The 136,129-nt window shown below is 43.1% G+C and overlaps 8 protein-coding genes across 13 annotated transcripts in view; 2 read left to right on the top strand and 6 right to left on the bottom strand.

The window, feature by feature from the left end:
- The window catches only part of YBX1 (Y-box binding protein 1), a 9,398-nt gene extending 9,060 nt beyond the window's left edge, over positions 1–338 (bottom strand). For all 3 annotated transcript variants that reach the window (XM_057382154.1, XM_057382155.1, XM_057382157.1), the window contains exon 1: positions 24–338. In XM_057382154.1, coding sequence (XP_057238137.1) covers positions 24–180 — 157 coding nt within the window. In that variant the 5' untranslated portion in view covers positions 181–338. The remainder of the gene's footprint in view (positions 1–23) is intronic.
- Positions 339–3,349: 3,011 nt separating this feature from the next.
- On the bottom strand, positions 3,350–13,086 carry PPIH (peptidylprolyl isomerase H). 2 transcript variants are annotated; one of them, XM_057382161.1, is made up of 10 exons: positions 12,979–13,086; positions 12,557–12,621; positions 11,929–11,952; positions 11,396–11,440; positions 10,926–10,968; positions 8,876–8,968; positions 7,271–7,358; positions 6,380–6,420; positions 5,097–5,185; positions 3,350–3,546 (listed from the first exon to the last, which is right to left on the bottom strand). In XM_057382161.1, the coding sequence occupies exons 1-9, from the start codon at positions 13,042–13,044 to the stop codon at positions 5,117–5,119; spliced, it is 534 nt and encodes a 177-aa protein (XP_057238144.1). In that variant the 5' UTR covers positions 13,045–13,086; the 3' UTR covers positions 3,350–3,546; positions 5,097–5,116. The 2 variants fall into 2 exon arrangements, with proteins under 2 accessions (XP_057238144.1, XP_057238145.1); XM_057382162.1 differs by lacking the exon at positions 3,350–3,546 and adding an exon at positions 3,706–3,894.
- A 1,458-nt stretch (positions 13,087–14,544) lies between these two features.
- Positions 14,545–17,862, bottom strand: HIPK4 (homeodomain interacting protein kinase 4). Its single transcript, XM_057382149.1, has 3 exons — positions 16,300–17,862; positions 15,340–15,395; positions 14,545–14,686 (listed from the first exon to the last, which is right to left on the bottom strand). Exons 1-3 carry the CDS (start codon positions 17,860–17,862, stop codon positions 14,545–14,547), a joined length of 1,761 nt encoding a protein of 586 aa, XP_057238132.1.
- Positions 17,863–29,903: 12,041 nt separating this feature from the next.
- SRM (spermidine synthase) lies at positions 29,904–36,201 on the bottom strand. Its single transcript, XM_057382158.1, has 8 exons — positions 35,982–36,201; positions 35,723–35,843; positions 35,378–35,470; positions 34,071–34,224; positions 33,250–33,333; positions 32,801–32,946; positions 31,891–32,013; positions 29,904–31,337 (listed from the first exon to the last, which is right to left on the bottom strand). Exons 1-8 carry the CDS (start codon positions 36,125–36,127, stop codon positions 31,320–31,322), a joined length of 885 nt encoding a protein of 294 aa, XP_057238141.1. The 5' UTR covers positions 36,128–36,201; the 3' UTR covers positions 29,904–31,319.
- A 2,159-nt stretch (positions 36,202–38,360) lies between these two features.
- On the bottom strand, positions 38,361–53,445 carry EXOSC10 (exosome component 10). Its single transcript, XM_057382159.1, has 25 exons — positions 53,287–53,445; positions 52,202–52,338; positions 50,934–51,057; positions 50,347–50,451; positions 49,803–49,968; positions 48,955–49,066; positions 48,615–48,690; positions 48,368–48,478; positions 47,824–47,967; positions 47,324–47,514; positions 46,464–46,620; positions 45,726–45,874; positions 45,413–45,463; positions 44,565–44,676; positions 43,870–43,920; positions 43,273–43,351; positions 42,990–43,111; positions 42,579–42,674; positions 41,888–41,962; positions 41,384–41,471; positions 41,088–41,161; positions 40,338–40,518; positions 39,817–39,878; positions 39,079–39,152; positions 38,361–38,549 (listed from the first exon to the last, which is right to left on the bottom strand). Exons 1-25 carry the CDS (start codon positions 53,413–53,415, stop codon positions 38,519–38,521), a joined length of 2,697 nt encoding a protein of 898 aa, XP_057238142.1. The 5' UTR covers positions 53,416–53,445; the 3' UTR covers positions 38,361–38,518.
- Positions 53,446–54,572: 1,127 nt separating this feature from the next.
- Positions 54,573–118,311, bottom strand: MTOR (mechanistic target of rapamycin kinase). Of its 2 annotated transcripts, XM_057382177.1 has the most exons (59): positions 118,250–118,311; positions 117,024–117,186; positions 116,521–116,629; positions 115,000–115,232; positions 114,442–114,642; positions 113,577–113,711; positions 112,878–113,153; positions 112,441–112,549; positions 111,451–111,637; positions 111,139–111,267; positions 110,078–110,322; positions 109,696–109,911; positions 108,824–109,029; positions 108,229–108,351; positions 107,816–107,905; positions 107,636–107,728; positions 107,022–107,156; positions 106,556–106,685; positions 106,114–106,364; positions 105,217–105,258; positions 104,040–104,126; positions 103,309–103,476; positions 102,399–102,511; positions 101,810–101,972; positions 101,466–101,558; positions 100,663–100,809; positions 99,727–99,869; positions 98,975–99,137; positions 98,706–98,851; positions 83,245–83,320; positions 81,240–81,379; positions 78,771–78,871; positions 77,922–78,037; positions 76,525–76,602; positions 76,031–76,138; positions 73,820–73,945; positions 72,033–72,164; positions 68,714–68,829; positions 67,350–67,467; positions 66,376–66,582; positions 65,771–65,871; positions 65,356–65,452; positions 64,665–64,763; positions 63,951–64,073; positions 63,321–63,503; positions 62,608–62,742; positions 62,163–62,337; positions 61,803–61,938; positions 60,966–61,113; positions 60,189–60,311; positions 59,680–59,762; positions 58,664–58,736; positions 58,094–58,168; positions 57,476–57,611; positions 57,102–57,167; positions 56,931–57,011; positions 56,559–56,639; positions 56,045–56,150; positions 54,573–55,553 (listed from the first exon to the last, which is right to left on the bottom strand). In XM_057382177.1, exons 2-59 carry the CDS (start codon positions 117,141–117,143, stop codon positions 55,538–55,540), a joined length of 7,608 nt encoding a protein of 2,535 aa, XP_057238160.1. In that variant the 5' UTR covers positions 117,144–117,186; positions 118,250–118,311; the 3' UTR covers positions 54,573–55,537. The 2 variants fall into 2 exon arrangements, with proteins under 2 accessions (XP_057238160.1, XP_057238163.1); XM_057382180.1 differs by lacking the exon at positions 105,217–105,258.
- On the top strand, positions 91,742–97,802 carry ANGPTL7 (angiopoietin like 7). Of its 2 annotated transcripts, none has more exons than XM_057382182.1 (5): positions 91,742–92,278; positions 93,857–93,957; positions 94,287–94,481; positions 95,276–95,474; positions 96,374–97,802. In XM_057382182.1, the coding sequence occupies exons 1-5, from the start codon at positions 91,900–91,902 to the stop codon at positions 96,541–96,543; spliced, it is 1,044 nt and encodes a 347-aa protein (XP_057238165.1). In that variant the 5' UTR covers positions 91,742–91,899; the 3' UTR covers positions 96,544–97,802. The 2 variants fall into 2 exon arrangements, with proteins under 2 accessions (XP_057238165.1, XP_057238164.1); XM_057382181.1 differs by having other exon boundaries at positions 93,854–93,957.
- A 2,033-nt stretch (positions 118,312–120,344) lies between the features above and the next one.
- Positions 120,345–126,089, top strand: UBIAD1 (UbiA prenyltransferase domain containing 1). The gene is made up of 2 exons (XM_057382160.1): positions 120,345–121,025; positions 121,906–126,089. Exons 1-2 carry the CDS (start codon positions 120,503–120,505, stop codon positions 122,391–122,393), a joined length of 1,011 nt encoding a protein of 336 aa, XP_057238143.1. The 5' UTR covers positions 120,345–120,502; the 3' UTR covers positions 122,394–126,089.
- Positions 126,090–136,129: the final 10,040 nt, after the last annotated feature.

The following is a 136,129-nucleotide window of genomic DNA, read 5'->3' as shown; positions in this document are numbered from 1 at the left end:
CAGGGACCCCCGCCCGCCCTCACCGATGACCTTCTTGTCCCCGCCAGCGGGAGGCGCCGCCGAGGCCAGGCCGCTGCCCCCGTTCCCGGTGCCGCCGTTTGGCTTGGAGTCGGCGGGGGCGGCGGGGGCCGCCGCGGGGACGGGGGCGGCGGGCGGCTGGGTCTCGGCCTCGCTGCTCATGGCGGCGGCTGTTCGGTGCGGACGGTGGTGTTGACTGCTGTTTGCGCCGCCTCCCGCGGTGTGATGGTGACTGAGGCCGGCCGTGGGGGGGCTGCTCCCTGCTCCGGGCTCGCTGAGCTCCGCTCTCCGCTCCCGATACCGATCGAACTGGCCACAATGGCGGCGCGCACCGGCTAGCCACTCCGCGCGCCCCGCCCGCGCGCGCCGCGATTYGCCACCCGGCCCGCCCGTTAAACGGAGAGCGATCCCATTGGCTGCTCCGCAACCCGCCCCCGCCCCCCCGCCCACAGCCTATTGGCCGCCACAGCTGCCTTTCCTCGAGAGCGCGCTCCCATTGGCCGCTCCGCCTGCGGCTGCCAGGCCAGCTTCTCTCACCGGCCGGCCCGGAGCGCCCCCCCGCGCTCTGATTGGCTGTGGCGCCGCCGCTCCCGCCCCCAACGCGCACGATCGGGGAAGTGCGCGCGACCATGTGGCAGCGGCTCCTGTCCCGTCCCGCCTCCGGCCGCGCTTCCGCTCGCTCCGAGACCCGAGCACTGCGAGCCTGCGGGCGGCTCCGCTCACAGCGCTCCACCAGCGCCCACTCCCATTAGTGACAGGCACACAGGGCCCGGGAGTGTTAATTACACGCGGGAAATGACGGGTGTGGAGCTGTGTCAGGGCTCCCTAACCCACGTACGGACGTGCAGCCACAGCACTGAGCTGACCCGAGGCGAATTAGCCTTTCTCTAAGCATCCCATCCTTCCCTTTCCGGAGGGGTGGGGTCAGCTCCTCATCYTGAGCCCTTCTACCCACCCAGGGTGTGGGGCAAGCATCGCTGCTGGTCCTTTACCCTGCTGCTAGAGCCGTTGTCCAACCATCACCTCTCAGCTCCTCTGTCTCCTACCCCTATGTCTTCATCTTACAGTGGCCTGGAGATATCCAACATCTCTTGCTGGATTTCCCAGAGGGAAGGTCCAGAGGAAAACTCTGTCCTTGTCCAACATGTCGTTTTCCTTAGGTACTTGAAAAATGTGGCTGCTGGCCACAGATTCSCAGCCTTGCCTTGGCTATGTCATTTGTCTGACATAAAAGGAGGGAAAGGTCATCAGCAACCACCTAGAAAGTCTCTGGGAGATGACTCAACACTCTACCATCTTTGCAACCAACAAATATGCCCTTAGGATCAGCCCTTTCACCATTGCACACAAATCACTGTCCAGTTCACCATCCCAGTTCACCACATTCCACCATGGACAGGTGAGGGACTCCAGTGAGGTCAAGCTCAACCCACCACATCAATCCATTAGGAGCACTGGTCTTATCCAGCTCTCTTGGGAATTCTTCCACCTGATCTTCAAATCAGTTAATGAAGGGAAGGGCTTGAAAACAGTAACATGATCCCACAAGGATCTCCATCAAGATGATGACTTGGATAAAGAAGCTAGAATGATGTCAAAATTGGATGCTGCTTAGTGAGTCACCTGAAAAATAATCTTACAATAGAGTGGGAATTAGGGAATACACAAGGCAGCAACCCAAGAGGGAGAAAATGGTGGAGAAAACTCCAGCTCTGGGAGGAAATCTGTGGGGATGTCAGGGCCATGCACCTAAAGTTGAAATTGTGGGCCCCAACAATGTCTTTGGGGGTYAACACTGTGGGCAACTCAGACCCTTAGGGAAATGCACAAGCCATCAAAAACACCATCTCCACCWGCAGCTGGAGGAAGATGGTGGAGCTGAGAGGAGCTCCATTATCTGCTCTCCAGGAGGAGATTCCAGGATTTCCTACAACACAAGTGTGATATCATCATGGGGGAATTTAACCCAAAAATGAAGTCTTTGAGAAAACTTTCAGCCAACAGCTAAGCTGGAGCCCTGTGCATTCCAYGTTGAAGAGAAATGTAATGGGATGCAATTAGTCACTGGAACAACAAAGAGGTACTAATGGATTTGCCACTGTTAATTAATCTGGGGAAGCTCTGTGACCCCTGTATACAGGAAGTCAGACCRGCTAAAGGCAGTGATATAAACACATCAGGCTGAAAAAGTGCTGCTAAGCCTGGACGAGAAATTCACTGAAAAAGTGGTGAATTTGGGTWCCAGCAGCCAGAAGTGCAAACCTCAGCACTGCACTGGCAGGCAGAGCTCCCTGAGGTACCTGAGGCAGCCTGTTGAGAATCTTCAATCCTTCTCTCACAGAGCAGCCCCCTGCAAAGCATTTGTGGGGCTGGGGAAGAAAGGACTTCTTTTATCACCTGATGTTCTGCAGGTACAAAGTGACAYGCCTCAGGCCAGACAGAAGTGAGTGTCCTCAGCTGCTGTGCAATCCCAGGAATGAGGACATAGGAATCCTGACAGCCAGAGCCTGCTGCCAGGATTTCAAAAAGCCATGAGAGAAAAGAGCACAACCAAGCCTGTGGGAGCTTCCTCCAGCATRTCAGTGCTCTGCAAGGCCCAGCTCWGGCAGAYAGTGCACCCTACATCTGCTGCCCAAGGAGGGATGGGACCTCTTTGCATAGGATGAAGCACCTGTATGTGACAGAACAGACTCTATTCTAACTCCTTTACCTTTGAATGGCTGGATGAGAAGCTCCTGCTGGAACCYAGGCCTGTGCAGGGTGCTGGCTTGTCCCCTGCCAGGTGGGTGAGCTCCCAGCCCTGTTCTAGGTGAAAGGCAGCCTCAGCTGCRCTCTCTGAACCACACAGGACAAGCAGCCCTGATTTCATTTCATAGCATCACCATTTTGTGCTTCCCAGATGAGAGGCCTCCTCCAACACCTGTGACATTTACCAGCTCAATGGCCTGGTGCTATGATGTGCTAGGGGAGGGCTGGTAGACACTTGTTTACATCAGAACTCTACCCAGAGCCCAGCACTCATGGAGATGGAATCTGCTATACCAATTCCTTGTGCCTCAGCAAGGCTGAAAACACAAAATTCCTGGAGAGTCCCAAGATGCCAAGAACCTTACTGCCAGTCAGGCAGTTGGAGTTACCTGCTGAGTGAAAGAGCTGRTGCAGCACTGCTCTGCCAAGCTCTTTTCATCCCTTTTTCTCTCAATACCATGCAGTAAATATTCCTGACTGAACCAACCAGGGATAATGCATGTTACTGAAGACGTTACAGATCTTCTCATCTGGAGAAGAATCCATTCCCACAAATGTTAACTGATGTGCACTGCACATGTTAAAAAATTCTTTATTTACATTTCAAAATGTAAAAAACAAACAAAAAAAAAACCCAACCATATATGCCCATATTAAGCCATTTCAGCAGAATCTCAAGAGTGTGGATCTGGCTTGTGGTGAAGTCTGGGGCAGTGGGTGAGCTGGCTGGAATTAGAATTGCATGGAGCCAGCACAGGTCTAATCACCAGTAAAGGAACACTGAAAGGAAGAAAAAAGAGGTCTGAAATGCTGGACAGCCATTCCCAACCCATCCTAAAACAGCCAGGCTGTGCAGTGGGGACACAGAGCCATTTTAAGTGTATGCAAGTTGCTGCACACACCAGCTCCCATCATCTAGAGAGATCAGGAGTTCTTCTGGGTCTGCCTGCCAGGCAACTGCATCTACTCCTGACGTTAAAACCAACAGTGCCTTTTCTCCCAGCTGATATTCAAGCATCTTGACAAGTAGCTGATCTGGCTGTGTGATRTCAGGGAATGCAAAAGCTGTTCTCATCCCCAGGCAGCTGAGAGACATCAGGGTGCAGCAAGGCTGTTCCTAAGACCTGGCTGGGAAATAAGCAACATGGCACCAGCTTTGTACCTATGAAAAAAAGCTTCCAGGCTCAAGCTGGACAATAGCCAGAGATCCTGTACTCCAAACTAAAATGATAAATAAGTCTAAAGGGGACCCAACTCTTAAGCATAGCTTTGCAAGAAGGGACAGCCTTGCTAGCAGGCTTTTTTTTAGAAGTCTGCAAATGCCACTGGAAGTACCATGGGAATGGAAGAATGAATCCATTCCCTGCTGTCACTTCATCAATTAGCAAGAGGTCCTGAGAGTCTGAAGTGCTGCAGATCTCTTAAGACTTTATTATGAAAGAGGGAGCATTGTGGGCAACTTCAGGTGCCTTTGAATATTGTTTAATGGAAGGCCAAAAATAATGGGTATTTGCTTTTGTCAGAGCGGCCTCCTGAAATYTGGAAAAAATAAGGAACCAAAAGGCTAATACAGCAGATTTTTGACAAGCAGCAGCCCAACRCACTGAAATCTAGACAGATTTGGTTAAATACATGTGTTTTTTATAGTAAAGTGAGCAGAAAAATGGAAACAGAATACATTATGTTAGCCTGAGACTGTTGGTTTAACCGAAATGAAACCTGGATAATAGTAAATGGTGCAAATATCTTCCTTCAGATAAGGATAGTGGTACTCTTTTCAAATTCAGGTAAAAGTATGTAAAATGGTAATACTTTGGCCCTCCAGTGTGGTGGTCCTACAGTTGTACTGAGYAAGGAGGCTCAAGTCCTCCCTTTCTCCCCTCTTTTTCTTCATCCCTGCCTGTGCCACCCATGGATACTCTGCTTTTTGTAGCTGTTGGAAAGTTCTCCAACCTGCAGGTCAAAATGAGGCCTCCCACCAACTAGACTGTCTGGGTAATGCCAGACAGATTACTGCTGCAATTCCCCTTCATCCACTTTCTAGAGTCAAGGCTTCAAGGCATCCTAACTCAATCCAAGAGAAAGTTCCCACAAACCCATCTTCCCCTCCACTGCAGCTGCAAAATCTTATTCCTGTTGTGCTGCCTCTAGAGTTTGTGCAGCTTGGAGGCAAGCCAGTTCAGGGACTTGAGAAGGCAATAAACGAATCTGGTGTTTCACTGAACTGAGACAGCTCTCTGCAGGTGCAAAGGAATGTGAAAGTAAGTCAAAAGTAAGAAGCAGAGCAGTCCAGAGTTCATGGCACTGTGCCTGTGAAGACAGAGACTTACCACATTGCTCTTTCATTGCATCACATTTCCCCACATTGAGAGATCACAACYGGCAGCTTGGGTTTGTTATTGGGACCCGTAGGCACATTCTGGAGACAAACAAATACAGAACATTAAAATTTATAAAAGCATAGCAAACCCAGGCAGTGACAGGCATTGGAAGACTGGCTAAGAGATATCTCTGTAACATGAGGAACAGGGAAATCCAGACACAGCTCTAAGGAACAGAAAAGCACCATTGCACATTTGGCAGCAGGCCCAACCATAAGCTAGCGAATTCTCTCTGTGAGCAGAGGTTTGGGACACAGACCAGAGGCTGGTCCTTTGAACTGGAGGGAAGGAACAGAGCAAAAACTGGAGACCTTTTTATGAGATACTTGAGGCTGCTCTGGCTTTGATACTAAAAGCATCTACCACAAGCAAAACAAGCTTGTATCCATACAGAAAGGAAAGAGACACTGACACAGCAACCCTTCATTCTGAACCTCTTGATGTGCTGGACTCAGTTGTTCTTCTCCAAATCTCTGGTTTTCTTTACTTTGGCCTCAACCCACTGATACCCAAAGCAGGCTCACCACAACCCTCCAGTCAGTTATACCAYGCTGTCCAGCTCCTTCCATGTGATCTTTTCTCAAAACCCAACACTCTGTGTTTGCCCCACTTTTTAGATTAGAGTCCCTTATGCACATTATCCCATGTGTGTCATGGAGTCAATGCTGGCTGTCTCCAAGAACTTGCTGYTATTTGTTAAATCTACTCATTATCCTGCCATGACACCAAGGTCTAATGCTGGCAGCAATCACCACCCGGACAGTATTCATTTTCARCTCCTGGAAGCCCATCAGGAGATTAGTTTAATTTTTCTTATTAAACATGCTGATCATGGATCAGCAGAACTGATGATTTTGCATCCACTGAATAATCCCAGGCAATGGCACAGAAGTGAGATGCTTTACGCTCTTGTTTGAGCTGCTGATGGAACAACTTTTTAATTCAGTCTCCTGAACAAATGCAAAGCAAATAAAGCCAAGAACGCAATCCCTGCTCAAAAACTATCAGAGCCACAAGAGCCTATTTCCAAAGCCAACTCATATGACAGCCTGTGCTTCAACAGATTTCCTGCTACATTAYAATGATGACAACCAATAATGCCAGTTACCAACACCAGTATTCCCTGGTATGCTGTAAACAGACAGCAGGAGAGAACAGGACAACTCTACTTAATCCTGTAAATGACTTTCCAATGTGGACATTCACAGGGAGGTAGCCATATTCAAACTTACTTCAATTTTTCTCATGACCAACAGCCCATCGACAATTTTACCTAGAATGAGAAAATGTATCCACTTCAATATGGCCATTTTTTACCTTTGTCCCCCCCATCACAGGTAGATGCATTTTATCCCTCCTGAAAAGCCCTGTGCAGTGTGTAGCTATTGGGCACTTCAAGGTTTGTTACTGATCTCTAAACTCATAAAGGGAACAATCCCTTTTCAAACACTCTCCACATTCAGCACAGATTAAGTGTCTTTTTCCATCACAGGGGTGGTGTGTGTAGAAATGTGGTGTTTGAGATCACCAGTTTAAGACTGGCTCGGAATTACAGTTCAAACAGCAGTAAATGCAAGTTAGGAGATGTGATTTCATGGAATTACTGTCCAAAAACTCTGCTAAAAGCTCAACCCTCTCTGATAGTGGAAAAGAAAGGGATCCCTACACTCATCTGTGACTCCTGCACCAGCACAAGGATTTGTGCAGAAACACAGTACACTGAACAGTGAACTGATCTGGATTAAAATGTGAAATTAAATGTGAAAAAAATTATTCATTTCAATAGTGATCCATCACAGTATCAGGTTGCACACATCCCTCAGATAACACAAACGGGGAGGGAAGAATGAGCACTTCATACCCAGAGGGTGGTGGGGCATTGATCAGGMTCCCCAGGGAATGGTCACAGCCCCAAGGCTGCCAGAACTCCAGAATTTTGACAATATCCTCAGGCATAGAGTGGAATTGTTGGGATGTCCTGTGCAGGGTCAGAAGYTTGACTTGATGATCCCTAMGGGTCCCTTCCAGTTCAGGAGATTCTGATTCTCACCATTTATTTTAACAGCTGCCCTGCAGGCATGTCCGTGAGCTGGCACTCCAGGACTTTTACTGCAGGTACTCACCAAACACAACATGTTTCCCATCCAACCAGTCACACTTGGAGCATGTGATGAAGAACTGGCAGCCATTGGTACTYGGACCACTGTTTGCCTGGGGGTTAAGAATGGCAAAATACAATGACTGCAGACTGGCCAAAACTGAAGRCAGACACCTAAGAAAGAACTGTTGCTCAAGACCATCTTATTTTTAGCTTATTGCTAGACAAACCAGTGGAAACAAGATACACATGTGCAGGAGAGCACCCTGTACTGGGATGTAGCATGTCACCACCTCTGGTCACACTAGAGTATGTAAGAGCCACATTACCAACTATTTACTATATTTCTACAAAGGCACATTCAGCACAAAACAGTGCTGAAGTCCAGGCTCCAGAGGACAGACCTGAAAAAAGGCTGAACTTTTTGGTGACAATAACTTATTGGCTGCAGCATCCTCCTGGAAAAAAACTGAAAGCCAGAAACCAGGGCAAGAAAATAAAGCAGCTGATTTTTGGGGCTTGGGAGGTTTCCTCAGAAAAAAAAAAAACCAAAATTAAAAAAAAATGTATTCTGATGATCATGATGAGAAAAGTAACAATTGTATTGGCACAGGGCTCACAGGAKAAGTGAGATGCAGATGTGAAATTTTATTCACACCAGGTACAAAAACCAGAGCATTTGCACTCTGCTAAGAAAACATCTCTACAACACTGAAGGCCATTTGCGATATTGACAACCAGGAGCCACTAAAGCAAATTTCTGTCCTGAAGAGTGAATTGGGCAGCTGCAGGACTGTACAGGACAGGGTCATTTTGGCTTTCTAGTTAATGCTAGCCAGCTGCAAAAAGATCCAACTGGGATCCATGGTTTGACCCAGTATAACAACTTCAGAGCCATGCCACTTTAACACAAAGGTGGCAATGCTGGAGTGAATCCCTTCTCTCATACCACACTACACTAGCTGCTTAGATGTGCCACAACCCCTCCTTTTGGGCCRTGTTTTCAACATGGATGAATAACTAACCCAAATGTCCTAAGCAAGTGGTTTTAAGGGCAGAGCAGCTGAAAGAGCTAGGGGAGAAGCAGTTGTAACACTGAAGCACTGGGTTGATTCGCTTTCTGTTCCAAAAGTCAGGGTATTGTTCCTACCAGACAATGTGCAACGGTTGCAGTTTCCCCTACTACGTTGAACAGCAAAGTCTGTTTTAAAAGATACTATGGTAACACTGTTGTGGCTTTGGAACTCCCAAATATCTGAGTTTCACCCTTCTGAGGCAGTGTTTGATAACAGTATCAGGAAAGAAGAAACCACCACCAACTCACCAGCGTACAAAAACTGTAAGAATTAAGGTCTTCTGAAAGATACAAAGCCAAGCCTGTCCCAGTGCTCCAACAGGCAACAAAAAAAAAAGGATAATGTAGGACCAGGACTGCTGTGTTACTCCACATATTAACCCATAAGTAGTTGYTTAACTAGTAGTTATAAAGCACATCTTGTACCAAAGATGTCAGAGATTCTGTTGTCCAGCAAATAATGTATCATACATCATCTGTATGATGACTTCAGAAAAGGGCACAAAGAAAGTACCAAAAACTTTTTAGTTTATAATGTCATTATTACATACTCACCATAGAAAGCAGGCCGGGAGCAGAGTGTTTCAGCTTGAAGTTTTCATCTGCAAAAGGACCCCTATATATACTGGCTACTCCAGTGCCATCTCCCTGCACGAGAGAGGTACCCAGTCAGCCATAGCATTTGTTCTATAGCAATTGCCATAGAACAATTCAACTTAAAAAATTAAATTTAAAACCTCCAAGCAAGAGGAAAGGGCAAAATTGATGTTGTATCGCAATTTATAAACACTAGCAATGAACACATTCAGTGTTTCATTTCTGAACAAGAACAACTGGTTTCTAACTACACAGCTCATTGTTTGCCATTCATATTTTGTCAGAAACCTATGGGGATGGTWAGGGTTAAGTCCAAGCCTCCCAGAGTGAAGTGGAGGCTACAGATTGCTTGGTACAGACCCATCAGGATTGTAAAGGAAAAGGAAGGAGAAAGAGAAGAATGGGCTGGTGTGACAAAGAATGCAGAAGTGGTTGCATGACAAACATTGTCTTACAGTGGGTTTATGTTATTTCACCTTATTTTCTGTGACTTTACTGGAAACAGRAAGGCAACCTCTCTATTCTGCAAAGACAGTTTCTAAAATAAAGATTTTCTGGTTTGTGCTGTACTTTCTACTAAGTCCAAACATCTTGTGCTTAACTACAAGCTGAAGTACTCAGGTCTCAGGACACATATGAAAGCAGCATGTGACAGCTAATAGGTTGCAGACTCTGACAGCCCACATTCAGAATTCTGCAGAAGCCTGATGTCAGACACACTGACTTGAGGGACTGCTGAAAGGCCACGCAGCCCACGGGTCTAGCTGCGCAGAGACATTCCTGTATGATGACAAAAGGACTGAGCTGGGATCCTTCAACAGGGTCCTCAAAGATGCTGCAGTGAGGAACCCTCCAAGGAAAGCTGTAGAAGCAACGCAAATGGGCATCTTTGGTATGGYCACTTTAATTACTATCCTGACAGTTGATTCCATTTCTGTGTTGAGCTTCCCTTTCTGTGTCACCTCAGACCCATTTTTTCTGCCTTGTTGCAACTTGTCTCCATTGCCTGTCTGCTTAACACACATGAACTTTATTAGACCAAACTTTATAGGCCAATAAAGTATCAGTAACATACCACATGTAGCTCCACATCTTTTGCTCTACTTGCCCAGCCCTTGTCTCTTTTCCTCCTGCTCTCTGTAGTTGACTTAAACTGTTGGCTCTGAGACAGGAACTTGCATCCTGTCTCAGAGGTCAGTGTGACTGTGCTTGCCCTCAAGTGGCTTTGCAATAAATGTACATAAAAATACCAAATACTGGAGCAATCTGTAAAGCTTGTTGAGCTGCAGTTGAAGTAATAAAGTGCACTGGGACATCTGAGCAGTGTCACAATTTGCACTACCCCAGAATCTAGGTGGCTGAACAGCCTGCTGTCTGGTCATTTCTCTCAGAAATTTTCATACAACCAAGTTTCATATTAAAAAAGCTTTTTCGCTCCCCTCGTATTTTGAAACACTTCCAAAAATACAATACTTTTACTGGGTCCTAGGACAGCAAAGAAATTCTGTGGCCCTTCAGCCTTACCCCTACATTCAGCTTATCCCCACATCAAGCATGACCACCATTTGGGCGCAAAGTCTTTTCTCTTTTGAGACAATTTAGTAACAAAAGGTTCATTTTGATCTAAATACATTAGACAGTGGGTTCTGTACTTGGGGTCTCTACAAAGCAAATAGAAATTTGGAGGTTTTTGTCTAGGGGGAGACAACAGAAGGGGGAAGGAAAACAGGGCAAAAAAAAGTTTGCAAGTTTTGAAAGCTTCCAGGGTATTGTCAGGCTATTGTAGAGAGGAAATATTTTGAGAAGAATTTGTGTTCACCCAAACTCCAGGTTTGTTTTCAAGTGTTTTATTATCTGTTAGAGTAAGATGGCAGCAATGCTATGAGGACACCTCCAGTGGAAGATACCTCAAAAATGAAAGAGAWCTTGCAAATCAGCACAGACCCTTGGAAAGAGGAGCATGTTAGACCACAGAGGAAAAGGATGAAAAGAATACAGGAGTACATACATTTACGAAGTCACCTCCTTGGATCATGAAATCCTTTATTACCCTAAAGAAGTAAAACAACACTTAGTTCTCAGTGGCCAAAGGCCCCAAGAAGGTCAGTGTAACGTGAAAATGGCTTCTTCTTTGCTGTGCAACAAAAGTTAATAGAATCTGTGATACTGTAGTCTAAAAGCTACAAATATTATTAATTAGTGGTTGATATGAGGTCATTTAGGGGTCATTGCTTTTGACCAGGGATAGTGATTAGGTGATAGATGCCATATCTCTGATGTGGCACACCAGGAACCGGGGATTCCTCCCAGTGACCCCAGCATACACACCTGACAGCATCCCCAGGTCCCCCAAAGTCACAGAATTACATTAGCCATGRCCCACAAATGTCTCCAACACCACCAATATGCCAAGCCAGGACACAAACCCCACCTGGCTCAGCCTGCTACTTAGTGTCTAAACAACAGTAGATGAATTACCTGTGGAAAGTGCTTCCTTTATAACCTATAGGGACACCATCTTTCCTGTAAGGAAGTAAAAAGGAAAATTATTGCAATTTACCAGATATCCCAACACAAAACCCTTCCAGAAATTCAGASTCCCAAAGGGTTGCCCTATACATTAGCAGCTGCCTTGAAATACAACCAAGTGCTACAGCTTCTCCGCTGCTGCTGTTGGAGGCAAAAAGAAGCCTCAAGTGGGCTCTGCACATGAAACTACAGTTCCCTGCAACACCCACACCATTATCTTCACAAGATCCCATTGCAATGAGCAGCATGAGCAGGTCTGCTTTGCATTCAGGGCTCTTTAGAGCCACCTGGGCACAAAAAAAGTCACATCAAAGGGGAAACCTGCCACCTCTGTGAGTCCCCAAGGCCCTCTTCAGAGCAGATTTCTATAACTCATCCATTTTATACTGGTACAATATGAAAAGGTTCAAGACAAACGCTTTGCAACTCACTCGGCCCTGTTTCTTCAGTGGGCCACTTAAATGACATTATAACCCACTTACCTGAATTCACCTGTACAAAACTGCCTGGCAAATAAAAAAAAAAGAGAGCAGAGTGTTAGGTGCAGGTGAACTCTGAGAACTACACCACTACAACTGGTGCACAGGACTTTCTTTATTGTGCTGGGGATGTCCCCAGCAAAACAGGAGCAGGAAATGGCAATGCCTTCCCCCTGCTATTTCAAAACATTTTCTGTGCTCTTTGTGGTCAGGAGGTCAGAGATTTAACACCAAGGTTGTAAGAGACAGACTGTGGGGCAGGCACCATGTTTGACAGAGATCAGGATATGTCCATCCCTCAAATAGAAGTGGGATTTCACATGGTRCATCCCTCAGTTGAGAATTGGGTGGCCAGGAGACCTCCACCATGGCACAAGGCCTGTTCTAAATGCACAGAACAGACCAGGAGGATYCACAGAGGAAGCAGAGGAGGACTGGACCCATTCCAGCCAGCCAGGGTCCCCTGAGAGACCAGGATGCCACACAGCATCTCTGAGAACAGAGAGACACAAAGCAGGTGAAGGAGTTCGGGTTGCATGTCAGCTAATCACTTCGCAATCAAAATATATTCCTGCACCAGAAAGCCCTTGCAGTTCCAGGCTGAGCTGTAGGAACACTAGCTTCACCTTACCTGAAGTTTTCTGCTGTTTTGGGTACAACATCAGCAAACAGCTCTATCTTCATGCGGCCGACCTCCTGAGGAAACGGGGGCCGGGTGAGTCTTCCAGGTCCCCTCATACACACACACACACACACATAGACCTGCACTCCCACAAATCCCGTCTCTTCGTTCACCTTCACCCCTTACACAGACAGCCCTGCTCCTCTGCCGTGCAAGCCCTACCGGACGGGTTCTATGAGCCCACAGCCCCGCTGTCCGTCTCCTGGCACTGCCCTTCCAGCGCTTCCAGCTGCGGCCCCTCAGGCCGCACGAAGAACCGCCGGCACCCYCACAACACCTCGGCACCCCCACAACACCCCGACTTATCACCCCCAATTATCCCCGCAGTCCCTCCCCCGGCACGGCTGCTCCTCGTCCCGGGACACTCGCACCTGTCCGCCGATGGTTACATCGAAGAAAACCACGGGGTTGTTGGGATTCGCCGCCAGCGCCGACATCGCGGCGGCCACAGCAGAAAGCGGAAACGGCGGAGGAAGCGGAAACGGTGAGGGGAGGAGAGATGGGGCGGGCGGGACACGGGGCGGGGATGGTGTGAGGGGTTTCTGTGAGGTGTTAGGGGTGATGGTGTGAGGGGTTTGTGCGAGGAGTGAGGGGTGATGGTGTGAGGGATTTCTGTGAGGTGTGAGGGGTGATGGTGTCCGGGATGTCTGTGAGGAGTGAGGGGTGATGGTGTGCGGGATTTCTGCGGGGTGTGAGGGGTGATGGTGTGAGGGATGTCTGTGAGGAGTGAGGGGTGATGGTGTCCGGGATATCTGCAAGGTGTGAGGGGTGATGGTGTGCGGGATCGTGCGAGGTGTGGGCAGTGATGGTGTCTGCGAGGTGTGAGGGCTGATGGTGTCCGGGATGTGTGTGAGGTGTGAGGGGTGATGGTGTGCGGGATTTCTGCGGGGTGTGAGGGGTGATGGTGTGCGGGATTTCTGTGAGCTGTGAGGTGTGAGGGGTGATGGTGTCCGGGATATCTGCAAGGTGTGAGGGGTGATGGTGTCCGGGATTGTGCGAGCTGTGAGGGGTGATGGTGTCCGGGATATCTGCAAGGTGTGAGGGTTGATGGTGTCCGGGATTGTGCGAGCTGTGGAAGGTGTGGCGGGTGTCCGGTTTGTGTCTGGGGTGTCCGTCTGGAGCTCCATCCTGCACGGACACCTCGGGGTCCGCACAGCAGAGCGCTGCTCGGCTGGGGAGCCCTGCCCATTCTYCTCTCTGCCCCCTGGGCACACACATGCCGGCTGAACATGAGCCCGATTGTGCCCAGATGGGCGAGGAGGCCAATGGTACGTGGGCTGTATCAGCCACAGTGTGGTGAGTGGTGCCAGGACAGTGACCATCCACCGGTGCTTCCACTCCTGGGTCAGTTTGGGTGCTTCACTACAAGAAAAACATTGCGGGGCTGGAGCATGTCCAGAGAAGAGAATGGAACTGGGGAGGGTCTGGAGCACAAGGAGCAGCAAAGGGAGCTGGGAAAGGGACTCAGCCTGGAGAAAAGGAGGCTCAGCTCCCCTGTGTGTGGTTCATGTTCTCCCAAGGGCAACATCCAGTGCAAGTGAGAACAAGGAAACCAAGCGACTGCAACTATGGACACTGACAGTCCCCATCAGCAGGGCTGTCTGGTTAAGCAGGTGGGTTTCTACTCTTTTCACTCGTTTTGCTGAAGAAATTTGGTTCCTGGCAGACTTGTGCAATGGAGTTTGATTTAAAAAGACAACATTCCACCTTGAAGATGATTCTGTAATGTCACACAAGCTGCAGTTTATATACCTTCTGGCCTATTTCTGAGCCATCCCAGACCTGAAATCAGTTTCTGAGGCAAAACCAAGACAAATGTTTAGGCATTTCTTCTCACAGAAAGTATAAAGCACTCATTTCCAAAGCCTGCTGTGAAACTCACTCCAAAATGAGGGAAGCATCCTCTTTGATATCCAGTGCCAGTGCTGCTGTGCCTGCTAGAAACCAAGTCCAGTGAGAAAGATGTTGGGAGTGGGGGATGTGAGCAGAAACAGGGTCCAGATGAGCACCCAAGTGCTGGGACTTTTCTTGACARCAATCATGTTCTGGTGACCTATGTAAAGACACTTCTTCACCAGCCTAGGAGAAAGGGAAGGATGATATCATATAAAACTCCCAGGAGAAATTATTTTATTTATTTAGCTATATGTATTGCATCTGCACAAACCAGTTCTTTGTGTCTTGTCTTCTTACCTTCTCAGGCACATATGACATAAAAAAAAACCATTTGCAAATCATGTAAAACTCACAGCAAAAGCCAGGCTACTGCTCTTCCCAATCATCTGGTCAACCAACAGTGTCTCTCTCCAGGACCTGCACACCGTGAGTGGCCTCAGTGTCCATATTCCATCTTTTTCATCTYCTKCTRTGTCTTCTCYTGTTTCCCTGGGCTCTSCTCTCTGCTGGGCACTCTTCTCAGTCACTCTCAATGCTCTTCACTGTAATTGTGCTTCTGGCAGATGTTACYCTAAAAGCACTGTCCTAGCCCAGTGATCTGCACCTATTCCTGTTCCCCTCGCTGCTGTTTGATGCATTTTTTGATCTTGCGGGCCGTTGGCTCCCTCCTGCTGTTAAACCCTGTTCCTGCAAGGGAAGTGACAGTGTCTCCTCCATGGTGCCTTACCTGCATCTCCCTGACCTGAACAGCTGGTGGGAACCATCGCAGCCCCTCCTGCTACAGGCTTGTCTCTGGGTGTGGAAGATGGTTCCTGAAGGAGAAGAGCAAAACTCACAGTAATGCCTTGGCAATGTTCTTCTGGTAGAGCTGATGGGAAGGCAGCACTCCAGGCTGCCAGCAAGGCAAGTTGGCAGCAAGTCCCAAGGCTAGTCCAGAGATRCTTTTGGGTAAAAGTGACATTTTCTCAGCTCCACAGCTTCTCTGGGCAACCCATGACAGTGCTTCACCACTCTCAGAGGGAAGAKTTTCTTYCCAGTGTCCCATCTAACCCTGCCCTGCATCAGTATGGTGCCATCCCCCTTTTCTTGTCACACCAGCTTGCTCCAAGTCCCTTTCCAACTCTTGGAGCCCCTTTAGGCACTGGAAGGGGCTCKTAGATCTTCCCAGAGCCTTCTCCAGGCTGGACATGCCCAGCTCTTTAGCTTGTCTCMAGAGCAGAGCTGCTCCAACCCTCAGAGCAGTTCCATGGCCTCTGGACAACAGGTCCATGTTCTTCCCATGCTGCAATGGTGAAAAGTGCCCGGCCTTTGCCAAGTGCTGTGCCAGCCCCGAGTGAGAAGCTGGGACACTCCTCAAGTCCTGGCAGTACCAAACTCCCCTGGCAAAGAATCAGCAGAAACACTCAGTTTTTGGCCAAACTATTTATTAGGGGATCAATGTGAGAAACAGAACCGGTAGTATCTGGCACAGTATGTCCTGTTGCAGCTCTGGCTGTGGTCTCCACCAGCAAGGCGCTGGGTTTTGGCAGCTGGGGTGCCTGAGGGTGAGGAAGAAGAAGGTCTCTTGCAAGCTCTGGGCTGCTGAAKTGTATGCAAGGGTTGTTGTGGGGTCTGAGTGGTGCTGGGGGTGCCACTGGCTCTGTGATAGGAGGAGCATGCTGAGTACTGCAGAGGCATCCCAGCCCAGCCTCCGGAGCCCATTCTCCACATCCCTGAAGGCTTGGGGTCGTGCCACATCACCAGAGCTCTCTGTGGTGAGAACAGGGAGGAAAGCATGGGCAGGGGGTGAGTGTTACCTCCTTTGTGGGGACCTCAGGCACCCAGGGAGATGGGGCACCAGGGACCCCAAGTATGTAAGGGACCTCAAGCCCCCTTTGTCCCAGAATCTCTGGGACCCTACAGCTCACCTTGGCACAGGATGAGCTGTAACATCTTTCAGGCAGGTTCTGTTCCATGATGCCACCAATGGCTGGGCTGCTATTGTGGTGGCTGTACTGCTTCACTCTGCTGGGTGACCCCAGCACAGTCAAGTGACCATCAGTGGGCTCTGTTTGTGGACACCAGTGATGCTGATRGTACTGGCTTCTACAGTGAGTGGGGCTGGGGGCTTGGCAGGTGACCTGCTGGTGCTTGTCACCAGTGTCCCTACCCGGCTCAGCCAGGCTGAGCCCATCCATCTGAGCAGTAGCCTTCTGGATGCCTCCCTGGCTGGCAGGGATGAAGGCACCTTTCTCTGTGCTGGGGAAAATCTCGGCTAAGCTGGAATCCTTACAGGATGCCCTCAGGTTTTCCTGGCTGAGCTGGTAGTACCGGGTGGCCCCAAAGCTGGCCTTCACCTCCTGCATGGAGATGAAGGGATGCTGAAGGGCAGCACTGGGTGTGATCCGCTCGTGTGAGTCCCAAGTGAGCATCCTCTTGACCAGCTCCACCATCTTGTACACATCACAGCGCTTGGCCAGCTCCTCCTCATCAGGATCAGACATCGGGCAGACATTCACCACTGCCAACTGATCCAGTGAGGAAAAGATATGCTCCCTCCTCTCCATCGGCTTTGCCATCAGCTTCCCTGGTGGTTTGAGCTGCCAGGTGCCAGCAGAACGTGGCACACGTTGGAAGAAGGATCGTGTCTTCTGGGCAGCGCAGAGCAGCTCACCCCGGGGTAGCCCCAAGGTGGAGCAGATGTAGCATACCTGGTCATATTCATCATTGCCAGGGTAGAGAGGCCAACCCAAGTGAAGCTCGGCCATCACGCATCCCAAAGACCAAACATCCACCTTCTCACAGAAGGGCAACCCCAGCAAGATCTCTGGWGCCCGGTAGAAGCGGGTTTGGATGTAGGGCTCCTGGACATGGCAGACCTCAGGGAGGAGGATRGCCGAGCCAAAGTCAACAAGCTTGATGCGGAACGGATAGCGTGGGTGATCTACCAACATGATGTTCTCTGGCTTAAGGTCAGCATGGATGATGGAGAGCTCCTTCAGCTTGACCAGCGCTACCAGCACCTGTGCTGTGATGGTACGGATGTGCTGGACAGGCAGTGGTGAGAAGTTGTTCTGCTTTTGGAAGTCAAAGAGGTTTTGCTGCAGCAGCTCAAAGACCAGGTAGGTCCAGACTGTGTCACTGAAAGACTCGAGGAAATGGATGATATGAGAGTCCTTCGTGTCCCCCTCCCGCAAGGCCTGCAGCAGCCTCAGTTCATTCTTCACTATTTGGCCATCGTGATCACAGTTCTTCAAGATCTTGATGGCCACCATCTCCCCAGTGCTCCTGCACTGCCCCTGGATCACCTGTCCAAAGGTCCCCTTCCCCACCATGGCCATTATGTCATAGCACTCAGCACCTACCACCAGTGTCACCATGGTGGGTTGGCTCCTCACTAGGGGCTCGAGATCCTCCAGTTCAGCACCCAGTGGGGACTGGAGACACCTCAGCCCAGCCTCACAACACTGCAGGTTCCAACATCACCATGACAACACATGCACAACAGAGGCAGCCKGGGTGGAAGAACCCCTTGAAACCCAACACTGGCCCCCCGGAATCCAGCCATGCTCTCCTCAAATCCATCCACAAATGCAAGAACACATACCTGGTCCCCCCAAAATGTATACCAACCCCCCTGAGAACTCATTTTCAGCCCCCTAACCCCTTTCCCTGGTCCACCAAAACCCATCCAARTCTTCCATGATGCATACACAGCCACACAAAAGCAATTTCTAGTCCTATAAACCCACTCTTTTTTCCCCGGAACCCATTCAAGCACCCAAGATCTATCCCCAATTCCTCAAAACCCATCCAAGATCCCCAAAACCTCTCCCTAGTCTCCCAAACCTATCTCAGCTCCTCATGATATACCCCCCAGTCCCAAATCTCCACCCAAATCAYCCATCCCAGGCCCCTCAAACCCAGGCCCAGCCCCTTTGAAATCCACCTGTTTCCCTAAAATACAGCCTAACTCCTTCCCCCACCTCAKTGCCAGCCCCAGAAAACCTGTCCTTGGCCCCCAAACCCCATGCCCCGACCTCACAGACTTTCTCATGACTTTTTTTGAGGAGTTAACATTTATTTCTGCCAAGCCAAGTGCAAGGAGCTATTAAGCACCTCCCCTGCTTGATAGCAAGACATGGAAAGTATGCACAAAATCTTTGAGCATACCCCAAAAAAAGATGGATATTTGGGGAGTAAGGGAGCCAAAGAGAGTTTGGGAGAGTAAGCGATGCTCCATCACTCCATCACCATTTTAGAGCATCACTAAAGATCTGCATGCTTGGCAATGGTGTTCATTGCTCACTGCAGAGCTGGGGGCAGKGCCAGCTTACACAGCTGGAATTTARGGRTCCCCTCACCCCTGAATCCACCGGGTGACTTCCATCATCACTGGCTGCTGGTTGAACTGGGGGCCCCTGGGGAAGAGCTCAACATTGGGTAACAGCATCTTCTTTCCCTTGTGTTGGGTGATGGGGGCTCCAGTGGGGACCTCCCCAAACAAGAAACCCACTCTGGGCATCCACTGCCAACACTGGACAATTCACTCTGCAGCCCTGTTGATGTTGGGCTGGGAGTTCTCCACCTTCCTTTTTTTCTCTTTCTCCTCCAGTTTCACCACTGCCACTGTCTTTGCACTGCCCACCCTCATCCTTCCCTTACCATCCAATCCACTCCCAACCAAAACGGCACCAATTTTTTGCAATTTGATTCTCGACCAGCATCCCAGAACYGTATCCTTCTTGGTGTTCTCCTCCATCATTCCATCGATCCCCAGTGGTGCAAATTCAGTACTGGTACCTTCAACATCTGCTTGTTGGTGGGTTTTGGCATCCTCTGGCTGCCTGGATCTTCTGTTYGTTGCACTGAGATGGTGGAGATGGTGAACCAGTGGGTTAATGGCTTCACCAGCTCATCTCCCATTATTGCCCTGGTTTTCAGGCTTCTTCCTTCCTGCTGTGCCAGTGATGGGGATGGGTAATTAAGGCATTACAAGGTGATGGAGTTGTAAGAAGGGCAAGGGAAAGACAGGTGTAAGGCAACGCAAGGCTAGAGTTTGAAAGACAAGGCAAGGGAAGGAAGGGCATGGGTGTGCAAGATGATGCAAAGCAAGGCAGGCAGGCAGGGCAGAGCAAGGCAAGAGCTGTATTTGTGATACAAAGGATTGGAGTGATGCACAGAAGGGCAAGGCAAGGGAATTGCAGGCACTTCAAGGCAAGGAAAGGGTAGGCAAGGGAAGACAGGGGTATGCAAGTGTGCGGGTTTGGGATAATTTAATGGGTGGGCGAACACTCCCAAGTTCCAGCAAGCCCCCCTGCCCCATCCGGGTCCTGGAAACAAATTTTCCACAGAGAAGAAAGAGAAAGAAAAGAACGTATTAATTTAACAAAACAGAATGATATGCCCACAAGGCATGAAAAAAAAAAAAAAAAAAAACCAAAAAAAAACCGGTGGAAACAGCTGTTGGATCTTAAAGTCTCCTTTTTCTCGGGAATGGCTGCCCCCTCCGAGGGGTCCCAGAGAGCTGGATGGAGTCAATTCAGTGGTTCACTGGAGGATTTTCTCACCTACCACCTCACGGGAATCTTCTGATTCTCAGATGAGAAAAGCAAGTTGAAAAAAAGGGTCCAAAGAAGAAGACAGAAAAGATACAATCCTGGAGAAAAAAAGCAGCTTCCTCACTGCCACCGAGCAGTTCACAGCCACCTGTGGAATGTGCGTAACTTGAACCTCCCCAGCACTATCCTTGAAGGGAGGAACTAAACAAACTGAGCCAGAGCAGCCTCAGCTAAAGTACAGTTACAGGAGGGTTATTTACCTTTCTCTGGGCATAAGCAGGCAATGGGAACACTCAGTTACCTGGGAGAGCAAGGAAGATAAGTGGAAGTGGAGGCATGCAAGGCAAGGCCAGAAAAAAAGGGAAAGGAAAAGTCAAGGTGAGGGATGGGTATGAAACATCATTCAAGTACGGGAGGTATAGGAAGGGACAGGCATGGTGGGAGTTTGGTTGGTAAGGAAATTGTAGGTTGGGGCAGGTAAGGCAAGTCCAAGGCATGGCAGGCAAGGCAAGAAAGTTGTAGTAAAGCCTTGATGAGGGATAGGTAGCCAAGGTACAAGTGGGCAATGCAAAGGAAGAAATGAAGAAGGTAAAGCAAGGCAGGACACTGGGGTGGTGGGGGAGTAAGGAAAGGCCACACCAAACTTCCACAAAGCAGAAATTTTCTATACATTTCCCTGAAAATGYGTGGTATTTCTCTYGTGAGYAGGGATGCCAGTTTGGTGGTCACTSCTGCAGATGTTAAGTAAAATAAAACYGTGTACTTTYATYATCATTTTGGTGGTAAGTTACATTTGATTTCTAATCAATAYTATTTATTTTRCTAGCTTTAATATAGGCMCCTTKATATTGTGYAGTGTTSTATGTTATGCTGTAATCTACTAGTAGCCCTTTTTMGTTTTATATTGTGYARTAACTCTGATTAAGAYCTCACATYTGTTATCTGTTTAATTAATAATTAATTGTGTAAGTAGACCTGATCTGCTATCCTTAGAACTTGAGGGCCATGGTGATTTCTAAAATGTAGATTGTTGCCTAAATTAAGACTAAGGCAGAGCTTGTCTGAAACTCCTACTTGTCCTGTGACATTACTCAAAGGCAAGATGGCAAATGATTTTAGGAAACAGAAAAAAAAAAAGAGGCACACCTACAAAGGCACAGTATTCATATTGAAACTTATGCCTCAGCCAAACATGTTGATGGTATATTAAAGTTGCTCTTGAAACAAAGAAAATCACTCAACAGCCATGAAATATCACTGTGAAGCAGGCATTCTTTATTTACAGGGCTGGGGTCRCACCATGAGTACTCCCAACCACTGGATSAATTAATGCAATTTATATTTACAAGGCTGTTACATATTCATTASACAGGAAAAGAAATCAGTAACAAACCACGCCTATTTAAAAAAAAAATTATTGTATGAACAGGAATTCACTATTTCAGAGTTTTTGCTGCCATCTACTGTCCTTTTGTAAGAACACAGTCCCTCTGCTGGTGTTCGGTGGTCATTCCAGTCTTCATCATTCATCCTTTAATTGAACTTTCTCAATTGGAGCATGYTCAGTCTCTGTTACCTTGTTTTCAAACTACAAAACTGTTTTTTTTTCTTGTTGTTATTTCTTTATCATCCTACATGGCTTACTTCTCAGCCTTGAAGGTTTGTGGTTGATTGGCTGCTTGTTTATTTTAAGAAAATATTTATCCTCTCTACTTACAAAGACATTACCTATTTGGTTATGTTTTTCCTGATTATTTGTTAGTTCCTAGTTAAATATAATCTACAGATCCGGTTTTGAAACCTTTCTGCCTTTATCTTTGTTATTCAGAAGGGCAAAAGGTCTTTTAAAAGCATTTTGTTAATTAGAGATTTAGCCACATACTGTGAGAACTCAGCAACTATCTTTCACTCTTAACAGTGAAACAGGAGTGGAACATTGGAACAGGAGTGGAAGTAGCAGAAAGAAAGAATAGGAAATACAATACACTGGTGGGAGAGCTGGAAGCTGTGTTGCTGTCAGTTAAGAAAGTGAGGGTGGTGTGTGTTGATTCTTGTGCAGTCTGTGCCACACTGTTTGTGTGCATTTGATTGGCAAGTGAAGGGAAAAGAGGTTTGACTCATTGGTTTCCCTGCAAATGTATGGGACCAGCTTGGCCATTACTCCTGTGGAGATYAAGTGAAAGGACACTGTGTACTTTATCATTGTTTTGGATGTAAGTTACATTTGATTTCTAATTGATACTATTTATTTTGCTGGCTTTGATATAGGTGTCTTGATATTGTGCACTGTTTCATGTTAAACTGTAATCTACTAGTATTTTTTTTAACTTAGTACTAGATAGTAAGTAACCCTGATTATCAAACATCTTTCATCTTTTATCGCCTGTCTGTTTAATTAATAATTAATTGTATTACTAAACCTGATCTGCCATCCTTAAAACTTGAGCCAGAGTGATTTCTAAAATGTTGATTGTTGCCAAAATCTAAGGTTAAGGCAGGGCTTGTCTGAAGCTCCAACTCATTCYATGACATGGGTCTGGCTGTTCTTGGCCTTCTGGGGACCCCCTCTCAGCTGACACTGACACACGGGGGCCTCGGGTGTTCTTTTCTGTATAAAAAAATCGTCTTTAACAGTTAAAAAAAATGCAAATGTGTGAGGATTGCTCCCAAAAGAAAGCTACCAGAACCAAGGGTCTGGCTGGCCTTAGATTCGCAGGGACCACCTCTTATCTACATTTGAGAMACATTTCCTTCCTGTGGACAAGCACCATCCTTCACAGCATGCACCCATGGAGGGAAGTGGGATTCTGCTTCCTAAAACTGTGAACATCCGAGGATTGTTCCCAGATGAAAGCTACCAGGGCTGGTGGGTCAGGATGGCCTTGGCCTCTCGCACACACTGAAATGCCAAACTTTCCTTCCTGTGGAAATGAAATATCCTGTGTGGCCAGGAACTTGTGGCCAAAAATTGGATAGTGCCTCCTAAAACTGCAGACATCTGAGGATTGCTCCTAGTGAAAAACTGCCAAAATTGACAGGTCTGGCTGGCACTGGCCTCCCCTTAGCTGCCTCGCAGCTGTCCTAAGGCACTGGTGCACATGGCTCTTCTTTCTTTGGAAAAGCGTGGTCATTTTTGGCCATGTGCCCAGTGCACAAAGGGGGATTCCACCTCCTAAAATTGCGAATGTCCAAGGACTTCTCCCAGAAAAAAACCTACCAGGACCAGCAGTTCTGGCTGGCCTTGTCTTCCCAGGGCCACCCCTCAGCTCCCCCTGAGAAACTGGAGCATGGGGCTTTTGTTCCTGCAGAAAAAAGCTGTCCTTCATGGCAGGCACCTATGGAGGCAAGCAGGATTCCACCTCTTCAAACTGCGAGTGTCTGAGGATTGCTCCCAGACTAAAGCTGCCAGGACCCACATGTCTGGTGGGCCTCCATCTCCTGGGGACTGCCTCTCAGCTGCCCAAAACACTGAAGTGTTTTGGCAAAGTGCAAAGCTTTCCTTCCTGTGGAAAAGAGCCTCTTGTGCAGCCAGGCACCCCAGGTCATAAGGGGGCTTGCACCTCCTAAAATGCCAAATGTCCAAGRATTGATTGCTCCGAGATGAAAACTTCCAGGACCAATGGGTCTGGTTGGTGTTGGCCTCCTGGGTTCCACCTCAGCTGCGCTCAACACACTGGGGTCAAGACAGAGCTTTCCTTCCTGTTGAAAAGAGCCTTCCATTGCCCATGGCCTAAAGTGGGATCYGCTTCCAAAATTCTGTACATCCCAAAATGGTTCCCAGAAAAAAAGCTGCCAGGACTAATGCATCTAGCTGGCTTTGGCCTCCTGGGGGGGGCACCTCTTAGCTGCCTCTGTGACATTGTGGTGCCAGGAATAATTTCCTGTGGAAAAGAGCCATTCTTCTTGTCCAGATGCCCATGGCCAAAACTGGGATGCCAGGATGGAGTGCACTGTGAGATGCAGAGACTGAGATCCCATCTCATCACCAGCCCTTTCTCCAGAAGCACTCAGTCTATGGTGAGTCCTTCCCTGATCCTAATAACAAATGAGAGTCAAAAGGTAAATTGTTATCCTAATTTAGCACAAAAAAAAAAAAAATCCCCACAGAGAGGCGGATGTGGCCAGGGGATGCCGTGGCAGAGCTAACTAGGAACAGAAGGCAGAAAAACCTGTTTGTCAGTTCTACCTCTTACCAGCATTACAGCTCCTGGAAACAGCATAATGGAAATTTGCCTGCAAATAATCCAGCTCCTGTCACCAGTTATAACACCCCGGATGCTCTTGAGGGAAAAGACACTATCATTTCCATGCATACTGTAAAAGAAATGCTAGAATCTGTCGCTGGAAGACAGAAAAAACCTTTTCTGAGTCAGAGTCTTGTGGGGACAAATAACATTCTAGCAATTTCTAGATAGGAATTTACCTTAGAAAACTTGGCAAACCTCCTTGTTTCTTCCCCTCTCCATGTGAGAGATGAATTCCATGCACCATATCCAGATGAAACATTAGCTGTTTCCTTTTAAACTGACCATGCTGGTTTATCAGGATCACTGTGTGAGCCCTGTGTAATGGATTCTGTCAAACACTTCCCAGTCCAGGGTTAAGAAGGAGCAGTGAAGCACCAGGCTCCAGTGAGTACACAAATGACAGGGATGTCCCAAATGACCCACAGGCAATTTGCTTCAGGAGAGGCAGGAGTGGGAGAAGAGCAAATGGAGAAATTACACCTGGTTGCTCAGAGGAAGGAAGGGCAGGTGCCCAGGAGTGTGAGGTGTTCCTGGGCTGACAGGCACTGGGTGAGTCCCAYACTGGGGTTGTGGGACAGGACTAACCTTCGTGGGCCCACTGGCCTCAAAGCCAGGCAGATCTCCATGCTGGGGCCATTTGTTCCACCCCAAACTGCTTGTTCCAACAAACACACCATTGTCAGCTGCTTGCTGTCGGAATGAGCTGCTTTCTATCACACTCCATTGAGCCAACAGGGCCACAAGTGTGACAATGCTTCCACCAAAATGGGGAGGATGTGTTGAGCCAGAGGTCAGATTTTAAGAAGACCCAGGGAGACCAGGCTGCTGTGAATCTGTCCTGGAATTWAAGGGCAGTAATAAAATAACTGTTMCCTTGTGAGCAGGRGTGGCTTTGGAGAGAGTTTCTGCTCAGATACACCAGCACAAGGCCTGTGGCCCTGCTGACAAGCAAAACAGCCAAAATCTGTGCATCTGTCCTGGGCAAGGCTGAATGTCTGTTCCCAGCTGGGAGGGAGTGAACAGGGYCACATCAAAGCACTTACATTCCAGTGCCCACAGTAGGAATGGATCTCTAAATCCAAAGATGTTCCCCCTGAGTTCTGCTACCGCTTCCCTCAATATCAGGCACCTCTTCCCCACATTCCTACATATACCCCAGTGTCCTTCCCTTTCCTCACATTCCCTCTGCTGCTTCCCCTATGATAGTCTGTCCTCCAGCAGATGCTGCTGACCACTTCCTCACTACAAGATACAGCACCACCTCCTTCTCCAAAACAAGGAAAATAATTCTTGGGTGATAAAACTTGCTCTTTTCTGTAATCAGATAAGAGTTCAACATAGCATCAGGAGTRTTCTTCATTGCTACTGTTCCCATTCCATGTCCATTTGCTGTCTGACCTTTAAGAAGGCCTTGATTTTTTTGTTTTATCCTAACCCTAAAATGCTTATGACTCTGTAGAGAAAATGGTAAAGGTCTTCCCTTGGAACAATAAACATTTCAGATTATTCTTTCCTCTTACCACCTTCTCTGTTATCTGACTCACCCCTTTGGAAGTTGTGTTCCTTGATGCTCTCCTGCCCTCAGCTGCACATGGCCTGAGTGATTTCTGGCACTTCACAGTGAGGGCAGATCTCTCTGAAATCAGTGAACCTGTGAACACAACCACGGGAACCCGGGGTGGGCAAGCTCCAGAAGGAATTTCCATGTACAGGAACTAGAAAAGACCTGCCTCTCCAAGGATTTTGTCTCACAGTTGGCGTAGCTCCAGCAGAGATGCAGAGGTACAGAAGTGGGTTCAGTTCTGGGTTCAGAAGTACAGAACACGTTTCCACCAACACTCGAGAGAAATTCCATCTTTTTATGTTGAAGGCTGCACATACAACATGCAGTGSGAGAGGTTTTATCATTCAAGAGGCCCCTGACATTTCCTCAGTGTGTCAGAGCAGCAGCAAAGCACTGCAGGAACACAAGAGCTGTCATTCTGCCTGGCACCAAATGCCATATTAAGGAATGAGGTAATTCCTCAATTGCTCTCCTCTATGGCCTGAATTTTTGCTGTCTTTTGCCCTGGGTTCAGGTCACCATGTCTTGAAGCATGTAGCAGAATTACACCAGGCTTCCAGAAGTTTCTAGTTCTCAAAGATAAGGCACTCACCTGCAGCTGAAGGAAGAATTAAAACACCTTCCTGTCACTGGAACCCTTGCTCTCTGCCCTCAAGTTACAAAGGCAAATGCAATAAATAAAGCAATAGTTAGCTGACAGTTGTGAGACTTCCTGGAAGGGGAAACGAATTTGTTCATAGGCTTGAAATTACAGCTCATTTCAGGTTTGCAGTTTTGCCCAGTGCAGTGCCCTGGAGGAGTATGCAGGTGGCTGTTTCAGCCATGGTTTTTCACTGGCACTAATCCAACAAACCCAGGGAATTGATGGCAGGATGCTCCTCTCCCAGCACACATCTACAAGCTGTCATGGCTCTCTGGGGAGGGGGAGTTGTGTGACTGTCTCTGCCAACCCAAAGGGACTGCAGGAGGATGAGGGAAGGGAAGCAAAATGCTTCAGTGGTATGCTCAAAGCCTTCTGTTGACTGCATGCGAAGTTTCAACATTTCAGTCATTCCACCAAAAATCTTCCTCAAAAATAACTACTCGCTATGGAACACTTCTATTTTAAAATCCGTGTTTTCCAGTGGAACATTTTGCCTGGCTCCAAGCAGCAGGCATTTCAGGCTGTGCCTGGGGTTATTATCTACTACCATGCACTGACCTCTGTTACACCAGACTTGTGCCAAGGGGCAAGATTGGCTGAACAAGAGTTGGGCAGAAATGTTCCTTTACCACTTGGATTACTTTTGCACTAAATGTTGTGGGAATTCCAAGAGCTCACCAGGGGCATTAACACCTRAGCCTGTGCACTGTCAGCACTACAGACAGAAGGCACTGCTCGGGTGGGATAGCCTTACTCAGGAACTGCAGATACTGTGGGGTTCTGGTTATTCCTTTCYTACAGCTTCAGGAACAAATGCAGGGGCATCACATACATCATCTTGTTCTGAACCCTGGCACACAGAATTAGCTTTGTTTAGTAAATTCCTTGCTGGAGATGCTCAGCTGTGGGTTGCTGCAGCAGCCCTTAAGTACCAAGGAGAGGCCTCCTGTGAGGTGTCTGCAGAGTCCCTGCTTTGGCAGCACTTCACACTTGAAACCCCATGAGCCATGGAGCTGTTATCCTTGGAAGGCCTGCACTGAGATCCCTAACATTTGTATGAACACCCCCATATTTATCTGCTTCACACATCACTGTGTTGTAACTCTAATTCTCTGGCTTCACTTCCCCACCTCTTGCATATTTTAAAAGCACTAAACTCCATCCTGCACATGACTAGGAAAGACCATTCCCCAGCCTCCTCAGAATTTAACTTGGTCAGATTTCTCATCTGAKTTTGTAACAGCATTTTGACTGCTCSTCTGCTACACCCGAGCTGTTGTTTTATGTTGTTTACAGTTTTCCCTCTTCTTCCCCCATCATTTTAACAAGGGAACTTACCTCTCCCTGAACCTGGTGGCACTTTTTAATCTTTTTTTTGACTGCTTGCTTACTGAGACTGCTGTTCTTATAAAAGATGTCATTTTTCAGCAGCTCCAGCCAAGCTCCATCACCAATTCAGCCAGGCCTCTACAACTTTAGCTGTGGGTGAATATGACACTCATGCCAATTAACTGACTAAAAGCACTCAAGAGACACAGGCAAGAGGTTTCTCTAAGTTTTTTGAAACTATTTTCTGAACTTCTAAAAACTGAGTTAGTTCAATGAGTAAAGCTCAGAGCAATTTGACACARCTCAAAAGGCACAAGAGACTTCAGCAGCGGATGTGCTGAAGCCCATCAGGCTCCATTCCCTTGCTTGTCTCCACCTGCTCTGACTGACATTACATTGTACATTACCTGGGACAAAACCTACCCCTGTTCATATGCTCCTGGCTTAATGAACAAAAACTACCCCTGTTCATGTGCTCCTGGCTTAATGAGATGCTGGAACATGACTGCAGCATGCCTCGACAAACATCTTTGTGACTCTTTGCTTACCAGCAGCCTTGTTTAACTAGCCTTAGGCAAAAAGCAGCTAAAACTTTGAAAATGTTTACTCAGGTATTTTAGCTGCCCACCTAGAGACACTGCAAAAGTCACTTTCAAGTGGTTGGTGCTCAATTCTACATGAGATCCTGCAGTTTCCTCTTGCTGAGCATTACCCAAATTTCCTGTTGCTTCAACCCTCAGTGCCCTTGGCCACCACAGCCTGCAGTGTTAACAGCTCAGACACAAATTTGTGGAAGGGATGATGGAYCTGTAGACACTGTGCAGAAGCCAAACACCATCCCAGCAGCTCACAGGGCACAGAGCCATGGCAGTGCTCAGCACAGGGGTGATTTGTGAGCCTGGAACTCAGAGCTGCTCAGGTGGAACCAGCCACAGCTGCACAAGCCCCTGCTCCCTCTCCTGCTGCAGTCATTTAATGAGTGCTTGATTCAGGCACTGATCTCTGACTTCTCACACTGAAGGCACTGAAATATTTGGAACTGTCTGTGGAGAATAGTGACTTAAAATCACTCAGAAATTATATATACAGGGCCCAGTGGACAGAGTATGCATGACTTGGATGGGAAGCAGCCTTGTCTTCCTGCTCTCATCACTGGCCACTTGCTGAACTCACACATTTGGAGACAGCTCAAAGATCTAGAAGAAATGATTAGCTGTGTGGAGGCCAACAACAGGTCTGAGGAAGCTCCTTTGCTCCTGGGCATTGTTGTACTCAGCAAGGGTGGGTGAAAGGCTTGAACTTGTTACTAGTTGGCTGCTGCTCTAAGGCCTTCCCAGACTACAATCCTGSTCTTGATTCCCATTCCAGGGGAAAGTGCCAGAGCTAGTTTTCTGTCAAGGATGAAGGGCTGAGTGAGGTTCAGGTGCCACAGGAATTTAAACAGGAGGAGCTAGAACCAACCTCCAGTATTGGTCTGCTCCTTATAAAAATACAAGAGTTGAGCAATGAAAATGCCTCATTAGCCCAAACTAATTGGTAGCTGTGTGAGAAAGAAGACAGTCACCCAGACAATTAAGAGAAAATTAGGTGTTATCTTCTCAAGACAAGAACAGAGGAGATAGAGGAGATCTAAACTCAGCTCTGCAGCTCAGCAATGCTCTGCAAACCCTTGAGACCACAAAGAAACCATCCTGATACTGGTGACAGAAGGGAACACTGGGAAGGAAGTGCTAAGTCTCATCAGAAATAGGAGAAAGCAGCAGAGTACTGACCTCACAAATCCTCTGCAGTGAGTGCACAGTGGATGGACCAGCTACACTGTTTGTTGGATCACTATCACAGCAAAGCTCAACCACARCCTTTGCTGAAATCAGCTTCCTCTAGTTCTCTCTTACCAAGCTGAGAAGCCTCTCAGAAGGAGCATTTCTGTCTTCTCCTGATGCCATCTAGTGCCCTTCCCCAGCCTGCTCAGAGCCCCTGAGCCACTGCCATTTCTGCAGAGGAAAGGAAGGTGCAACTCAGGGAGGCCAAGACTGGCAGAACCATCTGATRGCAGCAGGGAGACAGAAAACTATASCAGAGGCAGCATTTGGMMTGGAGAATAGCAGCATTTGGACATGGATAGCAGGTACTGAGTCTGCAGCAGAGGGGCTGACAGAAGATGGAGGAGCTATGGTGCAGCTGTGCTACAATACAAAACATGCAGCATGATCACTCTTCAGAGCTTACTTTTCATAACTTGTCATCCCTAAAGATGAGAGAGCAGGTCAGACCAACTAGAGAGTGCACCTGGAAGCACAACAAACCTTCTGGATCTCCATTTTCCTCTGCCACTSTCTCCCAAAAGAACACTGACCCACAATGATGTCACCTTAACCAGAGCCGAGTGTTTAATCGAGTGCAGGAAGTGACAGTGGCACAGTGGTGGTGCTGGAGGGTGATTCCCACTGTGCTGGGGTGTGGAGTCTTCAGAGAGGAAAGAAATGGAGGCAGTTCCATCTTGCAGAGTACAACGAGAAACAACTTATGCATCTGGGGACAGCATTAGAAATAATGATGCCTCCTAAGAACTTGCAAATACCCAGGCCTGAGGCATCTCAGCGTGACTGAGATGAGAGATTTGTCAGCACAATTGACTCCCCAACATCAGTACTGAACAGCAGCTAAGGTTTATTTTTTATACATATATATATATATAAATATATAAAGCGCCAATCACCGTATCGATAAAACATTCTTTGGAACCCCTCTGAGGGCAGAGGTGAGAACAGGAGTCAGCCTGGTACCTCAGCACTTCTGTTTCTAACCAATTTTAAAAATTAACGATTAAAAGAAAAAAGCCACACGACTGCTGCCAGCCTGCCTGGCTGGTGTTTAATACTGCTACTCCATCAGGGCTGGAGTGAGACTTATTGTGAATGGCAACAGTTTGCACTGTGACTTCTCCAGCTGAGCTGCAGAGCAGTGCAGGAGTCACAGCAGGGCAGGGGGACACCAAGGTTCAGACCTGTTACCAGTCAAAATGTCTCAGCAGCAGAGAGCTCCCACGAGGAGAGAGCGAGCTAACTGTGCACAAAGCTCTCTCTCTCTCTCTYTCTGTGTTTAAGGCTGAGTCAGGGACCCTTTGGACTCTTCCCAGACCACCAGACAGAAATATGTGTCAGTTATAAATACATCACGTTGGTTGGGGGGGAGGGGGATGTGGGATGAAATTTAGAATTGGTGAGGGGAGGAGAGAAAGGAAAAAGACATCTTACGTTTCCAGCACTGGAAAGAACAGTTTTGACCTCACGCACTAAGTCACTGGACCTTTCCAATAGTCTTATCTGGCTTATGCCCCATCATCTTTAACACATCAAAGGGAATGTTGGCTGGCCAAGGGTTAAACAATCCCACACAGTGAAGAGCAAATCCACAGTCTGCTGAGAAGGTCCCAACCATATCACCGACAATCTCAGGGTCCAACTTGAAGGAAGGAAGCAGCTTCTTGGTCTCACACATCACTCAGGGCCTGCAGAGAACCRAAGTGTCAGAATGGACCTGCCACAGCTCTACCAGTACTCAGCAGAAATATGATCACCACCTCTGCAACACAGTTATGGATTTGCTTTCATACCTACAGCACTCTAAGGAGTTTTTTCTGGAACCTGCAGTTGCAGCCCAGTGGGGAGACAATGGAATAATGCAGAAATACAGACTATCTTTCAAGAAGCCAGATTGAACTATGCTGGAGCATCCCCTCTCTACCCTCTGCTTTGCGCTAGAAACCACAATCAAGTTTTATCCAAGACTTTTGGAGATTTCCAGTGGGAAACACCAGTTCTGCAGGCTCTTGGACCTGGTTTTGGTAGGTGATGTAGGASTGGTATGTCATACAGCATGGGACATCAGCCCAAAGAACGGCTCCTAAATTAAATCCAGCCTTCCCTGACTGACTCATACTCTGCTCTGTCCTGCTCTGACTTGCCCACAAAAACCTTTGGGACTGCAAGAAATTCTCAGTCCTGTCTAATCCCAATCCTGCTTCATCCTTGAGGGAGGAATTGTGGCACAGCCTCACTTACCTTCCGTGCAAACTCTGGCAGAATGAATGCTGCCCGGTGAATATCAGAGTTGTAGTATTTCAGACTCCTCTCCTCCACTTGCTGCTGTGAGAGCTGCTGCACAGGCTCTCGGAAGTTTGTGTTCTGCAAAAACAAAGCCAGGTAGCTCTGACTGTTTGCATAAGGAGCCAAGGGCTGTGTGACAAGCAACCCTGATACATGGCAGAGAACTGAGAGGACTCAAAATAAAAGAAATCATTTTCTGTTCTAGTACGAGGTCAAAGGTTCTGCACAGCCACAGTCCCAAGGGCTGGGGTTTATTCTCTTTAATTCCTGTGACCAGCCYGTATGCACAGATGTCAGACTGCACGAGCCACGTGCCAGATGAAACCCTGAGAAAACCTGAGCATCCCAGAAGCAGGACTTTGCTCTTCAAAGGAGAATCCACGTTTGCATTAAGTTTGGCACAGTGCATGGTACCAGTACCCCAGATTAATCAAGTACAGCAGCACAATGCTAGCACCTTAAACCCATCTGACAGTCACATTCAGACTGGAAAAAGAATAAACTTCAGGGGTCTGACAGTTGCCAGCCCACCTCCTAACACACACAGGCTGATTCTTAGCAGGTGCCCTCTTTGTAACAGCATTAATAAACCAAAGCCCTAAAACGCTCTTGAAATTGGTAATGGCTTCCTCCCTTCCAAGCTTGTTGTACTAGACAGAAAATTGTGACAATTTCTAAAGCAACTGGTCAATTCTGCACTTCACTGAGCACGGAGCAGGCTGTACTGCAGCCCTGGGGCTSGGGGCTGGCAGAGCCAGGAACCATCACCAAGCTCAAAGCCCCACAGCTCAAACTCTACAAGGGACAGCCTCAGGCAGGCACTTCCAGGGAATGGAAAAGGGCACCCGARGTGCCTGAAACTCACCGGGTTCTTGCTGCAGAGCATGAAGCCGATCTGCCCACTGGGATATGTGGGGATGGTGCAATAGGCGTATTCCACAACTGGGAACAGAGACTTGCAGAACTGACGCATCTCTTTAATGAGATCCAGGTGCAGCCACTGGCACTCACCTACAGCGAGGAAGGAAATCCAAGATTCAAGATGAGAGCTGCCCCTCTTCTCTGCACAGAACTGTGCCAGGCTGACGGTGGTTCCAAGTCTCAACCTGTATATCTCACGCAGTTTCAAAGACAAGACCCTGATGCCAGTTTTGCTAAGCCCAGTCCAGCAATCAATGAGATGACAGAGGTGAAAACCACTGCTCTACCTGGGAAGAKGACATGCATCACATCTCCCCAAGCAGAGTCCCCTCTGTGCCTCAYTTGGTATGTAAAGGTCTGGCATCAACCTCTGCCCAGGGACAGCCTCCTCACCTTGGCAGCAGAGAATCCCATCTTCTCGCAGGGCTGTCTTCATCAGCTGGTAATAAGATTCTTTGAACAAACTTTCTGCAGGACCTGGGAGAAAGGTGAATAAAGAAAAGTTTTGGCCCTGGCTGAACCCCAGCCTGCACCTAGAAGGGCAAACCAGCAATGATTTAAATAAGCTTTGCTAAGTGGCAAACCCAGATCCTCCACCAGACAAATTCCTAGCAGCTGCCTCTTGCTTCACAGGACATTTTTAAGCATTTTTAAACTCCTGCTTCAAATTGCCTTTTAGATATGCCTCTCTACGTGCTGACTAGAGCAAGACTGAAGGCGACTCTGGCACTGATTACTGGGYTCCTAAAATGAGGTGCCATATCTACATTTGGTCCCTCTCTACCTCAGTTTCCCCCTTCAGAAACACAGCAGCCTCAGCACAGCCATCTTCAGGGTAGGTGCTGCACCAACAATGTGTGAGCCACTGCTTCATCAGCAGGCACATGTGCAAAGCTGCCCTTCCCAGCATGGAGCTGCATCCCCCATGGGATTGCTGGACTCAGGGAACAACTCTGCCAGAAGAAATAGTTGTTGGAGATGAATTTTGAGGAGAGAAACGTAACAGCTGGCTTGAAGACCTGCTAATACTATTTTATGGTTTCCATCCTTCCCTTTCCCAACTACAAGAACCAAGTCAGGAAACAGTCTTTTCAAGAACCAAGTCAGCTTGAAAGGATCCTGAACAGGCTGGCATAGCTCTCAAGAGGTAGGCAAAGAAAAAAAACAGAGGTGGTGTGTGGAAAGCAGTGCCCTTTTATGGCTAGAATTCTTACCCATGGGGTCAGATGAGTCCGTGATAATCACATCAAAGGCTTCTTGATTTTGTTTCATGAACTCAAAACCATCTCCCACATGCAAGGTCAGCTTTGCACTGGAATACCCCACTGCCATCCCTGGGAGGTACTTTTTAGATACCTGGATCACATCCTGTAACACAGAGAGCACAAGTGGATCAGAGGGGGCTTAGAGGAAGCTGCTCCTCAGACTGCTGTGCARTTGTGGCTGGCAGAACAGCATAATGAGGAATTTCCTTCCATACCTTCAGCACAAATCTGACTCGACAGTGAAATCCWCAAGAGCTGCCAGAATCTTCAGCCAGCAAGCTACACTCAGCCCTTTCCTACAGCCTCAGGGTYCAGTGACACTGTTGGTCTGTCCATGCCAAACTCAACAAAAATTGGAGCTTCAAAAGCTCCCTRAGGAACCCAGCAAATAYGGTTACAGGTCAGACTGCTCTGTGSTCCTTTTTCCTACAGKACATCACTTCCATAGGTGATCACAGCTAAATCCATTTCTTTTTCTAAGTAAAACCATGCCAGCAGGTTTCTGGATGCAAGACACATCTCTGTATGGTAACCATTATATCAATCCCCCTTTAAGATACAGTTTTCTCTCTAAATTTGTTAGACAGCTGCTGCCCTGGGCCCAGCAATTGTACTGAACACTACCAGTTCCTCACAGCTGGCAGAAATAAAAAGATATGCTAGTGCCAGGCAGTCTTGTTCAAAACCAGGCACATTTGCCTACTTAGCTGGCACAGAGCACACACTCTCACTTCTCGTTCTTAATAGAGCTTTGCYCTGAGCAAAACTTTCTGAGAAAGTAAAATATCAGAACAAACTGGCTGAGAGGAGGAGGACTAGCCCATCTACCACAGAAACAAATCCTGCTGCTTATTTCCTGCTTTTGGCTGCAAGAGATTGCTCAACAAGGMAACCACCCTCCTTGGCCAGGAGCATTGCTGTGTTCAGCAGCGAGGGAGAGGSAAAAGCAGCACCTCCACAAAGCCARGGCACTCCTCCAGATCCCGTGCTTGGCCCATGTCTGCCTGGAAGGGCCTTAATCGTATGTGTGTCAAAGAAATCACATGCAAGAGGCAGCCAGCTGCCACGTAGATGACTTGTAAGGCAAAGAGGTGGCGCTGTCATTGTCACGCCAGCAGAACCGGCAGCAAACACGCCCGGTGCTGACGAGAGCCAGCAGGTGAAGCCGCAGCTCCCGTGGATGCTGTTYGCCGGGCAGCACAAGCTGGTTTTGCCCGCCCGAAGCTCGAGGCCCCCGSGGCTCCTGCCCAACGCACCTCATCGATCTCGCACTGCACCACGGACTCCACGGTSGGGTGTTTGACCACCTCCCGCAGCACTCCCCCATCGCCGCCGCCGATGATCAGCACCTGGCAGAGGAGAGGGCAGAACACGGGCTGTCACAGGGCTCGGCTCGGGGGAACTTTGGCTGTACGGCCGAAGGAAAGCAGCGCGGAAGCCCTGCGGACCCGTGGCTGTCCGGCGGCCGGAGATGAACCGCGGGGCCCACGAGGCTGCCGGCCCCGCTCGCCCCGGTGGCCACGGCAGGCCCGGCCGAGACAGCGCTGCAGGGGCCGGGCTGGGTCTGCAGATCCCGGCTGGGGAGACCGGGAACCACTCACCTTGCGGGGGTCGGGGTGGCTGCAGAGGGGCAGGTTGGCGATCATTTCCTGGTAGGAGAACTCATCCCGCTCCGTGCACTGGATCACCCCGTCCAGGACCAGGACGTTGCCGTACGTGGTGCTGGGCAGAGCGGGGGAAGCGGGGTTGGAGCCGGCCTGGGGCCGCGCTCCCCCGYCCCCTCTCCGCGCCGCCAGGCCCCACCGCATGGCGCTGACCGGCCCCGCCACCCACCCACCGCCCCGGGCCGCCCTCCCGCACCTGCGGAAAACGAGGATCTCCTGGTAGCGGGAGCGCTGGTGGTGCAGGAGCTCCTCCACCTGCAGCGACATGGCCTGGCCGGGCCACAGCCGGCACGTCTCGCGGAACCAGCCCTCGCGGATCAGCGCCGCCGCGCCGCGCTCCATCCCGCACCGGAGCGGAGCAGCCGCTCCCGGGCCGCCTACGCCGCGCTCCCGCCGCCGCCGCCGCCGCCGCTGCCAAACCCCGCCGGCGCGGGAGCCGCGCGCAGTCCCGCGCAGCCCCGCCCCCGCCCGAGCGCGCCGCCATTGGCCCGGCACGGCCGTGACGCAGCAGCCACGTGGGCCCGGAGCGGAGCCGCCACGGGGAAAGGGCGCGCCCGGCCCGCACCGGCACAGCCCCTGCTCCGCGGGCAGCGAGCGCTCGGAACGGCCCTGCCCCGCCCCGCCCCGCCCGCGGAACCGCGCGACATCGGTTGGCAGGAAAACGAAAAGTCTTAATTTGAGTATTTGAAGGGTTGGATTTCATGAGGATGATTGGGGGGAGCATCTCTCAAGAAGAAAGGCTTGAGGCAGTTGGGCCTGTTCAGCCTCGAGGAGAGACGGGTAATGTGTGTCAGTATTAAAGGAGGAATGCCAAGAAGAGGGAACCAGGCTCTGCTTAGTGGTRCCAACCACTGGGACACAAGGCAATGGGCAGAAACTGATGCACRTGAAGTTCCACCTGGACATTAGGTAGAACTCTCCTGTGCAGGTGACTGAGGAYTGGAACAGATKGCCCAGAGAGGGTGTGGAGTSTTTTTCACTGGACATATTCGAGACCCATCTGGACATAGTCCTGTGCCATGTGCTCTAGGATGGCCCTGTTTGAGCAGAGRTTGGACCAGATGACCCACTGTGGTCCCCAGCAACCTCACCCAGCCTGTGATTCTGTGCATGTCACAAAAGTAGATTCAGTTCTAGTGCTAGTGAGCCCAGCCAAGGGCTCAGCAGCGTTACAGAATGTGGTGTGTACTGTCCCAAAGCAGACTTTGGGATAAATGAACCCATTTGTTCTGGGYTGTACTGAGAGTAGTTCTCCAGTCAGGTTACACACAGGTCTCCAACAAACTGCTGCACAACAGTAAAACAACCTGACAGTAGGGGACTCCAGTGCTACTTCACAGGCACARCCAAGTGAACAAAACATGTATGTAGTTGCTAGTCACTYCAACGAAACACRTTTTTTAAAACCTGTGGCAACTYRTAAAGGGAAAAYAGAAAAGGACTAAAATTAGGATCAYCCTTGAAATGTCACTTTGCTTGGAATTTTAAGTAGAGGATTTAAGCCAGAGCTTTTAGTATCTCCAGGGCCAATAGGGCTTTTGCTAACACCTACTTGTTCTTCAAGTTAAAGAAATAACAACTGTTAAAGCTGACAAGGAAGGAATTGGCAACCCCTGCAAATGCACTTGGTGACAATTCCTATTTAACTACCTCTTTACAAAAACATTTTCTAATATTGAACCATGCAAACAGATTTATAAGCAGACTCTTCTACCACTACAATGCTGTTTTAGTCAGCGTTGTTCACACTAAGATACCTAAGGAGGAAAATTCTTCCTCTGTTCCTTCCACCCCCTATATCCCAGAAACAGGGAAAAAGACTGAAAACAAATTAAATCTCAAGCATCCTCTCAGTCTTTGTAAAATAAAGCCCTGTTAAAATGTCCTGTTCCCTACCTCTCCACAGCAGCATTACCAGCTGTCAGAGTCTGCATTAGAATAAGCTCTGTCACTGACCCATCAAATACTGATACTGTTTCTGGTACTYTTTCTACAAAGACTTAAGGATAACTCACTGTGTGTGTTTAAAACTTGGGAGATGTTAGTTTTGTTACAGAGAATCAGCTGCAGCACAGAACCCTCTGCCTTCCCCATGACAACACTGCCAACCCATGTTTTCCCTTCTGCCTAAGGCTATTCCTTTCACTCTGTAACGTTATGGTGAAACTATTGGTCTCCTATACCTTTTTTCCCTTAAAATACACAAACATTGCATGATAAACACGCTCTTTTTCTGTATTACCTTGCTGTATAAGAGATGAGCAGTGCAATTCAATTTGTAAGCAAGGTCTATCACAAGACACTCTGGCCTCATTTCTTCCTCTGAACTGCTGCAATTTGAGTCACATTTACTGCATCTCTGTATTATTTCTCTGTTGCCTTTAGAGATGCTAAGAGGTTCCTCCCATACTCCATTGACATGCTGGTTCTGCACTTCAGGCAGGTCCTACAATTGACAAGTTTAGCCTAATTGTGTTTTGAGGACACAGGATAAACTTTCAAAATTATAAACAARCMAACATTGTGAGTATAATTAGAAAAAAAAGCAATATGAATATAACAAAAGTSACACCAAACAAGATGTTTTTCCTTTTGGAAAAAGCGGATTTTAATGGTTTTAAAAACTTTTCTGTACAAAAACTGATCAATGGCACGTATTTACTTTCCCATGGTGACAACATTACTAACTTTTGTTTCATTCAGCAGAAGCTCCCACAGGTCCTGTAAAAAATATTATCTCTTTGGCCAGTGGTGTGTTGAGCCCCTGCAAAAGAGTTAAACAAATGCTTTATCTCTCACTCTAAATTCACTCAAGATTGAAAACTGACAATGTTACAATGATTCTGCTAGGAAAGGGTCGTTAGGCAGACAGAACCCTTCTCCCTCCAATGCTGCCCTTAGGTAGTGTTCCTCTTTTACACATGAATCAAATCCATTAAGTATCTATTCAGAACAAAAATGTTCATACTTGTTATTCATCCCAAGCTAGGCAGATGTTCTCTCCACTTCCACTTATCTCTGATCAAAGAAAGCAACTCCCACACCCTTTAACACAAACTTTTATCTCAGCATTTCAAACCTTCCACCCAGACTTGTCTTTGATTGCATTAATCCTAAATCGTTGGGAATTCTTTTTGTCCTTTAAACTGATGTCAGGCTGTGATGCAATCTCTTCCAGTAAACATATGCTAAAGCTCCTACAGCAGTTGAGGACAATAGCTAAGTTCTGCCCTTGGCTCTGGGGCAGAGGGGTGCAAACACTCCAGCTGGATGAAAATAGGCTGACAACACACCTTTCAGCTTTCCCCGACAGGTAGGACATGCTCTGGTTTCCAGACTGTTGCAGTTTGTTAGCTCCAGCAAATTTCTGCACAAACAAACAAATTAAACACGACCACAGTGAGATTCCTGCCAAGTGTATTCCATGTGATTCATGTACTGCCAGATCTTTCCAACCTCACAGAAATCTGCTCATCAACTTCCCTGTGCTGGTCACAGATCTCCCAAAGCATGCATTAAAAAGGCAGCACAAAAAATTGTGTCTGTTCATGGTTTGATTGTTCATGGATTTTTTTCTTCTTCTTTTCAATCTCAATTAGCAGTAAGTTAAAAAATCTGAGCTGAGACTGTTCCTAGTAACAGTACTTGGAACAGAACATGAGSAACATGACATGTCCTGGAACCACTGGAATGCCTGTGACTTTTGAGAATTGAATTGGTACTGGGAATTTGTGGTGGCTTGTGTGGTCCAAGTGTCATATTTGTGATGTACAGAGGCGTAGGTGTGAGCAATGTATGAATAGGTGGGAAACAACAAGAGAGTCTGAGGGGCTCCAAGGAAGCTCCTCCTGATTGGGAAGAGGTAATAATACCTCTTCAAAACATGAACTTGTGATTGAAAGCTGCATCTCAGCAGACATTAGGAAACATTCTGCAGATGCAGCAAATCCCAAGTGCCCTCCCAGAGAGCCCCCAGCACGGTACATACTGTCACTCACACTTGTGTTCCTTCTTTCATGATAAGCCCATACCTTGCCTGTGTAAGCTTGCTTGGCAGGATCAAATTGTGGCGACTCCTTTGATTTGCTGCTTCCTAACCAAGAGAGGAAAGAAGCTGTCATTAAAATTTTTTATGAAGAACAATGCATTCCATAGTATTCCTCTGATAACAGGGGAGGTTTCACTATTTTCCCATATGGTGAAATCTGGAACAATCTTTTAAGGGCAGGAGATGTTTCTGAAAAGGTGCTTTATGACAAAGGAGTCAGATCTCTTTGTTTCCTAGCTCCTGGGTCCAATTAAACAGAGAAAAGAAACAAAATCAAATCCACAACCCACTCAACCAGTGGTTTCAGGATTTTGTTTCCCAGACAGAAAAGGGATACCAAAGTGTACATTCCTCAAGTCAATTTATTCAACCATTTCCCCACTGTAAGGTAAGCCCATAGTAACAGTTTGTACTGTACTGACACCCACATTAATGCAGCCTTCTCAAGGCTCAACTGGCAACATTTTCCAGTGTGCAGCACTCTGGCAAGGGATTAGATCTTACCTGCAAACACTTTRAAGTTGGAATTGCTGTAATCAAAGGGGGTTAACTGCCTCGGTCCTTCCAGCTCCTCTGKTTGCTGGGGGATTTTTTGCCGTTTCTTTTCTTGTGTTGGCAACTCTGCTACCGTTTCTGCTCCCTTTTCACTTGCCTCTCTCTCCCTCTTCCTATTAGCTTGTTCCTGCTGTGAAAGCAACCCACAGAACAGAAAAACAGGTAAGYTGAAGAAAGGAGAATGAAACATCTCTGAGGAGGCACCAATTTGCAGATTAACTGCCCAGTGGAGCCAGGCCCCAGTGACTGCTCTTGCCTTTGGCAGTAATAACATGTGGAGAAAGCTCTGTGCTCTTCCTAGAGCCTAAACTGCTTTTTTTTTTTTTTCTCCTTACAGTAGGCACTTTTATGAAAAGCCAAGTTGTCATTTCACAGGATATGGGAGGCTGAAATCTGCTGTAGCCCCACTGGCATATTTGGGGGGAACCTATGCAGAACAACTGAGGAACCTTAAAGGAAGTGAGGAGCAGAAGTGCATCAGTGGAAAACATTCCCTRCTGAACACATGGAGGGATGTGATGATGTGCACAGCACAATTAGCAGGGGGCTGTTGTTACAACCAGGACAGCATCACAGAAAGACCACTGTCAAAACACTGTCCTTCAGGTATTTCAGTTACAGGGCTCAAGAGTTTCATTCTGAACTATGTTGTAACAGTCAAGATGAGCAATGGCTGGAAGGAGGAATTCTATGACATACCATRGCTTGCTGACGAACAGATACAATGCTTTGTGCTGCCTTTTTATGCAACTTCTGTGTCTGGACATGGGCAACTATGGAGACAAACAAGCATTACTGTAAAAAGCAGGAGTAAGTTAGCCAGGAGCTTAGAAAAAGCAAACAAAACAGCTTCTATCAATTCTCAAACTAAACAGRGTACAAATGTTAACAAATAATGTCATTCATCAAGAAATCCATCATCTATAGGAAACAACCTGTGTGCCTTGGGAAAAGCATGCTGGCAGACACACTGAGAAAGGGAATAATGGCTGTACCTGACTGCTGGGTTGCTTTCTKATTCGTTTCATTCTTGGACTTCTTCTGTACTGGTGCCTGATTCATCAACTTCCATCGATTGCTGATCTGCAACRAAAAAATATTACCTGTCAAGTATCATGACAAGAGACTGTTTATACACTTGCTAACACATGCTGATGTTCAWCAAGAGAACAAAAGATCAAACTGGGCTGTAAAAGAGATTAAGATCTTCTGCACCAGGTGAAGTAAAATCAAATGCTTTAAAAGTTCTGAGCTATAAGCAAGCCTTGAGAACAAATGCAGATACTTCAGTAGAGCTTTGACAGACAGGGACTATACAGCAGAATGTCTCCAATCCCTGGTTCTTCAAAGGATATGAATGCCACWGAAACATGTTAAGTTTCTCAAGAAGTATCCAAGGAGAAAAAAAAAATCTGAATTGCTGAGGCTTCCAAGGGAAAATAAACTACTTATTTGTTTCTTTTGTACTAGTTGGCAGGAAATTTTAGTACCAGTCTTACCTCATAAATTTTTGATGATGGGTCAAACTTTGCAGATTGTGAGACATAGGCAGAATTCTCCTCTGGAGGTAGATACTGTAGAGAGGAAAAAAAAATTCCTTTAAACACAGCACATGACATTTAGCTCATTGCTAAAATGCTACTTGTAAATCAGTAAATTCATTTGAAGATGTATTCTACAGATAGTACACCTTGTAGATGTAAAGAAGTTACCAYAGCTATTGCCAAGAGAAGTATTGAGGAAAAAACACCTGAAAMCCCCTCCCCACAAAACCAAAATATCCTGAACAGACCAACCATCAACCATACATTGTTTTCTAGTCATTTACCACACCAAATGTATAACAGTTTTCAATTAATCTTCTGATTCATTACAAGAGTAAAGTCAGCTCACTAATCCTAGCCATAAAGTACAGATGAAAATGTGATGCAAATCTGAAAAACCTAAAACTAGCTTAAAAAAACCTAGTGAAGGGCATGTTTATTATGTAGATAGACTTATATCCAAGAGGTATTTRAATGTGTTTTGAAAACAAGTCCACATGTCTCTTTCCAAGAAGGACAATCCCTWGATTCCAGTCAGAGAGCAGCAGCTGATGCTCTATCAAGCTCTTCTGGTATGCCAGAAAAATCAGCTCAGAGCATCCTCTGCACTGTGTAGTTTATGAGACTCACTAYTGGGAGCTTTTACCATTTTAAATGGATTTTCAAAGGACTCCATTATTAGCTGAGCTTTCCGCTGTGCACTGGTTAAAATCCTCTTATTTCCTTCGTTTTCATCACATTCCTTAAAAGAAAGAAAGAAAAAAAAGAAGCAATATTAACACAAATACTCTTTTGATTTGRCTACTGCCATTTCCTGCCATGCTGCTTCTCACTCTGAAGTCCCACTGATGGCAGTGACCCTCCAGAGACATGGAATTAACCTGCTGGCCTCCTAACCCAGTTGTCTTTATCAGGCCTTATGCCTCACAAAAGTCAGAACCATTGCCATGCATTCCCACCTTATTATCTCTTTCAACACTTCCACAGAGTTTTACCAGATTATTAAGTCTGTTTTCTAATATTTCAATGCTGACACTGTCACAAACATCCTGCTTACATTGAATATGCTGACAGTGGCAGTAGCAACAAGACATGTTGACTCTGGCTGRCTATCTTGAATATCCATTGTCCTCTCACTGTCTGAAAAGAGACAAGCATCTTCCAAAACTGGTGCAGGGTCTGCATGAAAAGGAGACAATTTTTAAATTAGATTATTGTATATTTTACTGCTCTTTTATGTAATGAGATTTCCCTGAAAGTTTTTTCAGGACCTCTTATTTCCCCCATGTCAGTCCCATCAMTGCATTATTAGCATAGCATTTAGATTAACTCTAAATTACCCAAGGCAGAGTTATTTTGATAATGATCCATAGGAATCCGTGAACTGTCATGTGGTCCAAAGAGGGCATTCTCCAGCTTCTGCAGAGAGATTCAAATTACAAACACCATTAATAAATTATGAACCTACTATTTTCACATACTGCAGAGACACTAATGAAAATTCAAAAAAAGGGATGGAATACAGAGATGGAATATTCTTAGTGTAGCTCATGTGCCACAGCACATTGCACTTGGCATCAAAAGGCTTCGTGCACAGACACCCATGGACTAATGAGATGCTTTATTTCACATATGAGAATGAATCAGCCTTAGAAACTCATCTGAAAACTCTCTTCTTACAGCTCAGTCAATATATTCTAACACACATGAAACTGTCCAGCAGCAGTTTGCTGATGAAACCTTAAGTGCTGCTTTATGGTGGTTTGTAAAATACCAATTTACAGTTGGTATTATGGGTCTAGCACAGAAAAGTACCATTAAGCTGAAGCAGAGAGACTTGTAAAATGGATAGCAATTYACTACCAAGTTGAATTTTGCTACATTTGTTTCCAAGTTTAAGGCTTAAGACACATGTAAAAATATTATGCGAACAGTACCTCAGGGTTGGGTAGAGGTGCTCTCTTCTTGACTGCCAAAATAACCTCCGACTAGAATGAGAGAGAAAGGTGAGTCACTTAAAAGCCCCGTTTCTTCTAGGCTGGTTACCTTATAAATGTTTTCAGCACATTTATTACAAGCTAGCAGGTTAATCAAATTACTTTCTTCTTCTCCTTCGATGTTTGCACTTGGCTGTATATTTAAACACTTCACACAGAAAGGGCACGTTCTTGCTCGCAAATTTTTTTTTTCACTACAGGAGTAAGGCTTTAATAATACCAGCATGCTGATGATATATTTTAACTAATGCATTTCTTACACCTAGGTTGCTGGKTTTTTTTGCCTCACCACAGCTGTAAAACATTTATGAGTCCATTTACATGGCCAGCAAATTCCACAAGGTGCAGTTGTTCCTCACAAATGTGATGTGCAGTATAAGACAGACAACTGCATTCTGTTCAAGCAGTGTCTGTTCGTTTACTGCTCCAGTTTTCCAAGTGGCTTACACTATGTGTAAAACACTACACAGCACACAGGCAAGAAGTGGCAACAAATCTTTCTGCCCTATTACAGAACACTACTTTCAGTGTTCAAAAAGCAAACTTCAGCATACACATCATCACAGGTCACCATTCAGCTCCAGGGTCTGGCTTAAAGGAATGCCAGTCTCCTGTGTGGTATGAGCTATTCCTACCTTKACAAGAGGCATCTCTCGGGCCTGCTTAATGAGCATGTGCAATTCATTAATCTGCTGACGAACAAGTGGTGGGACAGGGTTGCAGCATGCAATGATACCCTGGGATTCTCTAAAGAGAGAGAAGGGAAATTCAGTGTGCCGTATTTACAGCCAATATAATGAGCATTTGCATTCAAAGGATGTGCAACTGGATATAACCATGGTCCTGACTGTGACAGAGCAAGACAAGTCAGATTAATCTCTGTGATCAAATTCTGCATTAGGTTTGTGCAGATGAGGAGAAGCCATGAAGTCAGCTCTCCTCTCACTTAACTTTTCTGTGGTCTGTCTGTTCTCATAATTTCATTCAGTATTCACCAATGAAAGCTGAGCCCAGCAGTGGGCCTACTTTTAAAGATGCATTTTGATTATTCTCAAGTATGGATGCTAGATGGTGAGTGCCAAATGTTTGAGGAAAATGTTGTATGAATTTGGTGTTTTAAGGGATCTGTCCCTTGCTCTCCCCACCCCTTCAGGAACTGCAAAAAGAATTCGAATAAATTTTGGGGGAACTCACCCCTCTCTTGCTCTGTAAAAGTGAAGGAATCTCAGGGGGAACATGTGACATAGAGCAATGCAAAGGAATGTGGTTTATTAGTGCAATAAAATTCAAGTGATGTATCCCAGAAGTCTGGAGCCCTCTGAAGCAATACTGCTACTAATGTYTTTTCCAAACTATAGAGAAAAGCAGTACTGACAGCTGAAAGGAAGGGAMGAACTGCAGMAATAACTACACACTAGGAAGGGACYTGTTTGATATTAAAATCAAGGAAGATTTTCACTCCTTTAGGGTGAACAGAACTTACTTGGGCAGCTCCTCTGCGATCTTCAACAGCATATGATTTGGTAGCACATATCTACAACACAAGAGATGTGGTGTTAATTAACAAAATGTTAAAAACACTCAAAATCACCATCGAARTACACAACTCTGACTCAATTACAAGGTCTGAGAAGGTGAAATCAGTTGAAAAGAAAAGAAGAATAACAGGACTCCTGTGTAACAAGCAGCCTGAGGTGGTAAATTCTACAGGTAACAAAGCAGTCCCATCTCACAGGGTGTAATCGAAGAGATTTATTGAAATATTAAGCCAGTGTCCACAACAAAAGATTTCCTACCCTGTGCTCTCATCCTCTTGACGTGCTATTTTGTCTCTCCATGCAAAAAGCAGCCTAAATGCTGTCAGCTGCTGGGTGTCAAGGTGTTTTTTCTGCCTCCTGTAGAGATCAAGGTAGGATTCATCTGTAAAGAGGGGCTTGATGTATTTCTGGACAGGAAAAAAAGAAGCACTCATGAGCTTTCTGTTTTGCCTCTCTCAGACACAGAATCTCACATGAACATCAAGAGACTGAATACACTCTTGATACAATGTGTCTGAGCTTTTTATCCTCTACTATTGGTAGGAGCCTATTTCTGAAAAACGTACATCTCATCCATTGTTAGGGGAAATCCATCCTCATCAAATCTAAGAGCAGCTTTACTATCTTCAAGCTTTACTACATTAGATAAAGCCTACTTTCATAGACAGTATTTGCCATAGGCACAATATAGTTGTCTCAGAATGCARCTCCAGTGAGGCTCTGAACTTCTAAGAACATCCAGCAGAACTAGAAATGAAACATCTCTGTTAGAAAAGACACACCTCAATGCATTGTGAGGCCAAGGAATACTAGCATTCAAAAAAGAGCAGGAAGGCATCTGAATCCAAGGACCTCAGCTATTGAAACAAGGAACTGCACATGACTGAGTCAAGAGCTTACACAGCTATTTTCAGACACATAAAAAGGAGAAGATGTAGAATAGTCAAAGATCTTCTTTCCTAACCCTATACTCTGATAAACCAGGTGAAGCTTTACCTTCAGGCAGATGTCCCTGCTGCGCTGCCACACAACCTGCAGCTGTGTGGGTTGCTCGTTCCCTCTCTCCCACAGYGACTCCCTCACTTTATCATAGATGTAGAGCAAGTAGTGAGTGTCATCACGAGCATACCGGATCATTTCTTCTGGCAAAGGGCTAGAAAAAGAGCCACAATTACATTAACACATTTCAGTTGTCCAGCCAAACTGTCACTCTTCTCTTGAAAGGCATATTAGGGCAAACTGCACATGAGACAGGCCAAGAACTAACATGGAAATTCTTCTGTTTTCTTATTGAATGATTGGTTGGGCAACAGCAGCAAAATGCTGTGCACTCTCCAATTCAGGTTCTTGTTCATGTGCCAGAGAGCAGGACTGCCATGTAGCTAAGTCACAGAACTGCTTGCTATGGTAYTTGTCATAGCTCTCTTCTCTCTGCAGAGACTACAAAAGTAGACTTGGGATCTCTCTGGTGTGTAGGGTGCACCTGCATAGCCAGCTCACTGCTCCAACTCCATCTGCTATACCTTGCACAGGTGATTAAATGTTTTTGTGGAGGCACTAGAGGAGCAAATACTGTCTCCRTAACACTGCAGTGGTTAAGAACTGTTCCTAAGAAGTGGGCTTGCAGGAGATTTTTCATTACTTCATCTTTTCATATCTTTCCAAAAAGAACTMATTTTCTAAAAAACATGGGAAGATGTAACACTCAAAAACTTCAGGCAYAGCCAGGTAAACACTGTGCCCATTAACTCTGAGAGTAACCTATAACTATGGGTCCTGCAAGTAGAAGCTCTAGCAATACAAACAAGGAGAAGTGCTGCCTTGCAGCTCCAGCCCATTCAGGGGTCARTTTTTACCGTATCCTCCAGTCAGCCAGCTGGTACTTCTTGTCAGCATCTACACTGCAATACAGCTTTAACAAGTGGTCCAARGAATGTCTGCCAAGATTGAGGAGACGAGCAGCTTGGTGAGTATCAAACACATTCACCAAGTASAGACCAAAGTCTCTCTGCAGCCATTCCACATCTGAATCAGCACCATGAAGTACCTTCAAAAAGCATAAAAATTTGGGAATTATATGAAGAATATTTCTACTCCCAGATGGTAGTGCTGTACTTTCCTATTCACGCGTCTATGACCAGATTTCTCTGGTTTTTTTTACTGTTAAGTATAGAACCTCTAAATGAGTGCATCTGGCAAGCAATTCATCACTAATATCAAGGAAACAGGGTTCCTGAACAAATTATAGTGAAAGCAGAATCAAGTAACCAAAACAGAGCACACAGTGTGATAATAAAGCTTAAGCTAAAACAATAATATGGTTTTTTAAAAAAATGTGGTGAATTTGGCAGCTGACCTTCACAATTGCAGGGTCTGTGAAGGTCTCATTGAGGATGTTCATGTTACTGCGCAGTTCCAATGTATCAATAATGAAGTCTTCTGTTCGGGTGGAAATCTGCATCAGACATGTCAAGCCAAGGAAACTCCTGTAGGAATGGTGCTGGAAACAGGGAAGAGAGATGTAAGCTAGCATTCACACAGGAACAATACTATAAAACAAACAGCATCCCACATTAGGGAAGAAAGAACTAGGACTGGATGAGCAAACTTTCTCTTTGCAGTCACTAAGATGACAAAAAAAAACCCACAGGATTAATTGAAAGAAGATAAAATTCACTAAGAATTGTGCAGCCAGTCCTGCCATTGGAAAACTTTTAATACTGACACAGTTTAATTCAACCTTATACATAATATCTGATGGGGGGGTCAGGAACTGTCTTTTCATGTCAGGGAGTACAAAAACCAGGAAAAAACCACAAACTCCCCCTAGAAGAACATAATGGTCTCCTAGCTTCTAAAAGTACATGTGTATATTTAAACAGAAAAAGCAATTTGATTACCTCTAAGTCCAAGGCAAATTCTTTACAAGTCATAAGCTTTTCATTTAGTTCTACCAACTCRTCCAGTGTGGTGATAAAATGACAGGGTGTTTCCTCAATGGGCCTGTACATCTGGCAGAGTAAGTGAATTAAGCATGGTATGTTCACTGTCAACTCCCACCCCAACCTCCACCCTCAAACTCTAAATTTGTCAAGTATGGCTGTAAATGTACTGCATCTGTAGTTTTAAATTAAAGTCACTACCAACCTGGAGTTCAGGCTTCTTGAGAACTTCATCTGGTGGAGAAAAATGCTCTAGTTCATACTGGTAAGGGTGAGCAAACCTGTGGAAATTATGAAGAGACAAGCACAGACTAAATTCCAGAGAACASAGCACAGACGCTTTGAGAGCCACGGCAGTTTCCCTATTCTCAGTCTCTTTTAAAGCAGAGGTTTAATGTAACTGCACAGGTCTAAAGCAAATCACACAACGTAATGTGGACACAAACACATGCAGAACTATTATACATGGTGAGCATCAGCACAATCCGACCACACAGGTTCACCCAGGGGACTCCAAGCACCCTGCTGTCAGGTTAGTTTCTTACATGTCTTGCTCAGTTTTCTGCGTCCTCTGYTGATGTATGAAGTCTGCCAAAGCAGCTGGCACATCCAAGTCCTCAGGGCGCTCCTTTCGCTCCCGTCCACTTTTTGTGAGGGCTGAACAACCAATATGGAATAACTGGACTGGGTCCCCCATGTAACATGTTCTCAGCCTACTACTATCTCCCTCTCCACCCACCACAAGATTCTACGRAGTATCAAAAATCTTCACAATTTAGTGTTGCTGCTTTTGCTGTCATTTTGTACCTCAAAGAACAACTCAGTTACTTGGCTGTTGCTAYGCAAGACACAAGATGGTTTTGCTCAAAAGCTTGGATGGAGATTGAAAAATCTTCAGAAAAAAATTTCAATCATTCCCAGTTACTGGAAGTACAACTGCATCAGWGCAAAATACAGACAAACTGGCAGCAGCAGATGTGTTACTGAGAYAGGGTGTTACCAGCAGCTTTGATAAAGCACCAAAACCAAAGGTAGGCCTCCCCACACACTTGGTGCAGCTCACTCACCTGAAAGAATATCTGTACAGACAACCTGACTAGTCAAGACTTCTCATGCAAAAKTAACTCTCATGTATGTTCAAGGTGGTAAAAAGAAGCAGCAGATTATCTGTTTGGAACAGATTATTTGCTGTATACCATCAAGAAGATAGTGTATGTTGACCTACCCTGGCATCACACATATGGAAACAACAGTGTCACCAAGATCACTACACCCAAATGCTCAGTATCTCCTGCTATTTGTTTTTACAGTYAGTGATTTCTCCTCTAGACTGTGAGGACAGGTTTGTGTCAAATACTTGCAACAAATTACCCAACAAAAATAAATCCCTTACCTTCAGGCAAAGGCTTCAAAGCATTTGGCTTGATAAAAATTTTAGGTACAAAGGGCGTGTTGGAATTGTCAACCTTTTCACGAAACTTAAGCTGTGGTCGAGAAATATTCTTGGCATGAAGCAATCGGAACGTTTCAGATTGAGCTCTCTTGTGGAATTCTCCTGCCTACTTAAAAAACCACAGGTAAAACCGAMATGACTTATCAGACATTCAGAGTTTCTTTTACCCAGAGGAAGAGATATACCCCACACTTAAAACTGAGTCACATTTTTTCAGTGAGGAATGAAASTGTTTGGACTCAAGATCCTGAATTCATAAGCACAAGAAAGGCTGTTGAGCATGTGAAACTGAAATGGCAATWGAAAGCATAGAGATTTCAGGATCAAGTTTGAATGAATAGGAAAAAGAAAAAAAGAGAAAGGTACTTAGAATGCAGGAAAAAACATAAGAACATTTAACAACTCAACTGCACTGGAGTACTGGCAGTGTRATGGCTGGGAGAACAGCTGACCTAACACAGCAAATTGAGCACAGGGGCCTCACCTTACGGTTCCAGCTGGAAACGATCATCTGTGGGGGCTGTAACCCAGCTGGCAGGACTGGCTGCTGGTTTCTGTTCACTCCTGATGCTTCATCCAATAAAATACTCTAAAATACAGAAAAATTGTGTGAAACAGCTGTTAAATTACCACACTCAAGACACTCTAGTCATACTGAGTAAATAAAGTCATACAGGTAGGTACCTCCAYAGCCATCTCCCCCAAATTCTGTGCAACACAACACAAACACGGGAAGAGTATATTGAACACCAGGAGTGGGAAGAGTTTCTTCAGAGAAGCTCTCTAAAATGTACAGACAAGTTCTCAGGCTGTGAGGATTTTATGGCAAATTGTATTTAGCTTCCTCACACATCACATATTACCTTCCCTCTCTTTGGCCCACCTACATTAACTGCTGGGACCTCTGGCCTGGTGTATGGAAGGGTTTTTTAAAATAAAAAAGGAATACATCAGATTGAGGAAAGAGTGACTAATTATGAAAGCACTACCACTAAAGTTCTTGCAATCAGAAAGAAAACTAGTGACAACTGAACTCTTTATAAGAAATGCATCCAGAAATAATTTGCTTACCACTCTTTCAAGAATGATGTCATTGGAGTCAACCAGCATATCAAATTTATCTTCCAGCCCTGTCACTTTGTTGGAATCCTTCATGAGGCTCCGGCAGCCATGGTACTGCATCACCTGGCTCATGCTTGCAAGAGAACAGCACAGTTGTCAGCAATCTGAAAGGAGGCAATCTGAACACTAAAATAGCTACTTCTCTTTCACTTTCTATACTTCAAAGTCTGAAAATAAACCAAAATATMGACATCACCACATAAGCAGTGAATAAAAAAAGCACCTATACAATATTAAGTGTTAGAGTAAGTTTCTCACAAACATGACTTTTAAAATGGACAGCCTAATGTGTTCAGTATCAGGTACTCCTCTCTCCAAAGCAATCATTATGGAAGGCCCTCTTTAAGCTTCTCATTTCAGCTGCCAAGCACTAGAAAAGCAACTAAAATTAGATACGTGAAATAAACCACTTTTTTACCTATGGCAATCTTGGAGCTGCCAAAGAAAGGAGCAACCTTCTGGTTTGGATTGTGATACCTATGGTTTATGTCAAAGTGACAAGGTGCTTATGAGGCCTATGACTGAAAACTTTCTATAAACTTTTTTTATATTATTAATATACAATGTAATAGCTTTCAATATACTATCAATAATAGCCTTTTCATATATTGTTATAAGTTTTTATATAGGGTATTAGCAACATACRGTGTACCAGCTGGATGTAAATGAACCAGCTGGATTAGTACAATCACCAAGCATAAATCAGAAAAAGTTCTGAAGAAAGTAGACAAGGTAGATGCTATAACAAGACATAGTAGAGAGCACTAATGAGAACTTGGCAGAGGCACAGGACAGCCAACAAAGTAATGGAAAATGAAAACTTGGAGGACTAGAAAAAACCATGAACATCACAACTGTGTATGCCCTGAAGACAAAGGTGAAAAGTCCACCATGATGAAGAGGATGGTATCTCATTAGAGGGAGACCCTCGCGACCACTGAACTGAGGATGACACATGTGCACTTGTAAAACTGTGATATCATGTATTTCCGTGCCCAGTGACAACGACAGTGTTACACTATGCTTACTGTATAAATATGTGCYAATTTGAAGCAAAGGCAGGTGGGTTAGGAGGAGAGATCCCCCTCACCTCCAGAGCTACAACAAACAAATACCTGCTCTATAGACACCAGTCTATGGGGTTTTATTTCTAGGCTTTTTTCAGGCATCAATTGAGAGCTATTAGTGACAGTCCAGAGATGCACAAGGGCCCTTACCAGTGGAGCAGGCGGTCGCCCTGCGTGTTGCAGTATGCGCGGAAGCCGGGGAAGCTGCAGTAGAAATCATACTCATCACCAGGCTGGGGGAGCCCGTTAGATGCCTTTGTTGCAGCCACCACTGTGCCGAGAGCATACTGTGCAAGAACATTTCATTATTAGCATTTTGTCAGTATTTTGTTCCTGTTTACCTAAGATACTCATTGATAGCAATGCACTTTGCCTGGGTGGCTGGAACTGTATAGTTCCAATATRTGGTACTGGGGGGTTTTTCACCAGGAGTAACTTCACACAGTTCATTTAGATAGCTTTAAATTATCTAAGTCTAAAACCTACATTTATAACTTAGTCTACAAGTATAGATTTGACCTGAAGTTGTGTTASGGGAGGTTTATGTTGCAYATCAGKAAAAGRTTCTTGCCMCAAAGGGTGGTCGGGCACKKAACAGGCTCCCCAGRGAATGGCCATGGCCCCAAGGCTGCCAGAGCTCCAGGAGCATTTGACAGGCACAAGGTAGGATAGTTGGGATGTCTATCCAGTACCAAGAGCTGAACTGGATGACCCTTGTGGAAGCCTTCCCATTCAGAATATTCTACAATTCTAAATCAGCAGGAACATAGATAATTACTTTATTACTGTAAAAAAAATACCCCAAATCCCTGCAACGCTTCCCACTTGCGATGTGGCAGCCATTTCTTCTCTAGAAGCAGCAACGTGCATAGGTAAAACACACGGGGGCCGACTTTGCGATTTATTCGGGGCAATTCTCATCGCGACAGGGCCTCCGAGGGTCCCGATTCCCTGGCATTCCCAAGAATCCCTGGTAGCCGACAGGGCCAGGGCCCAACCCAAGCCGGTAACAGGCCCCAGGCCCCGAGAAGCCTCTCTGGCTCCCATACCCACCGGCCCGGCTCATACCCTCCCTCCCGCATTGGGGGACACCCTACGGGTACCACCCGCTCGGACTGGGGTCCCCACGCAGCCCCCGCGGGGTAGAACTACAGCTCCCGGCATGGCCTGAGCGCACACGGCACGCCGGGAGCGGTAGTGCCCGCCCCGTTCCCCCTGCCCCTCTCCGACTGCACCTTGACGAAGGCGTCCGGGCTATCGAATCCGGGCAGCGTCGACATCGCGCTGCTTGTCCCAGCGTCCACGGGCGTGCCGGAGCTGCCCGCCCGCCCTGCCGGGCTCCCCTCACGGCCGGCAGCCGCCATGTTGATGCGCGGTGTTCTCGCGAGAATCGGGCGCTGGCGCGAGAGCGCAGCACTGGCGGCGGGAGGCGGGAAGACAACAGGGCGGAGCGCGGGCGCCCCCAGCGGCAGGACCGGGCAGGACRGGGCGGGACGGGGYRGGACGAGCCCTGTGTGGGATGGGAGGCTCTGAGGGACACGCGGCAGGGCTCCATTGCGGCAGAGCCGGCCTTTCCCCTCACAAACATGTCCTACTGGGACCCACAGAACCACAGAAAGAGCCTGAGGGGGAAGGGACCCAGAGGTGCCACCGAGTCCCGCTCTTGGCCCTGCACAGACACCCCAACAATCSTACCTTGCTCCTGGAGCTCTGGCAGCTTTGAGCAGTTACCATTAATTTCCTGGGGACCCTGTTCACTATCCAACCATCTTCTGGGGAAAGAACCTTTTATTGATATCCAGCCTAAAACTCGGCTGACAGCTCCAGCCTGGGATCCTGTCTCTGGTCACCACAGAGCAGAGATYAATGCCTGCCTGTYCTCTTCCTATCACATGGAAGTTGTAGACTGCAGTTTCCCCTCAGTATCCTACAAGGCTGAATAAACCAAGTGCCCTAAGCAGCTCCTCTTCCCCTCCAAGCTCTTCTCCACCTCTGTGTCCCACCTTTGGACACATTCTAGCAGTTTAGTAATCTTCCGTACATTGTGGTGCCCGGACCCCTTGATGGCCACACCACTGCCCAGAAAAGGTGAAGGCCAATACCCAAATTCATAACAGTCACCATCCCATTTTCATTTTTGGAGTGCAACAGCTACACAAGCAGCTGGGAAAGCCCAGGGAATTGTGTCAGATACTCCATGCTGTGCCTGGAGGTGCCTCTGTGACCCTGAGCCCAAGGAACTTGATGTTTTTATCACACAGATGACATCCCAAATGAAACAAAAATTTAGGGTTTTTTTAACAAAAAATTTTTAAACAAAAATTTACGGTCATTTTTTTTTCCCTACAACTGACAGACTTCATTCAGCTCTCACAGTAACAAAATTAAGCCAACCACCTAAACTCATGCACAAAAAGACAAATCAATGGCAACACGAACCTTAAAAAAATTGCAATCTGCTTCCCTATCTCTGCCTAACAATGATTTAAGAAAAAACAGAAACACAGCCAAAGTGTTTACATTTTGATGTAATTTATTGGCACAAATATATTCAAATACAACATGGCATCTAAACATGGCTACTCTGTTGTATTTTGTGCATTGTTTTTAATGTTTTAAATTCATTTAAATTCATTTAAACTTTATCTTCAACCTCATGTTTAACAACCATTATTTTCTGTTTCAAGTTACAACCAGTTCTCCCCCTAGTCTGCCTCCTGTGCTGAACCCTAACTTTCCCTAGTTACTTCMCAACACTGCTTTTTAACCCAGACACTGCAAGCAGCTCCCAAGTGGTATTTATTTGTACCCTGCACCCAGTTTGCCATCCATCACTGCACAGAGGCACCCTAACTTTGCTCAGCTCAAGGTCTTCAAATCTTGGATGTGCTCAAAGCCCTGATCTAGTCAGAAACACAAATCCTGAACTAGTGTAATGAGCAGATAGACAATTTCCAATTTTGAGGCAAGAATCAAGTTTGAAAACAAGGTGCAGGAGAAAATAATGGTAAAACTCTTACTTCTTTTTCTTTCCAGTTATGCAGCTCCCCCCRAAACTAAATGAAGCCTCCTGCACAAGCGCATTGAGCTCACTGCACCCACATCAACAGGAATGACCAGGGCAATAATTAATCTGCATGTTACTTAGTTACTTTGCAAAGTAAGTGCAAACCCGTATGGTTATTTTCAATGGATCTCCAGTTCCCCAAAGACCAAGTGGAACCATAGTTTTTTGTGGTACAATCAGTCTTCGCTGTCCTGGAAACCCAAATCAAGTGTTGTGTTTCAGACAGCTTGGTTTTCCAACAGCAGCTATACATTGGCTTACACCAACTTTTAATATACAATAACTCTTTTCATGTACATTTAAAAATATTTGACAAAGGCTGAATTTCAGTCCAACGTTCAGTTTGTGTTTGTAGAAGAGCAAGTTTGGAGTGAAAAAGCCTCCAGAATAAAAGACTGTGCATACTCTGGAATCTTCTGTTACCAGAAAGGACACCTAAGGAAAATAAAGATMCTGTGTTATTGTTGACTTGCATGTAGTTTCACAAAGGCAACACTGAGGACTGAGATTCCATACAGACTAAACACCATTTTAGCACAGRAAAAGTTGCCTGGAGATCCCCATGCTTCTCTGTAATTTTTAAACATTAGCAGGAAAGAGATCTATTTCCTTAAGCATAGTTCCAAGATAGCTAACTCTCAAAACGACACTAAATCAYCTTTGGTTCTTCACTGTAACTGAAAGCAGTGACCACCACACTCCTTTTAAACACTAAAACGTAAAACCCCTGTCACTACTTATAACAGCAACTTTCCTAGAGGACTGTCTATGGCATCACCACGGGCTTGCAAAATCTACCAGAGAAGATGCAGTATGTGGTAAGGCTCCCACAAATAACTAGCTACACAACTGAGGTTCTCTTTAGCAGTTCCCTGCTCAGACTATTCCAGAAGAGTTTTGCCAGGTTAGCTRWGTGACAAACTCACCATCCAATGTARCACTGGCACAGGTTCTCATGAGAAGTTGCTTGTTTAATGAGCAGTTCTACTTGTGTGGGTACATCGAGAGTTTCATCATGAGAGAAGTCTCGACCTTTGAAATAAAGGATGAAAAAAACCATGAAAGGAGTCACAAATCCTGCTCCTAATTCCTTCAAGTACATTATCTGTCAGGTGGGGAGTAGTTTTCAAAGTGTAAAATTTTGCAACTAAATGCTGCAAAYTATGAGGCCAGGACAGCAGAAGTTCAACTTCCACTAACAAGCTAAGACATGCAAAATGTTAAATCTTTGTAGTTACCAACACCTCTGGACTTGTCAAATCAGACTCATTTGTATCTAAATACAGGCACAGTACTTAGGTTTTGAACAAAACCAGGAAAATGGCCTCATTCACTTAATCAGAATATGTTAAATTAAAGGATTAACAAAAATACAAGCATTGATAGTGCAGATCCATCAGATTTTATGTTTCTTTTATATAAACATAACTACATGCTCACCAGTGAGCTTATCTCGAACCCTGTTGATGATCTGAATTGCCTTCTTATTTAGAGCTTCTGGTTTCACCAGACCATCTCCTACTAAAAGACAGAAATAGGACACATTATTAGGACTTCATCTGAACAATAAAAGCATTTGTACTGCTGTTAGATGTGCTCTTTCCAAATATCATTTTGAGAGCAAACCTAGATGCACCTTCTATAAATACAACTCTTTTTGCTGGCATTGAGAACACAAGTAATTATATTCCTCATTTATGCTGACAAGAGACTGTATCTGTCCCATCTCATATAATTGCATTTGGATCATGATAAAATTTTCTGATCTAAGAACCGTTTCTGGATCAGTATAGAAACMACAATGAAACTTACTGAAGGAATGGATGGATTCAGGCACTGTGGTCCCAGTTTTTTTATGGGCTGTCTCACCCAATTCCACACTGTCCAACATTTCTATTGGAAAAACCATGAAAACATTAGCACAACCGTTAATCAGCTCATTTGAAAAGTATATTTGTGGCATCTACCATATTTTCTACTCACCTACTGAYTGACTGGCTGAGTAGGAGTCTGTTCTTGTTCGTGAGCGCTTATTGCCCTTTGTATTTGCTGCAAGAAAACAAGGAGTTGAAAAGCATGAACTGGACTTTCAGTGTTTCATAGTAAATTTGTCCACAAACAATACAGATTTGGCTGCCTTTCTCCTTTCTCCTGATTTGATGTCACCTGAAAATAATTTCAATCTCCTGATCGCTGCTGTAATTTCATATTAAAATCCYTAAAACCATGTGCACACAGAAATAGCACATGCAAACTAACAGTTTGATCAGATTGTTGAAAATAGACACTGAATTTCAGGCTTTTGGATTTCTTGTATGAATACACTCTTGCTGTCACTTTTAATCTGAATCACTTACTGTCCATCAGTCTCCAATTCAATAAGGGATCGTACACAAAGGCTTCCAGCACAGCCATGACACTGTCCTTGTGTTCACGCAGTACTTCCATCACTGTGTGACAGGTTATTCTGTAGTTCCCATCAAGGCCTGTCACCTTTGGAAGAAAAAGAAATTAATCTACCACTGCTTTGTTCACTCTGCAACTCCAACCCCAACACTTAGGGAACAAGTGGCTTAGAACTGGAGTTCACTATGCTTTGTTCATTAAGAGAACAAGACAGACATTAATTACAAACTAAGAACCTCTCCATGAAAATCATTTTTGTGAACTACCATGCAACTGACTGTGTCTGGTTGATATAAACWGCTATTTGAAATGAGGAACCTAAGGAAGGCCTAAGGAATTGGAAGAATTTCAGGGTAGTTTATTTTCTAACTAAAAGGGTGCTTTCCMCTGTAATGTACTGCAAACATCACAGGAGACATTTTAATTCACAGAAAATTAAGCTGAAATATTAACACCTCTGGTTCTTAAGGGTGGTAAAGTTTAGCTACAAAAGAAAACCAGGAAAAAACTGAGAAATGGTTGCCATTTTCCCTAAGAACAGTCCCCTCTAAATCAGAGGGAATGCTTACCTCCATAGCATTTGTCAGCATTCTTGTTAACCTGAAGGGAATCTTCTCAGGAAACTTCTCTCTCGTCATTGCAACCTAAACACACAATGATGGAGAACAAGTAAATTAATAGCTAACTTACTCAAAGTTATTAAGTACTGGGATCTTTTTGCTACAGTCTTGAAGATTTTATTCCAAATAGGAAATAAAGTCACAGCTTTTTGTTCCTCAGTTTTCACAAATTATTGGGACAAGCTAGATGATGAACTTGATAACAAAAGGGAAAACTCAAGYATGTGCCCAGCAACACAGACTGCCTATCAGCAGCTTAAATTGCTCCAAGAAATTTCATGTAAGTGATGTTGGCACTTCTTTGTTCCAATGGTCAGCTAATCCCCAAGACATGCTTTTRTGATAAAGTGTCTATTATTTTCGTATTGCCTGTAGGTAAAGGGAAGCTCAAAAGAGAGCCAAAGGGTTTGCCCAGGATCAGTCTCCAAGGTCAGTTTTCCTGGCTTATAAATTAATTTCTGTTCCACCAGAAAATGTGAAATATTACTGAAAATTTCATGTCCAAATAGGAAGACTTACCTCAAAACAGTCCCCAAAGTCGATATGCAGGATCTTTCCACTCAGTCTGTCTAACATCAGATTGGAAGGGTGCCTTTGGKGAATGAGTGGGAGAAAAAACAGGCCATGGGTGACACACCATTACAAAAACCCCAAGTAAATCACAGTACATCCARTCTGAAAAGATATTTATCTTCATGAACAGGAACAGCCAGTTACAGCTTGCTTGTCTGAGATCTTCAATCTCAGGATGAACAGAAAACCTGACAGTGCATCTGTCACATTACTTTTGTAATTACCTCTCARGATCTTCTCACCTTGGAATATAAATTATCTCCTGGACCAAAATGATTAGTATATTTCTTGGACATGAACGTTTATTTTTCAGTTAGAGTAATTTTTTCTGCTTATTTAATGCTTTTTCTTTTTTTTCAGTACAGAAAAATGTAAAGCATTGTGCTATACATGAAGTAAAACAAACTGTTTTACCACCAACAAACAAAACCAATTCAGACTAGCAAAAATACAGTGCTGTATTCATGCTTTAGTGTTCCAACTTTGTTTTAATTCAATTTTCAAAAGTTTATAATTTTATGTTAAAGACTTTTAAAGCTCCGAAATAACAGCTCTTGCTATTAAAACATTTAAGAGTTTAGCTGTTTTTGCATTACAGACTTTRATATACATTGATTTCAACAGTATTTTGGAACTTATTTTGTTAATAAAATGGATGGAGAAAAATTTCCCATTCTGTGAAAGGGCAAAATTACAATTTGTGGTCCTTGATATAGTTCCACATGTATTCATTTCAGGAAGGAAGAAAGCCTTATTTATACTCAACATATGTGAACTCTGCATCTCATACCTGCASTGCTGAGAATAACAGCAACAAAATTAGGACCTGAAAGATGGTATCACTACAACTCAGCAGTAACCACAATGGAAGATGTAATCACAAAAACAGATCCAAGGAATGAACTGGTAGGCCTTCATAGTCTGTGCTTTTAAATAAAATAAACTTTTATAGCTTTACTTACCTGTCCCCAAGGCCCAAAATGTACCCAACCATTGACATCACAGCTAGTGAGCGGGTGTAATTTGTTCTTCTGTCAAACCATACCTACAAGGGGAGACAAAATAGAAAAAGCCAGGCAGGCATGTTGCATGTTTCAGATTATATTTTGATTTATACATTACCAATTTGCATTTTACACAAAGTAGAACTGTGATATGCTTAGGTGCAGTACTCCTGAGTTTGAGGGAGTTGAAACACCCTGTGTCCTTGAATTAGATGTCTAAGTCATTAAGAGAATATATTCTRATTTTCTCTCCCCTGCAGAGTATACAGAGACTGAAATCTCCAGTCTTGTGCTTTGCATTTCACCCGTGCTCTGAGCCTTGTAAGGCCCTTCCTGTGGGGATACACGTGTGGATACATCTTCTGCAGTGATTCAGCTGGGGTTTAGGGTGAATAAATTCCATCTCTCACTCATTTTGCAGAGAAGATAATTACTCTACTGTTTGCCACTACTTGTGCTGAACTCACCTCTGAGCTTGGACTTTTCAACCACAGCAGTTTGGCAAGGTCATCCCCAGCTGTGTTGTTGACAGCATGTTCAAATACTTCTACTTTCTGCATCAGAGTTAGGTGGTCATAGTCTGGAGCCATCTGTAATTCAGAAGTGACATTCAGCAAATTAAAAAACTACCTCCAGTAGCCTCTGGTTGTACTGTGAGAAACACAGTAATCATAAATAGTTTCATATCAGGTTTATACTTAAATCGGATCACTCTGTTTCAAACACAGTGAAATGATCACGTAAGAGTGAAGAATTCTTTTTAAATGGGATATCCACAAAGTCAGTAGCCCATAGCCCTATTTAACCAAAAAACTGTAAAGGTAAGTATTTTTCAAAAAACATTGTCTAAGTCTTCTGGGCTAGCACATGCTTTCCTTTTTGGCAGGGAATTCCAAATTTTCTAGTACTGTTCAGTTTCTCCAGTCTGTCTAATTTTGGCCCTGCTCCTTAGACACAATGTTTGCAATRCCAGTAGCATGGCACCCTGTATGAGGCACATCACAGTCAAGCAAAATGCCACACACATATCAGTCACCAACAGATGGCAACAACTCATGGTCACTGCTAAAACTGGAAAGGAGAAACAAATAAACATATGGCAAGCTAYAACTCTTATCTAATATTTTTTATTTATCGTAACAATTAGAAAAGAGGCAGAGAAAGAAGCCATGCACCATTTTCCTTCATCAAGACAATGGTGCCCTAAAAGAATWTACCAATTCTCTGCCAGCTTTGCCCCTTACCCTCAGCATGATGCGATGCTCGATGTTGAGCAGGATCTTTTTCTTCTCTCTGTAGTCTCGGATGAGTGCRTGCAGTGTGTCACAGTGGGGCACCCAGCCAATTAAGCCTGAATTTGTAGACAGTGGAATAACAGCATATCTCTGGATGCTATGGGGAAAATGGGAGAATCAGAACTTGAATTGTTGTGTATTGTGAATTACTAGATTTTGAGATGCTTAAAACAACTGCTATTAAATCTGATTCTAGCCCGAACTGTCTATCAAAACTGTTTATCAAAAGTTGCTCTGGTTGTCTTTTCAAGCAGACTTCAAACATCCATTTGCACAGATTGCTGCCACATAATCTATAGACAACCTCAAAGTTTATGTGGTTTTCACTGAAAGGCTGCTTTCAGAAGGTAAATGTTATGTCACCCACGGTGACCTGTTATTTGCACATGATATCTCATGTGTTCTTGCCTGAAAGACATTGTGCAGAATTGCACTCTGTGACTATTCACCAAGCTATTTAGTGACTATAATAAAAAATCCTTGGCAAAACCCCATTCTCAGGCACCTAAAGCAGCATGCAAGGTGTCTAGAAATAGGGGTTGCTTCGAAGACCATAACAATTTACAAGATGGGACTTCAATTAAAAAGAACAAACAACCCCCTCAGAAACATTTCCTCCATRTTTTAATTCTATGAATACTGGTTTTCTTTATATTTAATTTARTTCCAGGATCTGCCATTTCTTCACAAACCAACTGCTTGTGCCAGGTTTACTTGTGAAGCTGCACCCATGTATAAGGAGTTACACATGCACAAGAACTTTCAGTGATAACCCAAAGCACACACCTGAGGTTTTTACGAAGAGAAGTTGGGTCATTTGCTAGCAGAGTGTTGACCAGCCCAAAAAGCTGCATCACTCTTTCATCTTGGCGAAGGTCTTCGTGACCTTTCAGAAGGAATACAAACTCATGCCCATTGCTTCCTGCAAAAGAATTAGTGCACAGAAGTTTATTCTCATTGAGCAAACAGATAAGAGCAAATACACATGCACCCAAAAACTAGAAAGCGTGGCAGTCAGACCGACTAAGAAAAACCTCACCTGAAAGGAAAGGCTGGAGAAGTTTTACCAGGTAAATATGTAGCTTGACCAAAGAGCAACAACTATTTAAATACTGGAATAGCTAAGTGAAAACTGCTCTCTCTTACCCATTAATGTTAACTTCCTGGGCCGCTGCTTGGAGGTGATGACCTGCAGTGARGGTGCGATGGACTGAATCCGTATGATGGGCTGGTTGGGATCATACGTTCCTGGCACTGCCAGCTCCAGGTCCCGGCACATTAAGAGTTTTGGTGACACATACTGTAGCTCCAAAGAAGTGAGCTACCAAATCCAAAAGAAATAAAACACCTTAGAATTTCAGTTCAACCTCACAGAAGTATTTGAAGAGTACATGCTGTCAAAGGACCTAAAAGAGTTCAGGCTTCAGGCACTTGAAGTGCTGCATAAACTCCAAATTTGCAGCAAATGCCATGCAGTGATTTCCAGAATACTGAAATTGTATGTTTTGAATAACCAGAAAACATCAAGTAAAGGTTAGTATTGACAACTTGCACTGTAAAMCCCACAAAAAAACTAAATCTCCTCCCTCACCTGCGGCAGCTGCTTTGAGATACGTCGGAACACGTGGTAATAGAGATCCCAAGCCTGAGTTAGGTCTTTGACATTTCCTGATTTCATATACTTCCTACACCACTCTTGAGCTTCCATAAGATCTCTGCCATAGGCCTAGGGAGGAAAACAACAGAAAAAAKAATTTCAACAGRCTGTAGTATCACAGGTGGAGRCCACTTAACACCTACAAAGAGCATCAGAGTCTCTTTTAAAATTGCACTACAAATACTTGATCTCACATTTTTATAGCAGACCAGAATTAAAGATACAGAAATGCCTGGATCCAAGTTCTGCATTGAATTTATCAAACAACATTATTCACAAGTAGATTTCCTYACAGGAGGCAAGTGAATGCCTAGAGTCACCCTTTAAAATAGGTTCACAAGCTCAGTTAATTCTCTTTTATCTGTGCTGGTGCTTACTGTGAGCAAAGCAGAATAATTAACTGCAGAGCAGTAGTAATTTTCTAGTCACCTTGTCAATACAAGACTCCAGGGCAATCTGGAGTGCCATGGCCCCTTAGAGTCACCAAAAGTGGCACAGATCTGAAGATAAACATCAATAATGAAATCTGAAACTAACACAATGAGTCCCAAGAGATTCATTCTCTATGTTAGATGGCAAAGGTGCTTGTAACACATTTGGGGCAGGTGGCTGTCCTGAAGGATGGCCTCTCAGCTATTTGCAGATACCTGATTGAAGGAGGTCTCCTTTAAAGTCTGAGGCCCRCGCTCCATCATTGCATGAAGTGGTTCCAGCACCTCAAACATTCCCTTTACATTTCTTTCTCCAAAATACAGACGAGATGCTTCTTCCAACCCTTCATGCCACATCTCATGCCATAGGATGGCCACACGGATTAGCTCTTCACTCACCTGTTTTAGGACAGAAAGACAGATTAAATGSCTAAAGAAATCCCCGTGACTGTGTCCTGACTTAAAAATGCAAAACTTCTTTCTTCCCTAATGTTACAAAATATTTATTCCTGGCAGCCAGAGGGAGCCACAGTGATGGCACTTTTTTTYCTGCAAGAAGTTGACCAGGCTTTTCTCACCTTATTTGTTACCTTTGAAATTTTCTATATGCTTGTGTAGCTGGGCCTGAAAGCATTCTTTTTCATTTATTCATAAAAAATCCTCATTAAATTAATTAAATTACTCTTTCCATGCTATGTTCAGTAAATTTTGTTTCTACTTTCCATTAAGCAGTAACACTTCTTTATGGAATGAAGAATTTTTATGCATTTCTTCTCCACATTTATTCATAAGGAAACTGATGTAGTTATCCAACATAACACACTTAATAGTACACTGAGCACTCACCATCATTGCCTGCTGCACCAGAGTGTTGCTGTGCTCACACATGTTTTTCAAGATCTTATTTGCAGCGTTGTGCCGAGCAGTGGTCGTAGATTTAGAAGCCACAGTCAAAGGATAGATCAAAGCCTGCAAGGGACAGCAACCAGTAATACTTTAGAACCACATAGAAGACCTACATAAATTTAAATAGTTAGCAAAGCATTAACAAACAGCAGCCCTAGAGATAAACAGGCAGAAGTAAGCTTGCTTCTGGAAAGCAGTGATAGGAATTTGCWACTGAATGTCTTCTAATCCAAAAGGTTTTCAAGACTTTAATTCATTGAGTAGCAGAATGACATTGAGAGCCTCTTTCAAACTGGAAGAACAAAAATAGGTTTTAGGATTTTGTGATATTCCACACTGCAGAAAGAAATTTAGATAAAACCTGTGAGGTATATTCTTAGCAGTCAGTTAAAGACATTTAAGGTGATTTGCACTACCCAGTAGACATTAAATGACATTAGACAAAGAATTCTTCCCAGGCTGCATGGCTCATTCACCTCTTTCCATTTTTACATGAACAGTGCTGAGGCAAAAGCAGCAGCAGCAGCAGAAATAGTCCCCATCCTCACTGTCATCACATGCTGTGACTTCCTGTGCAGGCATCTGGACTTTGTGAAATGGAACACAGGAAAGGCTTTAACTGCCACAAAATTCCTCCTCTAAGCTAACACTTACCTGGGGATGGTAGCGACCAATGTCTGTGAGCAGCTGATGAATGAGGCGTCCTACCAGTGGTCGAGGGGTGTCAATTCTGGCAATRAGCTGAGGGATAACCTAGGAGTAAGGATAAGGAAAATAAACACCCTGTCAAATGTTCAGTGCATCAGCTGTTCTGCCCTCTACTAAAGACCTCACAGCATCTAAAGGGGACAGGGAGCCCACCACTCATTTTTGAGATGGTCAGAGGGTAACACAAAGTTCCAAACAGAAATGTTCAATGAGATCACAAGTGTTTTGTGCAAAACTGTTACAGGATCCTACTATGGAAAGATGCATCTTGAAGTATAAGGCTTAAATAGGAAATTAAGTATTTTTTAAATTTAATTACAAGAGTCATTATACAAGATAATCCTGAAACAGATTGCGAACTACATCACTACTAGATCACCACTGAATGCACATCATTTTTAATTTAAGAATTTTCATTCTCTCTCATTAATGTGCATTAGTCTGCATATAAAACCAGAAACATTTCTCATTTTTCTGTTCAAGACGCTTTTTAAATCAGTGACAGACTGTACTGCACACTGCTCTCAGCAWTCACCTACAGAGGATTGTTTAGCAAAGGATCATCATGGATATCATGCAGCAAATCCCCAAACTACCCCCAGAACAGGGTTTTCTCTTAGCCCTTTGTCTTACTTACCTGCAGCCAAGTGTCTATTTGGATTGCCTTGACTCCTTCTACCAAAGCCTCATTCACATCAGGCCAGTGACCATAGTCRAACCACAGAGTAAGGACTCTGAGAAAGAGAAATACTTTTGTTAGGAGCAAACGAATACACAACCAAAAAAAWCYTCCAAAACAACCCAACCAAAAGCCCCACAACCAAAAAAACCAAGACTCATTTACAAGCAACTTTTTTTCCCAGAACTCTCAGATAGCAGGGATGATCCATCTATAACAAAAATTAGTCTGGACTGAAGCATTCACTTAATTCAATACTGAAAAAGAGCAGAAATGTGTTCTACCTAATCTGAAACCTCATGCTCTTATCAGCTGGATTTCATTCACTATGAAATTTTATTTATGTACCTTATTATTATTTATTATTATGTACCTTAGAGTGTCTTGCAGGTTGTTTCCTCGAGACAGAGAGATGGATCGGAAGAAACCCTGGACAGCAGGGACTGTGTACATCAAGAGGGTCTTGGATAAATCCTTTTGGAATGAAAATTGTTGCATTAGTTCTATGTAAGCACATCAGCCYACATGAATCCTAAACTCAAGAAGGGGCAAGACGAAGAAATATGTGGAAATATAGACCTAATCCCCATTGTAGCTCACTTCAGCTCATACTCTTCCCAGGACAYGTTGCTCCTGGCATTTATGTTTTGCTTGACTACACAAAGGTCTTTCACCATGGCAGGGAAAACACTGTGAAGTGGTTTTATACTTCAGTTTGTTTGCAAATCTATGGACAGCAAAGCAGCCTAAAAATTACCACCTTGCTATAACTGGTAAATGAAAGAGATTCCTCACAGTCTTCCTGAGGGGTTTAAGCAGCAGAACTTGTTAATGCACCATATCACCTATGACAGCCACTTCAGCCTCTGCTTTACGTCACAGCTAATGATCATTTGCATTAATTTAGCCCATAATAATTTCCTGTGTCTAAGCAGTAAGTACCAATCTCTTAACAGGAAGAGAGATGAAGGAGGATACCTCAGTGACTTTTTTCTGCACTGGGGATGGGATGGGGCTGTTCTCAGTGCTCTCTGCATCACTCTCACTGTTGCTGCCCTCGGTGTTAGCACTGGTGATGCTGGTTCCRCTCGCATGACGGAGTTTCTTCTTCTCATCTCTGGCCTGGTTTTGATGTTTATAGTGAAGCACAGCTTCAAAGTTCATCACTGCCCAGGCATGCCAGGCCTGCCAACAGGAGAGAACAGAAGTCAGAAGGAAGATGACTCCTTTCTGCAACATGCACTTTCTAATTGTTACAGATAATCCAACTTTTCTGTGTCTGCAGACAACAGCAATAAATAATACTCTGCAGACAATACAACACTTTGATTACTCTAATTGCTTGTAATTTGAATTGTCTTGTTATCTTAAAYAACATCATGCTGAGTTCTTAGCCACGAACTCCCTGTTGAATATTAAAGCAAATGAGCTTAGTACCAAAAATTAAATTATATTTGCATATAYCTTAATTTTTCAAAGGCCAAAATGAAATTTAGTATGTTAGGACTTGGGGATGTGTAATGGGAAAAAATACAGGAGACWGCTACCCCAGAGAAGATCATGGCACCAAATATTAATTGAAATATCATAATCCTGAAATCAAAGGCTCTTTGGAGAATTAACAAGGTTACTTTCCTTGTTCAAGTATACTGACTGAGAACAAGTTATTTTTTTTCCATTTTCTTTTTCCTTCATTGCTAAGGGACAGGAGAGAGTCTCAAAAGCAAGAGCAGAAACTGAATGGTGGCCTAGTTTTAYCAACCAGATAAAATTCTAAACAAGAATCTCATGGTTGCCTTAGGTCACTTTTTCTGTTTTTTGGTTCTGTTTTTCTTTTTAAATCCTACTGGCAGTAACAAGGTGGATAGTTATGAAGATGTTCATTGGAAGATATCCTCTTTCCAATAGTACGGGATTTGATCAAATTTATCWGGAAACTTTTCTGTAATGACCTTGTACCAGTTGCGATCATGCTCCGTTGCAGCACTGTAGTATTGCAAGACTTTGGGGATGGTGCTCTCATTGATGCCTTGTAGATTCAGCTGCCACTCACCCAGTTTCAGGAAACACCTGGTTAAGCAAAGGGATTATTGATTCAAAACCTAAAATGAAAACAAAGCCTCTGGATTAAAAGACAAACTTGTTATCTGGAGTCTGAAAGACATTCCACGTGGTGAACCCAGCAGGATGCAAGGCTCAAAATACCTTCACCTTGCTTGTAGTGCAGAACTAACTAGTTGAAGGTTTAAGTAAAGAGTAAAGGTGAGGATCAAACTTTGTTCCTCATCTATATTAATTATAAAAGAAATGTAATAAGTAGATAATAGAAATATTGAAAGAATGCATCAGTCTATACTGACAGAATACACACCCATGTGCTGGTGAACTGTAGTGAGAACTATATGAATGAGCCTTCTGGGGAGAACACTGACAGACAGTGGAAACACAAGAGGAATCGTTCCTCCCCCAGCCAGAACTCCATTAWGTCATTGCAGCCCAGAGGAAAGGAAAAACAACACATTTTTACTGCAGCAGGGTGGGGCTGTCAAGGTTTGTGCAAAACTTAATACTTTGTTCCCTCAGCAGGCTTTAAATGACACAGTTACATGGCTGTCCTTTCTGTATTTTGAGTTTTCCAGAAAGCACTGTGCAAGACAAATATTTTATGCAAATCRTTACTAATTTGTCTTCCAGGACACTCTCTGAAAAAACAAGACAATGATGTTACCAACTTCCCATCCTCATAAAAGCAAATTGAGTGCATGCCTCCCTTCAAAAAAACCAAACCTTTAATAGAAAGCACGAAGCAATTTTTAATTTAAACTGTAAAAAAACAGATCTGCCACCTCCAGACTCACAGAGAAAAATGGAGATAGGGACTTTAATGCAACATATTATAAGAGACCATCAAATGCTGGCTCCTACTGCCCAAAGCACTGCTGTTGTGCTTGGCAGCCTGTGCATTTAATATAGATGTGCCGGGCATGTGGCAAGTATTTCTTTCCTATTGAATCTCTTAAAAACCAAAGAAATAGCTATGGTGAGAGCTCTGTCTTCTGCCAGCAAGCTATGGTGCTGGAAAAATACAACCAGCCACCAGCAACAGATACAAGCTTGTTCAGGCTGATGTGTCCCAGTAATATTTACTCAGCATTACATGGTAGATAATACCAAAGCAGCTAAATGTGTAATCCCCCGTTCTTTTAATCAAAGCATGAGCTTCATCTGAAATGTGTCACCTGCARGGACCCTGCACCCTAGCAAAGCCTTTGGTTTCAGTCTAGAGCTGAAGGGTGCCCCAGGAGCCTGTGCTGACCGTGCCATGAGCTTGTGGAGCTCCTGCTTGTGCTGCTGGTCCTCAGTGGCGATGGCGTGCTGGGCCTGCTGCTGCATGGTCTGCACAAAGTGCTGCATGTGCTGGAAYGCGTCGATCTGCAAAGGGATGATGGAGCCAGTGAGGACCACAGGGCTTAAATACAACTTCTCAAGGGAGGAAGACAATGTGGAAATAAATTTTTATTGAAATAAAAATATATGGTTTTATTTTCTTTCAAAGCTTCTCAGCTGCTGACATCCCTCTAAAGTCATTTCATACTTCAAATAGGTCCAGATAAATAGAGAGGTTAGAGATTCTTCTTGTCTCTGAAATTGCTAAACTGAGGAACAAATAACTGCATCTTTCTGATGCCAGGCACACCTTCATTGTCATACAGACAGAGAGCCAAAGGTATGACTGACCATAACACAAGTTAACACTGTGCTCTGATGTGCAAGAACTCAACTCTGCCAAAGTAACAAGGTTTCCTGTACAGGGAGAAAACTTCAGCAGCAGAGAATGTSCTGTTACTGCCCACACAGAGCGAGGTTCTGGTACAGATTCAGAGACAGTTCATGCTCAGCTGAAAACAAGGTAAGACAGTCTGGCAATTCCAACAATCAAATGTTTATAGCTCGTGAACTGTATATGAACAGGATTATACCATAACAGACAGGATCACACATCCAGAGAAGCCTACCTATAATATGCTAGCCATAAAAAACAAACAAAGAAACAAAAACAAAAAAAAACCACAAAAAACCCAAAAGCAAACACCAAAAATCAATAAAAACCAAACAAAACCAACAAAAAAACCCCACAAAAAGCCCCAAAAAAACCCCACCAAGAAAACCAAAACCAACCAACCAGAAAAAAAACCAAACTGAAAAAGTCGCCCCCAAAAACCAACCAAACCAAATCCGAAAAACAAACAAAAAAAAMCCCCCAACCATAAGATAATTTGAGAAAATAATGCCTGAAGAAAAACTTGAAGCTTCCTGATCTTCCATCCTAACCTTTCAGCTTTGGCTAGGCTAGAAGTATACACCTTGGAACAGTAACTTTGTATTGTTTCAACAAATTAAAGTCTAGATTTTTCCCTAAGTTACTGAAGAAGTACAAATGTGCAGTTCTCCATTGCTAGAATATTACATAAGGCACTAGTACTAAAGCAACTAGCACTACCAAATTCAGAGGGAAAAAGTATTTTTAAAATTCCTTGGAAGGAATTCTGGGATAGGAAACCCCAAAATTAAAGATTTAAGAAAAAAAGTATGCACACTTCATGGAAAGAATTAAGAGTAAMGCTCCTGCAATCTGCAAGGTCATTTAAGGTTAGGAACTGCAGACTATGCTGTTAGAAGCCTAATTTACCTCTGTGCATCAATAGGAATGAGCTGTGTTAGAAACAAGAACCACCTGAGCTCAAATGCCTCATCCATCCCATTCAAATATCAGCGCACACAACTCAGTGGTGAGGAAAAAGGGTATTAGCCCAGAGTGAAATAAAAGAAAGTATCACACCCTTAACATTAACATGGGGCATTCCACAGCTGGTAACCTAGACAGAAGGGATTAGGGGCGTAAATAACAATCTTATAAATAGTTACACTACACATCCATTAAAGATAGACAAAATATATTGCCAAACAGTATCAGTACAGAATGTAATCCTTTTATTATTTGCCCCTCTCATACCATGACACACCCAACAATCTGCTCTTCAGTTTCCATTAATATTGAAAACTGATCGTCGTAAACTGACAGAGCACTTAAGTCTGAAAACATTACATTTTCTGGAACAACTGCATTCCTAAGTTTGTATGCAGCCTTTTTATGGGATATGGCTTAGAATGCAGCTGCTGGCAAAGGTCCTTGTTAGAAGAAATATAATAGGGTTGACTTATCCATTTTTATCTSTTGTTTAAGAAAAGACTGTTGTGGAGCTCTGCAAGTGCTGTGTGGCTGGTTTCCTTCTAGATGCCAGGGTTTTTTTTTTTTCACTGGATTTGGCAAGTGCCAAAATGGCAGTATTGAAAACATTTTAGATCAACAAAGCAACCTTCAACAGCTCAGCTAGAAAAAAAAGTTACTTCCTATCATACCAGCCTACATCAGCAGCTTATTACTAAGGACACCAAATCAAGTCAACACATAGAGTTACATAAAACTACACACATCACCAGGTGTAACTGTGTATTATTTATCTATTTTGGYATCAGTTTTACCTCATCTTCATGGGCTCCACCTATTCTTGCATCAGTTAATTTTAGTTATCTTCTCCCATCCCCTTAATATTTGTACTTTCTCTCATTCTGCTTTCCATCCCTGCACTAGTGTCCTACACCACGTCCATCTATTTCTTGACCACAAGTCAAACACTGCAAAATACACTTTCCCTCAGAGGCAGGCAGAGACCCCACATACTTCTGGGGTCATCTACTGAAGAAAGTAAGAGACCTTACTGAAGAAGAAGGTAAGGCAGAGCCAACAGAGCAGGGCCTCAGCAACAGCTCCTTCTGCCTTTTAAATTCTAATAAAGAATAGTTAGGTCATGGCAATGTTCTCACAGCAATGGCTCTGCTCCAGTGCTGGCAATACCAAAGGCAGAAAAAAATTAAAAAGATGTGGCAGAATATGAGGGTAAACAGAGGCTTTAATGTATATTTAAAGAAAGATAATTTAGAAAGTCTRGAGCCTATTGGATTTGATTACATAAATTCTCCCCATGTTGCAATGGCAAAAACATTCACCCTGGGCTCTCAGGAGCCAAACTGTTCTCATGACAAAACCCCATGTACTTTTCAGCTGTCTTTCAGTTAGAAATTTCCAACAATCTCTTCAGTAAAAGTCAGTTCTGCTCAGCAACTAAGTGAAAACTATTCAGGACACTTCTAAAACCAGTAATAAACCCCCCTCACTTCCCACTTTCAGCATGTCACCTGGCCCACAGGTACAGTGTAGAGACCTGGCAAACAGAACAGTGGATGAAAACTCAATACCAAAGCTACACAGGACAAAAGCACTGCTATTGACCATTAATCTTGGCTGCATCCTTTTGGTACCAGCTACTGGTTTAACAAAAGTAATCTTTCCACATATGAAATAAAATTAGGGCCAGGCTTTCTGTGCCTTATAGAGTTTTAAAGGAAGAAAGARCCTACCATCTGAATAACAATAAGGAAAGGAATTAGTTATTCTCTTTTAACGGTGCAGAAGTAAAACCTCCAGCCTTGCCTTTGCTCTGTAGGGAAGATGAAGAGCTAACATGTATGGCAAAACTTGAAATAGTGAAACAGAGCACTGAGCTCTTCCTTACCTTACGGGCACTCTTCCACATGTGCTTCATGTATGCATAAGTCACTTGGGGATGGACTGTTGGCAGTGGGTGATCCAGCTGTCGAGATGGATCCACTCCCAAGAGCAGGACAAGGGTCTTATGGGCCAAAGCCTGGAGAAAGTGGCAAAGACAAAAGGCAGGTTAAAACAAGCTCATTGTTACCTCTAGCTCACATTGCTTCAGAATTGCCCAGCAGTGGTACATCTGACCCTCCAGATAAAACACAATGTGCTAGTCTTGCACAGCTTGGTTTTTGGTAGCAGGGGGACTGCAATGATGGCTCCTCTAAGAAGCTTCTGGAAGCTTCCACCATGTCCAGCAGAGCCAATCTCTGATGGCTCTGAAGATGATGGACATGCCAYCTGGGCCAACTGGAGAGGTTGGTTAWGYCTCTGTGAYGACRTATTTAAGAAGAAATCAAAACAAAGGGTGCACACAGATTTTCCTAGAGAGAGGAGGAGGAGAGGTGAGAACATGTGAGGAACAACATGGAAACACCAAGGAGAAGGAATGGGAGGAGGTGCTCCAGACACTGGAGTCRGGATTCTTCTGTGGTGAAGACCATGGTGAAGCAGCCATCCCCCTGCAGCCATGGGGAACCATGGRGGATGCAGAGATGCACTCATGGCCWGTGGGGAGATGCCCACACCAGAGGAGATGGATGCCTGGAGGGGGCTGTGATCCACTGGGAGAACTGGTGGAGAGAGGGGCACCCTGCTCCCTGGAGCAGCCTGTCCTGGGCAGACTGCACTCTGTGGACAAGTGACCCAAACCACAGCATTTTTGGGAGGACTGCTGCTTGTGAGATGGACCCATTTTGGAGTGGTTCACAGAGAGGAGTCTCCTGTGGGAAGGGACCCCATGGTGTAGCAGGAAAAGGATTCCTCTCCCTAAGCAATGGAAAAAGATCCTAGTGACAGACTGACCAAAACCCACCATGCCCTGTCTCTCCACGCTGTTGGTGGGAAGGAGGAAGGGGTTGGGGAAGAAAGGGTGTCTGTAAGGGCTTATTTTATTCTCATTATCCTCCTCTGTTTCTGTCAGTAATAAATGCACTTGGTAACTTTAAGTTGAGCCTCTTTTGCCCTTTGAGTGTTTTCTCATGGTTTCTTATCTTGATGCAGGAGCCCTTTTCAACAGTTATTTTTTTTTTCTCTCCTCTGCCCAGCTGTGACAGGGGAGAAACRAGGGAGAGCAGAGTGAGCAGCTGTTGTGGGTGCCTGGTGTTKGGCCAGTGTCCAAACCACGACACACAGACACAGCAGACTCCCTGGACTCCTAAGAGTACCACATGATAAACCATATGTCTTCTGGGCATTAGATTCTCATTTCAGAAGACAGTGGAAAGTATACAGAGTCTGTTTCAAGTATTTGGTGATAAATTTTGTGGGGAATGTTAAATAGCACTGTAATGTTCACCAGTTACATGGCATTCTAGATTTGTCTCTCTGCTTTAGCAGAGACAGGCAGTATTAATAATCTCCAGTGCTGCATAAAAACTTCCAGTTACAGAATGCAATAAAAAAATTGGCTYAAGAGTTCTCATGCATAATACTAGTCCCACAAAAATAACCTAGGTGACAAGGATGAACTCTATGCTAGTTACAATTTTACCATTTCAACAATTTCTGACTGTTTTTTTCCTCAGAGGAGAGCCTATCCCACCTGGGCAATGAAAGCATTTGGGAATGTTCAAGGTTGAAGCAGCACAGCAAAGCCAATTGTCCAAAAACCTGCTGTAGAGAACAGAGCCTGACAATGCTCACCAGCCTCCCACTCTTGCCACACAAGCTGGCATACTTGAGCCAAGTTCTCATGTCCTCGTGAGGATTCACAACAAGAGATCGGACCATCAATATTCTTTGCCAGTCTTCCACGATTCGCTGACAGCCCTGAGAGGAAACAGAAGGGAGAACTTGTTATTGTTCAGTCTCCAGCGTGCTGAGCAGAGCCTTGATTCAGAAAGAAGGGACTTTCACCAAGACAGAGACTTCTGTAGCCATAATTCACAGCAGACCAACATTAGAATTGTCTATTTCTTTAACACTGCAGTGTGTGAAGAACATTCAGTGCCTTGCTCTCCCAATCTGCAGGCACCTCAGTGCTTCCAGTCTAACAATATCCTCTGATGGAAAAAGGAAAAAAACTCCTAAAGCTGAAATACATCCAAAAATCAGGAAAGCTCTCAGTACAATTCCAAAGTGAGTCACAGTGCCTTCCAAAGTGCCTTCTCAACCTAGTTTTAAAACCTATTTTTGGTTTAAATGCTGACAAATCTCAACACAGAGATGGTAGAAAACCAAACGGTTGCRAAGATTATTTTCTTATTGCCCTTTTTCTTTTCCTTGCATGTATTTCTTTGGGAGACTGGCACCTCTGGTTTTCTGCCAGAAACTGCAGCTCCAGCTGCTGTGCTGCTTGTGCAAGCATTGTCTGGTTCTTGACTGTCTGATGGGAGAGGCACAGCACTGTCAGAGCAGGATGAGTCTGTATTTCAAACATTCAAGGATGCTACAGAGAGGTTGAATTGTGGAAGGGACAGCGAACAACCAAATCCATGGTGCTTGATATGGTGGCCAAGTACAGGGTAACAGTGATGCTCCAAAGTTTCTATTTAGCCAGAGACTATTTAGTTTTAAGGTAAACAGAAGATTTTCCAATGGGAGCAARGACCTTAGCACCAAAGAAGCTATTCTTTCCCTTTCTCTCTTCCCCCCAAGTTGAGGACTGGGAAGTTGAGCAAAGCTTGTTCCCTAAYACCCAAATAAACTTCCTCTAACAGGCATTCAAAAATTATTAAAAAATAGCTAAAAAATGTTCAAGAACTGTACGTACTGCTTTCAGGACCATAAAAAGCTGTATGCAGACATTACACTTCCTGCCATTTCTACCCCAGTGGAATGGTCCTGAGCTTTTCCAGGAAGGAATGCAGATGGGAAATTAAAGCTTTGTCACAGTTTCCCAAATAGCTAAAAAATAAGCAGCAGGCTTTCATAAGGTGTCAGATTATAGCAGTCCCAGTGAAGAACTCTGCACAGGGAAAAGCTCTTCCTCCAAGCAGCATTTTACCTTAGTTATGACCTTTTTATCTTCTGCCCCCTTCTCTTGTAGGGATCACCTCTTTAAACAGTATTCCTGTATGTACTACTGCATCTGAAGATATTCACTTTCACTGTAGAGATGTGTCTTAAAAGGAAATACTGTCAAATATTTGTCTCATTTAAATTTTCAGAGGTACTTCGGATTTTTAATGTTTCGAGTAAGAAAGGCACAAACTTCTCTTTCAATACAGGAAAATCAACATTTTGATTAATTTGGTTTGGTTAAAGGTCTCTTCTGAAAAGTCAAGCATAGCATCATTTAGATCAGAAGACACTTTTAAGTTYATCAAGTCCAACCATAAACCTAACAACTCCATAACACTGCCAACTCCACCACTAAGCTATGTCCTTAAGTGCCACCAATCAACTGGAAATGTTCTTGAAAGAGGCCCAAAAGGAACAGAATAATCTTTTATTTTACAAGCATGTGAATTCTCTGACCAGTTTRCCAGCATTTGGAGAGAATTCACTTCTTAAAATGCAGACAGCCASGTAAAAAGTTCAAACTAGCCTGATCCAAACCAGTATTTCCAGATGTAATCCAATATTGAGATAAGCAGCCTTGGGGATGTTACTAGTGTCTCTCTTCTGTACACATCTCTTTCAAGGTTTAGTTCTCACTTTTAAAGTGTCATATCAGCAAAGACTCAGGAATATTAACCTGAAAAAAAAAAAAGCCCAAACCAAAATCCCAGACAACTGGGACAAGCGTAAATGAGACGAAGCACAGAGCCATGTGAGCATGAAGGTTACTGGGATGAAAAGAGACATGGAAAAGATGTCTGAGCCATTTTCTGAGCCACCACACTGACTCAAAAGCAAGCTATTCATGCCAGCCCATCAGCATCTCCATCCCTGACCTTTACATGGATGTACCTGCAGTCTTTCCCACCAGATCTGGCGGATGATCTCACGGCGTTCTGGTACAAGTTTATACTGGATAACCTCTTCCAGCTCTGACAGCATCTGGCAGGATACCATAGCCTGAAGGAAAAAAATCACATTCCATCCCAATCACTATAGAACAAATCTATAATTAAGGAACAGTATTTTGGCATCAAAATCTTAARTACATAGGCTGCCTAACAGATAAAGGACCAACTGCTATGTACTTGTACCTAGRCAACCTGTGATTCAAACTCCCTAAATGTCAATTCTTATTTCTTTGGAGGGGGTGGAGCTCACTTCACTTTTAGTTTGTCCCAAAGCTACTCCTGCAAAGTTATATTTCTTACCTGACAAGAGCCATTTAGTATGTGGGCCTACACAGGTCTTATGTTTGAGAAAAGCATTACTCTGAAATTTTATGCAACTTTCAGGGACAGTCTGAAGCAGCAATGAGGGGAATGAAGTTTGAGAGCTACACTTACCCCATAGGCTCGACTGTAACTCTCTCCTGCCATGGCAGTCAGCTCAGCATCCAGCAGGTCTCTGGCTTTGTCAATGCACTGAAACAGAACGAGATATTGAGGCAAATGTGGTGTGCTTTATCTAGAGTCAATTGTTGAAACTGCTGTTCAGCTGTTCCATCTCATGGACAAAGCTGGCATTGCTCCCACTCTCCAACAAGAATCAGGGAAGGATCTTATCAATAGAAAGGTTTGACAGGAAAACATATCCATGGTATACACAGGGAAAGTCAAGGGAGCTTCAAACCTGCAGTTTGAAGTTTGTCTTCCTACAAAATCAAAGTTTGCAGCATTTCTAATCCTACTGTCATTGTAGAGTTCATCATTAACATTTGTAGATRAAAAGTTCACATTTTACTGCACAAGAGTTGGTTACAAAAAAAGCCTCAAGAAATGTCTCTCAATACCACATAATGAAAGAAAATAAGCTTTCACTGTTTTACATAACTGAACAGGATTTTATGAATTTTACAGGACAGCAAATTCCATTTCTCATCCTCAAACTAAGACAGACTCTTCAAGCATGAAATAAATCCTGCTCTAGYTCTAGTCATTATATAATCTCTCACATATAGCTTTTCCTGCTCAAAAATGCTAAAGGTTAATCATAAACTCTACCCTTTTGAATGCCTGGTTAATTTTACTGTGCACATCACCCAAAAATCTATGTATGGGTTTTGACAGCACAGATTGAATTACTCCTTTATCTAAGTTGGCAAGCCAGCAMAGAATTCTGAGAAATGGGACTTGAGCTTCCTTGGGAAGTAAACAACACGTTTTCACATCTACAGAGCTGCTCTCCAAATGTCCTCTGTGACAAACAAGAATTACCAATACAGTTCTGTTTAACAGACTCATTCCATGCCTTGCTATCTCAATYTAAGATTTGAGGTTTATCCATACTACAAGACAAATTACACTTACTGTACATGATATATATGAGTCCTTCACTGAAAAAGATGTAAGAGACAGAACAGACAAAAAATCCTTTAGGAATCTCAGGCATTCCTGGTAATTTACAATCAGTGCCTTATAGAATGGAACCACTGCTGAGATAATCCCTGTGCCCTGCTTGTCCAGAAAAGATGCACAGAAGCAAAAAAAGCCCCAAAATTATGAAGGCATTCTTRTGTTCTACAGCACTGGACCACTACTCTCTGTATCTGCATTCATTGCTATGTTTCTGGAAATACATGGTAAGTTCTATCACCCAGGTCTAATACATCCATGGAAGAAACATTACTGGACAATTCATGGGTTATAGCCAACTGCTTTAAAACAACCTGTCTTTCCATGAAAATCTATTGCCTAGTACAYCTTAAACCAGATTCTGGGATACCAACAAGGAAGATAATTACTTGCTGAGCCAGTGAGAAAAGGTCCTGATGCAGTGCCAGCACAGCCCTGTAGAAAGCACCATCATGGGTGTCCCTGGGGATCATACAGGTATATTCTTCCATGCTGTCCCACTGACCTGCAGAGACACAGATGTCCTCAGTAACACAGCAGCCTTCTCTGAGAACAGAACTGTGATGTGGTGTTTAGATATCAGTGCCTAGGCCTGAGTGCTGTGGTGCCTCTGCATTTATGTCAGCTCTCCAACAGCTTRTCTTTGGCAGGGACATTCTGTTATATACATAAACCATACATATACACATAGATACAGACAAGAAAAACACATGCATTTTTCTTCTAGACAAAATGTTATCCTTGTGGAAAAGGTTCTTTCATTCTTTGTGATGAAAAAGTTAAAATTCTGACACTGCCAGACCAGTTGAATGAATTAGCGTCCTACAAACCAAAAGATGATTTATTCTCAGCGARGGCTGGCAGAGAGCAATTCATAAGCTTCTCTAATAAATATCTCACTATCAACATAAATGGACCACTACAGATGTATTCCACTTAAGCTTGTCTACTCAGCACACACAACCTCTCACAATGTTCAACAGATACTGTTCTTGTTTGTAAATAAGAATCTGCCAAATCCGAGAAAGTCCATTAATCTCATTTTCAGCCTGAGCTGATGTAAATGCAGATTTTCCAAAGAGCTTCAATATGGACTTACACTTACTTYGCTTCCCAATGTAAATAATGTGGTTTCTTGATGATGCTGTTTCCTGTATTCTGTAGTTCTGAAGTTAGTTAAAACTATCTGTGCTTCCACCTCATGGGCTGTCACACCCCAGCACAYGATGATACATTACCTAGACCCCAGGCAGCAGCAGCAGCCATCCTGGCCATCTTAGCTTGAGTTTCATCATTCACTTGGGTCCACTTTTCACAGCATTGCTGGTGGAGCTGCCCCCTAAGAAGAATTCACAATTTCTGATCAGCAAGAAGTGTCTTCAAAGAATTCTGCCTCATTAAACAATCACTTCCCACTGGTAAGACAACAACCACCCTCACAGTTCTTTTTATACTAAGTGAAGAATAGGATTTGACTCTTCTGGCTAACTCTACTGTGCCAATCTGATGACAAATATCCTATCATCAGAATATAATTTTAAGGCACACTATGTTTTGAAAATGCACATCCAAAGAAAATTTTGCATTTGTTCCTCAGCGGCTCTTAATGCCTATTTTACAAACAGGACTGATAATGCCAGTGTATAAATATAGAAAAAAAAAGTAATTCTCAAGAAAACAAACAAGCCATCACCAAAAAAARGATGCTTCAAATTTTTTGCAAGTGTCAGTGGAAGAAACATATGATCTGAATAGCTTGGGCATGGCTCCTAGTATCAAACATTTTGAATTAACACATCAAGTCTGAAGACAAAGACTGCAGAATAAATGCTGCTGTAACCTCATATGAAGACTTGTCATGGCAAGATCTCAGAAGGCATCTGAATCTTTCATCTCCAGCGGAGAGGAAGCATCAGGGTTTTTTATATTATCTCTTTCAAATCAACTGTGAATGCTCCACTAATCAGACCAATTACCGTGGGTGTTGCAGTTCCATGATTTCTTAGGCTGGATACTCTGTAGCAGTGAAACAGCTGCCAACTGTGAAGGAGAACAACTTGCCTTCCCTACTGTCATCCTTTCCCCTCCCAAAAAGGAAGACGAGTTAGTCAAACAGAACCAATGGGCTGCCACAGGCAAGATAGTCATTCTGACAGCTTAATGGCCCAGGACAAAAAAAATCCAAAGCAAATGAAAAACCAAGCCAAACCTAGCAACAGCATCAGGACCTCACAGATGCTGTTAAAGCACTATGGGTCCTACAAAAATAACTACTAAGAATGTTTTAGCTGTACTCTCAGAATATCACAGCAGAGTACTGAAATAATGATGCTGCATAATACAATTCTATATCATCTGCCTTATCCTGTCAAGCAGACTCCAGCAGCACAGTCAAGTTGAATGCTGCTGAAGAGTATAGGCAGACAAACTATGGAATCCTCAGCCTCAGGATAACATCTCTAGAGCCAGCTACAAGGCAGCTGACAGCACTTTGCAAAAGCACTTCTGAATTGTAACATCTGCACCAAGCTGGAKTTCAGTTCCACAACAGAACTTGGAGACTGCTCTCATCACTACAGACTATCAATAGATCCATGATACCTTGCTCCAAGAGAAGAAAATTGCCCTTTTGCTGTTCCATAGATTGTTGCTGATACATGAAAAAGTAGGAGGTTCAGAAATGACACTTAACACAAATATGCATCCAGCAGGAGGGAAAAATTCTTCAAATCCCTGGTAAGAACTGCCTACTCCTAGGAAAGCTGATTGAAGTATGCTCAGTAAGRAGATCTATTTTCCCTGCTGGAAAAGCAGAACCCTGTATGTCTCACTCTTGTTTAGAAACAAATAGGGCAGAAAAATGCTGGCAAAATTAGTTTTTATAAACAGTCCTGTTTCTAGCAGTAAAATTACTWTAGTGAAGAGGAATCTYCTTACTGTGGTGCCATCCCATGGGSTCACATCAGGACCCATCAGRAGAGAGCTTGTGACATGCAAAGCTCAATAGAAAGGCACAACCTGGACAAACCCTCACCTGCTCCTGTGTAGAACTGCACACCACAGTGAACAGGTTGCCTTCTCCAATTATCTTCTTGGAATTGAATAGCAAGAAAAAACAGAAGCCCCCAGTTAAGTAGCAAGCTGTACATGACCTGCAGCTCAGCCTCTCACAAACACTGACTCAAATCAGTTATGTGTTGACAACAKAAATTCGACACAAAGCTTGAAATACTAAATGTTCACAAAGACAAGGCTTAAGAAATGTTGAAAAAAACTAAGTCCTTCTCATCCTTCTACAAGACACAGGTCTGACACCGAATAAACACAGAAATCTTTCACGGTTCAATCAGAGTTTTAAAATGAGGGTCACAATGAACTCCTTTTATGACTGTTTCTGACAAGTTCTGTGCAGTGAATGTTTCCTCTATTCACAATGTCTTTCTGTGTTATAAATGGGGTTGACTTGATTATAAGACTGAAGATTCTCTTCCAAAGAGACCTTAACTCCCAAATGGCCTGTCCCAAAAGGCTTAGAGATGTTATTACCAAATCTGTTCAAGGAACAAAGAGAGATGCCACACAAATATTCTAACTATTAAGTAAGCAGGAGTAAACAGGAATTCAGGCAAAAAATTTGCACCTGAATGACAGCATCCAGAGAACAGATGGACACCATTTTCCTCAGTYTTCAGGCATTCCCCTCTTACCATTCACCAAGGGCTTCCAAGCAGCGCATCCGTCCCAGCATCAGCTCAGGATCATCTTTGTTTGTGTCCATCTTCTTGTCATAGGCCACCAGAGCATCTTCCCATTCATGAAGCTTTTCATACCAGGTAGCTTGAATTTCCTATGGGAAGGGGGAAARAAGTAAAAATAAACAGCAGGATTAACATTTATCATTCTATATTAACTACAACAGYTTTTCCTGACAAATTCTTCATCTATGCTGGTCACTTCACCCTTTTTTTTTCATTTAAATATCCTCATGGACTTCTGTGCTACAGAAAAGAGCCTAGTATGAAAATTAGAACCCTGGCATTGCTGCACCTGCAAAGAAATGAATTCAGGTTTACCAGAGGGATTAATTCAGTATCACCCCCCTACTCAGTGCCACTGAAATACCAGCTCAGCAGCCAGTGCTTTTCTTTTTGGACAGGTGGAGTGAGTGGAATAGGAAAAAGGGTAAATCTGTAAGATATTCCACTTCCCATTGTTGCACATGCCTGCATTCAAACAAGAAAATCAGCCCTGTGTTCAGGAATGAAGAGACTAACTGGAAAAAAAAAGCCCAAACTTTGCATCTGGCTACTGCTAGGCAATTATTTAATACAGSAGATAGTATGAAGTAGGGATCCAATCACAACCTTCACAAGGGAAGGCTGCAGTCTGTAAACAAACAAAGACTTTAAAAGTTAGCCAAGTAGTGATCCTTATCAGCTAAACACTTTCTTTCAGTCTTTATTTCTAGATTGTGTTTCTCATTTTCAACAAATTAAATGCCTTAATATATTTCCATACTTTTCTCTGCCAGTGTTTTTCTGCTCAGTATTTGGCAGCTCATGTCTTGACAGGCTGCAGAACAGATTCCTCTCCCAGACCTGTGGGCAGGGRGAAGTCACTATAAACCATATTTTGTACGCCACATCTTTCACTTAGCCCTTTAACTTCTCAGCTGAGTCATATTTCAATTAAGTCCCTGAAAGTAGAGCACACAGCACCTCTTAATTTCTTTTCACTGCCTATTCTGGCAAGCTCTGTGCTTTTAACTACATTTACTGCTAGAACTGTATTGCTACTGAAGAGCAAAGTCAGAATTAGGTAATGCAGAACGTTGCTCAGTCCATCCAAAGAATTATAAGAAGCTGCAAAGATGTTCTGAAGTCTGTACTTCTCCCAGAAAGGATTTATTTTCCAGTCTAGGTCAAAACCACACATAATCCTACACCAGAGGACTTCCACCATTTTTTGTTTATACCTGGTTTCCACTTTCTAGCAGTTGCTAMTTAAAGAGGCTGGTCTACTGTGCTTCTGCCTGCCTTCCTTTTCCTAGTCATCCTAAAACACTGCAACAATYACCACTACAAAATCATCTTTTTACCAGTAGAACTGTCAGGAGAGCATAGGTGGTTTGGTCCTTGAACACAAATTAAATTACTTATAAAATGAGAAGGAAGTAAAAAAGGTAATTCATGCTAAGAAAGACACAGAACAAATATACAATGGAGTTATTTGATTTCAGTGAGCAGTCTAAATTGTCTGGTTAATTTGCTATTCTAAATAATACCTGTGAACACTTTTGAAAGAGTCTAGAGGCATGACTTCCATTAAATCCTTACCTGGAAGGTGTTGATACAGTTTCTCAAATCCTTCAAGCTTAGAACAGGAGCTTACTCCCTCCCTTCCCAGCTTATCCTAAATAAAATGACTTACATTGTCAGGTTGCTAGCTGCTCACAGATGCATTTAGCATCAAAAGTAGCTGCAAAATTCTCCTCCAAATCAAGACCTTGAAGCCCTCCCCATACCCAGCATGTCTGCAAAGTGCCCACTGAACTGCCCTGTAGGCAGCAAGGCCCTTCACTATGAACAATGAAATATTATAAACAGKGATAGAACCTTGGTGTGATTGATTGAAAAAACACATCACCACCCACCAAAAAACTAACTACAAAAATGTAAGACATGAAGAAGCAAATTATCCAGCAGGACTCACCAGCTCCCCAAAGTGCTTCATGGCATATTCCAGGACCCCAGCAGCTGCTTCTGGTTGTTGGAGTTTATTGTTTATGCTAGAAAGGAAGAAAAAGAAAGATGGTTTAACACAGTTGGCAATATTAGGGTTGGTACAAACTTATACTTGATAATACCAAGCTCTCTCATTTAGAAACACCAAGGAACACTCTTCTTTTTGTTTAAGACTTCCATATGAACAATTAAACTACATAAGGCACACAATGGCTATATATTTGCAGAGCAATAGGTGCACACATGCTCTCTGCACATAGTCTCAAGACTTGTTATCCAAAACAGAGAATGTATATGATTATCAATTCTAAGTAACAGCCTGCATAGCAAGAACAATACTTGACAATAATTTTAAAGGCATGATCTTTCCAACAAACAGCTGCACTTAAAAGTTTTACAGTACTTTTTTCCACCCCTTTCTCTAAAACAGACCACCAACTCCTTTAAAAATCAGAGTAGAGATTTTAATAATGCAGGAAACAGCCTGTATCATTGAAACAGCTGACAAGTGTCACCAGGAATTACATTAAAAGTGTGCAACCCTAATTTCAATTTCACATTTCATACAAAGCCTCTACATTGGTACTAACCAGAACTGGCATTTTTCTTCTGCTGTTTTTCAAAAACATGCCAGAAACTGCTGCCATCCCAACCAATCCTCAGTCTGGGGGCACTTGGTTTGCAAGGCCAGCTCAATTTTATGAAGCACAGGCAAACAGGATACTCTCGTGTCTGATTCTCTACCTCATGATATACAAGTATTCTTTTAAATAATTTCTATTTCACATTGATTTTCTTATCTTACTATCAGAAATGGGGTACTCAGTGACCAGCACTTCTTCTAAATCACAATTTAATGAGGAYATTCACTTTTTTTCAAGCTTCTGCCCTGTTTATGAACAGCCTCTGGTTCATTGCCCTCCTCTTTCCCTACTGACACTGGAGAACTGAAGTGTGAATTGTTCAAAGCAACATCCCAACACCTGAGCACCTACAACACATCCTACAGACCAATACTAACATTAGTTAATGTCTGGAATGGAAACAGCATAATTAACAAAACAAAACATGGCAATAAAGAGCAGTGCACAGAGACTTTCATGGGTCTTTGAGCAGGACTATAGACACAGGGAGCTCTCAAAAATGCTCTTTCTTGCTTGCCATCACCAGAATAGTTATATGATTTCCCTCTTATAACAGAGCCTGGGATCAGTAAGAGACAAGCAAATCAAAAGTAATAGAGGAATTAATAAGCAGATAAAAAAAAGGGGTAAATTTTCAAATGAATGCTACATTTCTTMTGTCTCTGGAAGTTTCCTTTTTGATAAGTAAAGAATCAAGCTTCCAGACATACTCTGGATACCTGTGAAGSTCAAATAAAATACTCTTGGAAATAAGACCTCAGATTGGTTGAGCTAAAATCAGATTTATCCAGMCTAAGAATACAACATAATCACAGTTCAACATGATAGGAACCCAACAATGGGAAGCACTTGAAACAGACCCACATAATTTTTTTAACAAGATAGTCAAAGATCTCACTAACTCCAGCTAGCTYCCCAAGGGAAAGCTTGGCAGCAGCAAAATAAAACTGATAAATGGCTGTCACATTTCATGCCCTGAAAGAGCCATTGGCAGACACATCACTTCCAGTATGTCACACAATTAATTTCTTCCAAGTTATCTTTCTTGTCAACACTTCCTGACAAAAYTGGCTGTTATCTTTTATTACCCAACAATTAGCACTGCTCTTCTGCTGATATTCCTTGGTGCACTCAATTACTCCTTTTCTTTCTTACTTTTTTGGCTGTCCAAAGTAGAAWAAAATGCCTCAAATCTATTTATGGTTAGGTTTAAGCAAAGGGGAGGAAAAGATAGGGAGGGAAAGGAGAAAGACTTTGATTTATGAGAATATACAGCAGTAGTTTTTAATATAATAAATTACTCTCGTGTAACAAATGATCTAGAACACAATGAGCAGTGACAGGTAATTTTGTGGACTAGGATAAGCCTCTGACTGGAATAGCTCCTGGCAGCTGCTTTTCACTGTGTTTAGGACCATTTCTGCAAAAGCAGCAAATGTTGTGGCTCCCCATTCCCAGCCCATTTTGTGTACACATTATTTTAACATGGTACATTTAAAACACATATTTAGAAGATACAACACTCTGTGCTTGCCTTCCCTTTCACCTTCCTTCCATGAAGGCACTGTCACTCTCCCTGCAGACCTGAAGAGTCAATGYTCAGATGGAATCTTCCTAAATGTCATAACACTCTTAAAATCACTACAGATCTGTTTTCTTGCCACAACACTGGAGACTGAACCKAAAGAAAAATACCACAGAAAGGCATCCAGGCACTTGGAAAAAGCCCCAGGGGCTAATCTAATATTCCAGCCAGGCAGAGTTGCCAGGGGTTTTTAGTCACAGTGTTGCTGCTGGAAATCAGGGCAGTTTACTGGATTAGAATCAAAGGGATGGATTTCTCCATTACCTGGAAAAAGACAATAACAAAATCTCTCCAGATTAAAGGAGAAGGTGGGAAAACATCTCTCAAAACAGAAACAATGCTGTTGGCTAAACTGCCAGACAACAGCTTAAGTCTTTGTTTACTGGCAGATGTCCTTTCARTTATTCCTAATTGAGAAGAATGTTAAGTTTAATATAAAAGGAAAAGATCAATTGTTCTCCATATGCACTGAGTGAAGTACACATTCATCAGTTCATTTTTGTTAAAAAGTTAGAAAAAAAGCCACTGCTATTTCCTACTTGAAGGCTTGGCAGCAAGGCATAAAAGAACATTTTTTTGACATTTAGAATATTTTAGAAGTGTTTAGGTACAGATTTTGTAGGTCATAGATTTTGTAAGTCATAGATTACATCTCATTTCTCAGGAAAGGCCCAAGTATTCAGCTCTGCTGCCTGCTATGGGCTGGCAGTGCCTTCTAGTACTAATGCTCAAGGAATAGGTTTCAAAATTATATATTTTCAATGTTAATGTACTTGTACCTAAAATATTCTGAAGCTAGTTCAAGACAGAGCTGTCCTATGCTTGCAAGCAGACAATTAAAGTGGGAGACCAAAGAAATAACAAGATTTCCTAAGTCATTTCAATTAGACCTTTACCTAATGCATTATTTCAGTGCTGAATACTCAGCATTGTGTTTCACATTTTGTTCAATAAATAGTGATTAGAAAAAAACAACAAAACAACTGAAGGTCCATACACTTTCCCTCTGAAAGAGCATAAATCAGTTGCAAAACTAATCCTCATCAATGCAGAACAGTGYAATTTAAATATTTCCCCATCTATTAAACAGAATCTGTACTGTAGCCAGAAAAATGTCCAACCCTGACCTATTTGGAGCACTTGATCATGATGACTGGGATATTAAAATGTAAACAAGCCTTTGGATGAAAAACATTTTCCAGTTGCTGTGTCACTCTACCCCTACAAAAAGTGACTACCCTTGGCACACTCCCTAACATAAAAATCTTGGTCAAAAATCTTATATCTTCAAATTTTATTAGTAGTGAAAGGTTACATAAACCTACTGCTTGATTATTAAGATATCAAACCTGTACATGTACACTGAACTAGAATCACAAAAAGGAACAATATTTAAGAGAAATATATTCCTATTGCTTGTRTATTTTAAAGGTTATTTAAAAAGAAACCAGACATGAACTGGGAATAAAAAACAACTTTGTCTTCAGTGGGAAGAGAACTCAAAGGATGGACTTTTCTCCTCCACAAACCCGAGGCATAAATGTGTAACATTAACCAGAAATGTCCTCTTTTATACAGTCCTGGCAGCTTTCAGTCTTCCATTATCTTTAATATTGACAATATTCTCTGTCACTCAAAATATATTAAACTTTCAAGAACTCAGAAGTAATCAGACTCTTCCCATCTTCTCATAAAAATTATAAAAARAAAMCCYTTTATTTTAATAGAGCCTTTTCAAGCAGTTCCAAACCTTTCTGTGAGGGAACACACACATTTCCTRTTGCCAGAATGCATCCCAAAACATAATAGGGAAACTTTTACTTTTGCAATAAAGCAGCTTGTATGCAGAGTCTAGACAAGAAGACAAACCTCTTTTTTTCAGTCTCTTCAAGTTTGTTTAAAAACGTTCTCCATGTGACAGATTTTACCAGCTTCAGTCAAGCTTGTTTTTCCTTCTGAAGAAGTGCTGAGAGCTGCTTCTGGGATTGGAAGGCACTGCTACKTTGTGGAGACTTGGGGGAACAGATAATCCCTTGGCAAAAGTGACTAGCTTTGTTGGCTGTTTTCCCCAATTCTATGATTTATTTGTRTTCAGGCATCCCCCAGCCCTTGATTCAAGAAAGCTCAGAAAACAAACCACAGTCCCCAAAACAACTCAGAAAACCAATGCATGTCCAYCATGCCACTAAAAATTATTCCCATTCTGGGAACAAATACATTTGAGAAACTGATAGCAGGAAAGGGCTGTTTTCAATAAAGAGTTGTGATGGGTGAGTGCCTCCAGGCCAGAGCAGCCACTTCAACTTCCAGCAAGGGCAAACCACATTGCTCATAGGCATCAAAACTGGCCAAATTCCCAATCTTGATATAAATGCTAGCAAATCTAATAAAAACATTCATCAGCTTTGAAAGAAAAATCAGTGAAAAATGTTACAATAAATTTCTTAGCCAGACCTGCTGCTTAGGTGCAAAAGCTTTTGTATCACCTATTTTTTATTAACCAGAAAGCAGAGAAAAAAAAATTGCTAAGCAAGATATTTAGCAAAACAAAATAAAACAGAGCTAGTCTTTGTGCATTGGTTATGCAAAGAGGGGATGCCTTAAATAAAAAACAAATCACAAACGACAGTAGGAAGTAGCAGTGTTTTGTTTCTCATTTAGTCTTCTCCCCTGTTCCACCTGTCCCATAATATAACTTCAGAGATTTACAACACAGTSCTGACCATAAAGTTGTAGCAGAGTAAATGCTGGAGCATTTATGAGCAACTCCAAAGCCAAAGATGAACAGTTTCACACTTCCTGGGAGGGAAAAGCAGGATTTCATAGCTCTGGCCAAGTGTGGACTCTGTGATGGGCCAGCTGAGAGCTGATGAGAGCCTTTGCCATCTCAACAAGCACCAGGAATGCCAGATTCTAAGCATTTGCCAGATGCATAKAAAGGCTTTTGCAATGAATGGCTACCAAATAAATACCCACAGGGCACTGAGCTTTTCTTCTTGTCTCAGCTTTTCATACACCTGCCAGAACAGCTTCCCAGAGAAGGCAATCATTTAAACTTACCTCTAATTTAATCTGGCCCTCCAGGGACAGGAGATAACTGGTTCTAATCAGGTAATACTAATATAATTGAATTAGTAACATCAACCAACATTATAAACATATGGCACATACAAATTGAAACCATATTTAGCCTCAGTTCTCACAACCACTTCAGAACTGTATCATGAATGTAGTCAAAAAGGATTTGACTCATGTTTTTAGTTTTAGGATCTTGACTTTTTAGTGATCATGTAGCACAGTACTTCCACATATAAATTATAGTGGAGGAAAACTAGTATGTTGGATTTCAGGCCAAATGGTGCTCAATTTCTCCATCAGTACTGGGGGAAAGGAAAGAACAGGACCCACTCAGTAATCATGGAACTCATTTCTCCTCAGCTATGCCCCAAACTATACCTCTTTACAAAATGTACCAGGATCCTGAATTCAAATCATAAATAGAACAGTACAAAAAAGCAGAACAGCTTTTGTCAGCTCCAGCTACTGACCTAACCTGGCAATGACTACCATTTGTAGTTATTGCTCYCTCAGTGACCACATTCAGCTCTCCATGAAGCTGGGAAAGACCCATCTTTCAAATACTCATAAAGAAGTCAAATTCCACTGAGATCTCTGCCAAGTGAAGTCTCTGCCCAAATCTCCTTTAATGCTTTCTCAAAAGTAATGACAGATGGGAAGATTTGTGCTCTTTTCCATTCCTGCATAATATGTCTGTGTCATCCTCTTACACAGAACAAAGTAAAGTATTCTCTTTTAAAACAGGTAAATCAAAGTACCCAGAAGAAAGATGGCTTGCATTCAGATATACAAATTGGAAGCCAAATCCAAAATAAAACCCTGGCTGTCTCATTTCCAATTAAATACTCCAGTTTAGAGAAGGTATTCAGATTTTTGCAGTGTTTTGTAATATGTGTGTTCAACTGAATCTTTGATCCTCCCAAAATTTGTGTCAAGATGGAATGCATAGACCTACAAATGGCTCCCCTCTTCCACATCTGTCCAAGACAGGAGAGTTATTKTGAGTGGGAGCAGCAGCAGAATGGATTGAAGTGCTGGGTAACACAATAGGGGTGTAAGCAGGGTGGCTTTTTGGGGCAGAGAAGCAGAATCTGGCCTGTCCCATTCTCTGTTCCAACTTCAACAAAAACATGTTTCTCATCACAGGAAGCTGGAGAAGAATTTGCCCCTGGGAATGACAGAAGCTCCAGCTGGAAGAGGGCTCAGACAGGATTAGAGGCAGAACAAAAACGTCAGGCTTTCATCTGTGTGCAGTGGCACTTTCTGGTCTGAAGCATAAAAAGCAGTTTTGCTATGGAAGGTTTCTGGAATGTCCATGATAAAAATTGACTGAAGCCTATGGTCTGCTGTGGAGGTACCCTCAGTGCTTTCATCAAATTGTWCTTGCATATCTCTGGCAATATCTCAGCCCACCAATCCCACACAGTGCCCWCGCCAGCTGACACAACAGAGCCAGCAGTTTTCTCTAGAGCACAGCACACAGGCAGTTAGTCACCCACAAGACAACTGATTGTTTGGAGAGCTCTAATTCTGACCTCCTCCTGAAGATCCCCTCTTCCTTCTCTATGACAATTCAGGTTTATGAGACAACTGTTATTCATRTTCCACTCCTGCAGTGCTTTGATGCCTTAATCTCCCAAAAGCTTTGCACTCCTGTGGGTCTTTTTTGGAGAAAAACTATTAGCCAATCCTGGAGCAAATCAGAGGCAATAACAAAGCATCAAGCAACAAATCTATCAGAGCTGAGGAGGGAGAGAAACTGCATCAACAAGAAATTGTGCCTTCTATTTCTTTAAAAGCAAATGTCAGGTCAGCAAGGCTTTTCTAATGGTTCCTAATCAAGCAGAAATCCTGCAGCCACTTTGGATCAGCAAAAGAAGGCCAGATGGGATAGTGTGTGTCAGCAGGGTTTGTCTTAATATCCTTTGTAAGAGGTGCAAGATTAACTTTCTTTTGTTTCCTTGGACATCAAGAAGCTTTCACAGCCTTTATGCAAGAAGCAGATACATGAGGCATTTAATCCTTTATTTCATCTTACTTCTGCCCACTKATTATAATCAGAAATTTTGCAGGAAGATGCAAGAACCCACATGTTCTGGCCTGGGAGAAACAATTTATCCTGAAGGATCTAGAACTAAGCGTGGAGACCTTTTGCAAAAGGCTGCACCTTTGCTGAAAAGGTTTTATTTGGTGAGCAAACTGTTATAATAAAATTCTGAACTGTTAAAAGATATAAAAGAGGAGAGGAAGTTGCCATCTCAGCCATCTGAGACTTGACAAATACTCTGAATTTCTAAACGTTGAAAGTTTACTCTAAAATCTATTCTTCACATAACTATGAAGGTTTTAATTACCCGTAGATTTTCCTCTCAAAATCTTATTAATAAACTGTCCTCCATGACACTGGAGTTAGATCCCTTAGCCTGTAAAAACAACCACCTTGTGTCAGTTTTAGGTAGACTCTCATCATCACTTAATGTCCTTTCACTTGCCCACTATGAATAAACAGAGGAGTGGGTTTTTATTTACATATTCTGCAGATTTCATTCCACCCCACCCTCAGATATCCATTCTCTAAAAGAACAGCACTGGATTCTACAACATTAATAATGCAGAGATCCCAGTGCTCAGAGAGAAGAGAATTAGATGCTTAAGTAAATAATTTGCTAAAACATTTTCTAAATTAACAAATACTGCAAGCATAAAGTTACCCCCTTCTGGGGAATATATTAGTAGGACTTGTAGCAGGCAGTGCTACTTTCTGGGGAGTTACCCTCCTTGAACTTCTATAAACTCACCCATTTTRAACAGCCTTTTCACATTTTGGATCTCTAATGCTCTCATGTTATTAAAGTGCCAGGACTAGTCACCAAGAGGGCTCCAATCCAATAGGCAATAGCTGCTGGAAATTCACCTCATTTCCTAGCCCCCTCCTACACTTCTTCAACACAGAACTGAGAGAAGTCTCTCCTGCTCTCCCCAACCTTTCCAGGCTGAAACCTGYTCCAATATATCACCCTGTAAACACCTGATATGAAGAGATGAACTGGGAGGGGCCAGCAAGCTCTTCAGAGTTTCAGGGGGGTGGAGGTAAACAGAAAAATAGTATATAAGATTCTTTGAGACAGACTTCCTAAATGCATAGACACTGACAGGAGGGGTCTGAAAAAAAGCCACTTCTTCAGGCTCCACCTTCAGAGACTCACTTCATTGGAAGCAAGGAAGGTACCAGGCTGCTGCAGGAAATTTCATACCTACCCCAGCTGCATTCATACTACGGCAGTCAGCTGGAAGGTTTTTGTTGCTGTAAGCAAAAATGCCAGCAAGACCCACGGTTCAGCTGGCATGKCTCTGCATTGTCACCATGTCTGTGGCAATCTACCCTGCACTRCTGCAGAAACCTCCCAAGAGGAGAATGATCAGTGGGAATGCACAGTTGAAGATGCTGGGCTGCTGCGAGGAGATCAAGGAGCTGAAGCTGCAGGTAGCCAACCTGAGCAGGATGCTGCAGGAGCTGAGCAAGAAGCAGGAAGGGGACTGGGTGAATGTGGTGATGCAGGTGATGGAGCTGGAAGGGAGCACCAAGCAGATGGAGTCCCGCCTCATCGATGCTGAGAGCAAATACTCCGAAATGAACAACCAGATAGACATCATGCAACTGCAGGCAGCTCAGACGGTCACACAAACATCAGCTGGTAAGGAGGGAGTCACCGAGCTCCCAGATACTCAATGCACAACTAATGACTAGTCCCTAGTGCTAGCATGTCCCACTAATGTGGTTAGCAAGCATGCACACTGAATACTGCTGCTTAGGCAGTGATCCTGAGAAAAATAGTTTGAATTTGCCCATCTGTATTTTCATATCTATGTCTGTTCTCAGGGAGTACAGAAACTGAACAGGTACTGCATTTCTACAGTGAGGAATTCAGCCTAATATTTCATTTTCAGCGCACTACAATACCAGTTCTAAAAGAATCGGAGCTGGCTTTGTAAGGGAATGGCTCTGGAAGTAATGATCTCTGAGTTCACAGTGCTGACAAGAGACTAGAAATTGTTAAAACAATTAGAAATGCTCTCCAGGAGTTACTAAAGACTTGTAATTATATCTTTATTACTATCTCTGAACCACAATAAAAAAGAGTGATCCATTACTGGAATGATAATTCTTAAAAATTCAAGGCTGTAGATGCAGGATACAAACTGTGATATCAACCTAGCCAGACCACAGTTAAATTCTTCAAAATTCTCTTCCCTCAGGGAAAATTTCACTGCACACAGTGATTGCACAAGCCTGTACTAAATGTGGAATGCAGGTGCATTTTTAGGTCAGCTACCTGTAAAGGCACTTCTTTGGAAGAAAGCATCCTCTTTGCTGACTTTTCTCTTCAAATGAAATTCACTGCAAAGAACTTAAATTCTCTCAGTTGGAGACAACTGGGTTTGCCAAAATGCTTCATTTGGATTTTTTTTTTACATTAATGACAAGCTCCTCCATTTACTTACCTAATTGTTCCTCTAAAATWGTTCCACCTGGTTAATTTTGACACACCACTATTTTCAGTAGCCCTTAAAAAAAAGTTACACCATAACAAGTCTCTTTGAAGCTACAGAAAAAACAGTTATAGCAGAAACTGGCCCAAAAGGTATTTAAGACAGATGTGTCTCACCTCACCAGGTAAGTGACATTTACAAAAACTGTCAGACAGGATAAAGCYTTGCTTCAGTTCATTTATCCTCCTCAGAATAGTTGTGCATTTTACATCTTCAARTCAGTTTTTGCACCAGGAGGAAAAGAGGCTTTCACAAACTGACTGCAGCTAAAAGGCAYTTCTCTGTCACAGACACCAGTGCAGAAAGGGTTGAACAAATATCCACAAATTTGGCCAATCTGTTCACACACTCCAAACAGACACCTGGCAGCAGGCCCAGCCATGCCACTRGAGAAGACTTTATTGCTTAGGAGGGGTCAGCAAATATATTATACCTTCCAGCACAGACACACAGTGCCAATGTGAAGAGAAAGCAGAGATATCCTTTTGCATAGCAGAGGTTAAAAAAAAAAAAAATAATAAAACCCACAAAATTCCAGTGTTACGACACCTTTTGCCAATGCATACACCACTCAGAACAAAGCCACTTCAGGAAAACATTARACTTGTGGAAAGCCTTCTTCATTACTCCTTGCACTACAAACTAAACTTTGCAGAAACCAGCTTCACAAAAGAGGAGTTCTTGCTGTTCAAGTTCTCACTTTCTGGTTCTGATTCAAGTAGATGCTGTTTATGACTGCTCATCACTTTACCAGAGGAACTACMGAATTTCTGGTGTTTACAAGCTACCTCCTGATGAATTTTTGGGAATTCCAGATCTAGAGGTAAGGATGTTAAGTACACAATGTATATTATATGACTTTTAAAATACAATCAAGAAATACTTCTCTATAGACATGAAAAGAGGATACACTAAGTTTTGCTACCTTGTATTGCCATCAGCATCATTATGTAAGCAAACTTCAAGGAAGGAAAGACTGTATACTTAAGAGAGAAAATAGAAAAAGGGTTTCTCCAACGATTTTTTGCCAAGAGTTTTAAACAAAATACAAATTTCTTCAGGTTGTGAAATCTGGAACCATGTCTTGTGCTAAGGAACTGAACCTTCCTTAGTCTACTGAGAAGTAACCACTATCTTATTTTTCTACTCCAGGTGTTCTGTGACATGGAGACAGATGGAGGTGGCTGGACTATCATCCAAAGACGTAAAGTTGGTCTGACATCGTTCAATAGGGACTGGAAACAATACAGGGAAGGATTTGGCAATATTAGGGGAGATTTCTGGCTGGGAAATGAAAATATCTACCGACTTTCAAGACGCCCCACTGTTATGCGAGTGGAGTTAGAGGTAACTAATAAGCTCTTAATTTCAGCAGCAAAAGGCTTTTTTGTACAAAGTAATCCCCCAGTACCAGACAGGAGATACTATCTCTATAGGAGGCCCAAAAAATCTGCATGCTTTAATTACAGGAGAAGAAACTAGGTTCAACCTAGGGATACATTCAAGCACATGACAGAAGTATGTTCTCTCCTGTGCAAAGACAGTGGCACAACCTGCTGTCTGCACAGAGATTGTGTCTTCAGAACACTTGGGGTTCTAGGATATCCTGCAGAAACCACTGTAGATAGAGATCAAACTGCTGACCATCTCAGATTTAAAAAGTCAAAAAGAGATGTCCCATAAACTTTTCAAGTCTCTGAGAGTCTTTTCATTTTGCAGCACTTCCTTCCAGTCTGGGTACAAGAGTTTGCACTGAATTACCCTCAAATTCTTTAGTCTGGTAAAGGCTTGGGTTTGACTTTACACTAGTTTATAGCTGTGCAATAGCTTTGAGGGATGGGATATGTGTAAACTGAAAAGGCTTTAGATCTAAAAGTCACTGCTTCAGAGATGAAAAAAAAATTTTTTGCATTTTATCTCAGCACACTGAGATAAGGATATTGAATGCAAGAGCTGCACATCACGTTTCCCACATATTGTAAAATATCAGTGCAGGTTAAGTCCAGCTTTGCTCTGGAAAGTTCCTTTGCCTTAACAGAGCAGTTTCTGCAGTCTGAGACAGTAAAAATGTATCTAACCATGGATGTTGGAGTCCTTATAACCTTCTAAYAGGATTGATTTCTTCTCCCTGTTCTTCGCAGGACTGGGAAGGTAACACACGCTATGCCAAATATGGGCAGTTTGCCCTGAGCAATGAAATAAACAGCTACCGTCTGTTTGTGGGGAATTACACTGGGAACACAGGAAGAGATTCCTTACGGTACCACAACAACACAGCCTTCAGCACGAAGGACAAGGACAATGACAAGTGTGTGGATGATTGTGCCCAACTCCGTAAAGGTAAAACACACAAACACCTTCCTGTCCCAAGAGAGCTGCTTGGGTCAATTGTAGAGAGCCCAAACACTCCCAGTTGTGGAAAATAGGCTTATGTGGGAAATCTGACAGTTAAAGCTGATTTACAAAGAGCAGACTGTGTTACAGTATTCTTACACAAAATCGTGTGCTCTGACCTCTGCATAATTACCCAGCCCATCACAGTATGTGACAGACAATGTCACATGCTGATACAACACAGTGATACAGGAAGTTATTCCTTAATATCTACAAGGTTCTTTCTTTCTTTTCTTATATTTTTTTAAGTTTTCAAGTCCTAGTATTAGGCACCTGTAATTCTTCTCCTGTATTTACCTCCATGTTCAACCTGACTTATCATGTTTATTCCTACCCTATTACAAGCCTCTGATGAGGTTACTTTCTTCATTTAATTTAGTATCTTTGAGTTCTGTCAAAGAYAATTATCTTCATCACATGTACAAATTACTCTTTAATTTCCCCATTGTGTCCCACACAACATGCAAACAAAACTGTTGATCTCAGTCTCAATAAATACTCAMAGAGTTCAGGAACTTTTTAAATACCTTAAGATGCTCTAGAGAATTACCCAAATTCATTTCCTATGCTAATTCACTGAGTCAAGAGTCAGAAATGTGTCAAGGAAATATTCTAAGAGCAATGAGCAACTAAATGAAAAGCTACTGGACCAATTTGACTATAGAACTGTAATGCCTTTAAGTTCCTAAATATCTATGTTAAGTTTTTAATTTACYTGCAACCCCAGCTATTAGGGCCATAGACTCCATGGATTAAATGCTGCGTTCTGCTCACTGTCCTCCAGAAAAAGCAGTAATCATTAACACAAATGACTCACCAGGAACTATTAATTTGTTTCTGACAAGGTGGMTATTGGTACAACTGCTGCACAGATTCCAATCTGAACGGGGTTTACTACCGCAAAGGAGAACACACCAAGAACATGGATGGCATCACCTGGTACGGCTGGCACGGATCCACCTATTCACTCAAGAGAGTAGAGATGAAGATTCGGCCAGAAGATTTCAAACCATAGAAGGAATCAATGTTTGATTGTACAGCTACATGATGTCAACGTGCAAAAGGTGGGCAATGAACAGCCAAATAASTTTTCATTTCATCCAATACATGCCATAGCTATGTACTGGTGATGCTCACAACAAACACTGCAACACYAGCCACAGCCACCAGTGTTATCAGGGCTCAGGCTCATTTCCTCCTGTTCAGGCTCTTTCCAAAGGGAAAAATATTGTTTTAGGTTAGAACTGAATGCACTYACAGCACCTTCAGAAAACCTGTGGGTGCATTTTCACTAGTAGTGTGRCTAGTGAGTTGCCTTAGTATAATTAAACAGGCAGGGACTGAAAAGCAAAAGCCTCTTGGCTGCCTTTACTTCAGTGTCAAGCAAGCACTGCTGAGCACCTCCTTTTAAGAGGGACTCAAACCACAAGAATTATARACTCAGTTCAAGGCAGAGGAATTAATCAGAAGTGTCCCTGACGCACCATTCTTTAGTGTATAGTAAGTGGCTTACTTTCCCACAGAGGAAAGAACAAAGCTCAGAACAGTTGCATTAATTAGGATTGCCCATATTCTCCTGCTACCTCCTGCTGCTGCCTCAAATAATCCCCACTGAAGGCTGCCCTAACAGATAGTAACACTGGAGGACCTGTCCCATGTGCCCTCTGATGTTTATTTCTATCCACACAGATCACCCAAATGCTGTGAACTAGAAAAGCAACTTTCTGGGCTGTCCCCAAATTATGTCCAGGTTAGAATACAAACAAGCTGTATGTCAGTAAGGCWGAGAGTGAACAGTAGGTTAGCCAAAAAACGTCCAGACCCAGCCAAAAAACTCAACTCCAACACTTAAAACCACAGTATTATAGTGAGCAGAACACTAGTACACACCAGAGAATCCCTAAGTGCCAAAAGTTATTTCAACACAAGGGAATGTTTKCTAGCACAGCACACTGACTGAGGAATATTTAAATCTGTTTTGAAAAATACCCCAGCTGGAAATTACCAAGAGATGGTCTGTTAAAAATAGTACATATGGAATACCCTTACATAACAAAGTGTTAAAGACAATAGTTAAAAAAAATGAGACTCCTCCCATAGCTGTACCATTGTTTGAGTACTTTGGAAAAGATCATTATCATCAATACATCTATTTTTATTCACCTTGAAGAGAATTTGAATCTGGATTAGATTGTTCAATCTTATGTGAAATGGAACATAAAGATATCTTGGGAATTACCTTACAYATGTTCAACTATTCATACTGCAAATTTCAACTATGTGGAAATATAGTTTGAACTTTTTTAACTGTGGTCTATAAAATGGATTTTTAAAGATTTCTAAAACTTTTTCATTTCTAATAAATTGTTCCATTTTCAAATGTGCTTTTTTGTCAGTTCTTTGCTCCTTAACTTGCTTTTTGATACACAAAGAAACAAGTGTGTGAACAACCGAGACCAAGAAAAAAATACACTGAATTCTGTATTTTCCTCAATAACATGAGGCAGAACAAAGGGTAAAAGAAWAAAAGAGRAGAAAAAATTGAGAAAACACAATTCCAAGGAAGTAGGAGGGCTGAAAAATTCACTGCATAAAGACAAAGTTAAGATCTTGCTCAACCAAAATCAATTTGTTCATCTCAAATAGCTGAGCTAACATTTCTGTGATATGGAATGGAGAGCCACATTTTAAAACATGTAGTTTAGCACCAAATCCTGTGCAGGTATTTCAGGCTAACATCTGTGCTGCTGTCAAAGCTTAGAAATAAGACATACTTCATTATAATCTTCTGTTTGACATATGAGCAATGAGACTTATCTAAGCAAAATCAGCAGAATGTGATGAGGAATTTTAATTTAGAACTTCAACTTTTCTGAGTTATTTATAGGCAGGTGTAGAAATTTGTCTCATTTAACCTGCAGCCATTTCATAGTGAACTTGAAGGGTGAGAGGGGGAAATCAGAACCTTTTCCTGCACTTCTTCCTGCAAAACTTCCCAGGGCTTCTATCATAGGTTTAACCACACAGTAGAAGAACAGAACTCAGCAGTTAAAAGTGCACATTTGCAAGTAGTTTAACAATATTGTGACAGAGTGAAGTCCTAAGAATTGCCTAGATTAATCCTAGTGGTATYTAAAATTGTAGCAAGAGCAGAAATCTCACCAGTTGTAGTCCTACCTGATGAGAGACTCTAGAATAGCTGGAGTGGGACCCTTTTGAAATTCCAGCTCTTTGTAGTGAAGGGCCTTGGCATATGCTCGACATTTGGCAGCTCTTTCCCCCAGAAGGACAATGCCATTGTCATCTCTCAAAGGCAGTGGGCCCTGGGAAGGAGCACACACATCAAAAGCAGGATGAGTATTACAAAGCATCATGAACTCATCACACCCATTCCACAGAGTGGTCACCAGCCAGCACTAGAAGGAGCTGCCCAAGAGCATCTCTACCTTGTCACTGTGCTCCATGAATTCTGCCAAGTTCAGYAGAGTCTGAGTAACTTCTGCAATATCTTGAGAAGTCAGGGCCAACTCAATGCTTCGGATCAGCTCATCCTGCTGGTCTTCATTCAGCTCAGACCAGCATGAAACAAAAGCAGCATTGAAGAGGTCTCTGGGGAGGAACATGAAAAACAGTGAGAGGTGGGGATTCATAAGGAAAGGTCTGTTTGACAGTGGGCTCACCTTCTCATTGAGAGAAAGAGAGCTACAAAATACACTTACATGCCTACGTACAATAAATAGTGATTAGTTTTTACAAAGTTAAAATCTGTGAAACCTTCRTTTAAAAATACAGAATAGGCTGGTATACTACAATAATAGAAGTATTGTACTATCATATGCTATCAAAGTTTCTCCAAACATGCTGGTTGCAAAAAGGAACTGCAGCTTATTCCACTCAGAGGCATTTTTATTCTCCACAGTAAATACTCAAAACTATTTCATACTCTGCTGTTTTTCCAGCTTCACTTATGTGCCTTATTTCTAGACTAACATGCAGAATTCCAATAAAAGATTTTGTGCACATGGAGCAGCCAAATGGGAAGGGTGAAAATGAAATCAAGCCGTTGACTCCTTGATTTATCCCAAAGCAGAACTATCTCCATGAAACCTAAGAGCTTCTAAGTAACTGTATTTTTTCCTTGCAATATSTAGCTTGCATCTGCCATTTCAAGTGAGATAGAAAGAGAGAAACATTGTACCGAGCCATGGGATTATAGGCCTGAGCCAGGGCCCAACATGAGCGCAGGGATGGTGAGGAGGAATCTTTCAGCAGCTCCAAACTCAGTCTCCTTAACCATTCCAACCAGTCATCTTTGGAAACTCTTCTTGCTGCTCCCCAGGCCTGCAGTACAAAGGAAGACAATTYACCTACCAAACAAAGCACTATCCAAGAACAGGAGAAATCCAGCAGCAGGCAGTATTACTTCTTTACAACTCCAAACCAYACACTTAGAATCCCTTTTCAATTTCCTGAAATCCATTACCTTCAGCAGATAATCTGCAATACCTAAGTAGCATTTCTAAGGAATCTACCCTAAATGTATCCTTGTCATGGCATGGCAAGTATTTAACATGAATAATCCTTTCTCTACAAAAATACATGTAGAGTTGAAGCCACTGTTGAAATATCAGCTTAAAAATACTTAATRCATTTAGAATTATATTTTCAAGTCYARCRTTTTCAAACCAATYCATYCYATCACTGAACTGAGTGCTACATGCATGTACTGCTCAAACTAGCCAGTGCTTAGCTAATAAGTTCTGCCTTCAAGATAAAAGACATAAGAGGAGCAAAAGCAAAAATACAAAAAAAATGCAGAGGCTCTGAAACAGATGTCTCTAGTAGTGAGAAGTTATTCATTGTGACCTAGAAAGTCTTTTTTCTACTTAACAAGCAAGTGTAAAGATTACTTCACAGCCATTAACAGTCTGAAAGTTCAAGGTCTCCYATCTTCAAAGTTGCTCAGCACCTTCTAATTTTGAAGTCTCAGACACTACTTTGACCTCAGTTTTGTACAGAACAGAAAAGCAACATAAATAAATGTAGTTCAGATGCACTGGACAAAYTCCTTCACTGTGACACATTAGCTCCTGCCTTCAGTAGCAAATTCATGCTGTGAGGGSTCCAGTCTTACCTTCTGCAGGTTGATGGTGCTCACGTGTAATTTCTTCATGGGACCTGTTTCCACAGGACCACTGGCCAAAGTTTCTCCCTGGTTGCTTCTCAACATTCGATGCTGATAAATCAGGGGATCCTCCTCTTCATCAGCAAGAGTGTAACCCTACAATAATTGGTTTACAGTGAAGATCAGACCTACACATATAGAAGCAATTTTCTACAAGCCAAACAGATGATAAAGTCAGAGCTCTTACAGCAAAATCTGTGAAGCAAACAACCATGTTTCATTATAATGATTACACCTTATAAGGCACAGAACTCAAAATGATATCCCTTTGCTGCTTAAGGTAACTGTAAAAAACTCTTAGCACTTAGAATAAAAAGCACTCTTGCCTATTTGACTTGTCCACACAAATTGCTAGTTGCTTGTCCACACAAATTGTAAACCAGTTACTAAATTTTTTTAATGTAAGACATTCTACAGAAAATACTGGGATAACAAGGTCTACTCAAGTCCTGAAACCATGGAAAAATAGGATAAACCCACAACCAAGAAAAATAATCATAATGACACTGGCTACAAGTCTAAGTTCTTCCYTAGAAATTGCCATGATTTTTCTATAGGAAATATTTAATACCAGTAGACAAAAGTTTTCCCACTGCAATCTCMAAGTCTTCCTAAAAAGCTGCACTTAACACAGAAATAGAGCAACAACCACTCATTATTTTATGAGTAACACCAAGGGAAGGTTCCAGCTACMTCTGTTTCAACATGACAACACCCCAAAAGCACAAACAACTATATACTTGTCAACTAACCTTTACAATTCTGCAGATGAGAACATCGTAGCGTTGATGGTTAATTCTGTGTCGCACCAGGACTTTGTTCACCATCGGAATGAAAATTTGATACTGTACAAGGGAATCCATCAAAAACTTGTTACTCAGTGGCATCAAGAGCAGTAAAATTCCATCACATTGTGGAATAAGAAACCAATTCTGACAGTTTGATTACAGTAATTCCCAATTCCAGAAACAACTCAGAGAAGAAAAATCAGTTCTCTTGAAAACCCATGAATACATTACAAAATTTCAACTTTAAAGCCTTGATCTTTGGAACAGTCACTCCTCCTGTGAGCTTTCAAGCCAAAGAACAATGTTACCTTCTTTCCTAGCTGAAACACCAGAGAGGAAAGGGTGTCCATTGCAGTTGTTCGTAGCTCAGGGCTCTGATCTAGTGTTCGTACGATGGGATGAATAATCCGCGACGCATAATCCGTGAAATCCAGGGACTCTGTCAAGCGGTCCACTGTTTCTAGAGCAGCTCTAAAGTCAGAGCAAAAAAGKGGAAGAACTTATCCCTCAGAATGTTAAGAAGGGAGAAATAAGACTGAAAAATACTTAAGTGCTCAGTCCTCCTATGATTAATAATAATAGGAAAAATAGGCCACCAGAACTGTTAATTCAGCTAGTATTTGCAGGATAGTTTGCAAGTGATTAAAAAACACTGGCAGGTGAGAATCAGAAAAAATTCTAAAAATTTTTAAAACCCCAAAGAAACAACAACAAAAAAATCAACCAAAAAGCCAGTGCTGCAATGTCCAAACAAAAATAACCTTCCACAATGATATAATATGGACAAGCTGAAGAAGGGACTAAATGACATTTCATTGTAAATATTCAGCCACTGCAGAACTTGGATATCACAGGTAAAACTGCAAAGAGCAAGACTGCAAAGCCACCAGCACTTACTTGCGAGCCACCATAGGGACATCTGGGGCATCAAATAGCTTTACAATGGGAGGTAGTAACAAATGAAGGTAGTCATCCAGGTTAGCTCCAAAGAGCTGGATTGCATTAAGTAGCTGGAAAGAAAAATCATAGAAGAGTAGAATGTCAGGCACACTAAAGATCTTAAAGATCATCTAGTAACAACCCCTCCCAAGTCTTTGACTAGACCAGGCTGCTCAAGRCCGTATCCARCCTGACTCTGAACACTTGCCAAGGYTGGGRCATCCACAACTTCCATGGRCAACCTGCTCYAGTGTCTCAYCACCCTCAMAGTAAAGAATTTCTTCCTAACATCTAACCTRAAYTTCCTCTCTTTCAATTTGTACCTGYTACTCCTTTTCCTGYCACTACAGYTCCTGATAGRGTCTCTCTCTGGCTGCCCTGWAGCCYCTCYCATATAMWGGATCTCCACACAGCCTTTTYTTCYCCAGACTCARCAGCCCTAACTTTCTCAGCCTATCTTCATAGGGAAGTGCTCCAGACTTCTTATCAACTTTGTGGCCTCCTCGTGACTTCCTCCAACAGTTTTATCTTCTTCTTGTGCTGACAACATTAGAACTGTCCACAGTGCTCCAGGTGCAGTCTCATAAGAACAGAGTAGAGGGGGCGAATCACGTCCTTTAACCAAAATGACCCACTGTGACTCAGTCACAAATGAGATTTTAAACAARGCAGTATCCAGTGAAAAGCTGGTTCAACCCTGCACTTTAAACAACTGTCTGGATCATTTCACACCAAGCCACACCATTTCACACTTGTCCCATTTGATTGTGCAASATGCAAGCCAAGGAGCCCTGCTGAGCATGGCACACTGGGCACACTCCTGCCTGGGCAGTGCCCAAAACAAGGCAGCTGCTGCAGCCCCACTCACCTTCACAGAAACAATGCGACCCTGACTGTTGTCATGCATGAAGACCCGTAACATGTGAGGAATGAGCTGAGGCAGGTAAAGTTTAAATTCTCCTCCTAGAGCTACCACAATCTGCTCAATAAGTAGGATAATTGTGCTCTGTATGGAATTGTTCATAACCCAGAAGTCCTACAGAAAGAAAAAAAGGGGAAAAAAAAATCCAGCAGTTCTTCAGCTGAGCTGTAACAGTTACAAGAMAARCAAACYGTAGAAGACAGTCTGTAGACAAATACAAGATTGCAGGGAAGGACTATACTTTGTTTTTTAAACTCTGCATTTCCCATATATTTATAGTTGTTGGAAACAAACTCTGGACAACTGATTTTTTCCTAATCCTTACACAAGTTTACAAAGATTTAGTGAAAATGAAGTGAAATGACACCTATTTATGAACTCGAGAGATCTCTTGCTAAAATTATGTTCCTGAAAGCAGTAAGTGCACAAAATCCAAACGCTGAAAAGAACTGTCGCTATCAGAACCTGGAGCTACACCAACTGCAGTTACTATCAACAATGTATATTATAACTCCAAATTACACAGTATTTCAAAATACAATTATTATTTCAAATATATGCAATTCTGCACTTCAAATGAACTTCTTAAGTAATTGATACTTTTTGATAATAAGTGTTCGATAAACACTGTCCACCTTTCTGTGACAGTAAAGTACTGGCTGAAAGATTGTACTCACTCTCATCAGAGTGACAATTTCATCCATATAGGGCCGAATATGACTTCTCACAAAGGACACCAACATTCCTAGCTGCTGGAACAGGAACTGAAAGGAAGAAATGGGTAATAATCAATGTAGCTTATCCAAATATCAAAGCCACAGGGTAAAGTTTCACAAGCAATCACAAGCTTATTTACCAAACAGCATACATAGCTCCTATGTGCTCAAAATTTCGGGCTAAACTCTTGGCAGCTTCAGCTCAGCAGTTTGGATTGGCTGCGTTTTGTGGGTTTTTGTGGGTTTTAGGTTTTTGGTTAATTTTTGTTGTTGTTCTTTAAGAGGGTAGTGAGGAAGAAAACTGGTTTTGGGTTTATAGGTTGGGTTTCCCCCCAGCTTGTATGAAAAGAATTTGTGAGCTCAATGCCTCAGTCAAGCACACTAACAGGGGTTTATAATGTGCCAGCAAATCTATAGTGTCAAAACAGGCTTGCAAGCACAGACACCTCAATTACAGAGCATTGTAATTTAGGTTTGAAGGATGCTTTCAAAAATTTAGCCTCTAGTTTTTTCCCCCTGCCTGAAAACCAAACTGTTAAGATCACACATTTTAAGATACTGTTTCTGTACTCTTTCCCCATCCCMACCAAGATATACTGGTGAAAAGTTACTGGGGCATGCAGTTAGGTCCTTGCCAGAAACACCTTTTTTTTTAAAGATGGTTGATTGCACCATCTGTTCTTCACCACCACGAAGACTTTTGACTTAGACAATTTTATTTGGATACACTGACAGTTTTGTAATTCCTGCAATACAATCTTAAACAATCAATTGTGACAATGAATTTATTCTTTAAATTGGTATGAAATCATGTGGGCTAAATTGCTTTGATGTAGATAGAATATTTTCTCTAGAAAAWCAGGAAAATGTAAGGTATCATATATTAAATTTCATTTCTTCAGGCAGTTTTTGAAGACTACAGTGACAAAATATAACATGGACCTCATAAAAAGAGGTAACAGTTTAGTGAGAGCTAAATAAGAAATAATCTCAATTTCTTTAGTGAGGGCAATACACATACATTACCAAAAATGAACCCTGAGCTCCCGTAGTGTGCCTGTTTTTTGGTGTAGTGAGAGGATGCTTACATACAGGACAAGGACCTTCCTCTTTTAGGCTTTATGTGACGCATACCCACCTCAGCTCTTCTCCCCAGTACACTTTCACCATCTTCTTTTACCTGAAAATTTTTAAACAGAGTGTGCACAACTGCATAGCTTTCAAGCAAGTTAGATCAGTCAGGTCTAGGAGCTCAGCCAACCCAGACATGAGATGTTTTCCTTTCAATCTSAGTAGTAGTTCAGGCTGGGAGAAAACAGCAGGTCTATAGCAGAGTTGGATTCTGCTAAGGGAGCACCCATCCCACCTACAAAACACAGCAGCAGTAACGAGTACAAACTGCCCTTCACATCCCAGAGCATTCAGCTGCCTGAAGAAAAGCCTGGGCAAACAGCAGCCATCTCTGGTTACGTGAACCTTAAGCCTGTCATCATCTTCACAAAATTCTCATTTCCTTCTAAAACTGTAACTTAAGTGGGAAGGAAGAGAAAGCACTGCTAWGGAATCACCACCCACACTGCTCTAAATGTTAGCAGACTGTATCAAATTGAGTTTTCCTTCTCMGAGATGAGCCAAAGTACATGGTTGCACCAGGAATTTGAAGAATCTACCCATATTATTTAATAATACTGTTTGCCACAGAGTATTAACACAGAGATCACTGAAAGCTCTGGAAGCTGCTTAGTGTTTTCCTGAACAAGAACAGCTTGATGAAAACCAGAATCAAATACTGGCCTTCCAAGAATTATGCTCAGAAGCCGCTGTTTCAATAAAAAGCAGAAAAATTGTTTGCATTGGACATTCCAGAAAATGCTCACAGGAGGGAAAAAGCAAAGCTGAACCACACTTCTGCAGCATGCTTGGCAGCAACACATAGCATAGCAATGCCCAAAAACAGTCACATTCTCTTCAAGGAAATGGATTCTTAATTTCAGACAGTGGAACAGAAAGAAGAAGTGGTCCTTAACACACTCACCTCTCGGATGGCACCATCACAAACCCGTATTACATTAAGGAATGTTGGCATGACCTGGGGCAGGAACTGCACACACTTCAGTCCAAGGGATTTGAAAATAAAGGTGATGGCCTGAACTACCATAGTGTGGTGCTGGGACAAGGATTGGTCTCGGAAAATTCTCATCAGTGCCACCATAGAGACAGCTGGATAGAACTCATCCAGAGGGAGGTTCCCCATATTCACCAACATCTCACTTGTGCTGTAGTCCGCTAGGAGAAAGAAGGCAGTGTTGTGAGCTATGCATTAAATGGTCTAGAATATGGTTCAGAACATCTGAGTATAAGTTGAAAAGTTGTATACTAATGATTTCTTAAGAAAAGGAGACAAACTGGTAACAAAACAGTCAAGAACTGTTTTTATATAATAAAGGAATYGATCTGAAGGAAACTGAGATGCTTACAAGAATCCTGGTTGGATTTGGACTCTGAGAGGCTAACAGCTGAAGCATCTCGTGATTGATCGATCATGCCAATGTTCACTTTGTGTTTGTAAGGGTCCAAAGCACCGAGCAGCCCTAACACACGAATAGCCTGAAAAGACAGACACAAAGAAAAATTCACCAGAACTTCACCTCTAAGGCAAAACACAACATGAAACCCCACATTTGAATAGATCCTAATGATTTAAGAGGGAAAACCTGGAACTAAAGTGACTGCCAGGAAAATACAGTGCTTTTCATCCAGATGCTGGAGGTCACTTCACTGACTTACCACATGCACTCTCTTAATTCTGCTTATTGTATTTTGCTCAGCCACAACAATGATTTCTCCCTCCCRGCCTCAAATCTATGTAGGCACATTTGTTTGGCAGCTCTCTCCTCCCAGAAAGCTTTTCTAAGTGGTTGTGTGATAGTTTCATGTTCATACCTCTCTGCGGGTGCCCTGGTTTTGCTCAGTCTTCAGGAAGTTCAGAAGCACCTCCAGCAAAGTTGGGTACTTCCTATATGGTTCTACCACATAACCAGTGCTAGCCACAAGCTGCCCCAGTGTCCAAAGAGCCACCTACAAAGAAAAAGCCCTGAGATTAGTTTTGACCAGGGAATTTATTATGCTTGCTGATGTATCAGTCATTCAGCTTCTGTAAATTTCCTTTGAGCATTATAGGATCACAGTGCAAACCCCAGTCCATGGTTGGAAAGCCTCTCTAAAGAATGTTTTTCAATAAACAATAGTAAAGGAAGTAATAACCAACAACATCTTTGACTGCCACAATTGCTATCACTCAGAGGTACAATTCAAATAAGCACTCAATTCAGTGAGCCCAAGCCTTACAACAAAAACAGGTTATTTTACTTATTTTTCCTCTAACAGCTCCGTACTATGTCATTGCAATCCTTCACCTGTGTGTGGTAAGTGTAACTCCACTAGAGAGACTTAAGTGATTTAAAGGCTCATTTTAGCAGCTATGCAGGATGTGTGGATATTTTGTTATAGCTCTGGTCACAGCAGCTGTCAAGTTTAGTGCAGTTGTACACACTTACTTGTCTTTTAGCCAGCAGGGAGGAGTCCTGTAGCATGTCCATAATTATAATGAAAAGCTCATCCACCCACTTCCTCATCTCCAGCCCACTGACCTATTGAAAGACAAAAATTCGTCCTTCATCTAAAATTGCCAAAACCTTAACAAACACAGCAAAGAGGTACCTGCAGTATATTCCTACCTGTGCAAGCTCCCCTATGGTAGCCAGAACATTGTTAATCACGCCTGGATTGGGATCTGGATCAGGATCYTTCAGTTTTACAATCAGTGCCTGGTGGGTGACATTGGGACAAATTACAGTGTGTTTAAAGWGTACTCAAATTATCTTTCCATTTGTTTACACCTGAAATTGACCCCATAATGCATCATAGTGAACATTTCAACAATAAAAGAAACTTGGGTGTCACAAACTTTATGCAAATCTGGAATTAAATGGGGCTAAACTGTCAGCTACATGCATTACTGTGGGTAACATCCACTTCAATCTGTTTTTTCCTGCGATGATGAAGCAAAAGAACTGTAGCTGCTGAGGGTCATGTGGCCACTTGCTGTGTCATCTCATTCCAAAGTCACCAGGAAATGTAGAGACTCTACCTTAAGGATAGGCTCCATATATGGACGGATGAGGCGTGGAGCRTTAGAAACGAGGTGACCCAACATCCTGGCACTTTGCTCTTTAATCCTGCCAACACCGCTGTGTTCCAGCTCTGTTAGAATCTGCACAAGAGACAATGGAAACAAGGAAACTGGGAAAATAAAAGTAGGTAAAAATTCTTTGCATTTCCTTCTGTCACAACTCAACCGTTGTAAAGGCTGTTGTACATTTCACTCCATTATCATTTATTCACATAAAATGGCTCCAAAATCTTCCTTCCTCTTCTCTTGTTTACAAAGAGGTACCAAGCATTCACCTAAAAGCATCACAGAACATTCTTCTCAACAGAGATGGAAAGCACTCTGGTATGATGGCTAGGGGTGAAATAACAGCTGCTATTCTTCCTTTCCCTTCTAATACATCCATACAGCTTCAGTTCAAACACCTATCACTAGAAAGACTTGCTGAAACCCGCTAAGCTGGGCAATAACTATTTTCCAAAAGAGATGGATTCCCCCATTTGCCATGCATTTAAAGCAAGATAGTCTCACTATCAACTACTTTGTTTTCCCTGCAGGTATTCCTCCTCCTTACCTGGATCAACATCTTGCGAAGGAAAGGCATGACAAAGGCTGGGTTCATGCTGCTCAGACGYCCCACAGTGCAGATGGCCAGCTCTCGGATTTCAAACACTTGATCATTCAGGGCCACAAAAAGAGCTTGCAAGTTTTCAGCCTGGGCAAGGTGAGCATCAAACCGCTCATCCAGAGAAGCCAACACGCAGTAACGTATATCAGGGTCTGCAARAAMAYATTTATTTCTCTTTAAATKGCTGTTAAAAATTTAATTTAGCTGTTTAAATTCCTGTTCCTCTTTTTGCCTTTGTCCACAAAACAGCCTCAAAAATTCTTCATAACAGCTTCCCCAGAACAAGACACTATATCAGTATTTCATACACAAAACCAGGACAGGTCAGCCCAGAAATCTCTGTGCCATTCAACACTGCCCCAATAACAAGTCAGCATGGTGCCAACCTCTTGCACTTTCAAGTGTCACTTTTGGATGCTGTGTGGCAACCTGAGATGAGTACAACTGAAAGAATAAAAAATATCAAGCAAGAAGATTCACCAAGAAGGACCAATTCCTTCTCAAACTACAAAGTTGAAGGCCATAGCCCAGAACAGCAGCAAAAGGGGTGTCAGGGTTCTGCTAAGTTCAAGGGTTACCAAAGGGCACAGTTGGAGCATTTTTCACTAGTGTTCTATTAAGACCACAAAAAACAAGACATGGGAAAAAAAATTGGGAGACTTTTTTTTTCTAATTTACCAAGAGTGACAGCTTAGTTTAATGGCAAGTATGTTCAAATTCTATTACAAATTCTATTTCTAYTCTTAATATCATCACCTGCTCATATGATAAAATTAACATGTGGTAAGAGAATCCTTTTTTCTGAATCCCACACTAACCTGGGTCAGTTATTCCAACTACAAGCAGTTTGCTGAGAACATCAGCCACGACCTGCACTGCTGTCTGACTGACCACATGGGCATGGCCACTGATCAAGTGGATGGAGGGTGTGAGCAAGCGAGAGCAAGTGCGGGCYGCTTCCATGCGGATCTCCTTGTGCTCGCTGTTCAGGAAGTGGTCTGCACAATGCCGAACAAACTGAGTCAGGGAGTGGCCTGAAAAGAGGAAGATGRGGAGTTAAACACAGGTTTACACATCAATTACCAGTTTTACCAGGGAATAGGAGTTTAAAGAATATGCTCCCAGAATTTTCCTGCTACTTGTACTCTACTCTAATGCAATCCCATATGCTCAATCCCCTGCTTCCTTATTTCATCTTACCTTCAAACTCAAAGCTMCCAAGTGTACGAAGGGCAAGGGTGATGCTCCCCACATCACTGGCCTCTGGGATGTTGGTGAGGCTGGGGGAGGCCAGCTGGTGGGCAAGGCCCTTTGGCATGCCTGGATGTCGCAGAGGCTTGTGCATGAGAACAAGAGAGAGCATTTTCAGCAGCCCATCCTGGATATCCTTCTTCAGCTGTGGGATCTGACGGCTCAAGTCATACAGYACAGCTGTTAGAGCAGGGCTGAGGGCAAGAAGGAAACAAAAGTCATTAGAAAAGAAACAATGACATGCATATTTCAGCTTTTTATTTATGCCTCTGCCGATCAGAATATAATTGTGGGCATTTGCACATGACAGCAACACCTGCCAGCAGATTGTACAGGGTCCTTGTGTGAACTGAGGCACAAGTTGACCTTCCACTATAAACTTGGTGAGTAAAGTCCTAGCACTGCTGCACACATCACTATATTAGGCAGTATTGCTATAATACTGTTACAAATCTAAATGACCTCCTATACTTATGCTTTTTAAAMATAAAAGCAACTAAATTCACTTCCAGGTGGCAATATTAATATAATTTAAACAGCCTTGTGCTACCTGAAAACTTTCTCTACACCTTTCCATACTAACAACTTCCTTAATTCCTCCATAGGAACTGTCAGCTCCRAAAGTGAAAGAAGCCAGGAGCAAATATTCAGCACTTCAGCTCTCCTTCTCTGACAGTTTGATATGGCACAAGTCTGCTGGCTGTCAAATGCTTTCAAAAATTTTGCAGGCTGCTGCCAAAGGTGWTTGAATACTGGAAAATAAAGGAGACTGCTTTTGAACTGCTTGTTCTATAAGAAGATTTCTATACAGAGATATGAATGTTCTTAAATAACTCAAGAGACACTTTAACAGTTAAAACATACCATTGTTCTGAAACAACTATACTGATCTTCTGAATGATCACTCAAAAGCAATAATCTTCCTTCTCAATCTGAAAACTTTGAAGGTCTCACTYTGTATGGTCAACAGCGCCAACCTGTGGCTAACAGGAAAACACATTTATGCTTACCTCAGGCCCACCGCCAGCATGGGTTCCAAAAGCTCTTTGATGTCCTGCTGGATACTGGGTCCCATGGCTCGTGCCAGCATACTAATGCAGGTGAAGACCGTGGCATCAACCTGCACAGACTTCTGCCTCCTGGAAAGGGACCACATAATTACAAGGTGCTGCTATTTTTCAAACATCTTTTCTCGTCCTACTTCTGTGTTATCAATCTCACAGAAATACTTCTGATTTTAATACAGAAGTTGATTCCACATTACAAAAATTTATATAAAGAGCAAGTGYTTCCATTTCTTCCTCTAAATTTCACATACTTACTTGTGGGCAAAGTCCTTAGGGGGAAGAGCTGCTTTTATGATTTCCAGGACTTTTGGCAGATAAGCTTGAAACTCAGACCTCACAGCCACAGAAAGCAAACCCAAGGCCTGGAAGGCTGCTGTTCGCTCCTTCTCCTTCTTCACACAACTGAGAACATGATTCATGGTGTCTGGAAGATACTGATCAGCTGCCCACAAGAGGAAACAATACAGTATTAGAATTCATTGAGGCTTATACAGTTGCATAACAATTACAACGAAACCTTTACAAGTGTAAAACTAGGAAACAGACATAGTCATATTAAATTTGCCGACACGATCAGTGGCAAACGTGTCAGCATATAATAAAAATTTCAGAAGACTTTGTTTTTAAAAAGAAAAATCACCAGAATAAAAGAGCTATAAAAAAACCCCACTGCAACAGGTTTTATACACATATAAGATCCAAGCATCTTGGTTTCATTGTGATAGATTGGAACTTGGAATAATTAACACAAAGGTTGTTCCAACCCATTAAAAGCAGCTTGGTGACTTGTCTCCAACTCTGATACTCTCTTAAATTTGCTTGATACATCAACTAAACTGCTTTAAAGCTGACAGGTATTTCCTAGCACATGCAACAGAGAGAAAGAAAGAGAACTCTAATGATATTTGCGATATACTAAGCCAGAGCAAGAGAAAATTCTCCTCTAAGTCTGACATACTGAGGAGAAAACAAAAAAAAGAAGTTTTTATCTCATGGTATTGATCACCAAAATCAGACTATAGTTTTCAATCCATTTTCTTCATCAGAGCAACATTTTGGCATCAGCTATCAAGTCACACTTATTTAGAAAAAAAGACTGTCCTCCACAGAGGAATGTGCTAATCTCACAAGCAACACATCTGGTGTGCTGCACTGCTTGCACAAGTTCATCTGGACCAAGGAGAGCTGGATACTACCAGCCTAAATTCAGCAGCATTTCTAACATCCAACCATCTGTCTTGTCACCTGTGAATGCCGAAGGACGGAAAGCTGCCAACCGCGGTAGCAGATTGAGAACCGTCATCTGGATCAAAGAATTTTTGCTGGTTCTGCACTTGAGAACCCACTGGCAGACCTGGAAGGAAATAGATTAGGTTTTGAAGAATGGCCATTGGCAGTAACACACAAATGTTTGCTTTTAGGCATGTGTGCTTTTAGGCATTCTACTAACATTTGGCTTCAGAGTCCATCAGAGAGATGRATAATTAAGATTGCTTCCAAAGGAAGCAAATCACTTGCCCCAAGATAGACAATGACAAAGCCGCGATACATGTAATTATTGAGTTTTAAGGCTCAGTTCAATACTAGGCAGTATTGCCTGCTAAGTAAGGACACAGAGGACAATTCCTCTGCAAGAATAGATGTCGAGAATGTTGGTAGACAACTGAAGAACAAACACTTACTTGATCAAATTTCTCTTCCATTAGATCCCTGCAGCATCGACTTTCTACCAAAGTAGACTTTGCTGGGACAGGTGAGGTTGCAAAACCCATAATTCCTTGRTGAGCACTGTAGCCCAGCAGACCAGCCAAAGCATTTGATTGAGAGGGCTGAAGAGACTGAAAGCTCGTGAATGGAGTGATGTGACGAGGCTTGGTACTGAAGCCCATCAGGTCTTTGCAGTACTTGTCATGCACAAGCTGCTGCTGAGTRATCTCTTCCATCTCCTCTCTAAGGCGCTGGACAAAGTAGAGAAGCATTAAAAAACAGAAAGTTACTGAATAAGATACTCCCAAGGCTACCCAAATCTCCTGAATAGCATCCTGTATAATCGATATCCAAATGGCTGTAAAACCTCAACTGAGTAAAATACTGCAAAAGTATTCTGGTATCTAACATGCAGCAGARTCCTCAGTCCACAGAAAAATCTTTTTCATTGTAATTAATCCAGTTAACAGCTTTTTCATCAGAGGTCAGTACCTCCTCAGCCTAAACTTGTCCCTGTCACTTCTCTGACAGATTTCAATGCGCTGACTCCATGTTCAGATGAGTTTTCCACTCAACAATCTCATTGCAAACACTACAGGGTATTTCCACAGACAGCAGAGTTGCTACCCACTCTCAACCAATCCCCATAATCCCCACCTTGCTCCTTTGCTCACCTCTCCCTCCATACTGCTGATTCTCACTAGCTCATTGAGGATCARTAAGGCACCATGGATTCGGTCATCACGATTCATTCCTTTCTCTTTGGCCAATGTCTCATCAAAGCCCTTCTCAGCCTCTTCATATGTATGCTTGAGGGAAAAGAAAAAAAAAAAAATCTCAGCAACAATGCAGAAACAAAGCCTATGGAAATGAAGTAATACTGTCAGCCAAAAGTTACTGATGTTCTGAATTTTCCAAGAGGAGCCACAAACCTCAATTGAGTAGTAACAGAAGTACAACACAATAAAATTCTGATTCACCCGGAAGTTGTGGACTCTGCTGCAAAGTATTTTCAAAGTACTAATCAAACAGCATGGTGTCAGCTTCATCAGTATCTGCAGCACTTATTTGACTACAATAAATCCAAGTTCACAACATTTGACTGCACTGTCCAAAACTAACTYGATATCACAAAGCTTGAATTCATGYGACAATGGCAGCAAAGCGAAGGTTCAGACAAAATAATTCTTACCTTTTTCACCCATGTTTTAGCCACACTAATAAAACAATCTGCTAGTAAGAGATGAYACTAGATAACTGAATRGCYRTAAAACTAGATCTAGTTCAASAGCTGAAGATGARGCATAYATAAAACAATGGATTCTTGAAGGAKTTMAGTCTTGCTTACTTTTGCAGTAGTAGGCTAAAGAAACTATTCACTTTGGAACCCATTATACTTTCAACCCTTTCAAGCAGAGGCAGTTTTTTACCGACAAAGGTAACACAGGCTCTGARCTTAGCCAGCTCTTCTGAAAACTGGCACTTCATCATCTACATTGTATTATGAAGGGGTGCTTCAAAATAAAGTTATTTTCTTACTCTGTACCACTGGGGCTTCTGCATCTCTTTTGGCTCCCGTTGYGTGGTGAGGATAAGGCAGGCTCTTAAGGCAGAGACAGCTCCCTCTCGGATGGCCTGTTTGGGATCCCACACAGCCACAAATATATTGTCAAAGAATGGCTGCACTTGTTGGAAGAAGAAGGTAGGCACGCTGATTGCCAGCTCACGCAAGACAAGAACCTGGAGGTGGGGAGGGAAACATTAACAATCTGGAAGATGAGCACACAGARACAAACCTCATAACTTTTACAGTGCAGTACCATTTGTTTAGACTGTCGATGTCTGTGAGCTGTTTCCATCCCCATACTCTGACAATTCCTAGCATAACAGTGTCTTGGTCTTCATTAGTCACTGGGCTAATGATAATGAAGAAGCAATGACGCAGCACTGTCTGCCATGAGTGCACTACAGATTCTGACATAGACTGGCAGCCATTCCCCTCCTGACAAAGCTTTTCTGCAGATTTCTGTGCATATTTCCTACCACTGTTCACTAATCCCAACTATCCCATGACAGCAAAAAAGGGATCACACTTACAGCTGCATGTCTACGGCCTTCATTCCTGTCAGCTCCCAGCCATTCCAGAGCTCGTTTCACCTCAAACTCCACATACTCAGCTGTGAAGGTGTCACCAGCCATTGCAAGTCTYCCAATAGCCTTGGAAGCCATCTCCATTACAACGGGGTCATTGGATGGCAAGAGGTTCCTCAGGTAGTTGGCAAACCTGCCGATGCGGGTGGCATTACCTCCTTCAACACCGATAAGGCTTGCTGCAGAGAAAGGGAGCAAAGCTGCAGTTCTCCCCAAGAGTCAGTGAGGCAGACAGCAGGTAATTCCCAGGATGAGAGCTAGTATTCCCTGCACATTTCTTAAAGATTCCCATTAAGTCCTCCTAAACTGTAAAACCACAGGAAAAAATCAAGCAATAGGAAAGGGCCACCATTCTTTTGAGCCCGGACTTTTTAAGTGAGAAGGAAAATGCATCTGGTACCCTCATAGATTTTCCTCATTTTCAGTTTTAAAAGAGAAAAAACTAATTCACCCTGGAATCACAGACACAGTCCTAATAGAAAGGCATTCATCCACATGCAACTTCTGTGGATGGTYCACCTCACAAGAAAAGTCAAAGACTGAATGGACCAAGGAAATGCATTCCTCCTCAGCCCTAGAGACTGTCTCTCCTCGCCARAGTGGAGGCACTTCATCAAACAGCAACATGGCAGAAGCTTTTGCTGCCAGTGCCTGGGTTGTACCTGCTCTGTAGATAAAGAGGCCATCAGTGTCCAGAGTTCTCAAGCTGGCACCTTTCAACAGCACAAAATTCACAGAAACAATTTGAAACTGATACTTTCAGCTTAAGATGTGATGTTATCAATGAARWTTTSTCTAAGGGATTYACAMTRYTTTCAAATACATTGGGATTGGRTGATTATGTCTATGAGCCTAAACCATAAACATTTCCTCTTTGGCTATTAAAAAAGTAACCGCTACAATACAGGCCAATTGCTTGGAAGGCAATTTATGAAAGCTGATTTCGCCAAGAGTGGGGATTCAGGCAGCTCTGCAAYCTCACAGTGAACACGCTGATGGCCAGAGGCACTGACAGAGAGGCTGATCAGATTCAAAGCAGAAGCTATATGAGCCCCTCTTAGGGATGGAAGCTGCTGTTTTGGAGCCAGGTAAATTTAAACAAAAATCAATCTCCACAGATAGAAGAGCGTTGAGAAAGTCAGCACACACTGATGCATATAAAAGGGCAGCACAGTGYTCTCAGCTGAGCTCCAGAACAGAATTTTCATGTGCTCAGCACTCACATTTGATGCTCAACTCCCAGAAGAGCTCAGGGCCCATTAAGTACCAGGTTTTCAGCCATTCTCAGCAGCTCCCATGCTGACACTTCATACAGATTTTCAGAGCCTGGCAACTAGCACACACCCAGTGTACTGAGCAGTCAGACATCAGGCCCCTATGTAAAAGCTCATTCCTTTCAAAAATCTGTCCCTAAAAATAGTTGCATGAAGGAAAAGCTCACCAGATGCATTACGCACTTTCACTCACCTATAGCCAGAATGCCACCCTTCCTTTCATTTGCATCAGAGCTAGAGACCAGCTCAAATATGTGATGGTTCAGCTGATCATAAAACCTGGTAGATTCTTCCTGACTCATCTGTAAAAGCAAAAAGTTCAAATCAGCTTTGAGCATTGTCTCCCTCCCTCCTGCTCTGAAAGACAATGTCCCCTGTCCATAAAGACCATGATTTTTATATCACTTAAACAGAAAAAAATTAAATCAACCATACATTATGAACACAAAACAATTTCTCTTATTTGTGCACTATATGCAGCAAGTTTACTTACTCTGGTACTTGACTACCTGTTTGTGTCATCAACTTGCTCACCTCTCCTACATGCCAGGGGGCAAAGATAAGCTTCCTGCTGTGCCCCATCTCCTCTCTAAGACCAGTTTCCATATCCAAAAAATCTCCATTGCCAAGGCACCCAGCCCATGCCTGACACTCACACAATACACAAACATAAATAATCCCATTTRCAGCACTCACCTCACGCAGCTCCATGGTGACATAATGCTGCAAGTCCTTGGCAGCTTTTGCCCTTGTCTCTTCGCTGCGACTCTTCAAGCCATTGGCAAATTGTTGGAGAATGGACATAGTGCCTGACATGGTGGTAGTATGCTGGGGCTCAGGGCATCAAGTCCTGTAAATTCTTCAGAGAAACACATTTTTTACTGCTTRAATTGAAATCTGAGCTTCTTTCTTAAGGCTGTCCCTCCTGACTGTTTCCAAAATACACACGAAGATGTTCTGTCAGTAGGCCATAAARTTACAAGTAATGACTATATTCCTTAGGCCTTACACACCATGATAAAATTGTATCACCACATATCTTGACCCCCAGCCTATTTGCWCTCTAGTTCCTCAAATACCAAAACATGYTGCAKTAGGTCAGCTGCCCTATGGTGATCTAATCCTAAATCAAGGGTCATGCAACAGCTGAAAAACAGCAGGGTCAAACTAGGGTTTGCAATYACCTATAATAAGTAAGCACAATCATTCCCAGGATTAYATCGCTTTCATATCTGACTCCTCCCTGAACACTTTCATCCACATTTCTCCACAGAAGTCTCAGTGTTACACCAACACAAGGAAGACTCAGCACTCAGGCCTCCCAAGTATTACATCCTCCAGTAGATATTTAGACATGGGAAGCCCAGTTGTAGCAACACCAATCACTGCAACAGGGGGTTTCCCCGCATAACACATAAACAAACTTTCTCAGGAGCCTTTCTTTTCTCTACGTCAAAAACATTTCAMGACGCTTGACGAAACCCCCCGATATTCAGATTACATAAGACCAAAGCAAGCACTGACACTAGAACTTCAACTGCTTCTCCCCAAATATTCCACGGGCGGTCATCAGACACCCAGCGAGACCACAGGTGAGGTGGCTGCTGGCAGAAGCCAGGACAGACCCCTCTGATCAAAGAGCAGCCGAAGGTTGCTGCCGCCCATCGACTCAGCCCGGTGTGCCTGGGATTCCCTCACAGAACCCGGCGGACAGCACCCGGCAGGCCTGAGGCAGGGGGGGCACGGGCTCCGCAGGCCGGGAGKGAAGGAGGGGTGAGGCGGGGAAAGGCAGGCACGGCCGGCGGGGCCGCAAGCGGCAGCGCCGCGAGGCCGAGGGCTTGGGCAGGCCGGCCCGGGCTGGCAGAGGGAGGTGAAGCGAAGGGGAGGCAATGATGATGGGAGACACCGCCGCTCTCACTCACCCGCCACCGACGCCCCGGCCGCCGCCGGCTCCCCTACTCCGGGCCCCGCGACCGCCCCGCCGCCGCGCCGCTGCTGGCCAATAAGCTTCCAGAACCGCCGTGATTGGCAGCACCTCTGACCAATAAAAAAACAGCAAGGGGAAATATCACCCAAAGCTCCGCCCCTTCCCCAAGAAACCGCAAGGACAGTCGCYTGTTAACCAATCATCAGGCCAATCACGGCTGAGTGGCAGCACGTGTGACCAATAGAATGGCTAGGTTTGCTCAGTAGGCCCACCCTCCCCACACGCCGGCTTCCGCCCTTCCGTGAGGCGCCGGCTGTGGCCGGATTGCGGTATGGGTGGATGGGGAGAGCAACCGGCATCGTCTGCTGGGGATTGTGCGAAACCTTCATTCTCACGACAGCGTGGTCTGTAAGCTGGGGAGACATGTATATTTGACGGATGGACCACTCGATGCGTAAAGAACAGCCGCACGTAAAGCGTTGCGGTGAGCAGCTCATTCCGCATAGAGAGAAGGGATGAGTGGTGTCTCTCAGGGGTTTTGCTGGGCTGATAGTATTCAGCAACTTTGCTGGCGACACAGACAATACGATTGAGGCACCCTCAGCAAATGACACTGCACTGTGCGGTGCTGTCACATGGGATGTGGGACYAGAGCATCTGTATATGGAAGAAGAGAAGGTTGTGTGGAAATCTCCGGTATCTGGAGGCCAAGGAGGGACTCTTCATCAGAACTGTAGTGACAGATAAGAGGGAATGGGCTCAGATTGAAAGAGAGGAAATTTAGTTTAGATGTTWGGAGAATGTTCTTSCCTGTGATGMCCGAAAAAGGCCTAGAAATAAAACCCCATAGACCAGTGTCTGTAAAGCAGGTATTTGTTTATTGTAGYGCTGGAGGTGAGGGGGATTTCTCCTCCTAACCCACCTGCCTTCGCTTMAAATTGGCASRTATTTATAYAGTAAGCATGGTGTAAYATKAMCATTGTCACTGCCCCCCATATGCCCACCATAYACCCACCACYATAYATGGGYACRGAAATACACGATATCACAGTTTTACAAGTGCACATGTGTCATCCTCAATTCRGTGGTCGTGGGGGTCTCCCTCTAATGAGASAYCATCCTCTTCATCATGGTGGACTTYYCACCTTTGTCTTCAGRGCATRCRCARTTGKGATGTTCATGKTTTTTTYYWRKYCTCCACRTCTTCATTTTCCATTACTTTGTTGGCTGTCCTGTGCCTCTGCCAAGTTCTCATTAGTGCTCTSTACTRTGTCTTGTTATAGCATCTACCTTGTCTACTTTCKTCAGAACTTTTTCTGATTTATGCTCYTTGGYGATTTKTACRTGTKTAMGTACTAATCCAGCTKGYTSRWTTACATCCAGCTGGTACACTGTATGTTGCTAATACCCTATATAAAAACTTATAACAATATATGAAAAGGCTATTATTGATAATATATTGAAAGCTATTACATGGTATATTAATAAAAAAGTTATTACATTCTTATATTRATAATRTAWAAAAAGTTTATAGAAAGTTTTCARTCAYAGGCCTCATAAGCRCCTTGTCACTTTGACATAAACCATAGGGATCACCTGTGAGGGTGGTGAGGTCCTGGCAYAGGTTGYCCAGAGWAGCTGTGGCTGCCCCATCCCTGGAAGTGTCCAAGGCCAGRTTGCATTGSGCTTGAAGCAACCTGGAATAGTGGAAGCTGTCCGTGCCTATGGCAGAGGGTGAAGAATTTTAAGGTTCTTCCCAGCGAAAACCACACTCCGGGTGTAAACCCTGTGTCAGCCGTGCGCATGCGCACAGGGAGCAGGGCGCTTCCTAGCCGCGCCCGGTGTGCTGCGCTGAAATGTGTCCGGCTGCCCGTGACAGGAGCAAGGATGGCAGTGGCTGCGCTGGGCTTCGGGCGCTCTGTGGCCGCTATGACATGAATCGTGGTGCTGGCGCATGCTGCGAGGTGACCCCTCGCCGCCGCGGGTGACGCCGCGGGCCGCTTAATTTTCYTTTTAATTTAYACAGCGGGAGGTGCCGGCGGGTGCRGAACCCCTCGCTCAAGGCCGCGGGGGTGGCAAGGCCGGTTGGGCTGGCTGTCTTGTGGGGCGGGCAATGGCGGCGCTCTCTCCTGCCCCCCGGGCCGCCATGGCCGCGCTGACCCCCGCTCCTCCCGGGCCCCGCCGCTCCGCTAACGCGCGGCCTTTCCCCTTCTAGGTGCTGCTGCTGCTGCGAGACGGTGGGGCGAGCATGGGACCGGCAGAGCTGGTGCAGAAGATCAACATCAGCGCCGAGCCTCCCCGCGGGAGCGAGGGGAACGGCAGCGGCTCGGTGCTGGCCGGCGCTGACGGGGCCGCCCCSGGCAGTTGGAGACACAAGTGTGCGGCCTATGTGCTGGCGCTCCGGCCCTGGAGCTTCAGTGCCTCGCTCACCCCTGTGGCGCTGGGCAGCGCGCTGGCGTACCGGGCCGAGGGAGCGCTCGACCCGGGGCTGCTGCTGGGAAGCGCCGTGACCGTCCTGGCTGTGCACGGGGCCGGCAATTTGGTGAATACCTACTATGACTTTTCCAAAGGCATCGATCACAAGAAGAGTGATGACAGGACATTGGTGGACCAGATTTTGGAGCCGCAGGATGTAGTCCGGTTTGGAGTCTTTCTCTACACTGTGGGATGTATCTGTGCTGCTGGGCTCTATGCTGTCTCCACGCTCAAGCTGGAGCACCTGGCCCTTATTTACTTTGGAGGACTTTCCAGCTCCTTCCTTTATACCGGAGGTAATTGCTGCATCCCGTTTGTTGTGAATCTGAGTGTAGATGTGATAAAACCAGATGAATTGTGATCTATCTAGTGCACTGCCGTAAAATATTTGTGATATTTCCTGAAGTACTGGTATGTAAACTTGTATTCTTTGCAGTTGAATGCAGGGAAGAATCTACTAAGATCTACTAGAATACTAAGATCTCCATTCAGATAGTGGTGTTGAGGCATTATTATTTATGTATATTGCTATAGATGCTTATCAGAACTATTGYTGAATATTTTTGTGATGTTTATCTCATATCCTGTAGCAGTGTAACTAATGGCATATTTTGTTTCCTCTGGTGGGAATGTTACTTGTTATTCTTTAGATGGGTCTTCACTGTGAATGCTGAACAGTTTGTGATTCTTCTTAGAAAGACAAGGATATTTTAATGTCTTCCTGTGTTGGATAGATACAAACATCATTACTAGGAGAAGAAAAAACAACTTAGTTTCAAATTGTCAGACTTAGAGTTATGTGTGTTTCCCTGAAAGAGTCTTGTCAGTTTTGCATTTTGTTCTGAGCATTTTCTATATTTCTTTGGGATCMGGTTCTTTTAGCATGATCTCACTGRAAAGTACCTTATTTCTACAGATTTCTGCAGAAATAGGTACTTATGGATGGGTATTAAAATCTGGCCYTTAGTTTCTGTTACATGGTTTGTCTGAAGAAATCCAGAAACTTTTCCTTTGTTATCTTTGAAAAAAGAGATATGTTTCTTGTCCTTAGCTGTAAGTTCACTGGTTATTTTGCAGTATTGCAATGGGAAAGGGCTGAACTGTTATGTCATGCATTCTCTTCTGTCATTTGGGTTGTTTGATGATGCTTGATTTTGTTCTTGTGTCTTGTCACAGGAATTGGATTTAAATACGTTGCKCTTGGCGATGTTGTGATCCTGATCACCTTTGGGCCCCTGGCTGTCATGTTTGCCCACGCAGTGCAAGTTGGTTACCTGTCTGTGTCACCCCTGCTCTACGCTGTCCCTCTAGCCCTCAGTACTGAGGCCATCCTGCACAGCAACAACACACGGGACATGGAGTCAGACCGGCAGGCAGGAATTGTCACCTTGGCCATCCTCATTGGCCCCACCTTCTCCTATATCCTCTACACCGTGCTGCTCTTTTTGCCCTACCTGATCTTCTGTGTGCTGGCCACACGCTACACCATCAGCATGGCATTGCCACTGCTCACCATCCCAATGGCATTTTCACTGGAAAGACAGTTCCGGAGTCAGAGCTTCAACAAAATTCCTCAGCGGACAGCCAAACTCAATCTCCTGCTGGGGCTTTTCTATGTTTTTGGCATTACACTGGCACCAGCTGGTGCTCTGCCCAAACTATAACAAGAGCTGTAGCTGTAGCTCATAATTCACTATTCATGCCAATTAACAGTGGATGTAATGAGTAAATGWCCCATTATGGACAGTGAGAAGAATGGAAAGACCACCTTGCACTGTTGATAGTGAATGTGATGTCTTGTATAGCTTATACAACAGACAAAAAAGTGGTTTGTCAGTTCTTCAAAAGGGATGAACTATATAACTTTGCTTTGAGGAGCAAGGTGATGAGAGGTCAAGGAAATGTTTAAAGAACCTCATCATTCTGCCACCTAATTTTTTCACTGTCGGTTCAATGAAAGAGCCTCAAATCACACTCTCCATTCACTTCACAAGCACAATGATTGTTCTTATCATGGTGAAGGAGTCATGAGTCATGARTGGCTCCCATATGGGAATCAGAAAATACTGCCAAATGTTTAGCATCACAACAATGTAGGTGCCATTACTTCACTCTCTTGTAAGCGTAGTCTTCTGTATGTTTGATTTTTTTTGTTTTTCCTAGCCAAGTTTTGACCTTTTATTTCCAAGCCCCCTGAAATGCASTAGATACTGATTCATGAAGTATTGCTTCTTCTTGTTCCATTTAGTCTAGAGATTTCAAACATTAATTTCTGTGGGTTGTGGTGCTAAAATGGAGCACGATTAGCCCACTGCACAAACTTAGCCCAAATCAGTAARTCTGTATTCTGCTACAAAAGCAGAAGCTGTAAATGCAAACCATGCAACTGGGAAGCCCTCAATGGGTAGAAAAACAARTGGTTTCCAATTTTGTATTTACTTAGAATTTACTCTCTGAAAGGAGAGTTTTTGAGTTAAGGGGGAGCTGACAGACTGCCAGATTTCTTTGGATAGCTATGGATTAATGGATATATAGATGGAAGAACATATTCTTGATTTTAAAAAGTTTTTTTTTTTTTTTAAAATTTGTTTTTCTCTGTTTTTTTAGAAGGCCACAGTATTTCAGGAAAATGTCTTATAACAAGAAGCCAAGATCAGCAAAGAAGCAATGTATAGTGTCAGAAAAAGCAAATCTGGATTATCGCATTGGCTCTACATAAAAATTAGAACTGGAAACAGGAAGAAATCAATTTTGTTAACAACATTTTTCCTAATGCAGTCCAGAGTTTGTGTCACTGAGTCACAAATAAGTGATCTCTGAAGGAAAGTTCCCCACTTCTTTTCCCTCTGCTATACCTTACAGCATTGCTTTGTTTTCTCCTGCCAGACTTGTCCCTTGCTGTTCMTGTGGTCCTTTGGAGAATTGATTGTTTTAGCAATTACATAGCTGTGTGAAAAACATGCCAGACATAATGGGAAAAACATGTGCCTTGCAGTGCAAAGATGGATTTGATCTGAATCATTACTTAGTGGCAACTGAATTTTATTCTGTGTTRTTTAGTACCAGTACACAGGTTTTGGTGAAAAGCTTGTTTGCAAGAGCTGTGGGAAACTCAGAGGAATTGACAGCAGTGTTGAACTAGAGCTGCTGGTGCCAGGTCACAGCCTTGCTTTTGAACAGGTGGCTATGTGTGAAATACTGTATGAAGGGCTTTTATACACAAAGGATAAACTAGCAATAAACTCACATGGTGTTATCCTGCATCTGTCATGGGTAAGTTATCTCTTGTGGTGTTCATCTGAAAGAGCCAAGTGTCCCATTAGTTGGTTGTACTGACACCAGTAAAGCTGAGTGGATGCTACCAGATTACATGCATGGTGCAGCTGTTAAGAGGCTTTATACAGCTTCATGTTATCCAGTATTACACCTGAACTGAAGTTAATGGGAAGGAGTCTTTGCAGGCCTATTTAATGAACCATAGTTTCATCTTTTATTTACTAAAATGGGCAAATGATCTCTTATCTGGCTAGGCACAGGACAAGAAGAGATGGATTTCAGCAAGGGCTTTCTACAGCAAAGTATTGTTTAGATTAAAAACAAAGGATAAAATGCAAAAGTTCAGCTCAGATGGATGGAGAGAGCTATCCAGAAGGTTTTGGAAACTGTTTTCAATACAGATACACTCAACAGAGTTTCTACTGTTGCTTCTTTGTGAACCTGTAGAATGAAGAAGAGCCTGGCTCCAAGATCCATTTCATGTTCCTGCAAGCTAAAAGCTTTTGTAAGGATAACAGCTGAGCTGACAGATCTGTTAACCTTGCAATTGGGGATACGCAGATTTATTGGGTTAATCCTGCCCTTTGTAGAAGCTGTGGGCTTCATTTCATGATAGCTTGGTTTTGAATAGCTTTCAGTTTCAAAGAATGGTTAGTTATCTTTTCTCTACTTTTTACAAAAACTTGAGTACTCCAGTTAAATTCCTTAAAGTAACTTGGTTTGTATCTTTGATAGCTGTAATTGTAATGATGGGAAGATCATTGGTGTCTTAGTTTGTAACTCTTACTGTATCTTGTCTACCCTTTCCAGGGTAGGATRTCTACTTAGGACTGGAAAGGGCCAGTGCTTTTTGTTATTAAGAGGAAACAGCTCACTAGTACAAAAGTACCAGTGTGGAACAATTTCTGAGGTAGGGGGGAGTCAAAKTATTTTAACAGTAAAAATGAGATGAAAATTTGATAATTCCTTACTAGCAGATGCTGGTTGCCTCAAATTCCCTCTCTTTGAAAAACAGTTTAATTCCAGGTTCTTAAGGATATTAGTAGTAACTAACACATTCTTCACCGTGGCTTTCAGGAAGTTATTTAACTTATCTGTATCTCAAAAACCAGCTAATTTTTGCCTACCTCATAGAGATGCTGAGCTGATATCACTGTCATAGAGAGCTTTGAAAGTAAAATGTGCTTTATTTCTGTGTGCTTTCCAAAAAGCTTGTTAGTACTAGAAAACACTTTATATATGAACTAACGTAAAGGGTGACTTAACCCATGTAATTAGGCGACAATAATTTTCACATATAATAATTGAGTAGTAAGARAGGTTCATTTATTGGTTTGCTTTGTGATGAAGATGCTGGGTCTCTTCCCCTACCCCTCTTCTCTCTATCCCATGCTACTTTCCGTGAATATAAACTTCAGAAASTTCTTTCAGGTCTCTCTTGATGAGATATATTGCAGTTTGATTAGTGTGCGTTGGTACATGAACAGATCTGTAGCCCATYTGTAAACGTGTCCTAAAGCACCTCCTGGCCTTTCTTCTTACCCAATAAACTGAATGTTACTCTGTTAATTATRGTATGTTTGATTGTTTCACATTGCTCAGGTTGTATTTTTGCAGATGGATTAAAACATGGTCATGAAAGAAAGAGGATCTTTATCTGCCATATTTATAGTATAAGTACCTGAAAAATCATACTTTTTTGTGTAGAAGTCCTTTTATGAATCACATAGTCCTGTCCTTCCCTATCACAAGAGAAATAGTTCTGTAGCAGGGATAATCTCCTATGGCAGACTTAGAATAGTTCCGGTATATTCATCAGTGTGCAGAATTTTATCTGATGGAGATTTCTGTCCATGCACTGTTCTGCCTTTGTAAGGCGGTTCAGCTGAACTTCAGTATCGTATTTAATAATAAATATCTTTTCATCCTTCCCAGTGTGTTCTGCCAGCTTTCCAGTGACGTGGTCACTGCTCCACAGAACTGTGACAGCATAATRCCTCCCCCATGTGTGTCATAAATGAGCCTAAAACATGGTTTGTGATTTTCCTGTCTTGGTCAGTGGTGCACTGTGCTCCAAACTGCATTTGGAGATAATTGTAAAAAATGAAATGCAGGGTATCATGACGTCGATACATGGGGTGGATCTTCCCTAATGAGGAGGTTGCATTTCCATCTGCAGATGGCAGTGTTKCTCTTCCAATGGTTCTACAGCACCTTACAGAAACCTGTGAGCTGTGTTTGCAAGGATGTTTTTARCGTTTGGCTGTATCTCACTGTGTCTCCTCTGTTGTAAGGGAACTTGGAAGATAAATGGCTACAGAGGAATTTCTGTTGTGCAGATTATGACTGGACAGATAGTCCTGCCCTAGGCAGAMATGAGCATTTGAAGAAAGCCAGTCAGCTCTTAAAGCCTTTATTGATGGCTTAATAAGCTCTTTCTGCTCAGATGCTGAGGGCTGAGCTTTCAAAAGAGCATGGGCAAGCTGTGCGTGAGGGGCAGTAGGAAATTAAGCTCAGCCCTTGATGAAGGAGAAAGTCTTGGTTTCTGACAGTTTTTTTTGCTTTGTTTTTGCTCCACTATAACCTTAAAAAAGTCTACATAATTTTCTTCTGCAAGTTATTAGCATATTTAGAAAAAAAGTGCACACCTTTGTGGTCTGTAGTGAAGTGAAAAAAAAAGACAACAAAATGTCATCCCTGAGACAGCATGGGTATGTGAGAGGATTCAGACAAGACCCCTGGCTCTCAAAATGCCTAGGTAAGAACTTAGAAAATCATCTGGGTGCAACAAGCCTTACCCATAATAACAAATTAATGAGTTTAATTTATCTCCAGAAATTACAAGGGWTTTTCTGCAATGCTCCATGTGCTGACACAGCCACTTTAGGTACCTGGAAGGTGATATMATTTTGTCGGATTGTCAGTGATCTTTATTCCTCTCTTGACACAAGTCTTTGTCTAGTGTCTGATTCAGGAGGAGTAGTTATTTGTGCATGCTTTGTTTTCCAGAGACACATTCCTTCTCCTTATTCATTGGTAGAGTCCTTGCATGAAACATTCAGTGGCTGTTGTTAGCACTAATACTAATAAGAACACACCAGGTATGATCTGGAGTATGACCTTCATGAATTTCTGTGAGGTGATGCTTACGTATAATTGCTGATTTTAGCTCCTGATATTTTGTTTAGGTTTGGGGTTTTTTTTGATGGTAGTGGTGGTTGTTGTTGTGGTTTAGGACTAGTTTTAAGCCTTTTGTTAGTACTTGTTGACTCCCTACAGAGAAGGAAATAGTGTGTTTGACTTCCTCTGGATTTTGTTCCACATTTGTGAAGACGTTTTACAAGAGGTTGATTCCACTGTATTTACAAGCTCCTCTGTGCTGTAACTGAACACTTCACAGTCCTTGATAGATTATTTTGTGATTTAATATGGATTCTCTATAAAGAAGAGAACACTTCCCCTTTCTCCATKCTTTTCTGCTTATGGTATTGCCTTTTGCTGCCATAACCTTGAGAAAAAGCTGACAACACAGAGCAACACTACTCAGCCAAGGTGAGCTGCCAGATATGGGCTGCAGAGGTTGTGTCCAGCTCTGCTTAGACAGGAGCAGGCTCTTCCATATGAGCAACCACCAGCAATCTCTGGAAAATGGGCTTTATAATCCKTTGCATTTGTGGATGTTGTGAGCTGTTGTTTTACAGTATCTGGGAGAAAGGTGTATCCCACTCTTGTTCCAGTGGGAACACAAGACAGAGATGATCTATCAGAGCGTGACTTCCTTGTACCTGCAACATCTTTATTTTTTTCCCTGTGATGATTTACAAGTTGTTACCTTGCAGGCAATACCAAAGCCTGTGCTGGATTATGTCATAAAAGACCTAATTGGGCACCTTCTATCCCAGCACAGTAAAACTGAGATCATGRCCTTTCAGGGGTTAGGAATCCAATTATCTGGAGAAACAGTTCCCAGACTGAAATACCTTTTAACCTCCTATTGCTTAGTATTCCAAATCTGTACCACCTTTCTTTAGTGGAAATTTCCAAAGTCTCCTAATAAAATGGATTGGAATTACTGTTAAACAGCTTCCATAAAGGTTATTATTACCTAGTGATAATTCCATCTTGGAGCCTGTTTTGACTACTTTTTGGATAGAGATGAGCCAAAGAGAAATAATGGTTTTAAAAGATTACACCTATTTACACGCTCTCTAGGCTGAAGCAGAGAGCTTGTGGAACTAACTGCATTTCAGAAGCCTCAATTTGCTTCTTCCAGGAAGCAAACAYGCTATGAACTGTTTTATTTATGTTTTTTAAGCAACACAGAAGTGTGCTTTTCTTTGGTTTGTAAGACAGAAAATATTAATACAACAGGCAGTGTACAATCAGTTGTTCCTTTATCTGGCACTGCTGGTTCTCTGTAGAATACTGGTACACAATGGGAAGTTTACCACCAAAGGAGTTGGGAAYATACAATTTGTTTTTGTCTGGGGTTTGGGTCCAGAGGTTGCTGTGACTGTTGTTTTTTATTAATTTAATATATGTTGAAGTCTACAAATATATGCTGGGACCCAGGTGGGACAGATGAGATGTGACTAAGTTCTTGGATGATTGATAATGAGCAGGGACTGGAAAATCAATTGTGTTAATTCCTGGTTTGTCACTGGGATGGAGAATTAATGAGAAAATCCCTCTAACTTAATGGTATTTGCACATTATACAGACTGTGATAAAACGGTCTTCAGGCGCTGCTTGGCATCACAATTATGGGATTATTGTAGATCTAGAGGTAGGAACAGAAATCCACAAGCACRAAAACTCCTTTCACAAACAGCCACCACACAAAAACACAGACCAGCTAGGAGACCTGAAGAGAAAACAAAGAGGYATCATCTTTTACTGCTTGTACTCTGCATTTACAAACATGTTGTAGGAGCTGTGGCATTGGGGTGTGATGATTCATATTGTGAGTGGTGTGCTACTGATAAACACTGTGTCCTGTGGGAATCCTTCCCTCCAGGGGTCTTAGAGCACTCTGTAGGCAGCAGGGAGGCTGCTTGACTTAGAGTGCAGTGCTTTCTAGAAAGCTGTTGAAAACATTTGAAAGATTTTAGTCCCCATCTTCCTCTGAGCTCAGGAATGGCTGGCAATTAGGCACACTGAGCATGAAGTTTGTGCCAGACCAGCAACAGAATTATGGCACAGAGGTGAACCAGCAGTGCCAGCTTCCCTGCCCTGACCTGCCAAAGAAGCCAGGTAGGGAAGGAGCAGATGGCCCATGGAACTCTGGAGCAATTTGTGATGCTGTCAGTAACTCCTTTGCAGAACTGACCACACATGTACCTAGTTGGAATTGCTGGTCTTGATCATGACTGACAGAAAAGTGGAGTCATCTCTGCAGCTGCCTCCTGTCTGCCAGGAGTTTGTCCAGCTGAGACAGYAGCAGTGTAATTGATGGTGCATTACTGAATAAATTATCCATAAACCTTGCGTACTCAGAACGCCTGCATCCCTCTTGCTTTTCTTGTCAGCCTCCCTGTCCTTGCTGTTGTACTTCATATGCCCTCCCATTCTCCAATCTACACTGAAGTATGCTGAGTGCTTAAAATCCCAGAAGCTCCCAGGGCTGTCAAAAGGGGAATAAAAGGAGATGCTGTATAGAGAGTGACACAAAATTTGTTTAGTGTTTTCTCTTTAAAGATTTAGTGCAGGTTCTTTTCCTTCCATCTCAACATATCAAGATTTTAGTTGTGAGGGAAAGTTTTAGAAGAGAATGATTAAAAGTTTCCCTTTCTGGCAGGTGGCAACTACAAGGATTAAAGTCAGAGGAGTAGGCCAGAYCTCAAATGTCCCCAGAGCTGAACTCTGCAGGTTTTTGGGCTGCCTGGACTGCTTCTATATAGCTGCCTCTGTAGCCTAGAGGTCCCAATTTGCAAATCTAATTTTTTTTAGGAGAGATCCTAGAGGACAGATCCTTGTTATCTCCTCTGGGTTGTATTATCCTCAGGTTTTCTACAAGAATCTCTAAACTTTCTATGTATTAGACAGAACCTATTGCTACCAAGAGATGTAAGGAGCATCTTTCTGCTACAGCCTATTTGGTAAGAAAGGTCCCAGATTTTTCAGTTTCCAGACTGCTCTAGAAAAGATTCCCAGGTTGTTTTCTCTCTTTGCAGGTTTTGAAATTATAGCTGGGTTGGATGCACTGTGAGACTTTTGTGATAGTGGTTGTTTCAGAGATCACATGCTGGTGGGCAATGAGCAGGGAACAGGCTTTCCAAAGTTGTGCAGTACATAATCTGCTATGAGAGTGGGACATGCCTTTTTGAGTTRCAAATTTATTTAAATCTTCATCTTTGTCAAGATGAAGATTGTAATATATTTTTTTTTCACAGGTACTCAGTAAAATCCTACACTCAGGAAGAGACAACCTTTGCTACGACAATGTTTAAATGCTGGAAAGGAATTATCATAGTGGTGAGAGAAAAAGCAGCTGAGAGCTCCCAAATTTGATTTCTACCTCATACATAGCTGAGGCAGAAATTTCTTCTTTCTGAGTATGTTGCATWCCTGGGAGGAATCAATAACACTGTAAAACAGTATTTCTAGGGTGTGATTATGTTATGCCTGGCAAGAGATGTAAGATTAATTTCTTCCAGCTCTCAAAGCATCCAGTAGAATCTCTCTTAAGTGCCAGTATAAATACACCTGTAATACATGACTTGACTGATTCTGATTCTCTCCAGAATAAGAGCTTGCCTGCGGTCTGTCAGCTTCCCTACACCTTCCCCCAGAGCCAGCAGGGAAATTCATGAGTAGTGAGCTGAAGCAGCACACACTGAATTGCTGGTGTTGCAGATATAAGGAGCAGGAATTGAAACTACTTGATGGCCTTTTAGTTTTTTTCTATTGATGTAAGATGGCCTGGAAGTAAAGGRGAGCAATTAGGGATCATTCTTTGCYGAAATACACTGAGAAATCTCTAAGCCTGAAGGTGTTTCCTGTTGTACTGTTCCTATTGCCTGGAATTCCTCACAAAGGAAGCAGCTGGCTAGAGTTGCTTTGAACATATGGCCATGATGATTTGGATTTAGGGAAGGCATGTTTTATCCCCTTCTGAATGTAATTGAATTGAACCCTGACAAAGCCACACTCGGGCTGCCAACTGTAATTAAGAACAGAATGCTCTCTGAGGAAAAAGAAAGTGAAATCCCAAGTGTTCTTAGTTCTCATGATTTCTTACAAGTTTGGGGAAAGCTGACTCCTTAATCCCCAGGCTGTATTCTGATTGGAGTCCCCCTGTCTTCATGAACCCTGCCATGCCTGTGTCTCACAAACATCAGACAGGGTTGTCAGTGAGCAGATTGTACTGTGCCTATGTGCTCTGACATTACAGGTGAGCTGCCTYACAGTGCTTAAATACACATTTGGATGATCCCAAACCGGATCACTCGAGTGAAGCAAAGACAGGAATCATGAGGCTGTGAGATCAATCCATAATGATGCATCATCTGCTTRCATCTGGTGCTCTGAAATGCTGGTGGTCTCTATGTTGCTGCTACTGCTAGTGAAAACTACACTGATATGTTGTGGGACAGGAATAAGACAGCTCTGAAAGTCTTCAACAGCAAAGCTGTTGCAGATCTATGCCCACTGCATGTCCTGGGAAGAGGGGAAAAGTGTTATTGAGGAAAAGACTTGCTCCATACTGAGGTTTGAGAGATAAATTATAGAAGCAGCTGGTGGCTAAGCCATGAGTCTGCAGCTTGCTGGCTCACGCTAAATTCTTTGCTCAGTGATAGGTTTTGTGTATAATCGTGGATCACATGTTTCCCTTTCTGGTTTCAGTTCCTCAYCTGTAAAATTGAGATAATGGTTCTCAGCTTGCCAGAGCACTATAGTGACATGTGTGTTAATACTCTGACATGCATAGACACTGTTGGGGTGAAAGCTTCTGTCAGTAATTAAGACAGTAATTTAGATGTTTTCCCGGGTGATCTCCCCACACTGGGTTCTGGAGAAGGACTTGCTGACAAGAGGCTGAATCAGGACTTCCTTTCTTTTGTTCTGCTCTTGGTTGCAGTGGAATTCTACCTTCTTCTGTTTGGGGCTTAATCACTGGAAATGCTGCAGTGCTTGACAAGACTGTGAAGAAAAAGAGATAAGCAAGCAAAAGGATTAATATCTAAAGGGGTCATCCACTTTGTGCTCTGGAGAATCTGCTCAAACTGAAGCTTCTTGGAAAAGCTGCATATATTTCTGTATTAGTTCTGACAAAGACAGCATATCTGTATCTCTATTACAAAGGTTCAGCAATTGTGTCCCTGGACAGCACTTTCTTCAGASCATGGCCTGGAGGGAACATTGAAATATGATTGGGAAGCTGGAAGTTTAAACTGGAAAATTAGGTTGTGAGTAATAGAGTATATTTCACAGAGTTAAGTTTGTTTTATTTTCTTGGGAAATCATGRCAAGATTTYCTTTGATTTGTTGTTTGTTTTCTTTTGAAAAAGTCTTAAATATTTTGGACTGATCATGAGCCTGTCTTGTAACATAATGCAGGCAGCTCCACCCTTCACATGCCAGCACTCCTTTGGAAAGTGAGTAGGAGTTAGACTAAGCACTACATCTCAGCTCTGAGAGTCTACAACAGGGAAATCTGTGGTCTGCCAAGCSTGGAGTTTGTGGTTGATCCATTGTCATTGAGAGATTTCCTTGAAATTAATAGTMTGAATTGTTTAGTAATTGAGAATGAGTGGTGAGAGGGGAAAAGGAGAGCATGGAAATAGAACCAGGAAGAAAATTGTGTGTTAAAGAATAGTCAGTAGTCAAATCTCAGCATTCTTTTTGCTGCACAAGAGTTATACTTGGGTGAGTTCTCAATTCAGCCTTATTTGGCTRAACTGAATGCCAGCAGTGTATCAGTAAGGAATTTGGGGCAGTAAGAGTCCTGAATTTGCTTTCAGGAAAAGCTACCTTTGCTTAATTCTTTCAGGGCTAGAGAACTTGTAGAGACTCGTTATCTAGTTTCAGAGGTTCCCTTCATTCTGTCTTAGCAAGGGATTAATATGTCATCTGCCTGGCTTCTAAGTTATGACAGGAAAGTGGAAAATTATGAGTATGATGGAGTAGAAAAACGTGAAGTTCATCTTCATGAAGCAGATATTAAAATTCTTCAACAAAAAGAATCTATACTTCAAAAGTCTGAACTGGCTGAGAGTTGATGAGATCTAACCWTAAGAATAAGGGGAAGGTTTATTAGCAATATCCCAGGAACTCAGAGTAGCTGAATAACTCATAAATCTTTCATGAATTTTATAAAAGTGAGGGATGAAATCCTAAACACTGTACATAGATATACAGAGATATATTTCTTTTGCCTGCTAATATATTTATAAATAAAAAAAAAATATCTCTTTAAATTAAGAAACTATCTAGTTTGGGTTTATATTGTTTTCCTGCAGTCTGAGAATCGGTTGAACACTTTGACTCAGAGTACTGTGATCTTCCTCAATAGAAGGAATGAGGTGGGAGAACACTTTAAATACGAAACAGATTTGGCTGTGAAATTGTTATTCTGAAGTGGAAATCGAATAAAGCAGGTAAACAGCATTGCACTCCAACTTACTGTGGACCCTCTGTGATTTCAGCTTGCAGGCAAGCTGTCTCACTCATATCACTGGGAGGAACATACTTTCCTTATTGATTCCTTTGTAACATTCTGTAACTTTCTGTAACATTCATACCATCCAATCATACTGGGCAGGAGGAAAAGTTATATTCCATTTCTGTCAGTATCARCATCAGAATCAATCAGAGAACTCATCATTTGTCAAGTCACAGAGCAAAAATAATYCCAAATGACAATTGTAACTAAGCAACTTAGCGTGACTAGTGAGCAGGAATGAAAATKAAATTAGTGAAACATTTTAGTAACTGATTTTAAAGTAAATTTATTAGGGGAAAAAAATATCTCCCTCTCTCCAGAGACATTTTACTGAAGGTTACTTGTGATTTGGATGGCTAGTAAGATCTTTGTGACAGGGATCATCAGAGGCCTCATTTTCTATGGTTGCATTGCACCAAGCACATGGACTGCCCTCTGCCATTGCATAAAAATACATTCAAACAAGTAAAATGGACTAAAGCCAGATTAAGGTATTACACAAATATCTTGTCTAGAGCCTCAGTATTACATGTTAGGRGTTGGTATAGGGCACCTGCAAAATKATAAATGTTTAGCAAAATCTCTCACTCATTAATAGATAGATCTTCATGCTTGGTAATCACATTATTAATGCACTTCCAATATACACAGTGATGAAAAGTTGATGTGAGCAGCATCAGGACAATTGTGCCAAAGCTCAGCATCCTGATGGACTCCTCACAAAATGTAGCCCATGTCATGGAATATGTGACAGGAGTTGGCATCACATTTGAATAATATTGTCTTTTCTAGGTGTAAATCAAGATGGAAACCTTGTGGGCCAAAATAATTTTTCCCATGCTTGAAATGACTCAAGCAGAATCATGTGAAGGATCTATTTGTTCTTTTTTGCTATCTCTAAGCATCCCAGGGGCTTTAAGGCCAGCATGAGAGAGATGGTATCTCTTGCAGCTTTTATGTCTTTGAAGTTGGCATCTTTCTTTTTCCTTGGGCATTAACATCCTCCTCCACAGCCAGACAGTGACAGCAGCAGTATATAGTGACTGTAGTATCATTCCTTAATTTCTTTAGCAGAATATAATGACTAGCTCTGTTACCATATCACTGACACAAAGCGTTTCTAATTATGATGATTAATGGGTTTAATTTACTTAGAAGGAATAATCTACAACACTTCCATTGTCAAAGCTGAAAACCTGAAGTTCCAGCTTCAGATCCTGCCAGTACTGTTGTTACAAACCCTTTTGTGTTAGGCAAAAGTCATTCAGAGATWTTATTTCCCACATGTTTTAGAATACAAGCTGCCTTGGGAATTTTTCCTTTCCACTGATAGCCTGCTTTGCCATCAAAAAAAAAGCTTTTAGGAAAAATCCTGCCTTACTTTTTCTTTACTGTGCTTAAAATTTTCTGTAATGATGCTTTTATAAACAGTAAGTAATATTTGTTAYCTGTTGTATGGAAGCAAAGGAGCCTGCCAGGCTTTTTTGTAGTGGTAGGTGAGAGACAGCTCTTGGTGGTAAAGAATATGAATAGTATCTGTTCATTTGAGGCTGGACAGGCCCTGCAGTGCTGTGTTTTTTGGCTGCCAGGCTTGTGACAAGTGCAGACCTTTCTTTCCTGCCTGAAATGCCTCACCTGGGGTGGCTGTTTGTGACAATGGAGGAACAGAGGACACAGACTGCTTCTTAGCTGGTTCAAAGAAATCTGTTTGTTTTCAAAAGGCTGCACCTCTTTGTACTGTAATTTTCCTAAACACAGATTGACAGAGCCATCGCCCGCTAACTTTCTTACCCAATCACATCTCTGGTGAGATGTGGGTCTGTGGGCTCTGTTTAACCAACCACAGCTTGACACACAAGGCAGGGTCATGTCAATCATTTTAGGCTTTTCCTTAACCCTGACACTGCTTACACCAGGGGAGTTTCATGCTAAACTTGTTGATGTGCAGTTTGAAACACTTATTACARTTGCTTGCAGTATCAAAGTCTCTAAAGATGGTTTGAGCTCCAGCTGAGCTGTCTCAAAGTGGTGTAATCCCTGAACATACCTCTCTGGCTGTTTTTCCAGTTCCCACTGCCCAGGTTTGGCTAGCTGTGATTTCCATGCACCAGTKAAATTTCTTAGATCAGCAAGATCAGTTCTTTGCTCAGTAAGCAAGGCAGAAGACGTCAGATACCATGAAGCAGCATTGTCTGTGATTCAAGAATCTTGATGTCTTTGTTGRTTTAATTATGTCTTCTTGTGAGCAAGAAACATCTGCCAGAGATAAAATAATAATTAAAAAAAAAATTCCACATTTCCTTTCCCAGCTGTCATTCTGAGATCCTGGGASTCTGTGCTCACAGCAGCTATAAATAAGCTGTGCCTAAAGCCATAGTGACTATTGTGATCTAGTGAGTCACACAGCTTTAATCTGTGTATCTCTGCTTCTTCCCAATACTTATCCAGGATCACATTTTG

The sequence above is a fragment of the Malurus melanocephalus genome, unplaced genomic scaffold, assembly GCF_030028575.1.
Source record: "Malurus melanocephalus ecotype Western Australia unplaced genomic scaffold, MMel_1.1 scaffold_552, whole genome shotgun sequence".
NCBI classification, from domain to species: Eukaryota; Metazoa; Chordata; class Aves; order Passeriformes; family Maluridae; genus Malurus; species Malurus melanocephalus.
This window is presented reverse-complemented; position numbering and strand designations above follow the sequence as displayed.